The sequence below is a fragment of the Oryctolagus cuniculus genome, chromosome 13, assembly GCF_051225735.1.
Source record: "Oryctolagus cuniculus isolate XC-2025 breed Fujian yellow rabbit chromosome 13, ASM5122573v1, whole genome shotgun sequence".
In the NCBI taxonomy this organism is placed as follows: domain Eukaryota; kingdom Metazoa; phylum Chordata; class Mammalia; order Lagomorpha; family Leporidae; genus Oryctolagus; species Oryctolagus cuniculus.
Window position 1 is genome coordinate 50,247,358 of NC_142879.1, and position 112,115 is coordinate 50,359,472.

At 48.3% G+C, this 112,115-nt stretch overlaps 2 protein-coding genes and 2 long non-coding RNA genes across 13 annotated transcripts; 2 read left to right on the forward strand and 2 right to left on the reverse strand.

Annotated features, from left to right (window-relative positions):
* The first annotated feature begins 548 nt into the window (after positions 1–548).
* Positions 549–54,628, forward strand: COG2 (component of oligomeric golgi complex 2). The gene is made up of 18 exons (XM_002717389.6): positions 549–747; positions 13,144–13,305; positions 14,696–14,761; positions 18,016–18,096; positions 20,067–20,170; positions 27,683–27,791; positions 28,332–28,511; positions 30,534–30,658; positions 34,407–34,533; positions 38,104–38,243; positions 42,265–42,326; positions 43,873–44,024; positions 46,432–46,629; positions 47,502–47,574; positions 47,845–47,987; positions 50,736–50,875; positions 52,023–52,203; positions 54,000–54,628. Exons 1-18 carry the CDS (start codon positions 676–678, stop codon positions 54,099–54,101), a joined length of 2,217 nt encoding a protein of 738 aa, XP_002717435.1. The 5' UTR covers positions 549–675; the 3' UTR covers positions 54,102–54,628.
* Positions 54,006–70,232, reverse strand: LOC149122591 (uncharacterized). Of its 6 annotated transcripts, none has more exons than XR_016218972.1 (5): positions 69,463–70,231; positions 67,505–67,603; positions 62,745–63,060; positions 57,831–57,883; positions 54,006–55,049 (listed from the first exon to the last, which is right to left on the reverse strand). It is a non-coding gene; the product is annotated as an uncharacterized LOC149122591 (long non-coding RNA). The 6 variants fall into 6 exon arrangements; XR_016218971.1 differs by lacking the exon at positions 67,505–67,603 and having other exon boundaries at positions 54,006–54,833; positions 54,923–55,049; positions 69,463–70,222; XR_016218975.1 differs by lacking the exon at positions 67,505–67,603 and having other exon boundaries at positions 62,745–63,051; positions 69,463–70,232.
* Positions 70,233–73,623: 3,391 nt separating this feature from the next.
* AGT (angiotensinogen) lies at positions 73,624–84,190 on the reverse strand. 4 transcript variants are annotated; one of them, XM_070055515.2, is made up of 6 exons: positions 84,150–84,190; positions 82,115–82,259; positions 80,795–81,653; positions 76,642–76,909; positions 75,053–75,197; positions 73,624–74,345 (listed from the first exon to the last, which is right to left on the reverse strand). In XM_070055515.2, the coding sequence occupies exons 3-6, from the start codon at positions 81,621–81,623 to the stop codon at positions 74,154–74,156; spliced, it is 1,434 nt and encodes a 477-aa protein (XP_069911616.2). In that variant the 5' UTR covers positions 81,624–81,653; positions 82,115–82,259; positions 84,150–84,190; the 3' UTR covers positions 73,624–74,153. The 4 variants fall into 4 exon arrangements, with proteins under 4 accessions (XP_069911616.2, XP_089167692.1, XP_008266491.3 ...); XM_089311566.1 differs by having other exon boundaries at positions 83,091–84,190; XM_008268269.5 differs by lacking the exon at positions 82,115–82,259.
* On the forward strand, positions 83,282–101,509 carry LOC138844969 (uncharacterized). Of its 2 annotated transcripts, none has more exons than XR_016218978.1 (3): positions 83,282–83,420; positions 93,137–93,254; positions 101,139–101,509. It is a non-coding gene; the product is annotated as an uncharacterized LOC138844969 (long non-coding RNA). The 2 variants fall into 2 exon arrangements; XR_011381503.2 differs by lacking the exon at positions 101,139–101,509 and adding an exon at positions 98,414–98,714.
* Positions 101,510–112,115: the final 10,606 nt, after the last annotated feature.

Below are 112,115 nucleotides of genomic sequence, written 5' to 3' on the forward strand. Positions count from 1 at the left end.
TCCCCAGCTGACCACCTTCTTCTCAAGGGTTCCCTATAACTGAGCCTACGGGTGCCCAGGCTGGGAGGGCAGCAGGGAACCCCCGCCCCCACCCCGGAGGCCTCAGTGCCCAAACTTCAGCAGTGCCAGCCCACAGGCACCAGGGAGGGATGAGACTCAGGGGATGTGACCCACTGGGCATGAGGGCCAGAGTACCAGGGGGCCGACAGTCGGCCTTGGCTACTGCTCTCTGCATAACCAAGCGGAGCAATCTCAAGGCAGAAGACAATGGCAGAGCGCTACAGGGAGATCTTTCCCAGTGGAAACGATGGGGCAGGAAGGGAGCCCCGCTTGCCCCTCTGCCCCACCCTTCTAGGGCTCAGTTGTCCCTCCCTGGGAACTGGCCTAACGGGAGCCCGCAGGACCCTGCAGTGCCGCTCTCTGACGCACGGGGGCAGCACGTCCAGGACAGCCCAGCGGCGGCGTTCCGCGAACCTCTCTTGGCGGCGGCCAGGCGCAGACCGGCCCGCGGCGCCCTAGCTCATTGGCTGCAGCGCGGGCGCTGCCATGTTGGCGGAAGCGGAGCCTCCTGTGCGGTGGAAACTGTTCGTGGCGGTGGCCTCCGCGTCCGTCTGCGCAGCCTCCTGAGTCTTCGCCTCGCTCGCGTCTCGGTGTTGAGAGGCGGCGGCTTGCGGGATGGAGAAAAGTAGGATGAATTTGCCCAAGGGGCCGGACACGCTCTGCTTCGACAAGGACGAGTTTCTGAAGGTGCGCGCGGTCCCAGCTCCCTGGAGCCGGGCCGTGGGGTGCCTGTCTCCGCTGTGTCCTTCGGGGGCCCTCTCCTTGGGCTGCTCCTGCTGCCCCCGCCCTGGGCCACGCACGCCGCGCCGCGGGCTCTCGGCCAGCACCTCGCTGCACTGGGCAGTCTGTTGCCCGCAGGTTTGGCAGGTGCAGCTTGGAGCACTCAACCTCTGTCTAAAGTCGTGCATGTTCAGTGGAAGGCGTGAAAGTTGCGGGGCGTGTGGTTTTGAGCTGTCTGTAGCAGCCCTTGTTTTTATCCGGCCGTGTTCTCATGCGGTGCAATCGGATTGTCAGGTCCCCCTGGTTGCAAGGAAGCTTGCTGATCAGCGCCTTGGAGCTGCATAAGTGTATAGGGAACAAATCTCTAAAACCCGTGTACAAAACCCTTGTATCTTCCTGGAGGTCGTGTCTGGAACCAAAAGCACCTAAAGTCTTTGCCTAGCGTTCATCTAGAGCGTCCAGAATGCGATATTTGAAAGCTTAGAACTCTCCTGACTCCGTTGCAGCACAGCCAGGCAGCCCATTCATTCTTCTTTTTCCTAAAGTTTGCCCCGTTTCTTTTTATGAGGTGAACTCGAGGTTGACTTGCAGATGAGTGGAGGGCGTGAGCCTACAGAAAGGAGCTGGAGACTGACCATTTCACTGACGAAGTTTTGAAAGGCACAGCTTTGAAAAGGTTCAGGCTGTGAGTCAGAGCTAGGAGGATCTTTGCCCACCGAGGTGTCTCCCTCCGGGTTTGCACTTAAACCCATCTAAAAACACAGTTGTTTTAAGGATTGGGAAAGTTGACATCGCGTTGTGGTTGGTTTTAGTGTTTAAAAAGTTAAGAGCTTTGGCCCACTGGTAGACACCTAAAGTTTTGAACAAGTGAGTTTAGATCTCTGACTGTCCTGCGTTTTTGGATGGCTTTATGAGTTGCAACCTGTCTTTTTCTCTTTTTAGGTTAATTGGCCTCTTTTTGATATTTGCGTTCAGATCCCATCTCCGAATCTGTAGTGTTAAGTATTTGTGGGTCTTCCCCAGCGTGACCCTGTAGTTTCAACGTGTGGCACGTGTCTGGAGCAGGAATGGTGTCTTGTTCTTGTGCTGTGTGGTGAGAGATGTGTCTTGAATGGCGTATCTGAGAGACCTGGAAACGCTTTGTTCCACCCCCTGCCTAGGAACTGCCCTTCAAGGAGGGTGGAAAGAAAGAACACAAGAGACACTGAATGGAGAGGGCACCAGAGGAAAAGGCTCCCAGTGGCGATCCGCGTCCTTGCTCTGACTTCCAGTATCAGAGTCCCGACAAATCTTACCCATCTCTTCGTTCAGGCCCAACCCCAGCACCCTTACTGACCTGCTGGCCCCGCCACCACCGTTCTCCCTCTGCGCTGACAGAATGCCTTTGGTAAATGCAGCTTCAGGAAGTAGAAATCAAAGCAGAAGTTGTGAAGAAGAAATAGGGAGAGAGCAAATGGGGGGGGGGGTGGTTGGAATGCCAGCAGTTCCATATCCTTCATCACACTGAAGCCTCTGAATGTGCCATTGCAGTGTGTAGTGCTGTAAATGGGGCCGCTTCTTATGTAGAAGAACAGGTACAGAGCACCTGTTCCCTGGTGGAATGTTGGTTTTCTAGGTGGAACCAGAAGATAAAGGTCCCTTGTAGTTTGTTTCCTTCTAAGAGACGTTTTCTTTTTATGGCTCTGTGATGGAAAGGATGGGTGGTATGCTTCCTGTCTTGGTTATATTTCTAGAGTTGTGTCTCGTTCAACACATTTTGTAACTGGATAGCTTTTGGGCCCTTGAGAATGCTGGGTTAACGGGTGGATGTTAGGATAGCTGAAATTATTTGAAAGCTAGTCTGTTGATTGGAACCTATGGAATTACTTTGCCAGAGATGGTGATGGCCTACCTCTGTAACAGGAGCAATTGTTCATTCAGTCAGCAGGCACTGGCTGATCATGTACTGTGTGCCAGCCAGCAGTCTAGTCGCGCAGAGGCACAGAGATAAATAAGATGTGGCCTGGGCTGCGGAGCGTAGTGACAGGGAGCACTGGCGTGTTAAGAGATTGCATTTAGCGCCTAGTGGCTGGAGTATGGCAGAAGGGCCAGCAGTGAGACCAGAAAGGTAGAAGGGCTGGGGCTGCAAGTTGTGAAGGGCCTTGGATCCTATACCAAGGGGTTTGAGCTCAGTACAGCATTTGTTGTGGCGCTATAATTAGATTGAAAGCAGGAAATGACAGGGCATAATCTGCTGCATTGAAGCTGACTGGTAGCTGGAGGTGGACTATTTCTCTTAAGGATGGCAGCCAACTAACAAATAAAATAGTGAAAAAGATAATTGGTTGAATGTTGACAGGGATGGATTAGACCTGTTTACCTACATGTACTGTTAAATCACATCCCTTCCCTTCTATGTCAGAATAGGAGTCCGTCACCTGCTTTGCAGAAAAAATGAGGGGCCATCCAGGAGGCACTCCTTTGTCTTGCTTATGGCAGTCTCCTTGCGTTGGTAGCTGTTCTGTCTCTGCCCCTTGCCTGTTGTGTGGGGGGCTCCCCTTCTTCCTAAGGTCTGCCATCCATGCTTAGATCCCATCCTCTGTTGCCTCTCTCAGGACTATTGTCCTCTCCCTCTCCCTCTCCCTTCCCCATTCCCTCTCCCCCCCCCTTTTTTTTTTACCATTGACTTTTTTTTTTTTAAAGATTTATTCATTTATTTTGAAAGTCCAGAGTTACAAAGAGAGAGAAGAAGAGACACAGAGAGATTTTCCATCTACTGGTTTGCTCCCCAGATGCCTGCAATGGCCTGTGCTGGGCCATGCCGAAGCCAGGAGCCAGGAACTTCATCTGGATTTCCCATGTGGGTAGCAGGGACTCAACCACTTGGGCCATCTGCTGCTACTTTTCCTAGGCCATCAGCAAGGAGCTGAATTGGAAGTGGAGCAGTCCGAACATGAAACCAAAGCCTATATAGGATGTTGGTATCTATCTCAGGTAGTGATTTAACCCACTATACCACAACTCCTGCCCTCCTTTAACTTACTTTCTTTCCTTTCCTTTCCTTTCCTTTTTCTTTTTCTTTTTCTTTTTCTTTTTCTTTTTTTTTTTTTTTTTTTTTTGACAGGCAAAGTGGACAGTGAGAGAGATAGACAAGAAGAAAGGCCTTCCTTTACCATTGGTTCACCCCCCAATGACTGCTGTGGCCAGCGCACCGCGCTGATCTGAAGCCGGGAGCCAGGTGCTTCTCCTGGTCCCCCATGAGGGTGCAGGGCCCAAGCACTTGGGCCATCCTCCACTGCACTCCCAGGCCACAGCAGAGAGCTGGCCTGGAAGAGGGGCAACCAGGACAGAATCCGGCGCCCCGACCGGGACTAGAACCCGGGGTGCCAGCGCTGCAGGTGGAGGATTAGCCTAGTGAGCCGCGGCACCGGCTTTCCTTTAACTTTCAAACATACTCCTGTTTTATTCTCCACTCCACCTTCTCACCTCCAGTTATTGCCCTGTTGCTCTCTTCCTATCACAAGCAAATGCTCAGGAGCTGTCATTAGGTTCTCATCTTTCCCTCTTAGACTCACTGCATTCTGGCTCTGGCCCCATCGTCCCACTAAACAGTTCTCACAAAAGTTAAATTGCCATTAGTTATTGCCACAGACATTTTCCTGTCTCCAAGAAAGACCCTCCTTCTTTGCTTTCTGAGACCACCTGCTTCTGTTTTGTGGGTGGGTGTTTGTTTGTTTGTTTGACATCTCAGTGTCCTTGTCTGTTTTGCATAATCATTCTCCTCCTCTCAGCCATTCCCTGGATGGTTCTGGGCTCAGTCACAGGTCCTCTCATTGTCACATGCTGTACGTGTTCCCTGGATGATCTGCGCTGTGCAGCCCCATGGCCACCTGTGGGCAGGGGACACACTTTCATATCGCTGGCCAAAGTTATCTCCTGACCGCCCATCCTCACCTCTCTGACATCTCTTTTTCAAACTCTGCAGGTTCAAACTGAATGAATGAAAAGCAAAAACGAAAAACCCAAACCTCTGACCTTCAAATCTATCTTTCTTCTAGTATTATGTATCTCAGTAAATGCTCTGTTATCCGTCTAGTAGTGAGTCATAAAACCAGAAGTCATCCTTGGTAACATCTCTCCTACACCTTCCCAAAACCCAATCTGTTACCGTTCCCTGTGATTTCACTTCCCGAATACCTCTTGAATCCATCCACTTCGCTCATTCTCCTCTTTCCCATCTTCCTTTTGAGTAACCTTTATCTAATAAACAAACTGTTCTTCCAAGTCTCCTTGCGTCCCTCTTTTCTTTTCCTGGTACATGTTCTGCATTGCAGGCCAGATGCTTTATTCCACAGTGCATTATTTGGTCTTGTGTATTACAGCAGGCGACTAGTCTTGACCTGGTTATGAGAACACATTTCCCAAAGCATTTAGAAGTCTTCCAGAGCAGCTCATTCCATTATAGGCAGTTTTTGTTGGCATGTGTTTTGTTTCTGTGCTGAGTAAAAAATTGTCCTGCATTGACCTTCTGTTCATCAGTTCCTTTTGGCCTTGTTGGCTCTCTGGGCTGCCACGTAATTCCTTTATAGTGAAAAGAGAAATTGGGGTCCTCCTGGCAACTGTCAGCACCTACAGTGTGTTAGTGAACTAGCAGGAGATAAACTAGTTAGTGAGGCTCCTCCCTATTCTAATTGGATGAATTGGGAATATTCAAACAGGAGTGTGTCCAAGAAGAAAATGGTTTGCTGTTCATGTCTCTTTGTGTTGTGGTGTTGATGGAATAGCAGAGACCTTGGGATGTGGGCCCCAGTTTCGGCCTTACTCACTGCTCTTGGGTGACTTTATACAAATTGTGGGCCTCGGTAAGCTTCAGTTTCCTCATTACTGGGGTGACACTATAATTTTTGCTCTCTCTTTTAGCTCTTAACATTTTATATTTCTGTGGAAAAAAGAAACTGGTTGTTTTGGTGAGTTTGCAGATAAGGAAACTTAGGCCCAGGGACTCGTGATTTCCACTAAAGTCAAACCGCTGGGTGGGGCAAGGCAAGCCTTTATGTTCTGCTATGCAGGCTTAGTCCTGGAAAAAGTATTAATGTGCCACTTTCCTCTTCAGATGGTGGGAGCTTTGGGAGGGATGACATTGAGGATACAATCATACAGATGTCACAAGGTCCATATGTTGCGGTTCATACATTTTACCAGCAGGGACAATGTTGAGGACCCTCTCTCATGTTAGAAGAAATTCCAACCCATCCAGTGGTCTGGATCCTTGGGCTATAGATCAGGTACAGTAAATGTGACAGAAGTAGCTGGGCCATTTAGGGTGTACTCGTGACAGAAGAGAGAGATACTGCCCGACAGAAAAGGAGCGGAGAACAGTGATGGAAAGCAGATCCTGGACCAGTTGACAGCAGCCCAGTCCAGTGTTGCTGAGTGCCCTACACAATTCAAAACTTCATCATTTTATGACAACTGTCTAGGTTCATTATTTGACTCCAGTTCTTCATGGAAAACCCGAATTCTGTTCAGCCTCAGTTTGAGACAGAAATAAATATTTTTGATAACTGCCACAAAAATTCTGATTACCTGTAGTTGGAATTCAGACAAATTGATTTTGAACCAAAATTGTCTTAAGTGAAATACTTTTCTTGATGTAACATTAGACATACATAGTTTATTCAGTTGGCAGTTGGTAAAAAATAGTTCTTTTGTTTGCAGAAAAAAAAATTCTGCGATTGTCCTTGCTTTTGACTTTCCACTTAGCTTCTTGCAATATTGTAGAACTCACCCCTTGAATAAAATGTTTAATTCATAGCCTTTTGAGTTATTACTTGTGGTATTTCTTTATTTAATATTAATTAGCAAGAAGTATGATGTAAATAGATTTTTTGTTTTTTTTCTTGCAGCATTTAACATTAAATTTCTCTGCACATTAGACTAATTTAAATTTAACATTTAACATTAAATTTCTCTGCACATTCAACTAATCACAAACTTGTGGCTTGGACTTCTGATTGTAGTAATCAGAATTGAACACTTCTGAACTAGGTCATTCCACTAAATAGCTCAAGAAAAATAAGCTAAAACGCCACAGAGATTATCAGTGGTGTTAAACTTGGACATCCCATATGGGTGCCAGTTCAAGTCCCAGCTGCTTCACTTCCAATCCAACCCTCTGCTATGGCCTGCACCCTTGTGTGGGAGTCCAGAAGAAGCTCCTGGCTCCTGGCTTCGGATCAGCTCAGCTCCGGCCATTGGGGTCATTTGGGGAGTGAAGCAGCAGATGGAAGATCTCTTTCTCTCTCTGGCTGTACCTCTCCCTATAACTCTGTCTTTCAAATAATAATAATAAAGAATGAACTCAAATGTTTGTTAAATGGCTATAACAGAATATAGATTTTCTTTGCCCTTTCATAAATGTGTCAGACATAGCTAATAATACTAAACAAAAAAGACAGACATAAGATTGATTATTCAAGTAAAAGTTCCTTAGAATTTCAGTATTATTATTTTTTGCTACTTCTAAGATTACGTGTCCATAGATCTGTCCATAGATGATGTGGAAAACTCTTTAGTGTCCATTTTGAGTTTCTCAAGCTTGAATAATTTGCTAACTAAATAAAATTTTAGAATGAGTTTTGGGAAACACAAGTGTTTGACCATGTCATGTTCCACTGGGACACCTTGTGTTGGAGCCAGGAATGGATTTGAGAGCAGGGAATTTTACACATTTTACACATGTGCTGTTCTCTGAGCCAGGGTGCTTCCTACAGTGTTGCCCATGGCTAGCTCCTTTGTACCATTCAGCAAGGGTCTTCCCTGGCCACCCAAATGAAAGTGCCTCCTCTTTGTCACTCGCCTTCACTTCATTTTATTTTCTTTGTAGCACTTATTGCTATTGATTAACGTTTATTTGCTTGCATGTTTATTTTTTCCATTAAAAAATACAAGGGCACTTCAAAGGTTATAGAAAAATGGAATTAAAAGGTAAGTTTGGTACAGATTTTGTTTTAATCCATGTGTCATTTTTAAAAAGATTTATTTAAAGATAGAGTTACAGAGAGGGAGAGAGATACCTTCCATCCGCTGGTTTACTCCCCAAGTGGCCACGACGGCTAGAACTGGGCCAGTCGGAAGCCAGGAGCTAGGAGCTGCTTCTGTGTCTCATGTGGGTGCAGGGGCTCAAGCACTTGGACCATCTTCCATTGCTTTCCCAGGCACATTAGCAGGGAGCTGGATAGGAAGAGGAGCAGCCAGGACTCGAACTGGTACCCATATCGGATGCCGACACTGCAGGCACAGCGCCAGCCCCTGTGTAATTTTCCATAAAAGCTAGACAGCAGTTCCATCCCCTCTGGGCGTTACTCCTGAAATCTTCTGCCACCTCCCAACATTACCACCCTGGGGACCAAGCCTCCACCAAATAAACAACCTTGGCAGGTGTGTGGTGGCCCAGAATGTGGTGCTTCTTGCTGTCGCTCAGTGAAGTAGCCAAAAGCTGTTCGTCATGTCCAGTTGATTGATGATGTGGTCAGCTGTACCCTTCCTGGTTTCCTGCCTGTGGCATCTGCCCATTTCCTAGAGGGGTGTTGATACTTCCAGCCATAATGAGGGATTCATTTGTTTCTTGAAGTGCTGTCAGTTTTTGTCTTATTTGACAGTTTGTTGTTAAACACATACACATTTAAGATTGTTATATCTCATTAGAGAATTGTCATTACATTATTATAATGTGATTCCCCTCTTTAATAATCTTTCTTGCTTTGAAATCCCCTTTGATTGAAATTAATATAGCTACTTTAGCTTTCCTATTACTGTTTCCATAAAAATTGTTAATGTATTTGAACATTTTATATGGGAACGTTTAAGTTCTTTCTGTTTAAGAAATGAGATGATTCACATAACCTACAATACAGCATTTGTGAACGAACACATCACTGATTTCTAGGACCTGTGCAGGCCTCCCCACTGAGGGTTCATGCATAGCCTGTGTGCTTTACTCCTGTTTGTGGTTGAGGAATACTCTCTTGCAAGGATACACCACACACCACGGTTTGTTTCCCCATTTATTAGTTGGTGAACGTTTGTTTCCACTTTTTGCTTGTCATGAATTAATGCTGCTGTGAACATTCGTATACATGTTTTTATGAGAATATCAATTTAAATTTTTTTTAAAGATTTACTTGAAAAGCTAACTTAGGGAGGGAAAGACAGAAAGAGAGAGAGAGAGATTCCATCTGCTGGTGTAGTTTCCAGATGACCACACCAACTGGGGCTGAGCCAGTCTGAAACCTGGAACCAGGAGCCAGGAGCCTCCTCTGGGTCTCCCACATGGGTACAAGGGCCCAAGTACTTGGACTGTCTTCCACTGCTTTCCCAGGCGCATTAGCAGAGAGCTGGTGTGGAACTGCAGCAAGTGGGACTCGACCAGCACCCATATGGGATACCAGCATTGCAAATGGCAGCTTAACCTGCAACACTAACCCCACGAGTTACCAATTTTCAACCCAGGTATATACACAGGTGTGGAATTACTGGGTAATTCTATGTTTAGCTTTCTCAGGAACTGCCAGACTGGTTCCCATAGTGGCTGCATGATTTTACACTCGGAGTGTATCAGGGCTCCAGGTTCTCCACCTATTCACTAATACTTTTTCTGCTTCCCTCCCTGCCCCCCACTTTTAAAAATGATAGCCCTCCTGGTGGGTGTGAAATGATATCTCATTGTGATTTTGATTTGCATTTTCCTAATAACAAATTGTGTCAAGCATCTTTTCTTGCGCTTTTTGTCCATTCATATAATCTTTGGAAAAACGTCAATACAAATCCTTTGTCCATTTTAAAATTGGGCTATTGGTCTTTTCATTGCAGAGATATAAGAACTCTTTGTGTATTTGGCATATTAGATCCTTGTCACATACATGATTTTTAGATGTTTTCTCTCATTCTGTGAGTTGTCTCTGTGTGTTCTTACCTTTGATGAATTAAAGTCTTTAAGCACCATTTTTGTCTTTCTTTTTGGTGTCATATCTAAGAAACTATGGCCTAATCCCAAGCCACGCACATTTCTACCTTTCTTTCCTTCTAAGAGTTTTATAGGATTTTTTTTAAAGATTTATTTATTTATTTGAAAGAGTTACACAGAGAGAGGAGAGGCAGAGAGAGAGAGAGAGAGAGAGGGGTCTTCCATCTGATGGTTCACTCCCCAATTGGCCGCAACAAAGCTCCTGGCTCCTCCAGATCTTCCACGTGGGAGTAGGGACCCAAGCACTTGGGCCATCTTCCACTGCTTTCCCAGGCCAAAGCAGAGAGCTGGATCAGAAGTGGAGCAGCCAGGTCTTGAAACAGCACCCGTATGGGATGCTGGCGCTTCAGGCCAGGGTGTTAACCCGCTGCGCCACAGCGCTGGCCTGAATGGTACAGTTTGAGCACTTATATTTACATCTGACCCATTTGTGTTAAATTTTTTGAGGAATGGTATGAGATTGGTGTCTAAATTTATTATCTTGCATGTAGATATCCAATTGTTCCTGCACTGTTATTCTCCCCACTGGCACCCTTGTCAAAAATCATTTGTAATATACAGGTTTAAAGTTCTTTTTCAATGTTTAATAAATCTGTAATGTGAAGTAGAAGTATTTTTGGTGAATGAAATAAGTGTCTATTGTTACCAGCCACTGCACTTTTGTGGTTGGTTATCTTCATCAAAAAATCTACTGGATGCAGAGATGTTCTAAGGCACTTAGTTCTTAGGCTGTGTGACATGGGTTTATCTGAAAACACAAACGGCAAATTGAGTTTATTATTATGTAGTGACTTTTTTTCCATTGGAGCTGGGTTATACATTTTAGGATGATTTCATCAAGTTCAGATCTGGATAGAATCTCAAAGAATATTTATCCGAGGCAGGTAGTGTGATCTTGCCTAAAATCATACAACTGGTTAGTAATAAGGTCAGAATGAGAAAATGAATCCTGTCCCTGTCTTTCCATAACGTGCTACATAATGGTGAATGAAGGGAGTTGTCTCAGGTCACCCCAGCAAGCGAATGTGCAGACCCAGATAAGGAAGCCGACGGGTTTTCTTCTTTTAAAAATTACGAAGGTATTTATTTGAAAGGTAGAGCAACAGAGACAAAGGGAGAGGCAGACAGAGAGAGCAAGAGATCTTCCATCTACTGATTCACTCCCCAAATGGCCACAAGAGCCAGGGCTGCAGCAGGCTGAAGCCAAGATCCAGGAACTCCATCCGGGTCTCCCACACGGGTGGCAGGGTCTCAGGCACTTGGTGCATCTTCTGCTGCCTTCCTAGGTGCAGTGGCAGGGAGCTGGATTGGAAGCAAAGCAGCAGGACTCGAGCTGGCACTCTGATCGAGGATGCCAAGTAGTGGGAAGCAGATGGTTTTACAGTAAGTGGCTGTGAAAGGGTGGCTAAGTCTTCTTAACTGATACTATCAGGGCAGGTACACATCCCTAGTAGTTTATCTTTTTTTAAAGGTTGACTTATTTATTTGAAAGAGTTAGGGAGAGAGACAGAGAGAGGTCTTCCTCTGCTGTTTCACTCCCCAGATGGCTGTAACAGCCAGGGCTGAGCCAAGCTGAAGCCAGAAACTAGGAGTTTCATCTGGATCTTCCACATGGGTGGCTTGTGCTGCTGCTTTTCCCAGGACATCAGCGTGGGGCTGGATTAGAGCTGGTGCCCATCTGGGATGCCAGTGTTGCACGTGGCTGCTTTGTCTGCTATATCACAATGCCGCCCCCTCCCCTTTTTATTTTTTAGAGATTTGTTTATTTGAAAAGAGTTACATAGAAAGAGAGAGAGAGTATATATATTTAGTCTTCATTGATGTGGTACAATGCTCTTGTCTCTGAGAACGGATCTCCTGATTAGATTTCCATATTGTGCTTTTTGAATGCAGTTTCTGTTTCTTGAAGTTGAGTGAGAACCTGAAGGCATAAGAATTTGGATATAGAGTCCCTTCCACGTTTATGGTTATCTTACCCATATCTAATTCAACACAAATATTCTTAGCAGTTTGCCTGTATCAAGTTTTTCCAGAGCACCTGCATTAGTTTTCATAGAATCAACTCTTTTTCCTCATCTTTTGTCAGTTTACACAATGTTTAATACAATTATGAAATTGTGATAATTAGTTCAGGCAGCATTAGCAAGTTTGGGAATCATCACATGTGATTGTTGGTGACTGAGTAGCTCAAAATCACAGGTAAAGTAGAAGGTAACCTGCTAGCTATGGGTGTGTCAGCCTGCAGGGCCATCAGAATGCTGCAGAGGGGAGGCAGAGAGCACAGTTCATCCTGTGAGGCCAATAGGAGTTGGTTCAGCAAGCTTCCGAGAACCTATTCGGTGGAATACTCAAAATCTATGTGAAGTATTAATTCAAATATGTATATATCACAGGGACATCCAGATCGTATTGTTTTATGGGGAAAAGCAGTTTACACAACAGCATGAGTATTAAGATTTTGTGAGAGTATGTGTGCATGTTTGTGAAAAAAAAAAAAAAGATCTGGAGAGTTATGAATCACAGTGTTAAAAATATTAATAGGGCTTATCTCCAGAGCATGAGAGTTTGAGTGCCTTTTTATTCCTTGTGTAAATTCTTTGAAAGTTTTACATTGAATATTTGTTGCTTTTAAAAACCTGTTTCCATTTTGAGAAGAGCCTGACTGAAAGGTGTCATTTAAAAAAATAAACTCCATTATATGGGGCTGGTGCTGTGCCGCAGCAGGTTAAAACCCTAGCCTAAAACACTGGCATCCCATATAGGTGTCAGTTCTAGTCCTGGGTGTTCCTCTTCCAATCCAGCTCTCTGCTGTGGCCTGGGAAAGCAGTAGAACATGGCCCCTTGGGCCCCTGCACCCACATGGGAGACCTGGAAGAAGCTCCTGGCTCCTGGCTTCTGGTCAGTTCAGCTCCGGCCATTGCAGCCATCTTGGGATTGAACCAGCAGATGAAAGACCTCTCTATCTCTACCTCACTCTGTAATTCTGTCTTTCAAATACATAAAATAAATCTTAAAAAAAAAAAAAAACACTCCGTTGTGGAATTTAGACAACAGGAGAGAATGTTATAGTTAGGGGGCTGCCTTCTTGACATGTTTATAAAGTCAGCAAGCAGCTTTATGTCGTCATGCATAGTAACCCAGAGATGTTTTCTTTCTGCTGTAATATAACCTTGCCAATGACAGGAATGGCTTCTCTCTCTTTCTCTCTCTCTCTCCTCTCTCTCTCTCTATATATATAATATATATATAAATATATACTATAAACATATATAAATATATATATTTATATATATAAATAAATATATATATAAATGCGATATGATTGCAGTAATTTTTTTCTCTTTTGGTTTATCTTTCAGGAGGATTTCGATGTTGATCATTTTGTGTCTGACTGTAGGAAGCGGGTTCAATTGGAAGAACTGAGAGATGACCTGGAACTCTACTACAAACTTCTTAAAACAGCCATGGTCGAACTCATCAACAAGGATTACGCAGACTTTGTCAACCTTTCAACAAACTTGGTAACATTTAAATCCACAATCCCTACCAGTCACTGATTACATAACACACACAGTCTGAGCATTTTTAAAAACCTTTTAGTTGATTTTCACCCAGAACTTTGAAGAGCTCACTAATCTTAATAAAGAACCAGACTTTCTTGGTAGAGGTTTTTGTTTTGGGTTTTCACTCATTTCAGACAGTCCTAACTTGATTATTTTCTGAACTAGGTGTTAAGAATTAGTGACAAGCGGAGGATGGTAGTAGCAGAGTGGTTGTTTATTGTTAGCTACTAGCTGATTACCATGAAAGCTCACTGGTCTACAGTACATTTGCAGGAAATACTTAATTTGCTTTCGGAAACATATGCCAGCCAGAGCTAGGTTGAGGGAACATTGGCCAGGATTGATCTTTAGGAGACTTAGTTTTATGAAAAATAAGAATCATTTGTAATGACAATATCAGTTACTTGTAAGTCATTTAGAGATGCTTGAGCCTTTAGCTCCCAATGTTTACCACTTAGCCTTCTTACTCGTGTTTTATTTTGCTTTTAAGTATGTTTGTCCAGGCCGGCGCCGCAGCTCACTAGGCTAATCCTCCGCCTTGCGGCGCCGGCACACCGGGTTCTAGTCCCAGTCGGGGCACCGGATTCTGTCCCGGTTGCACCTCTTCCAGTCCAGCTCTCTACTGTGGCCAGGGAGTGCAGTGGAGGATGGCCCAAGTCCTTGGGCCCTGCACCCCAAGGGAGACCAGGATAAGTACCTGGCTCCTGCCATCGGATCAGCGTGGTGCGCCGGCCACAGTGCGCCGGCCGCGGCGGCCATTGGAGGGTGAACCAACGGCAAAAGAAGACCTTTCTTTCTGTCTCTCTCTCTCACTGTCCACTCTGCCTGTCAAAAAAAAAAAAAAAAAAGTATGTTTGTCCAGAGAAATACAGAGAGCAGCCATTGCCTTGGGAATTCTGAGAAGCATTAAAATTAACAAGCATATTTCTTATGGGGAAATGCACAACTACAGTAAATGTGCTGGTAGGATTAGAAGACCAGAAAATTTTATTTCCGTGCTATTTAATTTGGATTTTTCTCAAGGGTTATAATGTTGGGAAGAAATACAATCTGTTAGACTTTCACATAAGCCAGTTGAAAGTCATCAGTTACAGACAGATAGCTATTCACCGCCTGTTTAAAAGTTTTTAAATCCATTAAAAAATTTCATTCAGGGGCAAATCTTTTTTTGGAAGGGGAATAGTTTAATTTTATGGCAAAATAACACTTCTGTTGTTAGTTACTAGCACACGTCCTTTGTTGTACAGAAAGAGTAATCCAAGTCTAATACTCTTTTGATCATCAAGTAGGTACTCAGCTATTACTCTTGATTTTGATGTGTTTCTACCAACATTATTTTTGCCTTTAGGTTGGCATGGACAAAGCTCTAAACCAGCTTTCTGTGCCTTTGGGGCAGTTACGGGAAGAGGTTCTGGTAAGTTTCCCAAGTAATATTAAGCAGTCTGCCCTGAAGTTTGATATGCTTGTTTCCCTCCCCCAAGAAAAATTCCTGGCCGGTGCCATGGCTCACTTGGCTAATCCTCCGCCTGCAGCGCCAGCACCTCGGGTTCTAGTCCCGGTTGGGGTGCTGGATTCTGTCCCAGTTGCTCCCCTTCCAGTCCAGCTCTCTGCTGTGGCCCGGGAGTGCAGTGGAGGATGGCCCAAGTGCTTGGGCCCTGCACCCACATGGGAGACCAGGAGAAGCACCTGGCTCCTGCCTTCGGATTGGCGCAGCGTAGCAGCCATTTGGGGGGTGAACCAATGGAAAAGGAAGACCTTTCTCTCTGTCTTTCTTGCTCTCTCTAACTCTGTCTGTCAATCAATCAATCAATCAATCAATAAAAGAAAAATTCTTTTGATCTGTTAGGTGGTGGGTTTTTTTTTCTTTTGTTTGTCTTATTTTGTTTTGTTTTTGAATTGTTAGTGATAGCAGTATTCACCCTCAACAAAGTTGTAATGATTCTCCATTTTTTACATGTGGTGCTGCAACCTAGAAAACAATGTTTGATTCGAAGATGACAGATTCTCAGAGTAGACAGGTTTAAAATGTGGAGGAAAGAGAAGAAAGCTGTTTGAAAATTCAACTTGTTACTGCCACTCTGTTGTATGTAGGTAGTTACGAGCTTACAAATGCTTGTATTTTAAATACTTGTAATTTTATTACAAATTCTATTTTATGTGTAGTTAGATTCCTAGGCCAGTCTACAAAAACTTCAAACCTTAATGTAGTTTAAGGATAATAGAAAATTAATGCAGTACCTAGTAAACATTGTATTTTAATGTTTCTCTGATACAATGTGTGCTCTGGCATTGGGGCTCCTTAACCCTAAGCCACGGGGTCAGAGACTCCATCTGGATGAACAATAATTGAGGGAGTAGTTTTGGCATCACTTCCAACAGCAAATGGTATTACCCGCTGCTTTCCTGTTGGTCTACCCCCAGTCTCTATCAGGTACCCTGACTTCAGGGCCCTCAGCATTGATGAGCTATAGAAACTTGGTGCACTGTACCGTACCATCATCACCTGCATGTGTCCCTACACGATCATTTGGAGCTTCAATGGCCTTATGCATCTAGCACCTGAGACAGTGCCTGCCACATAGTTGGCAGTCAGGAGATGACTTAAATAAACATTAATTGCAGGTACAATGCTGAAAAAAATGCAGAATAACAGAAATATTAGTGCTTAGAAGTCCATAGGAGGGCTGGCACCATGGCTCACTTGGCTAATCCTCCGCCTGCAGCACCAGCACCCCGGATTCTAGTCCCAGTTGGGGCGCCAGATTCTGTCCCGGTTGCTCCCCTTCTAGTCCAGCTCTCTGCTGTGGCCCGGGAGTGCAATGGAGGATGGCCCAGGTCCTTGGGCCCTGCACCCACATGGGAGACCAGGAGAAGCACCTGGCTTCTGGCTTCAGATCAGTGCAGTGCGCCAGCCACAATGGTCATTGTGGGGTGAACCAACGGCAAAAGGAAGACCTTTCTCTCTGTCTTTCTCTCTCACTGTTTAACTCTACCTGTCAAAAAAAAAAAAAAAAAAAAAAAGTCCATAGGAGGGGTAGACAAGAAAGAATTTTTAGGAGTTAAGTCTTGAGCTGTATCTTGAACTAGCAGGTATTTTTAAGAAGCTTGTTAAAGTACTTCTCTTAAGAAAATCATTTTTGTGGTTCACTGTTGGATTCCACACTGGCCTCTGCATGGCTCTCTGTGGCTCTCCTGTCTTCTTTTAAGTGTTTTTCCTATCCCCAAGTCTCCAACTTTGCAAATAAGATGTTTCCCAAAAGTCTTAGCCACTCTTCTCTCTCAGACTCTATCATCCCTCTGGCTTTGTGGCTCAGCCTACCTTACTGCTTGCCAGCATCACCACCCCTCCCTTTTCCCACAGCAATCTTGATAGCCACCTTTTCCTAATTGATTTAGCCATAGACCTTTCTTTCCTTTTTGACCCAATTCATAATGCTGCTCTATGAGATTCTGAGACCACTGAGGGATGATATTGTTTCTGTCTTATTCATCATTGTTTCCTTAATAGTTTGCATTTACTAGCCATTTCATGACAGGTGTTCAATGAGTGACCAAATTCACTTTTTTATAGAAGATTTGTGATTTGTCTAGTTTATTTCAGTATCTGTCACTGTCATTTGGCCTCAATTCCTAGTTAGGCTCATGCTTGGCTTAATTCATGAGTCTCTGGACATATTCTCCACCTCTCCCTTCTATTCACCCTGTACTTCTTGAGTCCCAATTTTTTTTTTTTAAGATTTATTTATTTGTTTGAAAGTCAGAGTTCTACAGATAGAGAAGGAGAGGTGCAGAGAGAGAGAGAGAGAGAGAGAGAGAGGTCTTCCATTCTAGTTCACTCCTCAGCTGCCTGCAATGGCCAGAGCTGCACAGATCCAAAACCAGGAGCCAGGATCTTCTTCCGGGTTTCCCATGTGGGTAAAGGGGCCCAAGGACTTGGGCCATCTTCCACTGCTTTCCCAGGCCATAGCAGAGAGCTGGATTGGAAGTGGAGCAGCTGGGCCATAGCTGAGAGCTGGATCAGAAGAGGAGCAGCCGGGACTCGAACCAATGCCCATATGGGATGCTGGCACTGCAGGTGGCAGTTTTCCCTGGTACACCACAGCACCGGCCGCAGATTCCCAATTTTTATAAAACTATTTTTGTCATGATACAACCTCAGTGTTTGAACTGTGTAGAATCTAATCTGAAGACCTTTCCTGGGCAAAGTCCTCTGAAATCAACCCCTCTTTGTTTCTGCTTCTCTGAAATAGACTGCCCTGCACCTGGACGTGTGCTTCACTGACCTTGGACCTGTCTGACTGGTTCAGTCTTCCTACCTTTTATTTTCTAACAGTCTCCTCTTCATACCCGTCAGCAGTGACAGATCTTCAGTCCTCCTCACGTCCTACCCCCTCTGCTAACTAAGCACCCTTTTGGCTGAGGTCATCCTTTCTCTGTCATCTGTGATGTTTATTGTGTATGCATCATTTTTCTTTGGTGGTAAATCCTGCATGACCTTGCTTTATATGTCATTTTGCCCCTAAACTGTGAATTTCCTAGACAGCAGTTGTATCTGATATTTTATGATTTTGTCAATATCTGCATAAAACTGATCTGTAGCTATTAAGTCCTATGAATTGAATTAAATGTGTAAATTTCATAATGTTACATTTCTTTATTTTTTTAAAGAGTCTTAGATCATCTGTCAGTGAAGGAATTCGGGCAGTAGATGAACGAATGTCTAAACAGGAGGACATTAGGAAAAAAAAGGTATACTCAAATATCATAATATTAAAGTGTTGACTCACTCTTGCACCTTGTAGTTATGAGTGCTTTCAGGCCCGTGGTCCCAGTTGCCCTTCCTGGTAGCTCTGCAGAGAAAAGCATGCTGTCTCTTGTATGTAGGGATCGTAGCCTAGCAAGGCTAGTGAAGGGCAGAGCTTGGGTTTTCTCACTCCAGCCTCGGTAAAGTCCTGTAAATAGGAGGGATGGAGTGAAGTAATTTTTTAAGGGATTTTATTTTTATTTATTTGAAAAGCACAGTTACAGGTACAGAGAAAGGGAGAGACAGAGAAAGAGAAAGAGAGAACTCTCCCATTTGCTGGGTCACTCCCCAAATGGCCACAGTGGCTAGGACTGGGCCAGACCAAAGCCAGGAGCTTCTTCCAGGTCTCCCAAATGGGTAAAGGGTTCCAAGGACTTGGGCCATCTTCCACTGTTTTCCCAGACATCTTACCAGGAAGCTGGATCAGAAGTGGAGCAGCTGGGACAGGACCCAGTACCCATTTGGGATGTTGGCATCATAGGCAGTGGCTTTACCTGCTGCACCACAATGCCAGCCTCAAGTAATTAATTTTTTTTAAAGGAACAGAAAATGTCTTACTCTTCTTGTGCTTTGATTTATTCACATTAAGATTTATTCACGGGACTGGCATTGTGGCACAGTGGGTTAAAGCCCTGGCCTGGAGCACCGGCATCACATAAGGGCACCGGTTCTGGTCCCGGCTGCTCCTCTTCCAATCCAGTTCTCTGCTATGGCCTAGGAAAGCAGTAGAAGATGGCCCAAGTCCTTGGGCCCCTGCACCCACATGGAAAACCCGGAAGAAGCTTCTGGCCCCTGGCTTCGTATTGGCACAGCTCTGGCTGTTGTGGCCATCTGGGGAGTGAACCGGCAGATGGAGGACCTCTCTCTCTCTACTTCATCTGTAACCTCTGTGTTTCAAATAAATAAAATAAATCTTTTTTAAAAAAGATTTATTCACATAGATAGCATGAGGAATTTTTAAAGCAAGCTGTAGATGTCTATGTTTCATGTGAACTAAAGGCTCCTCCTCGTGTCTTCTCAACCTTTTTAGTCATGTTTTCTGTTTGAAATAAGAATACAGAATTTTAGTGGTACCTAAGTGGTGACTAAATTTAAATTCCTTGTGATTTTAAAAGAATAAACAGTAGTAACTGACAGTGAAGCACTTTAAAGTTCAGCAAGCATATCGTTTTTCTAGCAGCATTGCCAAGAAGGTGTTCTTAATCATACTTTAAAGATGAGGGGATGAGTGGGCTTTCCAATGCAAGCTCTTTGAATATTCCTCTGCAAGTTTTTGGTTTTGGAAAAAGGAAGGTGTTGCTCTCATTTTGTTATGTTGTTGCTTCTTTCTTTTTCCCTTTTATATATACCTCAGCGTGCAGTGCCTGTACTTTTTAGTAGTCCTATGTTTTAATTGTATTTCTTGTTTTTTTTTTTTATAATCATAATTACATAAGAGCAGACTTAGACTTCAGAACTTCTTTTTTTAAGACTTATTTATTTATTTGAAAGGCAAATATTATTAAAGAGCTTGCCTTCTGTAATAAATGTCTTCAGTGAATTGACAGGTAGCTGCTTAGATGCATCATGCATATACAAATAGGATAAATGTGATCAGAAACTAAAATTACAACGTGAAGAAAGGGTCTTAAGAAAATAAGTGTTGTGCCAAAAGAAAGGTTCATTCAAGATGGGGAAAAGAAAGATGTAATAAGAGTTAAGACTATGAGAAAGCAAGCACATCTTGTTCTTTGTTTTTTAAACTATAAACTTGTGTTGCAATATTGAAATAAGCTTGTTCTAGAAAGCCAAAATTAAGATTTGCACTTTTAGAAATTCATGTTTATGGAATGTTCTAAGTATTCAGCGTTGACTTTTGGATTTAGTATGAGAAAATAACACAAGAGTGAACTTTTTTGGTTTTCATTTTTTGTAGATGTGTGTGTTGAGGCTTATACAAGTTATTCGATCAGTTGAGAAAATTGAAAAAATCTTAAACTCTCAAAATTCTAAAGAAACATCTGCACTAGAAGCAAGCAGGTAAGGATTCTTTACTGAATAAAGCATAAGCTAATACTTTATCTCTGATCTGGAAAAAAAAAAGAAAATTTAAGTCTGTGGCCCTTTGTTTTAAATGCAAGTATAACTTTAGAAAAGTGGGGTGTATGAAATGTTAAAGTTTATGATACATGTTCCTACAAAGCCTTTGTGGTTATAGGCTTCAGTTCCAACACTCACCTTGAGTGAATCAGAGGCAGCGTGCTTTGTGTGGAATATTTTTCTCAATGGACTAGCAAATTCTTATTGATATTCAAGGTTTTAGACAGGCCCAGAGTATTACAGGTGATGTGCCTTGAGGTTCAAAATGAGCTAGCATTTTATCATTAAGAAAAAGGATGGAGCATATTTAGTTAAAATGCATAAACAGCAAAGAAAAAGCTTATGAAATGAAATGATGACCATTTCCTTTGTTTTACTGTAGCTGTCTTATGACCTTCCTATTCTGAATTTAAAAACAGCCAGATGAGTGGCTCAAAATGAGTTGAAAAGCTGGTATCAACACAATCTGGAAGCCACAGGTGTGATGGAAAGAGCATGGTTTATATTGCCTGTGCCAGCTGGGTAGCCTGGGTCAAGTTATTTCCACTCTGTATCTTAGTGTTGTCATCTGTAATATAAGGTTCATTGTAACTCCACTTGGCAGGGTTGTTTGACAGCCTGGTGAGAGACCATCAGCTAGTATAGCCGTAACATTTTTCTGCAATTAATATGTGATAAGCTGCTAGAAAACCAGCTGAGACCAAATTGCATATACTTGTCCATAGTCCCGATCAGACTGTAAAAGCATGTTAGATTTCTTAGTTTTAGGAACCAGAATTTTTAGATTGAGAAGAAACTTAAGAGACAGCATGCTCCATACCTCTCATTTTGTAGATTAAGAAATGAGACATCGGGGCCAGCACTGTGGTGTAGCAGGGAAAGCCGCTGCCTGCAGTACTGGCATCCCATATGGGCGCCGGTTAGAATCCCGGCTGCTCCACTTACGATCTAGCTCTCTGCTATGGCCTGGGAAAGCAGTAGAAGATGACCCAAGTCCTTGGGACCCTGCACCCTCGTGTGAGACCCAGAAGAAGCTCCTGGCTCCTGGCTTCGGATTGGCACAGCTCTGGCCGTTGCAACTAACTGGGAAGTGAACCATTGGATGGAAGACCTCTCTCTTTCTCTCTCTCTCTCTCTCTCTGCGCCTCTCCATCTCTCTCTGTGTAACTCTGACTTTCAAATAAATAAATAAATCTTAAAAAATGAGACATCCAAAAAGGAAGTGATTCTACCATCTTGGGTCTCTACTCCCTTTTTTTTTTTTTTTTTTGACAGAGTGGACAGTGAGAGAGAGAGAAAGGTCTTCCTTTTTGCCGTTGGTTCACCCTCCAATGGCCGCCACGGCCGGTGCGCTGCGGCTGGCCCACCGCGCTGATCCGATGGCAGGAGCCAGGTGCTTCTCCTGGTCTCCCATGCGGGTGCAGGGCCCAAGCACCTGGGCCATCCTCCACTGCCTTCCCGGGCCACAGCTGAGAGCTGGCCTGGAAGAGGGGCAACCGGGATAGAATCCGGCACCCCGACCGGGACTAGAACCCGGGGTGCTGGCGCCGCTAGGTGGAGGATTAGCCTATTGAGCTTCAGCACCGGCTTCTACTCCCTTTCATAATTAAGCTGTATACATGAGTGATCAGTCCCTGCCATTGTTTCTCAGCCTGCTTTACTCATGCCCTGGCCCTTGGATTCCTCTTCATCTGCGTCTGTCAGTCACCACTGATGCCTCTGCGAAGTCCAGTGGCTGGTCTCCCATGCGGGTGCAGGGCCCAAGTACAGTGGAGACCCCTGTTTGCTTTAACTGCTCTGCTTCTTGGTTACACTCAGTGGTGCTCACATCCCCTCCAACTGTGCCCTCACTCAGCATCTGTAATACCAGGCAGTTTTCCTTTCATCGTTTGCCCATTCCGTCTGTTTTCATGGACTTTACCGTCCCCTTTAATGGCAGCTTTGCCAGAGTGCTGTTCTCAGTGCTGCGCTCTTAGCCTCTCTTAAGCAACCTAACTACCCAGCTACCTCTCGGGTGCTGATCTCTATCTCCTGACCCGCTTCCCCAGGACTCAGGCTCATGCCGTTCTGACCAGGGGGAGTCTCTTGGAAGTTCTGCCTGTGCCTCACACCAATCCTGTCGAAAACGGAATTCATTATTTTATTTTCCTGTATGTCTCCACCAGCCAAAAACCTCACTGTTCCCTTTTCCTTGTCTTAATCTGTGGCACCTCCATTTCCCTCAGGACCTGGCTAGGAATCTTGGGCAAGTCACTTTCCTCCTCTTCTCCCCTCATCTCCTTCGTCCATGTACCAGGCAAGTCCAGTAGAGTCTGCTGCCGTATCCTCGCAGTTCTCCTCTCGGGCAGCGGCCTCCTCGCTGACCTTTCGTCTCCTGGACTTACACAAGCTCTGCAGCAGCCAGATGGATCTTCGGATTTGTCTGATCACGTCTCACCCTTGATTAAAGTCTTTTCATGGTGCCCCAGTATTTTCTGGATAAATTTTAACTCCTAAGCCACTCTGTGCCGCCTGTCCTGTGCTCTTCATTGTTTGTTCAGAACTACGTGTGCTTCCCTGACTTCCATAAAGATTGCTGATTGGTGTGCCCATCCTGTGTACAGTCGTCCATCTGTGCTAATGGCCCTTTCTGTCACTTCCGCCTCCTCTTCAGCTGCCTGGTTGCCTTTTACTCCTTGCAGATCTAGCACAGAACATGCTCAAAGTGTAGAAAGGTAGTTAGTTTTCAAGATACTGTCCTAAGTGGGGAGAAAACCATACAAAACAATATTGTGGGGAGCAACTCGGACTAGACTAAGTTACTGGAATTAAGACTTATTTTATGCATCTGCTCTCCCACAATATGGCGCTGAGAAGGGAGTAACAACTTCTACGCAGCTGCCTCTCGCCAATTTGATTGACTGAGCTGCAGGAGCTGATCCTGCTCCTGATTGGAGGAGAGCAGCGTACTCGGCGTATGGGTAGCAGAGTTGGGATTGGTGGAAGAGGACTATAAAGGAGGAGAGAGACAGTATGCACCAGGAACATCTAAGGGGAACACCTGTGCAGCCCCCGAGAGAGCCGGCCGGCGGTGTGCCGCTCCCCTGCGGAAGTGGGGAAAGTGGCCAGAGGGAACCGCCCTTCCACGGAGGTGGAAGGGTCGGTGGCCAACCCGGGAAGAACCAGCAGCAAACCCGGGGAGGGCCGAGCAGACGAAAGAACAGCGCAGGGTCCTGTGTCGTTCCTCCACGAAGAGGGGGAGCGACATAATGGTGCCGTGACTCGGATAGGAAACTTAGGAGGGAAGAAACGGGAAGAAGCAGGAAAATACCGGAGAGAGAGACTAGAAGAGCCTAGGGGAAAGCCGGACGGAAAAGGTGCCGGAAGAAGCTATTGAAAGCCTAGGCATAGACTTGGATACGGACTGTGGGAAAGAAGTTAGGATTTAAAGTGAAAGCAAGAAGAAACTTAGACTTAGATACGGACTGCAGGTTGAAAGTGAAAGTGAAACCTAAAAGAAACTTAGACTTGGATACGGACTGTGGGGAGAGGCCAGGAGAAATGAGGGAGGAATATTGTTGGAAGAAAACTTAGGGAAACATACCGGGTAGAAAAATATGTTAGGGAGGATGAAGCCGCGAGTGCAGGCCGAGGCGGAGACGTAAGCCAGTTTGGAATTCTTCAAGTCACCCCGGGGAGCAAGAGGCAAAGATCTGGAACCAGAGGCAGAGACATGGGCCGCCAGGTTGGAATTCGCCAGGTTAGTCCGGGGAACTTGGATTGAATGCTAGTGGCGGAGACGTAAGCTACGCTGTGTGACTCGCGGAAGCCACCGCGTGCAGAGAGAGCACGGGGCGTGAATAGATAGGGAACGCGGGGCTGGCGCGAGGCCGTGGTGCGGGCGCAAAGGGCGTGGAGACCACGGAGTGTGCGCGCGAAGCCGAGCCGCGCAGAGCCGGGAGCCCGCCGCAGGGCGGGCGCCAGGAAGCCGCGCAGATGAGAGAAGCGTGGGCTGAAGCAGCTCAGAGCTGGGAAGCCGCCGAGAAGCAGCCTCGGGGCGGGCGCCAGGAAGCCGCAGGGATAAGAGAAACAGAAGTTTAGAAGTAAAATGAGAGAAATAGGAATGCTGGTAGATAGAAGTAAAATAGGAGAAATAGGAATGCCCGAAGATAGAGAAATAGAGAAAAATAAGGCCTCCCCTCAACATGGCAATGAGAGAGCTTGGATTCGGTCTGCCTGATTAGGGAGGTGGTGAGCACCTGCAGGCGGCTAGCAGCTTATGCGCCGCAGGTCACCGAAGACAGGCACGAATTAACATCAATAAGTCTCCCCACAATACCGCAATGAGAAGGCCTGGATTCGGTCTGCCTTATTAGTAAGACGATAAGCACCTGTAGGCAGCTGCAGGTCACTGAAGACAGGCATGTTATCAACACCAATAAGTCTCCCCACAAGACGGCAATGAGAGGGCTTGGATTCGGTTTGCCTGATTGCTAGGGCTTGTAAGCACCTGCAGGCAGTTCTAGCAGAGCAGAGCTTGCACTGCAGGGCACCGAACACAGGCACGCATCGGCGCCTAAAAACCTCCTCACAACATGGCGAAGAGAGGACCCGGATTCGGTTTGCCTGACTGATAGGGCTTGTAAGCACCTGTGGGCAACTCTAGCAAGCAGAGCAGAGTGTGTGCCGCGGGGCACCGAAGACAGGCGGGTATCAACGCCAAAAATAAAAAGAAAGGGGGATCTGTGGGGAGCAACTCGGACTAGACTAAGTTACTGGAATTAAGACTTATTTTATGCATCTGCTCTCCCACAATATGGCGCTGAGAAGGGAGTAACAACTTCTACGCAGCTGCCTCTCGCCAATTTGATTGACTGAGCTGCAGGAGCTGATCTTGCTCCTGATTGGAGGAGAGCAGCGTACTCGGCGTGTGGGTAGCAGAGTTGGGATTGGTGGAAGAGGACTATAAAGGAGGAGAGAGACAGTATGCACCAGGAACATCTAAGGGGAACACCTGTGCAGCCCCCGAGAGAGCCGGCCGGCGGTGTGCCGCTCCCCTGCGGAAGTGGGGAAAGTGGCCAGGGGGAACCGCCCTTCCACGGAGGTGGAAGGGTCGGTGGCCAACCCGGGAAGAACCAGCAGCAAACCCGGGGAGGGCCGAGCAGACGAAAGAACAGCGCAGGGTTCTGTGTCGTTCCTCCACGAAGATGGGGAGCGACAAATATGAATTTGTAAAATGTATTCTCTGTATTGGATGCTATTGCTTCTATCTGCTTGCTTTAAACTCTGTTCCAGTCAGTTCTATACAGAATGAATAAATAAGAACTAAAAAAGTTACCTTCTGTACAACTCAATTGCAGGACCACCTTCTCCAGAAAGTCTTCCATCACTTAGATTCTCCTTCTTGCTGCTTCTATCAGGCCTCTGGGCCATCTAGCAGAGAACTGGGATGTGGGACTGCAAGTTGATTGGCTTGTGTCCTTTTCCCATCATCTGTAAGGTCCCTGGCATCAGAGGCCTGGTCTTCCTCACTACAGCCAGTGTCTGGAGCTAATAGGTACCTAAAAAGTAACCAAGTATCATCAACTAGTGAGGAATGGGCTTCTGATACTTCAGCGATTTCTTTACTGTACATGCTATTCCTTTGGAATGTTCCACTTTAAATATAATAGATATTACACTACTCCTTGACCTGAATCCAGTTTGAGCTTTTCTTTTACTCATATCAGCAATATTAAACTATAGAAAAGGTAAAAACCGGAGCTGTATTAGTTACTAGTAAATTTATCATGGTATAGGCCATAAACATTTAGATAATTTTTTAAAGATTTATTTATTTTATTTGAAAGGCAGAGTTAGAGAGAGAGAGAGGGAGAGAGTGATATCTTCCTTTCACTGGGTTCACTCTTCAAATGTGTGCAATGGCTGGGGCTGGTCCAGTCTGAAGCTAGGAGCCAGGAGCTTCCTCTGGGTCTCTCATGTGGGTGTAGGGGCCCAAGCACTTGAGCCATCTCCTGCTGATTTTCCCAGACCATTAGCAGGGAGCTGGATAGAAAGTGGAGCAGCCAGGAATAGAACCAGCACCCATATGGAATGCCACCATTGCAGGTGGCTGCTTAACCCACTATGCCATAGCGCTGGCACCTACATTTAGATAATTTACAAAGAATACATCCATGGGGCCAGCACTGTGGCGCAGCAGGTTAATGCCCTGGCCTGCAGTGCCAGCATCCCATATGGGCACCGGTTGTAGTCCCTGCTGCTCCTCTTCTGATCCAGCTCTCTGCTATGGCCTGGGAAAGCAGTAGAAGATGACCCAAGTCCTTGGGCCCCTGCACCCCATCAGGAGGCTTGGAAGAAGCTCCTGGCTCCTGCCTTTGGATCGTCAGAGCTCTGGCCATTGTGGTCATCAGGGTGTGAACCAGCAGATGGAAGACCTCTCTCTCTGTCTCTACGTCTCTTTGTAACTCTGTCTTTCAAATAAAATAAAATAAAATAAATCTTAAAAAACAAAACAAAACAAAACAAAAAAACAAAGAATACATCCACACTGGGTTATATTCAGGAAGGAGGAGGGATATCCAGAGCTGACTTTTGGGTTGGTCGTGCTGGGCAGTTACTCTCCTCTCCCTCAGTATTGGTTTGGGTGAATACAGAACTGGGTCTACCACTGGTGGCTTCAGTATCACATTGCATATCCCCTTATGGTGTGGACGTTTTCCTCACTAACTGGTTTGTCATCATCAGATTCAGGAAGCCTCAGCAAAGCCCAGTGGGTGCTTCAGTACTTCTCCTTTGCTCTTTTTATGTCCTTTGGCGTGGTAGTGGTCTTTTATACTGAGCTTTAGAAAAACAGTGCATTAATCACACTTTCTGGCAAAATACACAGTGAACAGCTTTTCACTGAGACTGGAGCATATGGCTTGACTGTTCCTTTAGCTATTTGGTAAAGGTAACTTTTAAGTAAACTATTTTGAGATGTTGTATTTATTGCTGCCGGAGAGCCAGGTTTGTTTACTGAGACAGCAGTTAGGATATTTTAGGAAAAGGGAGAATGAAACAGGTAGAGAGATACAAGGTGATTCAGATATAAGTAATAGGATAAGCGGGGGTGGGGGGGGAGGGTCCTGAATGGGAGAGCTGCAAAAAGTATAAACATGTATTTGTTCCTGCACTGGCCTGGTTCAGCCCTACTTCTGTCTGGGCCCTGTGGCTCAAGGTCAAGCAGCATCACTCTCTTGTACTTAACTGATTCCCTACCATACCTGTGCCATGCTATGTATGTGCCTTATAGGGGACTTGGCATAAAGGTTGCTTTAGATTTCACCTTGTAAAAAGGTGACCATATAGGAAGACTCTCTAATGAAAGTTACACAGTGGGTGTTAAAGCATTACATTTGCTAATCATGTGTTAGATTATCTTGGGAATAAAAACTTTAGGAATTAAATTTCTATAATTCTTATCTCTCCTAGCCCACTTTTAACAGGACAGATTTTGGAGAGAATTGCCACAGAATTTAACCAGTTACAGTTCCATGCTGTTCAAAGCAAAGGCATGCCTCTTTTGGACAAAATAAGACCAGTAAGTGGTTTTAGTTTGGTGTTTCAGAATTTGCTAAATAATTTTGGTTTGACCTAGTAATGTACCTGATATTAATCTATAGGATTTTAAAGCCAGACTTGAATTTGTTTTTGGTTTTTAGGCTCCTGCCTCATAGGTGTCACACATTATGTAATTTATGTAAAGATTCAGACACATTCTTTAACCTATAGGAGTAAAATTCTGAATTTCATGTAATTGACAGACAATGTGGACAGATTTAATTTACCCAAAGTCCTTGACTGGGCTTTAAATCCACAATGTCTATCATAAAGATTTACTCTATAACTTTGGAGGAAAATAGCATTTTGTGATTCTATCTAAGTTCTTCTTCAATAAAGCAGAGATTCATTTGCACAAAGATTGTGACGAGAAGGGGGATTCAGTCTTGCTCTCCAGGAAATGTTGATATTTTGATTTTACATATATTCTGTTAGGGTAAGATACTTGTTATGTGTATCTCTGAATGTTCAGAAATTACTCCAACTAGAGCTTTCATTTCTCATCCATATTTTCTCACAGCGTATAGCTGGTATTACAGCCATGTTACAGCAGTCACTGGAAGGTCTGCTGTTAGAAGGCCTTCAGACTTCCAACGTGGACATAGTGCGGCACTGCTTGCGGACTTACGCCACCATCGACAAGACCCGGGATGCGGAGGCCTTAGTTGGCCAAGTACTGGTGAAACCATACATAGATGAGGTCTGTACACCTGTCAACAGGCACTCACGGGGCATCTTTTGTCTTTGACTCTTTTCTGGGTGTGGAGGTTGCAAGAAGATAGAACAGAGATACTCCTATAAACACTCCGGTAGTTACTGCAGTATCAGCCATAAGAAACTGCTGGTCCCTGTTGGTTACAGTCGGCACACCAGGAATTGGTCATGCTGTCTGGTGTGTTCTGGTGATGCTGTGACTCAGGTATTATCCTAAGTCAGTAGGGCTGAATGTTTCATCGAGAAAGAAGGTATGCATTGCAATGGTTTTTAGGTCAGTGTAAATTATGGTATTCAAATTATATTTCAATGAAGTTGTTAAAAAACATTTTGAACCACTGTTCTTGTGGGTGGAATGAAGTAAGTAAGCAAGTAACAACTCTACAGTGTACAGAGCCTGTGCAGAGAGCTCTGTGGACATGGAGAGGTTTGTGGTCAGGGAAAGACAGTGGATCACCAACAGATTTCAGGGGGCACCTGACATTTAGCACAAATCCTGAAATCTGGGTTTGCTGGCCCAGAAAGATGATAGGGGGACTGTGCAAGGATGAAGGAGCGTTACAGCACATGAGCAGAGGAACTCCTTAAGTCCAGAACTTCATTCGCTAGTATCCTTCCCCTCTTAGGATGCAGTTAAAATACAGGAAGGAAGTACATCCTGCCTTTGAGCTGCCAGCTTGGAGGTTGTGCCACATGAAGTTGCTGAAATTCAGCTATTTCTGGCATTAAAAATTGTGACAGCTTCATGTGGCTCAAACCAAGGGAAGTCACAGAGGCCTCCCTCAGAGTTTAGACTGTCTTCACCCCATCAGTGTAAGTGTTCTTTCTGTCCAGTAAGTACAAAAGTATACTCATAGCTCCAGAGTGAAGGTCTTTCATTTTCTAAAGGCAAAAATCAGGCCCCAAAGATAAAAATGAGATGTAGGAATTATTTCCAGAAGTGCTGTTGGTTTTGCTAAGATTGCTAAAAATGAATGATCTATCAATTCTTTCCACTCATCTCTTGTATTCCAGAGATCTATGTGGGGTAAAAAAAAGACCAACTATTCTATATCAATAAGTGAAAATACTTTAGTTATTGCCTTTTTTTACAAAAGTTTTTTGTTTGTTTGTTTGTTTTTACTTAAAAGGTAAAGTAACACACACAGAGAGAGAGAGAATGAGATCTTCCTTCTTCTGGCTTATTCCCCAAATGCCCACAACAGCCAGGGCTGGGTCAGGCTGAAACCAGGAGCCAGGAACGCTATCATTTTGGTCGCCCACGTGGGTGGCAGGGGCCCATGCATTTGAGCCATCAACTGCTGTCTTACCAGGCACATTAACAGGCAGCTGTGTTGGAAACACAGAATAACCAGGAATCAAACCAGCACTTTGAAATTGCATGTATCCCAAGCGGCAGCTTAACCTGCTGCACCACAACACCCATAATTTATGTCTTTTTCATTGAGCTGAGTTTGACGTGCTGAATTAAAGAAATATTTGAAGTTTGTGGCAAATTAAATAAACCATAGCCTTATTTTATTTTATTTAACCTTGTATACTTATCTTTCACATCATCTCTGGGCTCCCAACCTTATCACAAAAAAAAAAAAAACAATAAAATGAAGTGTATTTTCTCTCCTCTTTCTCTATCTCAAACCTCATAATTTAGATGACGATAAGAAAAAAGGCCAGGGTTAAGACAGTAGGGAACTGCAGAGGGGCATATGGTCTGATTTAAATTTTTTAAACGAGTGTTTACTTTCAAGTTGAGAAGAGAAGCAAGAGAATGTGGATGATTTGTCAGCTCCCAGCCAAACTCTGTCACCCATCCTCTATCTCCCCCATGGTTAGCATGGTGCAGCTAAATCCTAGGAACTATTTTGAACATGACCTATAACTTGCATTAATATCAATTGAGAAGCAGGTGGACAGAGAATGTACTTAAGGTTTTCTTTATTTTCTCTGTAGTGTATAGTTTATAGTTCTCATTTAAATACTTTTTAAGAAGATAATACCCTTTCCCTAGGTGATTGTGGAGCACTTTGTTGAGTCTCATCCCAGTGGCCTTCAGATGATGTATGATAAACTCCTGGAGTTCGTTCCTCACCACTGCCGCCTTCTTCGAGAAGTCACGGGAGGAGCCATCTCTAGGTAATTTACACAGCCCTGCGTATTAGACTCCGTCTCGGTGTCAGGGAGCACACCTGTTAACTGCTAATGCAGGGTTGATGACGCTGTCTTGTGAGCTGGAACCATCATGAACCTGCTTATTTCATTGTTCCCTCCTGCAACACTGGGAGGTGGTCCCTAGTAGCCTTCCTCATCCTCACAGAAGAGAAACTTGAGTCTGGGACTGACAGGTGCATCTTTGAATACAGAGCCTGTCCTTTCTTCTTCCCCTGCATGATCTTATTCCTCAAGTTAGTTTGATATAAAAGTGGCTTTCCTTCCATGCTTCTAATGTCATAATCTCTATAAGTATCGAATCAGTGTAATCCAAGTTATAGACTAACTATGAAGTAATATACACTTTTCCATCAATTTATGTCGTTTCCACATCTTTCTAATTCTTTCATAAATATCCTCTTGCTTTTCACCCGTGCTGTTGTCCCAGTCCAGGTCTTGGCATCTGTCATGCAGGATAATAAGATCTCCCCACCTGGTCTTCTTGCTTCCAGTTCACCCTCTGCAGTCAGCACTGGGACTACCACATTTACCTGGATGCCTTCATAGACTGCCCTCCTCATCCATCTCCTGGCTTCTTTGTGTTCATAGTGGAAGGCCAGGCTTTTTGATACGGTGTTTAAAAGCCTGTATGTTCTGGACCTGGCAGCCTTCCTGTGGAGGTATTGCTCCCTTTGAAGCTGCAACTCAGACCCACTTCTTCAAGAGTGTCACTCCCCCTCTTCGTGGAGGAACAACACAGGACCCTGCGCTGTTCTTTTGTCTGCTCGGCCCTCCCCAGGTTTGCTGCTGGTTCTTCCCGGGTTGGCTACTGTCCCTTCCACCTCCGTGGAAGGGCGGTTCCCCCTGGCCACTTTCCCCACTTCCGCGGGGGAGCGGCACACCGCCGGCCGGCTCTCTCGGGGGCTGCACAGGTGTTCCTCTTAGATGTTCCTGGTGCATGTTGTCTCTCTCCTCCTTTATAGTCCTCTTCCACCAATCCCAACTCTGCTACCCACACGCCGAGTACGCTGCTCTCCTCCAATCAGGAGCAGGTCCTACAGTTTATTGGTTGAACTGGAAGCAGCTGTGTAGAAGCTGTTTCTCCCTTCTCAGCGCCATATTGTGGGAGAGCAGATGCATAGAATAAGTCTTAATTCCAGTAACTTAGTCTAGTCCGGGTTGCTCCCCACAAAGAGACCATCCTGTAACCTGTGTTCAACACTGACCATGTCCTCTGGATTCCAGGACACATTGCTTTTGCTCCTGCCTTGCAATGCGATTGCTTCCTGCACTGCCCACATTTTCCCTCACCTCTTGATAGCATCTTAAAGATGGGAGCTTCCTGATCCGTGTTTGCACAATGCAAGAGCTCAGCTGTTTCAGTGATGGGAAGGCAAATAAAGTTCCTGGAGCAAGTAATGCATTTGGTTTTGAAGTTTTGTGCTTTGCAAAAAAAGAAAAAGAAAAAAAGATGAGTCATTAATGTGTGCTTGATCTTTTAGGTACTCTCTATTTTACTGTATTATTTCAAGTAAAGGCTCATTTTACCATTTTTATCTAGTTATGAGGATTTATATTTGGGGATAAGAATATAGAAATCATATAAAATTGAAGAAGCCATAGTTACAAGACAACCTGGCATTAGGTTTGGCAGGACAAGTCTTTGGTCCTGAAATGTCGAGTTTCCAAGCTTTAGAAGTCTTTCCACTGGTTTTCAGTGGAACTGAATTCATGGGGGAGGCTCGAAATTGAGGGATCTAAACCGTACCCTGCTAGGCATCTTTACCTGCCCCAGCTCCGTCTGCTGCATATCCCTCACCTAACCTTGCCCAGCTCCTGGCCTCAGGTTTCCAAAGGTGTGAGGCTTCCCTTGCTCTTTGTTTGCATTTCCCTTCATTAATGTTCTAACTGGCAACACTCCGAAACATATCGTGCATAGAAAAGGGATTCATTTTTAGCTTTTCTAATCAGCCCTATATGTCAGCTATTAACCTTGCAGATTTAAAATGTGCCCTTGTGGCTTTAGGTTAAACATTTGCTTTGGAATGAGGAGATTTTGTCATTTCATGTTGATTATATGTATCTGTAGTTTAAAATCCTCAATATTTGTCCCTTCCTTATTCAGATAACAGATCAACTCTTATTATGATTGAGAGTCTATATTTGGAATCAGAAGAGTTTCAGATTTCACATTATTCTGGATTTTTGGATATACAGTGAGATATCCTGGGTAAAAAGATGCAAATCTAAACACAAAATTTATGTTGTATATATACCGAAAACACATAGCCTGAGGGTGATTTTATACAGTATTGCTAGTGTATGTGTTTTGACTGCAGCCTGTCATATGAAGTCAGGTGTGTGATTTTCCACCTTTGGCATATCTGTGCCCCAAAAGTTGGGGATTTCTGAGCATTTCAGGTTTCAGATTAGGGATGCCCAACCAGCCATGTGGAATTAGATAGGCGGTAGGTGTCTTCTTTCTACTCTTCCTCCATTTTTGCAGTAATTTCTTCTAAGGTAAAACTGTAAAGTTATTTACTAACTGCTTCTGGATGGTGAAGCAAAATCACCTTGATAACCTGTCTTGTGATCATAATTTTTACCAAGCAGAAAAAGTATGAAAACTTTTCTCCCATTTATGTTAATACTTTACCATAATGTCAAGTCTAAATTTGATATGTTATCTGCAAAACTCCAAGCTTTGCTAAAATAAGACCAGTCCATTTTAAAATCCATTAAAGAGTATATTTAGAACATATTATTCAGACACAACAGTCTCATGGTGGGCAGGTCTGTGAGATGGTATTTGCCTAGAAGCTACTTAGAGATCTTTAAGTTCAAGACAAACTTGACTTAAAGAATCTACCTTGTTTATTTACTTATTTATTCATAACTACTGCCGACGTATACTTCCTATAAGCTAGGTACTTTCGAGTGCTTTATGAATATTCATCATTGTAATGACCCTGTGAGATTGATACTGTTTCTGTCCCCATTTTAAAGTTGAAGAAACCAAAGCTCAGAGAAGTTAAATGTTTTGCCTAAGATCCAAGAGCTACACTCAGGTAGTTAGGTTTCATAGCTTGTGTTTAATCTTTACACTGCTTCATTGAAGTTTGTGAATTAGAAATGCAAAGTACAGCACCAACAAAGGCAAAATAAAACATGCCCACAGAGAAAATATTTTCTGTTATCAATTTTTTGTGTCAAGATTTTGCATGAAACACTCAGATTTTTCTAACTGAAGGTAGTCTTAGAGAAAGATAAAGCACAAAGCTGTTAGTAATTGATAAATTAGCATAATATATACATTGTTTGCTTTAGGGTTTAGTATTGTTTAGGCTGAATGCAAAGATTACTCTTCTTATGGTATTAGACTATTTATTTGTTTTGTTTTGTTTTACAAGATAAGAGCACAAAGATGTGGCATCCTATGTTGGAGGGCAAAGCTGTACTAGGTAATTTTATGTAGTGGTTTTATCTTATCCTTGACAGCAGAAATAGGAGTCAGAACCAGGAGATTTGCAGACTTACAGTGAGACTGAGATCAAGGAGTAAAGTAGAAATTTGAGTCTAGAAACAGACTAGCTGACAAATGTAGTTTTTTTGAAAAAGACTGGGAGAAGTTTTAGACTGAGGACCTTTAAGCAGAAGCAGCACTGTGGAAATTTGCTTTGTGGAAGTAGAATATTGTGGCATATTTGACTGAAATTTTACTCTTACTTTGCAGTGAAAAAGGCAATATTGTTCCTGGGTATGACTTTTTGGTGAATTCTCTCTGGCCAGAAATAGTACAAGGATTAGAAGAAAAGTTGCCCTCACTTTTTAATCCTGGGAATCCTGATGCATTTCACGAGGTAACTTTTCCCCTATCATCTTAATTCTTGAAGAGATTAACCTGAGGCTTCAGAAAAATCAGGTTTTAATTTTAAAAACATCCTAAGGACCACTAAAATTTAGAATCTTTACAGTTGTTACCCAAGAAAAATTATTTTTATATCTCTACTGCATAATTTTGAGAAAAAAGATACTGATTGGATTTTAGGATATGCTATGTAAATGTTTTTTGTAATTAAAAAAATTAGGAAGCTCTAATATTTCCTTCTTTCCAACAACAAAAAAAGTATCACTTTAAAGATTCTGTGGTTAAGATTTCAAAGTAACTTCATGTGTTTGTTTTCCATTGTATCATTCGTTTCAAAACAGTACATAGTGTTATGGTTAAGATGGCCAGAGTTCTGACCCCAGCTCTCTAGCCTTCTCTGCTACTCACCTTCTTGGTACCTTTCTACCTTTTCCTGTCCTGGATTTTGGTTTTCTTATCCAATAAGACAATCCTTTTCTTTTAATTAGATAGCCTATTAAATTTACTCTGATTGTAGTTACTGATGTATTTGGGTCTTATTTTGTACTTCCCATTTGTCAGTTTTTCTTCCCTCTTTTCCTTCTCCCTCTTTTTTTGCCTCCCTTTCTTTTCCACCTTCTTTGTATTTTTAGACTTTTGAGGATTTCTTTTCCTCCTGTATTCTGTGCTTTCCTACCTCTTCTAGTTTAGAAGTTATGCCCTTTGTTTCTGTGTATTCAAGGGTACTTCAAAAAGTTTGTGAAAAAAATGGAATCATGAGCTGAATTATTTTGACGCAGAAAGTCTTTGAAATCCATGCGTTGTTTTTCATAGTACACATTTTCCATGAACATTTTGAAGACCTTTCATATTAAGTAACCTTAGTGGTTAGGGTTAATCTAATCGTTACTCTTGTAGTTAATGCCCTTTCTCTCTGGATGTTTTTATGGTCATTGACTTTGGTGTGCTAAGTTCCATTGTGATGCGTCTAGTATGAACTTCTTTTTGTTTATTATACCAGGGCTTTTTTAGGTTCCTGAATCTGAGGATTGATGTCTTTCATCCTTTCTGGAACATTTTTACCAATTCTCTTCATTTGTGCTCTTCTATTCCTTTAGTATCTCCTTCTAGAACTCCTGATTAGACTATCTCACTTTATATTTGCTGCATTCTGGATAATTTCTCAGGATCTATCTTCTAGTTCACTAATTCCTTCTTCACTTGTATCTGAACTCTTTTCATCTGGATGTTGAGTTTCCAATTTTAAGTATAATTTTCATTGCTATAAGTTCTATTTGTTTCCCCTACTGGTAGATTGATTATTTTTTTTCCAAGTATAGAGAGGTATGATATATGTATAAGGAGCCTGGTAGACTTCAAAACAGTGAAGATAACAAATTTAGGGCTTTATTGTCCCAGTAATCCCAAATATCTGCTTTCTTTCCTTTCTCATGTTACAGTATATTGCATATGATTACTTGTATTATTTTTGATTTGCATATCAATAACTTTTGCGATTTAAAAAGTACACCTTTATAAATAACCAGAGTGAATAATGCTTTTAAGCACTAGCAATGTAAAATGTTTTATTGTTTGCTAAAAAGTGCTCTTTTGAGAACATTATTGACCATGTTAAACTTGGGAAATGGGTCAACTCAGAAATTAATCTTTTTTTAATTTTTTTTTAGATTTATTTATTTGAATGGCAGAGATACAGAAAGAGAGATATAGAAACTCCCATCCGTTGATTTACTCCCTAAATGTCCACAACAGCCAGGGTTGGTCCAGGCTGAAGCTAAGCGCCAGAAACTCAATCCATGTGGGTTGACAGGGACCCAACTGCTTGAGCCATCACATGATCTTCCCCAGAGTCTGCTTTAGCAAGAGCTGGAATGAGAGCAGAGCCAGGACTCAAGCCCAGACTTGTCCAACTGGCATCTTAACCACTACACTAATACAACCTTGACTTTATAATTTTAGACCATTGCTTAATATCTGTAGGCACTATTTCCAGTAGTTAGCTGTCAATTTCATTCAAGAAATACAAGCTGTCTTCTAAAAGTTCATGAGAAAAAAAGTATTATGAAAAAACTATGCATGTATTTTTGTAGCAAAATAAGCATCTTTTAATTTCATTTTTCCATGAACTTGCACTTTGCTTTATGTCTTAGTATAACATGTTTCTTGGGAAGAGGGAAACATCCTTGTGTTCTTAGCATCCATTATATGCAGAGCTATAATTTTATCCCAGGAAAGAGGAGTAATACCTCACTTTGTCTCAGCTCTAACACCTAGACCACCCTCAGGGGATACTGACGTGTTGCCCAAAAACACGGACGGAAGAAATTTAGAACCTGTGCTTTATTTTTAAGATTTATTTATTTATTTATTTGAAAGGCAGAGTTAGAGAAGAGAGAGAGAGATAGAGAAAGATATTCCGTCCACTGGTTCATTCCCCCAAGTGGCCGCAAGGGCTGGGGCTGGGCCAGGCCCAAGCCAGGAGCCAAGAGCTTCTTCCAGGTTTCTCAGTGGGTGCAGGGATCCAAGGACTTGGACCATCTTCCACTGCTATCCCAGATGCATTAGCAGTTAGCTGGATCAAAAGTGGAGCAGCTGGGATTCGAACTGGTGTCCATATGATGCTGATGTCCCATGCAGCTTACCCTGCTGCACCACAGCACCAGCCCCACAACCTGCAGTTTTCACTGCACTGAAATTCCTGTCTGAGCACAGACTGCAGCATGTTTAGGTTGATGGCTTGGTGGCTTGGGAGTGTGCCCCTTTTAAGTTAGAGCGGCATTGAAGTCCACGGGCTTTTTAGAGCCTGGGGTTTGGAGAGTAGAGTACCCCAAATGATGATCACATGATAGAATACCCCAAAAAGGAACGTGCAGCTGCAGTTTTGCTCTACTGACAGGTTGGGGCTCTATTTCCTCTGCTTCCTAGGTTTGTCTTTTGGGCAGTTTCTCTCTGAGCCCAAAGAGAAGACTAAAATTGTAGACATGGGGATGACAACAGTAGTTACACTGTAGGATAATTTTGTGGATTAAATACAATACTTCAATTCTAAGCAGCTTGTGCTGATGGTAAATACTGTTAGTTTCTCCTCGCAATGGTATTTGTAGATCCCCCTGTCATTTTTCATGCTATCTCATGTATAAAAGTGAGTGATGACTCACATAGTTTGAGTCTTTCTCTTCCTGTCTTTCCTTTTTAAAGTTTTCTCCTTCTTCCTCTTGTTCTGGAGAGGCTATGTTAAATTCATACCATTTAATCTGGGTCTGTTCCAAATGGATGGGGTTAGTGGTGTCCTGGAAGATAAATACTGCCATTTAAAAAGCGATATACTTGAGATACCTAGGCTTCAGATGGACTTTGCCATGCAAGACTTTGAGCACATCCCAGAACCATTTTGGGCATTACCTTATCCTTAAGTGGACCATGGAAGGAAGGCGAAATAAGTATCAGCTCTAGAAACCATGACTCTGTATGTTGACCTTTTTTTAATCTTGATTATAGGTTTCAGTGTATGTTCCCAATTCTGACTAGTTTGATAATAATGAAACTTCTGTTTTTATTTTAGAAATATACCATAAGTATGGATTTTTTAAGAAGATTTGAAGAACAATGTGGATCACAGGCCAGTGTAAAAAGATTAAGAGCACATCCTGCCTATCACAGCTTTAATAATAAGTGGAACTTGCCTGTTTATTTTCAAATAAGGTCAGTCATTTATTCACCCCTCCTCCACCCTTCTAAAATAGAATTGAGTATCAATTAAGGATGTTGCCTCCTTCTGTGTGATCACCATTTTGTTCTTTGGGAGGTGGGAGTTGAAGTGGAAATGTACAGGGGGTATCATGGTTGCTCTGACTTGCAGGACAGAAAGATGTTTTATTTTTGGAAATTGGAGAGCTCAGACCTAGACTTGGAATGAGTTGGATTCGGCCAGCTTCATTCCCACACAGTGCGTCCTCGTTTGTCGTGAGACGTGGAGAAAGGAGTTGCACAGCCCCTCGCTCTTCCCCTTTGCCATGTTTCGTCCTCTGCCTCTAGTGGTGGAGCCGTCCCACGCATGTGTTTGCTCCTCTGCAAAGGCAGTGGAGAAGCATTCCTGTAAGTGTTCTTTGCAGCTTACTCCCGTCTGTCAGCGCATGAGAATCCCAGTTACTACTCCAGCTCCCCTGTCCTCGGTCACATTTGCCCTATTCTGGAATGCAGTGACAGTTTTCTTCCAGGTTTCATGATGATGCCACGTTTATGTTGATAGTGACTGTGTAAAATGCCTGGGGGCATTTAGGATAAACCCTTAGCACCATATGTTGCTCCACAGAAATAGGTGTTAATGGTCGTTTTTGCAGATCCTCTGGAATGAGGTCAGTGGCATTAATTAGAGCATTTTTGTTGAAGTGATCTTTGAAGAGGCCTAACCTTTTTTGTTTAAATTGCTGGATGCTTTCATTAATTGTGATTCAGTCCTTTCCCCCAGAGTGCTGAGGAAAAATTACAGAGAGAGAAATGCGTCAGGAATTAGGAACCTTGATTATAATTGCTTGACATGATTGAAAATGTGTGGAATCATCTTTTGATAATGGAATCACACTTCTCAGAAAATATAAAACAATACTGTGTTTTATGCGGAATGTTGCAAGGTCACATTATCACATAGTTTGTCTTAAAGTAGGATATTTTTATGTAGGATATTCATGGACTACACAAATTTTTAGGATCATCAAGATCAAGCCCAGGCAAGAAGCCTTTTTGATTCATGAGCAGAATTAAAAATAGTGAAGCAGCTCTTCACAGAGTAAGACTGAGATAGAGAAATAATATTTAGGATCTCCCCATTTCATTTGTGGTCCACATTTGGAATTCAGTTGCTTTAGTGAGGGTGGGAGACACCTGGCCTGCAGGGCACGTGAGGCCCATGAAATCATTTGGTCAGACCTTGCCAAGACAACTGCAGGTGGGACCTGAAATCCAATAAATCTGTAGCAGGATAGTTTTTAAGGTGATAATTTGTATGACTTGTGAATGATGAAATATCCAGGTGGCCTTTGGCAGAAAAAAGGTTCCCATCCTGCTGTCATTAATCCGGTGGCGTCCCATCAAAGACGTATTCCTCCGCCTCTTGCCTCCAAGCTCTTCTTTTCTAGCCCTTTTCCTCGGGCACTGTAACCTGTGCCTGGTAACTCCCCCCCCCCACATGTGCCTCCCCACCATGCTGTGGGCTCTGCCAGGCCCCGCCCCACGCTGACAGCCCAGCCTGGCCTCCATGGCCTCTCTTCTCACCCCCGCGTCCCTCACAGCTGGTTAATTAGGCCTTGAGCTGTGTTGAAACACAATCAGCTGCCTGAAAGACTTTTTACCTCTACCAAATGGTATCTTTCCACATTCAATGGGACTGTTTAACTTTTCTTTTTAACATTTATTTAAAATTTATGAAATTTTAAAACATACATTTGAATTATGAAGGGTGAAACTCTTTTTTCGATACATTTGTTTTTCCATCCAAAAAAATAAATTCAAGTAAGACTGTGTAGTCCTTTCCTATTGATTTTTATCATGTGTTAGATTGTTTACTCTGAGGGGTGACAAAAAGTTCTGCAAACAAGGTTAGGGTCAGTGTTGCATCATCAGATTCACTTCAGGGTCATGTGAAATAAATCTGAAGACAGTGGGGTGGAGATGTTTTGACATTTTTCTAAGAAATAGTAAGGTTGCAGTCTCAGAAGCAGATTAATGCTCTGTTGCACTGTGTGCTTACACGCCAGCCATCTTCACAGCAAAAGATGGCTTCCACCCCCCCCAGCCCCACCATCTTGGGAACACATTTTGTCTTGCTATTCCAGAGACCCCACTGTGTCCACATGCTATTTGGTCTGAAGGATACTTCAGGAAGTTTGTGGGAAAATAGAACCAAGAGATGTTATTTTTGGTGCAAAAAAAATTGAAATCCATACACAGGTTTTTTATTCATGATTCATATTTTCCATCTTTTGTAAAAAAGATGTATTTTATTTATTTGAGAGATTACAGAGGGAGAATTACAGAGAGAGAGAATCTTCCCTCTACTGGTTCACTCCCCAAATGGCCATAATGGCTGGGGCTGGGTCAGGCTGAAACCAGGAACCAGGAGCTTCTGCTGGATCTCCCACATGGGTACAGGGGCCCAACTACTTGCAGAAGCTCACAGATAGGCAGAGCATCCATGTGCAATGCAGAGGTATCAAGGCTCTGCTGCACTTTGATTCTTGTTCTTTGTTTTTTGTGAGATTTTCAGAATTGTCAGGGTATGTATAACTTTGCACCCCATGTCTTTGCTGATACTACATTATACCTGCTTTTCTCTGTCACTTAACCGCTTTGGGCTTTCTGCTTTGATACTGCTGTGTGCTAGTCCACTGAAGGGACCCAGGTTATGTAACTATTCCCTTACTTTTGACCATTAGGTGGCTTCCAGTTTTCTCCTGATACAAACGATGCTGCACTGGCTATCTTTTCTGTATGGGACTGACTTCCGGTACTTTGTGTAGATTTTGAAAAACACGGACTTGAGGGAGCAAGGGTGCCCTCTAGCAGCTGATCTTCTCTCCCAGCTGCAGGGCAGCTCAGGATCACTGCTTCCTTTTGCTGTCATTGCTGAGCCGGTCTCCAGCGCTGACCCTCGACTTTCCCATCACTTCTTCCTTCCGTGCCCCTCGGCTGCAGTTCGGGAAGACCAGCCTGTCCTAAGCTTCGTTAGGCAATTACAGAGGGCCAGACACTGGGAAGAAGCCATCCATCGTGGGCCAGAGGCTTTGGCAGTCTTAAGCTCTCAGCCATGTTGCTTTGGGGCTGCAGTTTTTTGTCCCACATGTTCTTCCTTTTACTTGTTAGGAAATTTCCTTTAGCTCAGTCTCTGAACTGTTTTTTTTTTTTTTTAAGAACACCAAATATACTATAAAAAAGCTAAAAGTATCTGTTTGATAAATTCATCTTAAGGGAGAGTCAGTTTACTGCTAGGAAGGGAGCTAACAGGTGACAAAAAAGTGTCCAGGTACAGAGAGGTTTGGAAACCAAGAGTTACATTTCACAGCCATAAAAAACACATCTGTATACATTATTAAAGGTCATCTGAGATGCCAGGTCGACCAGTTGTCATCAGAGGAGAAGGGGCACTGTGTAGGCAGTCAAGGTGCGGATACTGAGTGGGACATGTGAAAGCATGTGATGTGAGGGGACCTGCCGACGTCAGAGGCCACTGAGCAGTGAGTTGCAGTTGTAACTGGCCACTCGTCCTGATTCATTCTCAAGCTGTAAACACAAGTACAGAATACAGCTTTCCTGTTGGTTAGCTTGGGGACATTGGTGTTTCTGTGGTGGTGCCCAAACAGATGAGTTGGAGACACTCAGGTTTTGTGGCCTTGAAGTGAGTAGCTGACTATAACCAGGGGCAGTTCTCAGGATCTACCTCTTGATGGAGACTTAAATGGCAGTTTGTTTTAGTTTGAGAAACATGGGGTAAGTTATATTTCAGGCCAGGTGCAAATAACAGAGTAGCCCTGCATTATCGTGGCTCGATCAAGATAGTCTATTTCTTGCACAGTTTAAAAAAAAAAGAAGAAGAAGAAGAAGAATAGGCCTTCCGAGGCCATTGGGCATCTCCAAGAACATTGTACTCCTCAGGAAGAGGGGAGAATGGATAGGGAAAGGCACCTACAGAGGCGTAAACACTGACTTGTGTTCTTGTTTTAAATCGCAGATTTAGAGAAATAGCGGGATCCTTAGAAGCAGCACTTACAGATGTTCTGGAAGACGCCCCAGGTAACTTCCTTAAAGTGGTCTATGACAAGGTGTCACTAAGTGAGTTAGTTAAACTCACCAAGTCCTCCAGACCCTGATACCCAGAGGGTACTTTCATCTTTTCCTGTCATTCAGTAAGTTGGACCTTAAAGGGGTGTGTGTGTATATATATACATATATATAGATATATGGCAAAAGGAACCAAATCTTTGGGTTTATAGGTCTTCTTGCTTTGTGGAAGTGATTAAATGAATGCTTTAAGAAATGGGACAGGCCAGCGCCACGGCTCAACAGGCTAATCCTCCGCCTAGCAGCGCCGGCACACTGGGTTCTAGTCCCGGTCGGGGCGCCGGATTCTGTCCCGGTTGCCGTTCTTCCAGGCCAGCTCTCTGCTGTGGCCAGGGAGTGCAGTGGAGGATGGCCCAAGTGCTTGGGCCCTGCACCCCATGGGAGACCAGGATAAGTACCTGGCTCCTGCCATCAGATTGGCGCAGTGCGCTGGCTGCAGCGCGCCAGCCGTGGCGGCCATTGGAGGGTGAACCAACGGCAAAGGAAAACCTTTCTCTCTGTCTCTCTCTCTCACTGTCCACTCTGCCTGTTAAAAATAAAAATAAAAATAAAAAAATAAAAAAAGAAATGGGAAGCAGGCCTGGATATCACCATGTCAAGAGTAGGGATACAGCCCCTGTGGCTGATGCGATCAGTTCTGTGTGTAGCAAACTGGCTGTCATCAGCCTTCCTCCCAGGCTGAGGGCTAGTCTGCACAGTAACAGGTATAGGGTGTCCCTGCCCACCTCCAACAGTGACCCCCCAGCTGGAGTGTGCTCCTTGCTGGCTTCTTCCCCCACGTCTTGGAACTCTGAGCAGCTAATAATTGTGGGTATGCAGACTTCCCAGAGTATGTTTGCATACCCTGATGGCCTCATTAGTTTCTGTATCATGATCTCTTCATTCCCAGTGACCACTGAAATGCTTATTAATCTGTCTTATCTGTAAAGCCACATTGGTACTGGGTCCAAGTTCCTCAAGTTAAATTTCTGCTCTAGTTTACGCATGAGGTCCACTGTCAATCTGAACCGCACTGCTTTCCCTTCAGAGTTAGTTTTCATCTGTCTTTGCCAAATATGGTCATGTACAGTATATGTATATGTGTACTGTATACATAGTATACTGTATACATAGTAGGTATGCTGAGGTAGCAGATGAAGAGAATAGACAAATGAAACAGGACACGGTCAATTCCAAAGTGTAAACCCTTGCAAATGACTGACACTCCAGCTTGTATTTATTAATTTGATTAAAAACCTTACTTCTGAATGCTGTGTATGTATGATAGTTATCCTGGTGCCTGGGAGGTGGAATCATGGAGAGTTACCAAATGCATTGCGTTAAAGCCATTGCAGGAGACATGTATTGTTCATCCATAGCCCTCCACTAGCACCATGTTTGCTGACCATGTCTTTTTTTTTTACTTTTCTTTACTTTTGATTTATACCTTGAAAATGTGAAACTAGATTGTAGCCCATAATTGTCTGAAATTCCTTAAATGTGTTTTTTTTTTTCCTAGCTGGAAGTCCGTATTGCCTTTTGGCTTCTCACAGAACATGGAGCAGTCTTAGGAAGTGTTGGTCAGATGAGCTGTTTTTGCCATTGCTGGTGCATCGTCTATGGAGACTCACTCTGCAGATTTTGGCCCGATACTCTGTGTTTGTTAGTGAGGTAAGGGCTGGCCGTATAGTTCATCAATGTTGATAAGCGTGAAGGAGAATATTAACCTGAACACCCAAATGAAATTTTTAAAAATGCCATGTTGTCGTGAAGGGTTAGTTCAGAGGACAACGATATGCTGACTTCCAGATTGTGTGGACCTCTGTGTTTCATCTTTACTCTTGCAAGTGTTGCCTTTAGTGGTGTCACTGGGTATCTTGTCTTGTTGAAAAACAACACCCTGAGAAGTCCGTTGTCCTTCCTCCAAACCAGAGTCTTTGAGGTGCTTCCAAATTAAAACAAAGATGCTCATTTTAATGAAGAGGATTAGAACCAAAAAATTTGCATTTTAATGACTAATATTTGGAAGGTTTACAAAACCATGTAATTGTTGCAATAAAAAAAAAATCCAAGGGTTGGGTGCTCGGAACAGTGTTTAAGATGCTGTTTATCAGAGTTCCTGGGTTCAAGCCCCGGCTTCATTCTGGATTTTAGCTTCATCCTAATGCATGCCGTAGGAGGCAGCAGGTGATGGGCTAAGTATTCCCTGCCACCTGTAGGAGACACCTGGATTGGATTCCTGGCTCCCAGCTTCAGCCTGGCACAGCCCTAGCTGTTGAGAGCATTTAGGGGAGTGAGCCAGTAGGTGGGAGGTCTCTCTGCTTCTCAAAAAAACCACAATTTTTTAAAGATAGTAAGATTAATTAGCCTTTCCTTTTTAAAATACCCTTCCCCCCATTCAGATCGTTAAAGGTATTAAATACCTATATGACTTTGATGATTTATTGGCATTATACATAAAGCCTCAAATTCTTGATCCACAAGAGCTTGGTGCAGATCAGTGCTCAGCTGAGCACCAGCCTCACCAGGTCTTTGCCGGGATCTTGGTCTGCATAGCCAACCTGCCTCCAGGAACAGTCCCAGTAATGCTCACATAAGCTGGCTGCTGCAGTGTGAGGAGTATGGGAAGAGAAGAATGTTCTGTTAAGCTGATAAGAGCAGGTACTGCACATGATGTTAGCCAAAAGGCCAAGCAATAGAAATGTTCTATTTAAAACAAAAAGACAGCTTGAAGAAGATAGCACACATTGAAAACATGAAATCTTTGTTATCTAGAGTAGATGAGGAACCCAGTCATTGTATTTTAATGGAAAGAGTGTAGATTTTGGCCTAAGACAAAAATCAAACCTTGGCTCTGTCATGTTTTGATTCTGTAGACTTGGAGAAAATAAGTGCTGTGAGTCTCAGATCCTTTATCTGTAAAACAGAAAACAGCCTGCATGCATGGCTATTGTGAGGTTTTATCTGTGGACTGAAGTGCCCGATGGATAGTAGGAGCTCACTGGAAGTTAGCTTCTTTCTCTTTGCTTTCCATTTGCTCAGAAGGGTCTTAAGAGATGGCCCTGACCCATCATCCATTTTTGAAGACCATTGTACAATTCCTGGGGTGATGGAGTTAGAATGATTCTTGGGTAGGGCCTTCTTGTTAACCAGTCATTCTTCTCATTTTGTCTCTGATAAATTACTCTGCCTTTAATGTTCATTATCCTACTCTTTTCTTGATGCTACTGTGCTTCTCTTTGGTTTTTTCCCTTTAAGAACATATTATACAAAGAACACTTCGTGGCTTTTCTTATTTGAAACATAATGAGGTTTGGATTTTGATTCTTTTTTAACCGTTACTAACTTGGTGTTATTTATCTAATGCATTAGCTTTTTGTCACTATAACAAATACCTGAGAGAAGCTTCTTAAAAAGGAAAGAAGCTTATTGGGCTCCTGATTTTGGAGTGTACAGTCTGAGATCAGTCAGGCCCCACTAATCTGGCTGTCTGGTGGGGCCTGAGAGTGGCTGTGGTGGATCATGTGCAGAGAAGCAGTCATCTGGTGAGCCAGGCGGCAGAGAGAGTGGCTGGGCCCTCCTCCAGTTTATGTAACAAGCCTGAGAACTACCTCCTGAGGGCACGCCCCACCCCACCCCCCACAACCGGATCTCCCACCAGACCCGCCTCCCAGACACTGTCATTGGAGTAAGCTTTCACTCTCTTGATACCCCCAACCCCTGACTTTGGAACCCAACCATCGCCATGAATTGGGGCACCAAGTCATGTTCACATTGGAGCAGTCAATGTAGGTAATTATTTTTTTAACCTTGTGGTTTGGGGACTTACTGATTTTTTGCATATTGCTTTTTATCACAAGAAATTAGGCATGTGAACAGGAAAGGTAAGTGTACCTGAGGTTGTAATTTGTTCTTCACACCTGCCTGTGGAAATACAATACAGTGTTCTTCACCAGTTAGTTTTTACTGAGTGCTCTCTAGACAGCTAGCATTTTCTGGTCAGTTGTCCACCCACGTATATACAAACTCATGTATGTTGCTAGCGAAAAAGTATTTAATCACTGAACTCCTTTTTCAGCTTTCACTCAGGCCCATATCTAATGAAACTGCCAAGGAGAGCAAAAAACCTTTGATAACTGGTAGCAGAGACCCTTCCACGTCCCCAGGGAACAGTGAAGACCCAGGAAGCAGTGCGGCAGACACAAAGCCTGTGGTTTCCATTTCCAGCACTCAGCTCATCTACGTGGTCGCAGACCTGCACACGCTGCAGGAGCAGGTGAGCCTGTTCCGGAAGAATCAGAGGTGCTCAGTTCTGTGTTTTCACAGAGTAGAACAAGCAGGAGACGGACACCATTTGTCCTCATGGGCGCACAGGTGCTCCAAGAAAGAACACTTCATTCCTCATCCCGGTGTTTCTCCAACAGACGGTCTCCACCCCAGGTTTCTGAGAACACAGGGAACACTGCTCCTCCAGCTCGCGCCTGCTCTCCAGTGTCCTGTTGACCTGTTGCCCCCAGTCGTGGTGTGACAAGCTCCCCACGAATCCAGGCTCCTCCCGCTTCTGTCAGTAACTCAGCTTTGCTCAGACATGACCTTTGATGGTCTGTATTTTAATTATTTTAATTCCCTTGCTTGAAGATTTTTCTATTAATATTTAGTCTTCAGCCAGACTTTGAAAGTACTGAAAAATTAAAGCTTCTTCCTCTTATTTTCTCTGTATAGGTTACATATATTTTTGCTTTTAACACTGAGAGGACTTTGAGAGATGAATTTTCTGTTTAAGTCCTCTGATACGTAATTTTGCTTTCCTCAAGTTTAAATACTTTGGTGGTGCTTAAACAAATACAGTTGTATGTTTTGACCAAGATAGGGACTTTCTAATGAGCTTTTTGATGTCATGGAGAGCCACAGAATACAAAACTTTTGCTTATTCTCTAAGCCTGTTCATAGCTCTTAAACTGTTGTTCCCATGTTGTTGAGATCTTTTATGGTGAAAGCATTAAGATTGTTGCTTCCTTTGATGAATCACACTAAAAGTCCCGATCTTCATTTCACCATTAACAATATTCAATTAACAGTATTCAATATTGCCTCTTCCCTTGATTTATACAAAAGTAAATAAATATATAAAGTGTATTTTTATTTCAGCTTCCAGAACTCCTGGAAATAATCAAGCCAAAACTTGAAATGATTGGATTTAGCAATTTTTCTTCTATCTCAGGTAAGGTCAACAAATCTTTGAGTAAGAAATAGTTTAAAATCAAATTTCAGAGACTTTAGGGTATATTTAGGTTAACATTTTCTTTCCTAGTTGTAAAGCTTTGATTATTTCTGTATTCTGTTCTGGGGGTTTAACTTTCCCAAATAAGATCTTCTGTCTAATAATTTGACGTATTATAGGACATGCTCTAAATTCTCTGATAATATTTAAAATAGAATACACTGAACCTGAATAAAAAAAAAACTAGACCCGGTTTTCCTATCTCCACAGCGGCCCTTGAGGACTCCCAGAGCTCCTTATCAGCCTGTATACCTCCCCTGAGCAGCAAGATCATCCAGGACCTAAGTGAGTCCTGCTTCAGGTACCTGAAAAGTGCCCTGGAGGTTCCTAGGCTGTACCGAAGAACCAACAAGGTCAGCACCGTTCTCTGAGGGAACGCTGAGGCGGGGAAATGTTTGTTAGAAAAGCTGAAGGTGGGCACTGGGGGGCGTGGTCAAGTGAGTCACAGGAATGGGTTCTCCAGGGTGGCTTGAGGCTGACTTAATCAGGCCCATTCAAAATATTGTGTGTGAGGAGAGGGACATTTCTGCAAGCGAGTGGTCAGGTGCCTCGGGCAGCACAGAGGAGATCACTTGGTCTGTATAGTGTGGACTTTTTCTGGATTCTTTTGAATAGGTTTTTCTTTTTTTTTTTTTAATGAAATCATTTTAATAACATTTATAAGCCCTGTACTTGTTCATCTTCATGTCTTGTATTCCAAAAAAAATTTAATTTAAAATTTTCCCTTCATCTTGTCCTCTTTTTAAATAACATTTGAAGAGCTGTGTTTAATATATATGTGTATATGCAAGGCATTTATAAGAAACATTGGCGGCCGGCCTGCGGCTCAGTAGGCTAATCCTCTACCTAGCGTCGCCGGCACACCGGGTTCTAGTCCCGGTCAGGGCACCGGATTCTGTCCCGGTTGCCCCTCTTCCAGGCCAGCTCTCTGCTGTGGCCTGGGAAGGCAGTGGAGGATGGCTCAAGTGCCTGGGCCCTGCACCCCATGGGAGACCAGGAGAAGCGGCTGGCTCCTGCCTTCAGATCAGCACGGTGGGCCGGCCGCAGCACGCCAGCCATGGCGGCCATTGGAGGGTAAACCAAAGGCAAAAGGAAGACCTTTCTCTCTGTCTCTCTCTCTCACTGTCCATTCTGCCTGTCAAAAAAAAAAAAAAAAGGAAAAAGAAACATTGGCAGGAATGTTCAAAGTGAAGCCTTCTGTTTACTTATTTTATATGACAGTGATTTGGAGAATTTTTACCAGTTTTTCATTTTCCCTATTGAATGCTCATTTTTATACATGTATTCCCATTTCATTTCATTGCTAGATCTCACGTAATTCTCCCTGTAATTTTATTTTTTCTCAAAGTCTTTAAGTAAGTTAACTTCAAGACTTTGGGACCTGTTTACTTTAGACTTAGGACCTGTGAAAATGTTGGAAAACATGGTGCTATTTTGGAGTGTATATGGAGTTCCTGTAAACATACCTGGCTTAAATCCGACCTTTTGCTTACCTGCTGAATGTGGAGTCCTTGTCTGCTATTTGTGTTACTGAGATTAGTGCCAGTTCCCTCTATGGCTGTTTCATCCTTCATTTTAAATTCTGGGGGGGCCGGCGCTGTGGCGCACTAGGTTAATCTTACACTGCCTGCGGCGCCGGCATCCCATATGGGCGCCAGGTTCTAGTCCCAGTTGCTCCTCTTCCAGTCTAGCTCTCTGCTGTGGCCTGGGATAGCAGTGGAGGATGGCCCAAGTGCTTGGGCTCCTGCACCCACATGGGAGACCAGGAAGGGACTCCTGGCTCCTGGCTTTGGATCGGCGCAGCTCCGGCCATGGCAGCCATTTGTAGAGTGAACCAATGGAGGGAAGACCTTCTCTCTGTCTCTCTCTCACTGTCTGTGAACTCTACCTGTCAAATAAATTAAAAAAAAAAAAAAAAAAAAAAAAATTCTGGGACAGGCAAGGCCCAGCATAAGTGTGCAGTAGATTAAGCCACTGCTTGAAACACTGGCATCCTGTGTCTAAGTGCCAGTTCAAGTCCCAGCTGCTCTGCTTCCAATCTAGCTCCCTGCTAATGTTCCTGGGAAAGTAGCAGACGATGGCCCAAGTACGTGGGCCCTGCCATCCATATAGGAGGCCCAGATAGAGTTTCTGGCTCTTAGCTTTCGCCTGGGCTACACTTGGCTCTTGCAGCCATTTGGAGAGTGAGCCAGCAGAGGGAAGTATGCCCACATACGCACACACACATTCACACTCACATACTCACATGCATGCTGTCACTCTGCCTTTCAAATAAATAAATAAATAGATCTTTTTAAAAATATGGAACGTGCAATAGAATTACTACTTGTAACAGAAGCCCCTTGTCATCTAAATTGCTTTTTCTGGTTTGACTTGAAGCTAGAAGGGAGAGACCTGTTTGTTTTATATTGCAAAATACATTATTTTTCTTTCAGTGATCTGTCAACTTTCCCTTCCTGCTAGGTGAGGCTGTTAGAATAGTATAGTTAGTTATTGAGTTTGCATTGTGGATCAGACTCTCTGCTAAACCCTTTACATACACATTACTCTTCCTAGGAAGTGGCTGCTAACATCCTTATTTACGGATGAAGAAAGCAAAGCTAAAAAAGCTGTAATTACTCATCCTAGATCCTTGCTTCTCAAATGATACTTTATTGCCTGGCAACATTAGCATCACCCCAGGGGAGCTTGTTAGAAGTGCACAGTCTCAGAAGTCAGCCACACCCCACTCACATCCCCATGGAATTAGAACTGAATTAACTTAGCAAGATGGCTAGGTCATCAGCAAGGGCATGCAGTTATGGCTGCTTGCCCTGGGGGCTGGCCGCAGGTGACTGCAGCATTGAAGGCGGTCTGGCTCCAGGTGTGCTCTCTTGCTTACCTTTCTTGACCCCCTCCTGTTCTCCGGGCAGCTGTCTATGACATCTGTGTACTTTTGGGGAGGGGTAGAGGTTGAATGCTCTCAAAACTGAAACAGTAGCAGTATCTTTATTTTTTAACATTTTTCTTTTTGTGTCTGTCTCTCTCCCTTCCCCTTCCTCCCCCTCTCTTTCTTCCTCTTTATTTTTGTGCATCTTTCACTCCTACCAAAATTATTCCAGGAGGTCCCAACTGCAGCTTCCTCCTACGTGGACAGTGCCTTGAAGCCATTCCACCAGCTTCAGCGTGGACACAAGGATAAGCTCAAGCATGCAGTAATTCAGCAGTGGCTGGAAGGAGCTCTGTCAGAGAGCACGCATAAGTAAGTAACTTAAAAGTAGACCTCCTGGGACTTGCCGGAAGAGTCCAAGGCAGGCGTTGCATGTAGATAAGGTAGCGGGAACATGAGAGCACTTTGTCACTGAATGAATCTGAACAGTGTCGCGTGACACACACACGCACACACACACCCCCTCTGGGCCGCCTGCCTCCACCTGGTCTGGTTGGTGTTTGCGGGGCCCCGCCTGCCTTTACTGTCCCTGCTGCCATCTCACTGCAGCTGCCATTCTTCCCAGTCAATCACATTCCCCTCCTCTCCTCGGGCTTCAGTCCAGAGCAGCGCGCAGACAACCATCTTCCGCTGGTGAGATGCTTGGAACCAAGGAAGAAAACCATGCATTTTTTTAAATTAATGAATCAGTTTATTTTTTAAGGAATCCAAATTTGAAAACCGTGCATCTTTAAGTGTAATTTCAACTGACAGAGAATTGATTTCTATAATCCTTCAGTGTCTATTCATTTCCAGTTAAATCTACTTTTCCCCAAATGGCAGCATTGAGTTGCATCAAAAAAGTATATTATTTAATTATTGATTGCTTATTAATAGTTAATTTCACAGTATTATTTTATATCATTGCTTTTGGTAAGCAGCCATTTGAACCTTAACAGTCGTGTCTACTGTTGCTCTTTTGGGTAAATGTATTCCAAATGTAATGTCACCAGCTTGTGGACAAAGTTTTGAAACATAGCTCATTTATAATTTGAAAATTATGTCCAGAATATTTTGAAGGCAATGAATTTTATTTAAAATTCTGAAATACTTAGGCTTTAAAAGATGAACTGTTCCTAGAATTGATTGCGAATGAAGTTGTTGCTTGATACAGAGAATGAGTGGCACTTGTCCACCCTCAGGACATGAAAGTCAAATTGGTCTGTGATTTTCTCTTAGCATTCAGGATTAAAATTTCAAACAATCCATGCATATATTTCTTTTAGGTTCTTAGAATACCATCCTGGAGACTTAAGACCCTATTTTTCTTAAAATCTGAAGAAGCGTTAAATATTTCCCATGATTAAATGTTTATTGGGAAGGGGTTTTTAATCTTAAAAACCTTTTTTTTTGGTCTGCACTGCCAGTAACTCTGGTGTTACATAGCCTCCCTTTCACCGGTAACTGTCTTATGCCCAAGGTATTATGAAACTGTGTCTGATGTCCTGAACTCTGTGAGGAAAATGGAAGAGAGCCTGAAAAGGCTGAAACAAGCCAGAAAAACCACTCCCACCACTCCTGTCGGTCCCAGCGGTGGCATGAGCGATGACGACAAGATCAGGCTGCAGCTGGCCTTGGATGTGGAGTACCTGGGAGAGCAGGTAACTCGTCAGCTGCTGGCACTGACAGCGAGTCCAAAACCAAAGTCTGAGGGCCCAGCTGGTGCCTGGTGGCTCGCTGAGCTTAGAGGTGCTGTTGTGGTGTCGAGTGAGAGTCATGCCCCAGATTACCCTGAAAGGTTCGGGGGTTTTACCTAGGAACTGTGAGAAAGCAAAGAGGAATACTGGGAAATCCCTCTGCAGTCTGATTGCCTGAGCTTCGCTGCTGTTGACGTCTGCGGGTCCATGAAGTTCGAGCCCATGACAGACAGTGCCCTTTTTCCCACTGCCTGCCGCGTAATTGGGCTTTTGAAGTACTTAGAATAACTATGAAAGCAAGCATTCCCCTGTGGTACATGAGAGGTGTCTGAGCACAGCTTTGCTTCTCTGCCCGAGTTAATGCCCAAGGTTTAGAATCATTGCCTAGGGCTGGCTGATGCCGAGCGTGCCGTCACTCGGGAGGCAGTGTGGAAGACGCAGTGCCTTTCGCTCCTGCTGAGGTGACGTCCTCATAGGATCCTGCAGCTTTCAGCTGTTGAGAAGCTGGCTTCTCAGCCTCGGCAGACCTTCGCGGGTAGGTGCTGTGGCGCAGCGGGCTCAGGTGTGACCCCGGCATCCCATGCCAGAGTTCTGGTTCAGGTCCAGCTGCGCTGCTTCAATTCAGCTCCCTGCTAATGTGCCTGGGAAGTCAGTGAATGATGGCCCAAGCACTTGAGCCCTTGCAACTCACATGGGAGACCCCGGTGGAGTCCCACTGGGCTCCTGGCTTCGTCCTGCCTCAGCCCTGTTGTTGCAGCCATCTGGAGAGTGAACCAGCAGAATGAAGATCTCTGTCTCACTGTTTCCTTTTCTCTTTCCCTCTGACTTTCAAGTAAGTAAACAAACAACAGAATAAATAAACCTTAAAAAAAAAAAAAAAAAGGAAGACCTTTGCCAGAGAAAAGGGAATGAAACCGTAAACTCTCCATCAGAAGATACTTGGTTTTCAAGCTCACTAAGGAATTTCTTTTATACATGAGTCATCACTGAAAATGTTTTTTCTGCTGTGAGGTGACTTTAGAGATATGTCCTGGCAAAAGGCACTCGCTTTGTTTCTTTGTCACAAAAGAAACTTAAAATCTTTTGACAAGCAGGAAAGCTTGTTGTTTGAAACATGAGGAGTGAAAAAGCTAAAGAGAAATGGAAGAAGGGAGGGATGGAGAGGAGGAGCAAGAGCAGAGACAGTCCCGTGGTCCTGGGGCCCAGAGCTGGTCACTGAGGGTGGACAGATCTCCCCTGGGGTGGGGGGAGGTGCTACTGCTTTCATAATACAAAAGTTAGAACATAGTGTGTCGTGTCTTGGTCACCATAGTACGCCCCAGTTGCTGTGTCAGTCTCCTCAATTTGTCAGACTCTAAGAAAAGATTGCTAGTGGTATGTTAAGAAAGTAAGCTCAGGCTAATACTTTTTTTGAAAATCTTCCACTTAAAAAAAAATCACTTTTATATTTCTTTCAGTGGGAAATTTTCTCCTAGCATTTTTTTTCAAGTCCACAAAAGAGGCTTTTATCCTGATGAAGTCTGATTTCATAGACCGAGATAAATCAGCGAACTAGCTTCTTAAGATGCAGTGTTTGACCCCAGAACAGTAGCATTTTGCAACAGGATAAACGTTCGCTGTAAAGGAGATAGTGTCCTGCCAGTCTTATCCTGGTGTAGTAGAGGGTGGGGTGGATATTGTGGTTCCGTTTTTTATGCGGGTCTGGTTTTCCCCGTTCGGCTTAAATTGCAGTAACAGGATTCATTCTGTGGCCTTTGCAGATACAAAAGATGGGCCTGCAAACAAGCAGCATAAAAAGCTTCCCAGCTCTGTCCGAGCTTGTTGTTGCTGCCAAGGACCAGGCAGCAGCAGAGCAGCCGTAAGCATCTGGGACGGCCCCGGGGGAGAGGAGCGTTGACTCTGAGCCCGAAGGGAAGAAGGCGGCTCTGTTCTCCCAGCAGGCCTGCGCAGCGAGCGGTGCTGCCAGCGTCGCCCCGGCAGCGCCGTGCGTCTTCCCAGCGAATTTGGGACTTCTTTTGCCCAAAAAGAACACTAACGCCTTTTTCCATTGTATGGAAGACAGTTTTTAAGACGTTTGAAACTTTCTACTATAGTTTACAGAACAAATTATTTTATTTTTATTGTAAATCTTAGCGTGGAAGAGCTGATTTCTAAAACATGATTAAAGTAAATATATATGTACGAATGTAGAAGGTCTCCGTGATCCTGCCGTCGGGAGTGACAGCTGCAGTGCTGCACTGCGTGGAAACCGTGCAGATGGAGAGGACGGCCCCTCCTGAGGGCGGTTCCCCGCGCTCCCCAGCTCTGTAAGACGGGGCTGCTGATCAGGCCTGTCAGGAGCTAGGCCCAGCAGGAAGGGTCTGCTTCCTAATAAAAGAGTCTGCCACGAGCGTCTGCACCTGTTATTTGTGAATTCAGACACGTGAAGTATTCCTCATCACTCGAGCCCGGCTGTGCACCTGTTCCCTTAGAGGCAAATGCCTCACTTTTAGAGACACCTGTGGGAATGGTCTGTCCAGCTCAGAGCCTCCCTTTAGACCTGTGGGACTTCTGTTCCATGGAAGAATAGCAGGTGCGTGGTCCACAGAAGGCAGCTAAAGTAGGAGTTGAGAACACTGGTAAGAAGACTAGGAGGCAGTAGGTGGTTCCTTCACTCACCTAATTACACTTGCAGTCAACGCACCGTGTGGACCCCGTCCTTAGCTCTGGCACCTGTGCTTTCAACTTGATGATTACATGACAACAGCAGCTTTGATTCCCATAGCCTTACACTTCTTCACATCTCAGTCTCCTCCTTGTTCAAAGGTTAGCTGCAGAGAGAGAAAGGGAAAGAAGAGATAACGAGAGAATTGAGAAAGCAGATCCTGGAGTTGGAGGGAAGGATGTTTTAGCACAGTGCTGAGCCCTGGCTAGGGAAGTGAGAGGGAGCATGAAGAGGGGACCCCAGTGAAAGCACCGACAGCCATGGCTGTATGGAGCCCAGGAGCTTCCCAGTGCCCCAGCCCCTACCCAGGCAGGGCTTCCACTTCCTGGGAGGCGGGCCTCAGGCAATGGCACCCTGGGCCGTTTCCTGCTCCCTGTGTAGACAGCAGCCAAGGCCCTGCCCCTGGGTGGGGAAGTGTCTGGTTGTGCAGCTCAGTGTTGGGCATGGTCAGCCACAGAACCATAGAAGAGACAAGGCAGAAGGGGGTTATTCTAAGTGCTTGGCCTGAACAATGTAGGAGCTGGCTCACCAGCCTTCGCAAGGCTGCTGTGGGCTGCGGTGCCGGACCTGCAGCCAGCAGGGGCACTGTCAGAAAGGAGAGATGGATGGGAAGTGGGAGAGTTTACCTCGGGTAAGCAGAGCCTGCCTCCCAAGTTCAGTGACGAGGCAAGCTGCAAGGGAAGCTGGCTGCTTCTAGAAACTGTACAAGTATGTGGCCAGGACTTGAGGAAGCTGAAGGAAGAGCTCCAATGGGGCTGGAGGAGCTTCAGGCCTACCAGTGTCCCCCATCAACAGGCGGGCCCACAGCTCTGTTCTGTGTGTTCCCCTGGCCCTGCGGCAGCCTGCCGAGTGCAGATGTGTGGCTGCTTGGGTGCATCTTCCAAATCCTGTACAGATTGCTCTGGGAGCCAACCTGGACCTCAGACCACGTGAGCCAGGGCATTGCAGGGAATGTAGTTCCAGTCTTGCTAAGTGACCCAGTGGAAAGCTACCTGAGCCTGTGTCAAGAAGACACCCTAAGTGTCCCCATCCCCCTGGCTGCTACAACTCCAGCATTGTTCCCATTTACAGAAGGCACTTAGACAAATTAGGTCACAGAGATAACCATTAAGTGGGATTTAAACCCAGGCAAGGTAGTTCCAGAGCTCAAGCTGCCAACTGCTTAGTAATTCTGCCTGCTATCAGCACTGGAGTAGAGAAGCGAATAGTTCAGGATTGGAACCCACGTTGATTCCTTGACCTTTGTGAAGTCCAGGCTCAAATGAGATTCACTAACACTGCCTTTCTGAACTTGTCTCACTTAGCAGCAGCGTTGATGTCATAGTATCTTTCTTGGGCTTGAACAAATATTTCGGTTAAAAGCTAATAGTTTTGGGGCTGGTGCCATGGCGTAACAGGTAAGCCGCCGCCTGCAGTGCCGGCATCCCATATGGGCTCCAGTTCAAGTCCCGACTGCTCCACTTCCAATCCAGCTCTCTGCTATGGCCTGGGAGAGCAGTAAGAGGTGGCCCAAGTCCTTGGGCTCCTGCACCCACGTGGGAGACCCGGAAGAAGCTTCCGGCCCCTGGCTTCGGATCAGCGCAGCTCTAGTCATTGCGGCCAATTGGGGAGTGACCCAGCAGATGCAAAACCTCTCTCTCTCTCTCTCTCTCTCTCTGCCTCTGCCTTTCAAATAAACAAATCCTTAAAAAATAATACGTTAATAGTTTCAGAGCACTGGCCTGTAGCTACCCCCATTACTTCTCTCTATTGAAAAGTGTTTAAGGCCGGCGCCACGGCTCACTAGGCTAATCCTCTGCCTAGCGGCGCTGGCACACCAGGTTCTAGTCCCAGTTGGGGCGCCGGATTCTGTCCTGGTTGCCCCTCTTCCAGGCCAGCTCTCTGCTGTGGCCAGGGAGTGCAGTGGAGGATGGCCCAGGTGCTTGGGCCCTGCACCCCATGGGAGACCAGGAAAAGCACCTGGCTCCTGGGTCCTGCCATCGGATCAGCGCGGTGCGCCGGCCGCAGCGGCCATTGGAGGGTGAACCAACGGCAAAGGAAGACCTTTCTCTCTGTCTCTCTCTCACTGTCCACTCTGCCTGTCAAAAAAAAAAAAAAAAAAAGAAAAAGAAAAGTGTTTAATAGTATTGCTCTGGGGAATCATGATTGAATAAAGTTTGGGAATGATATAATACTCCTTTGCTGCAAAACTAACTGGTTTCAACTTTATAATGCAGAAGCTCAAAAAGGATCTCAGACACAGAGTGGTTTCTTGCTGGTACAATAGAATGCTGCTAGGGAGGTGGTGAATAGGCCGTGCGGGGACCCAGCTGGCTGGAAGGCGGCCATCTCCAGCCTCTGGCTTCCAAGTTCACCCTGGGGCAGCCTCCCGTAGTCACTTCCAGGGCTGCCCTGGGAAGTTACAGTGCGGTGGCTAGAAAACAGAAGGGGGTTCTCTCATGGTCCTGGGAGCAGAAGTTCAGAGGGTGTGGGCAGGGCTGTGCTCCCTCTGCAGGTGCTAGGGGAAGCTCTTTGCCTGCCCCCTCCATTTTCTGTGGCTCGAAGTAGTCCTTGGCTTGGGGCAGCAGACCTCCATCTCGGCCTCATCTTTGCATGGCCTTCTCTCTGGCTTGTCCCCTTCTGATTCTTACATGGACACATGTCCCTCCCTAGATGGGACGTAGTACCTACCCAGTCAAGCCATGATCCCTAGTTGATATCCGCAAAGACCCTTCTCCCCAGTAAAGTTCCAGGTTCCAGGTGTTGGAGCGTGGGCATATCTTTTTGGAGGCCACCATTCAGCCCACTCCTCACTCTGCAGCCAACCAGAAAGAGAGAAGGAGGTGAGAGGAACCCCAAGGCATGGTTGGGGCCCCAGCATGAGTGAGCCTGCAATATGTCCACTCACCCTGGTGCCTGGAGCTCAGTCACAGGCTAGAAACAGCAGTCCAGCTGTGCGACCTGGGAGAAAAGGGACTTGAAGCTTCTTCAGAATGTTGCAACCTGCTCCCTGAGGTCTTTATCAAGGATTATCTGCAGCTCCTTAGAATGATGTGGGCTCAGTGACAGGACAGCGCTGTCCCATGGATCACTAACCCTGGTGATGAACTAGGAGTGGCGAGAACTCAGGAAGTCTGCAAGCAAAGGGTTAAGTGCTGGGTTCCCTTTGTAACAGACCCTGAAACTCTGGTATCGGATTCTGAAGTTACTGAGACTGGAGCATCAGCTCCGGGAATGGGGGCCAGCATGACCGTGCCTTGGGACACATAGACCTTCAAGCTGTGTCCATGTTCAGAGCTCAAGAGCAGTGATACATTTCAGATCTGAGGCAACCGTAGTAGTGTTTAAGCAAGATGCCAGGTGTCAGGGCCGGCACTGCGGCATAGTGGGCTAGGCCTCTGTGGTGCTAGCATCCCAGGGCACCACTGGTTCAAGTCCCGGCTGCTTCTCTTCCTTTTTTTTTTTTTTTTTTTTTTTTTTTTGTGACAGGCAGAGTGAGCAGTGAGAGAGAGACAGAGAAAGGTCTTCCTTTTTTTCTGTTGGTTCACCCCACAATGGCTGCTGCAGCCGGCGTACCGCACCAATCCGGAGCCAGGAGCCAGGTGCTTCTCCTGGTCTCCCATGGGGTGCAGGGCCCAAGGACTTGGGCCATCCTCCACTGCACTCCCGGGCCATAGCAGAGAGCTTGCCTGGAAGAGGGGCAACCGGGACAGAACTGGCGCCCCGATCAGGACTAGAACCCGGTGTGCCAGCGCCACAGATGGAGGATTAGCCTATTGAGCCATGGCGCTGTCCTGCTCCTCTTCCAATCCAGCTCTCTGCTTATGGCCTGGGGTAGCAGTGGAAGATGGCCCAAGTGCTTGGGCCCTTGCACCCACATAGGACCCAGGAGCTTCTTCCTGGTCTCCTACGCGGGTGCAGGAGCCGAAGCATTTGGGCCATCTTCCACTGCTTTCCTAGGCATAGCAGAGAGCTGGATCGGAAGTGGAGCAGCTGGGGCTCAAGCCGGCACCCATATGGGATGCCAGCACCGCAGGCGGTAGCTTTACCTGCTGTGCCACAGTTCCAGCACCTCAAATAGCTTTCATTTGTGGTCAAACTTCAACCATCGGAGTTGTCCTTTTATTCTCAGCTCTCACTAATTGCACTAAGATGTACTATAATCTGTCTTTCAGGGGGTATTTTGATTGTCTAAATTCGATGGAGTGATTGTTACAGGGTGCACGATTAAAACAGTGAGGATTTGAGATCAAACCAGGAGTCTTTATAGCCAGCTGGCGACTGCCTTTCCCACCAAGCAAGTCCGGAGAAGACAGCAGCGAGTTGCAGTCGTGGGGGGGGGGGGGGGTTAAATCAAAGCCACATTCTGTTAGGAGCAGTTAATCATGTGGCATCTGATTCCCTCCGGTACCAGAGGTTTCCTTAATGCTCAGTCAACAACCCACACACCTCTACTTTTACCATCTTGAGGTTTCACGCTTTTAGAACACCCCACCTTGTCACATTCCCTGCTGGTTTCACTTGGGAGTCAAATAGATGACTCTCACAGGAACACATAACTCAGTCTGGTTGGTTCTAGTAAACCCAGCATTTGAGACACATGGGTGTCGCTCCCCGTCTTCGTGGAGGAACGACACTAAACCCTGCCTAGGCTTCATATCCGAGTCACGGCACCATTATGTCGCTCCCCCTCTTCGTGGAGGAACGACACAGGACCCTGCGCTGTTCTTTGTCTGCTTGGCCCTCCCCGGGTTTACTGCTGGTTCTTCCCGGGTTGGCTACCGTCCCTTCCACCTCCGTGGAAGGGCGGTTCCCCCTGCCACTTTCCCCACTTCCGCGGGGGAGCGGCACACCGCCGGCCGGCTCTCTCAGGGGCTGCTCAGATGTTCCTCAGGTGTTCCTGGTGCATGTTGTCTCTCTCCTCCTTTATAGTCCTCTTCCGCCAATCCCAACTCTGCTACCCACACGCTGAGTACGCTGCTCTCCTCCAATCAGGAGCAGGTCCTGCTGTTTATTGGTTGAACTGGAGGCAGCTGTATAGAAGCTGTTTCCTCTTCTCTCAGCGCCATATTGTGGGAGAGCAAATGCATAGAATAAGTCTTAATTCCAGTAACTTAGTCTAGTCCGAGTTGCTCCCCACAGATCCCCCTTTCTTTTTATTTTTGGCGTTGATACGCGCCTGTCTTCGGTGCCCCGCAGTGCAGACTCTGCTCTGCTTGCTAGAGTTGCCCACAGGTGCTTACAAGCCCTACCAATCAGGCAAATTGAATCCGGGTCCTCTCTTCGCCATGTTGTGAGGAGGTTTTTAGGCGCTGATGCGTGCCTGTGTTCGGTGCCCTGCAGCGCATGCTCTGCTCTGCTCGAACTGCCTGCAGGTGCTTACAAGCCCTACCAATCAGGCAAACCGAATCCGAGCCTTCTCATTGCCGTATTGTGGGGAGACTTATTGATGTTGATTCATGCCTGTCTTCGGTGACCTGCAGTCGCCCACAGGTGCTTATCGTCTTACTAATCAGGCAGACCGAATCCAAGCTCTCTCATTGCCGTGTTGTGGGGAGGCCTTATTTTTCTCTATTTCTCTACCTCCGGGCATTCCTATTTCTCCTATTTTACTTCTATCTACCAGCATTCCTATTTCTCTCATTTTACTTCTAAACTTCTGTTTCTCTTATCCCCGCGGCTTCCCGGTGCCCGCCCCGAGGCTGCTTCTCGGCGCCTCCCCCGCGGCGGCTTCCCGGCTCTGCGCGCTCCGCGGTCTCCGCGCCCTTTGCGCCCGCACCACGGCCTTCGCGCTAGCCCCACGTTTCCTACTCACGCCCCGTGCGCTCTCCCCGTTTGTGCCCCGCACGCTCTCTCTGCACGCAGCGGCTTCCGCGAGTCACACAGCCTAGCTCACGTTTCCGCCACCGGTATTCAGTCTAAGTTCCCCGGGCTAACCTGGCAAATTCAACCTAGCTCACGTCTGCGCCTTTCGGTTTGGCTTCCCGTCTTTTGCTCCCCGGGCTAATCTGACGGATTCCAACCTGGCCCACGTCTCCACCTCTGGTTCCAGCTTTTCGCCCCTTATTCCCCGGGCTGACTCGACGAATCCCAAGGTAGCTTACGTCTCCGCCTCAGCCTGCCCCCGCAGCTTCATCCTCCCTAACATATTTTTCTCTACCCGGTATGTTTCCCTAACTTTTCTTCCAACAATATTCCCCTCTCATTTCTCCTGGCTTCTCCCCACAGTCCGTATCCGAGTCTAAGTTTCTTCTAGGTTTCACTTTCACTTTCAACCTGCAGTCCGTATCTGAGTCTAAGTTTCTTCTTGCTTTCACTTTAAATCCTAGCTTTCAATCCTAACTTCTTTCCCACAGTCCGTATCCGAGTCTATGCCTAGGCTTTCGATAGCTTCTTCCGGCACCTTTTCTGTCCGGCTTTTCCCTAGGCTCTTCTAGTCTCTCTCTCCGGTATTTTCCCACTTCTTCCCGTTTCTTCCCTCCTAGGTTTCTTATCCAAGTCACGGCACCATTATGTCGCTCCCCGTCTTCGTGGAGGAACGACACTAAACCCTGCCTAGGCTTCCTATCCGAGTCACGGCACCATTATGTCGCTCCCCGTCTTCGTGGAGGAACGACACTAAACCCTGCCTAGGCTTCATATCCGAGTCACGGCACCATTATGTCGCTCCCCCTCTTCGTGGAGGAACGACACAGGACCCTGCGCTGTTCTTTTGTCTGCTCGGCCCTCCCCGGGTTTACTGCTGGTTCTTCCCGGGTTGGCTACCGTCCCTTCCACCTCCGTGGAAGGGCGGTTCCCCCTGCCACTTTCCCCACTTCCGCGGGGGAGCGGCACACCGCCGGCCGGCTCTCTCGGGGGCTGCTCAGATGTTCCTCAGGTGTTCCTGGTGCATGTTGTCTCTCTCCTCCTTTATAGTCCTCTTCCGCCAATCCCAACTCTGCTACCCACACGCTGAGTACGCTGCTCTCCTCCAATCAGGAGCAGGTCCTGCTGTTTATTGGTTGAACTGGAGGCAGCTGTATAGAAGCTGTTTCCTCTTCTCCCAGCGCCATATTGTGGGAGAGCAGATGCATAGAATAAGTCTTAATTCCAGTAACTTAGTCTAGTCCGAGTTGCTCCCCACACATGGGGTCCAGTAGGGGTCTACAGACCCTCAGAGGCAACAAGGCTGTGGGGTGTTAAGATTTTCCGGGGCGCTTACTTCCAAGGTGTGGTTACTGACGGTGGTCCTGGTTGTGGGGGTCTTACTGAGGCATCACTTCCCTCACTGGACTCCTAGGATTAAGCAGGGGTTTGGGCCGCATCCTCTGTATGGTAAACTCAAACCCGGGGTCGTATAAGGAGACATGGTCTCATAGCCAAGGTGCATCCAGTCTGCCAACCTTCCCCTTGGTTACTGTCACTGCGACAGGGTTACAAGTGGAGACTGCTACAGCTTTTTGCAGCCCCGCTGCAGGTAAGGCTACTGTGGTGGTCCCTTCCCCTGTTTTCCATCCAGTCTACTGTGGTTTCACGACCCCTGGCAGCACAGTAGAGATGGCCATCTCCCTCACAACCAGGGCTTCCCAGAGCTGGACATGTGTATTTCACTGCACCCATAGCCTGCCCTCCATCCAGATCACACTCATTTAACCAATTATCCCCTGCCAGTTTACATAAATCAACATAGAAAGAGGGATTTCCTGCTGAATAGTTAGCTGCGATAAAAATACCATCAGATGTTCTTTTTAATTCCCAAGTGTAACCTACTAACTGGTGTGGGTGAAGAGAGTCCGCACCCTCCCCTGTTGTTAGCATGTTAAGAAGCATGGGGAAGTTTTACCTGTAGCCAGTCTCCGGCAGGGCTGGCGGTCCATCGCTCCGGATGAGGCTTCGGCTGATGAAGCTCTTTTCAACTGGTGTGGTGGATCCAATGGCAATTTCCCACTACTTTGACTGCCGTTGGTGTGGTCAAGATTATAGGCAGAGGTCCGGTCCACTGTGCCACGAGGGTTGAGGGGTTGTGTTTTTTTATCCACACCAGTTCCCCGAGTTGAATGTTGCAGACGTCAGCACCAGAGGTTGATTGGGGAAGATCTGGTCGCATGGCTCTCCAGGTTGTGGGCTTGTTGGAGGACCGTTTGCAGAGCCTGTAAGGACTTAAAGAGGGACTCATTATCCAGTTCTGCCAGCCGTTCCTCCCCTAGTTTGGGGAGTAGGGGTGGCGACCTTCCAAACATTATCTCATAGGGTTTAGACCTTTATTTTTTAAGAGATTCATTTTATTTATTTGAGAGGCAGAGCGAGAGATCAATCCTCCATCCGCTGGTTCACTCTCCAAATGGCCACAACATTCCGAAACCAGGAGCTTCTTCTGGGTTTCCCACATGAGTACAGGTGCCCAAGTACTTGGGCCATCCTCCACTGCCTTCCCGGGCCACAGCAGAGAGCTGGACTGGAAGAGGAGCAACTGGGACTAGAACCTGGGGTACCAGTGCCACAGGCAGAGGATAAGCCAAGTGAGCCGCAGCACTGGCCAAAGGGTTAGACCTTTTACAAAAGGAATATACCATGCTTGTAATAGAGCAAAGGGAAGGAGGCTCAAGTTCTCACCTATTTCTAGCTTTAATTTTGTCAAAGTTTCCTTTATGTTCCTATTCATTCTTTCTAGTTGACCTGAACTCTTTGGTCTGTAAGCTTCCAACTTATCTTTAACACCTTAGCTAGTAATTGAGTCACTTGGTGATGAACGTGGGACCATTGTTGGACCCCATTGTCAGCGGGAGGCCGAATCTGGGGACAATCTCAGAAACTAATTTCTTTACTACTACTTGGGCTATTTCTTTCTTGGTAGGGTAGGCTTCCACCCACCCAGAAAATATGTCAACAAAAACCAGAAGATAATGGTAACCATATTTTCCAGGTAATATTTCAGTAAAGTCTACTTCCCAATGTTCTCCAGGAGCCTTTACCCATAAGCGTATCCCTTGGGCTAACTCACCTGTTCGTCCCAGGTTTACGTGGGTGCAGATATGACATGTCCGCTGATCCAGTCCGGGGATGTCAGAGTGGCTGTATAACTCAGTTAATTTTGTACTTCCTAGATGGTGCTATGATGGACTTGTTCTGTCAGTTTTTTGCCGATTGCTGTTGGTAGGCACAGCATCCCATCACAAAGGCACATCCATCCCTCATGGTCCATCTCTGCCCCTAGTGACAGTCCTTTGACTTCTTCCTCTTCTGTGTAGATGGAAGGCTTTTGCAGTTTGGACGGGTGCAACAGGGAGAATCTGGAGGGCCCCCACTGGTTTTAAGGCAGCTTCCCGAGCTGTTTTATCTGCAAATGCATTTCCTTTGGCCTCTGGGGACTTCTGATGTCCCTTGCAGTGAATGACAGCTGCTTTCCTTGGTAGCTACACTGCTTCTAACAGGGCCAAGATTTCGGGCTTTTTTTTTTTTTTTTTTTTAATCTGTTTTCCTCCAGATGTTAGAAGGCCCCTCTCTTTATACAGAGCCCTGTGAACATGGGCAGTGGCAAAAGCATACCTGCCGTCTGTGTAGATGTTGACAGATTTTTCTCTGCTCCATCTTAAAGCCTGAGTTAGTGCTATTAACCCAGCCCTCTGAGCAGAATTCCATGTCCCAACGCTTGGACCCAAATGACTTCTGAGGAGGTGACTACGGCTGCACCTGCATACCTTACTCCTTTGGAGATGAAGGTGCTCCCACGGTGAACACAATAGCATCTGGGTCTTTCAGCGGGGCATCAGTCAGATCTGCCCCCAGGTTGGTTAAGGACTCCAGCACCTCCTTACAATCGTGGATGGGCTCCGATGGGTCATCATCAGGAAGCAAGGTGGCAGGATTTAAAGCAGTAGTTTAGAGGAATTTGACTCTTGGTGGGTCTAGGAGCAGTACCTGGTACTGGGGGATCCATGCATTGGAGAGCCAGCTCTCTGGGAGGCCCTGCAATAAAGCTTCCACTGAGTAGGCTGCCACTAGTTGCAAGTCCTGACCCAGAGTCAGCTTTGAGGCTTCCTTCACGAGGATAGCCATAGATGCCACAACCCTCAAACATCCTGGCCACCAGGCAGCTACATAGCCCCATCTTTTAGATAGATAGGCCACAGGTCTTTCCCATGGGCTTGGGTTAGGACCCCCTTTGCGATACCCCAAACTTCTGCCACATACAACTGAAAGAAATTTGACAAGTCTGGGAGGGCCAGGGCCGGGGCACTCTTAAAGGCTTTCTTCAGGTGCTGGCATATAGGGGCCAGGCCATTTCTGCAAAGCTCGGAATCCAAAGGCAACAGTAGCCTACGGCCCCTAAGAACTCCCCGACATGCTTTTGGTTGGGGTATCTTAAGGATGGTTTCTTTGCGGCTGGATGACAACGACCTGCTCCCTACTTTAACTCATATCCCAGGGAGGTGGACGTAGGCGTACAGAGCTGGGCCTTCCGAGCAGATATGCGGTACCCCAGATCCGCCCATTCTTGGAGCAGGTCCTCAGTGGCCTGGAGCACTCGGCCTCAGTTGTTGTTGCCACGACCTCTGGGTATTGCTGTCTGAAGCAGGTCAGGTCTTGGCTCAAAGCCTCATCAAATGGTGGGGGGTGGGGGGGTTTAAACCCCTGTGGCAGTCTAGTCCATGTCAGTTGTCCCAAGAAACTCCCTTCAGGGTCTGTCCATTCAAAGGCATAAATAGGCTGGCTTACAGCAGCCAGAGAAGACTGAAGAAGGCTTCCTTTAAATCCAGGACGGAGCACATCTGGTGGCCAGGAGGCAAGAGACTTAAAGCGTATGCGGGTGAGGCACTGTGGGGTGGATGGTCTCGACCCATTCGCTGACCTCCCAGAGATCTTGCACTGGCCTGTCATCGGGGGCCCCAGGCTTTTGGACGGGTAACAGAGGTGTGTTCCATGCTGACTGGCAGGGAAGGAGGGTGCCTGACTTTCAGAGTCTGTCAACGTGAACAGCCATCCCTCTCTTTGTCTTTAGGCCAATTAGTTATTGCTGAACCCTCAGCAGAGCTGGTTAGTTGGACAACGATGGGGTCAGGGAAGCTGGTGGGCAGCCAATCCAGTGGGACTATCCTCTGCCTAGACCTCATGGATTGTATTATTTAATCTCTGGAGGCAATCAGTGTTTGGAGTAGAATCAGCTTCAGTTGTTAGAAGATACTCCTCAGCGGCCGGCGCCGCGGCTCACTAGGCTAATCCTCCGCCTTGCGGCACCGGCACACCGGGTTCTAGTCCCGGTCGGGGCGCCAGATTTTGTCCCAGTTGCCCCTCTTCCAGGCCAGCTCTCTGCTGTGGCCAGGGAGTGCAGTGGAGGATGGCCCAAGTGCTTGGGCCCTGCACCTGCATGGGAGACTAGGATAAGTACCTGGCTCCTGCCATCGGATCAGCGTGGTGCGCCGGCCACGGTGGCCATTGGAGGGTGAACCAACGGCAAAGGAAGACCTTTCTCTCTGTCTCTCTCTCTCACTGTCCACTCTGCCTGTCAAAAATAAATAAATAAATAAATAAAAGAAGATACTCCTCAGACAGGGGCCATGTAAGCAAGATGGAGGGTGGACCCGAGTTAAAAACCAGTTCAACCAAGTCTTGGTGGAAAGATTTGGTGGCCTGTAGTTTTCTGAGCAAGTCCCTTCCCAGTAAGGGAGAGGGACAGTCCGGCATCACCAAGGAGGAATGAGTGATAGTTCCCTTTCTCAAATTGGTGATCTGAGTCCTCGTCTATTGGATATTTTTTGTTTTTCTATAGAATAAGAAACTTTTTCTCTGTGACTTGTCCCTCTGCTTTTTGTAACACTGAATGAGTTGCTCCAGTGTCTACTAAAATCTAATAGGCTTGCCCCTTACTTCTAACGTGACCACAGGCTCCCAGGGGCTTAAAGATACGGATCCCCGGCCCCATCAGTCAGCCTCCTCCACCAAAGTTGGGGCAGGCTTTGATCTGTGCTCCCTTTGGCTCCTTTTGGGGCTCTTGTTTTTCCAATGTCCATCTTCCTTGCAGTAAACACACTGATCTTTTCTTAAGGACGATCTCGCCTTAGGGGGCCCTCGTTTGGCCTAACCGCTGGGGTTTCTTTCCTGTTCTTTAAAGGTTACCACCATAATGCTGGCCATCTTTCTTGTCTGAGTAGTAACAGACAATATTATAGATGTATCATTATAGACCCGTTAAGCCACCTCTACCAATTCAGAAAGAAGCTCTCCCTTGAACCCTTCCAGTCTTTGTAACTTACATCTATTGGGGGCTGACTGGGGCACAAACGCCACATTCGTAGTGCTGCTAGTCTCAGGTGCTCCCGGGTCTACGGGGGTATGCACCCAGTATGCTTCAAAGAGGCACTCAAGAAAAGCCACCAGGGACTCACCTGGCTTTTGGATGGTCTCGCTTACCTCAAATTAGTTGGCTTCTTTGGTGCAGCACATACTCCCCTTATGAGAATCTGGCCATACCGATCGGCAGCCTCCTTACCGCTATCATCATTTGGGGCCCCATCAGGGCGGCTAAGGGGAAATGCTCTCTCCTGTCTGATGGATTGGGAGGAAGGCTGTACATCGGGGCCCAAGACCAATTTTTAGCCCTCTTACCAGAGACGATCTCTCTCCTCCAAGGTGGAAAGGGTCTGAAGAAGCTGCTGGCAGTCATCCCAAGTCAGTCAAGAAGAAAGATTACACCCTGTGGTTTTTCTGAGAAAGAGGGGTTTTGCGGTTTCCAGTCATACAGATCACTAGTGGAAAAGGGATCCTAGACCATGCAGGGAGGTCTGCCTTCCCCTAACGGGGAGGGGGCGTGACGTAGAGGGAGGACTGGAGCAAGGGGTTGGGTGGAATCCGGAGCCTCTGCACCTGTGGGTAAAGTGGATACCTTAACCCACTCCGCATGTGCGGAGGTCTAATGAGGCCGGTCTTTTCCTGACCCTCATTGGTGGACTGGGAATGCTCCGAGGTTCTCGGAGTTACAGGAGTCGACGGGCCTGCAGGGGACGTTGGAGTGGAAGAGTCAGGGGCAGTCAGGGCCATCGCAGGGTCCCATACGGGGAGGGTCCTCTGGCAGACTTGGAATGACTGGAGGAGGTGGCTCATCCTTCCCTCAGGCCGCCAAAACACTCTTTCCTTTTGATAACTTTTCCTCGCTTTTTAGGCTGGCTTTTAGCCATGTTGGGTGATTGAAGAGGAAGCCCATCTGTTAGGTAGCAAGTCAGAAATTCAGCCTAAGTGTGTGTGAGACAGGCCTGAAGACCAGCACCTACTGTGGAAACTCCAGAAGCCCAGCATTTTGCACGGATATGGGTTACTTGATAACATGGGACAATAAAACCTTCAGTGATGCCCTAAGGGAAGCCCCCCTACTCTGTGCTGTGCCAGCAAATCTGGGGAGGAATTTGCTAATTTTCTTCCAACAAACCCTTCTGCTAGGACTCACCATCCTTTGTCCTGGAGGAGTGGGGAGAGTGGGTAAACAGACTCCATTAAAAACCTAGGGAGTCCATGGGGCTGGCACCGTGTTGCAGTAGGTTAATCCTCCGCCTGCGGCACCAGCATCCCGTATGGGCACTGGTTCTAGTCCCAGCTGCTCCTCTTCCAGTCCAGCTCTCTGCTGTGGCCTGGGAGGGCAGTGGAGGATGGCCCAAGTGCTTGGGCCTTGCACCCATGTGGGAGACCGGGAAGAATCACCTGGCTTCTGGCTTTGGATCAGCACAGCTCCAGCCATTGTGGCCATCTGGGGACTAAACCAATGGAAGGAAGACCTTTCTCTCTGTCTCTCCCTCTCACTGTCTATAACTCTACCTCTCAAATAATAAAATCTTAAAAAATAAAATAAAATAAAATAACCTAGGAGTCCAAACAGACTGCACGCTCAGCTCTGCCTCTGCTGAGCTGCCCACCTGGCCTGCCCAGGTGTATTCTCTCCATTCAACCGTGTAACCTCACTCTCCCCCAGTCCAAGTGACTGGGCGCTCACTCCCTATCCCTTCCGTTCTGATGGATGCCCTATCCCCAATAAAGCCTCATCACTCTTCTCTCTGTCTCACGCCCAAATTCTTTCTTGTGTAAAGACAAGAACCCCAGGCTTCCATGGCCTTTCCTCTGGGGACACATGCAGACCTCAGTAAACAGGGCCTCCTCAGGACGACCTGGTTTCCTGAAAATCACCCTTTGAACCTGTAAAGCTGCAGAGAGATTAGTGGTTCCTTCCGGTGGCCACCCAACATTAAAGGTTTCCCACTCCCACCCACAAAAAAGTTGGAAATCAAGAGCATTTATATCCTATCCAAAGGATCCAGTAACGCGCCTTTTGACTTCATCAAAGTTTTGCAGGAAGAAACCCAAAGGGGGGCCAGCTGGAAGAGAAGACCTCTGTCCCTCAACGAGTTAAACGCTGAGCCCCCAAGACACCACAGTGAACAAACACAGGCGACTTTACCAACAGGAAGGCTAACAGATTCCAGAGGTCTGGCCATGGAAGAAATGCTGAGTCCAGCCTTCCACGAGCCCTTGACGGGTCGACCCAGAAACCAGGATAAATCCAAACAATTTCTACTCACCAATGACTCTTCTGCTACAGACGACTCTTTCGAATTATATTTGGAGATTCTGAAAACCGTGTCGAAAAGCCGGAAGTCAGCTCGGGGCTGAGGCACGTCTCTCAGCGGCCGCCCCCTGAGCCATCCTCTCGCATCGGAGTCAATCCACTCGTCCCAAGAGGGACGGGGAACAATCTTGCTGGAGTGTACTGATTAAAACACAGCGAGACTTTGAGATCAAATCAGGAGACTTTGTAGCCAGCAGGCGACTGCCTTTCTCACCGGACAAGTCCGGAGAAGACAGCAGTTGCGGGGGGTTTTTAAAGGCAAAGCCATGTTCTGTTATGAGCAGTTAATCATGTGGGCCTGGTGAGCAAGCCGAGAGTGGGGAGCCAATCAGCAATCAACACCTCTTCCCGCCTTCGTCAGTGGCTGCGCCAGGTGTCTGGCATCTGATGCCCTCTGATACCAGAGGTCTCCTTAATGCTCAATCAACACAACCCACACACCTCTACTTTTACTGTCTTGAGGTTTTAAACTTTTACAACGGCCCACCTTGCCACAGTGACGGCACCTGGTTTCCCCATCCAACTGAAGAAACAAGACCAGTATATGAACCTGCCCTGCCTGGCCACAGGGCATGGCAGTGTAGGGGCCCAAAGAGAAGAGGGCAGCTAGAGTGGCCTGTGGTGGTCCAAGGTCCCGAGTAGAGGGCTCCAGGCCAAAGGCCAGAAGCAGGCAGAGCCCGGCCAACTTCCTCAGTGGACAGGCACTTTGCAACCCCAGGAAGCCTTGGAATTTGGTGAAGAGCTCTTTAAAAAAAAAAAAAAGAAAGAAAATAATTGGGGGCTGGCATTGTGGCAATAGTGGGTAAAGCTGCCTCCTGCAGTGCCAGCATCCCATATGGGCGCCAGTTCAAGTCCCGGCTGCTCCACTTCTGACCCAGCTCTCTGCTATGGCCTGGGAAAGCAGTACAAGATGGCCCAAGTCCTTGGGCCCTTACACCCACGTGGGAGATCTGGAGGAAGCTCCTGGCTCCTGGCTTTGGATCGGCACAGCTCCAGCTGTTGTGGCCATCTGGGGAATGAACCAGCGAACAGAAGACTTTCTCTCTCTCTCTCTCTCTCTCTGCCTCTCTGTAACTGCCTTTCAAATAAAATAAATCTTTTAAAATTATTTTATTTATTTGAAAGAGTTACAGAGAGAGGGAGGGACAGAGAGAAAGATCTTCCATCCACTGGTTCACTCCCAAAATGGCCGCAATGGCTGGAGCTGGGCCGATCTGCAGCAGAGCCAGGAGCTTCCTCCATGTCTCCCACACGGGTGCAGGGGCCCAAGCACTTGGGCCATCTTCTACCGCTTTCCTAGGCCATAAGCAGGGAGCTGGATCGGAAGAGGAGCAGCCGGGACTCAAACTGGCCCATATGGGATGCCGGCACTGCAGGCTGTCACTTTAACCCACTGCACCACAGCACTGTCCCCTAGTGAAGACCTCTTTAGGAGAAGTCCTGAGAACTGGTATTTTTGTGCTAAGTAGTCTGTGAAATGTCAGTGACTGTATGCTTGGAACCTCCCCGGTCCAGCTTCCCATCGGCAGCACTGCATGGAAGACTTGACCCAAGAGCACAGTCAGCTGGCACCGCCGTGGCCCGAGCAGCTTCCAGACGTGGAGGCAGCTAAACAGAAGAAATCGGCTGGTCTACAGCCAGCAGCCTGGATTCTGCTCCTCCTGCTCATGGCAGAACGGTCACAGATCATGGCTGTGGTCTCCATCTCAGGGAGCCGGGAGCCAGGAGGGCAGGGCCCTGACGGTTCTCTGCTGCCCGGATGCAGCGGGCCCTCCCAAACCCTGTGAAATGAGGGAAGGGGTGGGCTGAGGGCTCGGAAAAGCAGCTCTGAATCCAATGGCCAACACACGCCGAGACTGCTTTCCGTTCCCAGGAGATTTAGCCACGGCTGCAGCTCTGAGCTGGACTCACAGGGATGCAGCCTGGCCTGAGCCCCCTCCAGAAGCCCGTGCCCGCAGTGGAGAGTGCGCACCACTTGAAGCAGTGCCTCCCAGATGCTGCTGTGCATCCTCGGGCCTCCTGGAGCAATGACAGGTTCTGGTTCGGCAGGTCTAGGCGGGGCCTGGGAGTCTGCATTTCCCACAAGCTCTACGCATTGCTGCTGCTGCTGTACTTTGAATAGCGAGATTAACTTCCCAAATGCCCACAGCAGCCAGGCCTCGGCCAGGTCAAAATGCTGGGTGCCAGAAACTCCATCTGGGTCCCCCACGTGGGCAGCAGAGGCCCGAGTACTTAGATCATCACCCCCTGCCTCCCAGGTGCGTTAGCAGGAAGCTGGATAGGAAGCAGAGGAGCCAGGATTCAAACGCAGGCACTCCAGGATGGGCTGTGGGCATCCCAAGCGACAGCTTAACCCAATGAGCCACGACACCAGTCCCTAAATCATTTCTGAGGAGCCTGGGACAGTGCTTTCCAAGGTGGTCAGGAGCAGCTTGGCAAGTCTCTAGTGGTCGGCATTGATCAACCACGTCTGAGTGTGTGTGTGTGTGTGTGTGTGTGTGTGTGTGTGTGTGTGTGAGGCTGCTGTGTGAGTTTCCTAGGGCTGCAAACTCAGCAGCCGCACAAATGTTTCCTTTTGCATCCTGTGACCAGCAGTACAAAATAGACTTGGCTGGGTGTGGCAGGGTGGTGGTCCCACCGGAGGAGGATTCCCCCACCTTGTCTTTGCCAGCTTCTGAGGCTATTTGCTTTCCTGAGCCTCTGGCCCACAAATCATTGGCCTCTCTCCCCGTTCCCAAGTTTGTATCGACTTTTCATCTTCTGTCTTCACCATCTGCTCCCTCTTATGGAGAATCCTTGAGATTATATTTGGGGCCTATCCAGATCATCCGAGATCCTTAGCCCCACCTGCCAAGTCCTCTTTGCCCATAAGGTGATGGTCGCAGGTGCCACGGTAGCCTGTACACCCCCAGGGTACTGCACATCCATGGAACAGGACTTCTGGATGGGGCTGGGGTCATGATCCCTTCTAATGGTGGCTCCTGCTAATGTATTCATCTCAGCATCTCTTGTTTCACAAATAGGGACAGTGAGACCCAGAGAGACTGAGTAGCTTGCTCCCAGAGGCAGAGCCGTGAGCAGTGGCACAGGGCTCCTTGTCTGGTCCATCCACCTCTGGAATCCAGGTTCTGATCCCCCCACCACATTGCCTTTCGTGTGCCACACACAGCAGGGTGTAAGCTTGGTCAGACCAGGCTGCGCCCACAGCTGAGGGGCGAGAGGGGAGGGGAGGTCTTGATGTCAAAACCAGGGAGTCATGTGCAAGGTTAGAGACTCTCAGGAATGTAAGCAGCGAAGTTGAGACCTGAAGGCCGTCACTGCTGTCGTCTGTGCTGGCCCAGGCCTCAGTCCCAGGAGCACGCTGTGGTACAGCCTCTGACCCCTGGGAATGTGGCCACCTTGTCTGAGGGATGGACAAGTCCTGGGCACGAGAGGGTGGGGCAGTTCCCATGCAAGCACAGCATGGAGCCCTCAGCATAAGCCCGTGTGGTCTCAGACATCTCCTGAACTTGATACCCTTGTCCCCTTCCCTACCCTGTCCCTCCCAAAGAGTAGCTTTCTCCCCAGCTCTTATCAGGAGCTGACTTCTCTCAAAGTCCATGCCAGGGGAGGAAACAAAGTGCTTTACACACACGAGGCGCCATCATCGTGCCCAACCAACGGCACGGGCCTACTGGCTGCACACCTGCTTGTCTGTGCAGCCTAAATCTCGAAGCGCTGGGTCTGGTCCTCCCCAGGGGGAACCTGCCAGAGACACTCAAACGATGGAAAGGAACTTGAAAATGTGAGCGTTTATTTCTCCGTCTCCCACTCCCCAGTGAAACGACCGTGGGTCCCTGGAAAGGAAGAAGCACCCGTGTGCCCAGCTCCTGTTGCTGGTAGGTGCAGAGCCTCCCCCGGGCAACCCCTGGGCATCGCACATTTGGTCACTAGTGTTTACAGATGGAAGTGTCTGGAGAAACGACATCACCCCAGACATCAGCAGACTGCTGGGTACTGGCCGGGGCACTCCCAGGACGTCTTATCCCAAGTCCTAGGAAGCACTTCGATTTGCACCGCCTGTCAGCTGGACTGCTCAGAGCCAAGTTCTGCTGCTAAGAATTTTCCAGGCCTATCGTCTCAAGTCATTTATTAATAACACAAGACAGAGTCAGCAATTGGTGTTACATGAATCGTAGCACGAATCCAGATGCTTGCATCTCTCCTAATGTTTCTCAAAGCTAAGATAAGTGAAAACTACATGAAAATCATTTGGTCCCATTCAATAAGCTAAATATAAACCAAAGACAATGAAAAATGTATATTTGCATTTTTAAGCCCGATCTCGAGTCTCCATTAAAAAGGGAACGCTTTTGGTTTCACAGGCGACAGGGTCTGATCAGATTGCTTCCAGAACACTGTGGTCCTGGGCTGAACTCTGGTGCATGGCTCCCCTCCCCTACTCTCCCAAATAAGCTCAGCCCCGTGTGTGTGCTGGGTGGGTTTCCGCTGCTCATTACACACAGCACCCTTTCCCGAGGAGAGACGGCTGCTCGCCAGCTCCCAGCGGACTCAGAAGAGTGCTGACAAATCGCTGCTTTTGCCCAGGTTGGCTGCTGGCCTTCTTCTCACAGGTCAAGGGCAGCCGCTGTGCAGGGCCCAGCCTCAGGCCTTGTGCAGAGGGCTGACCACGCGGCCCAGGAAGTGCAGGGTGCTGGCCTCACGCTCGTAAACCGCAAACAGGAATGGGCTGTTCAGGGTCACCTCCAGAACCTCAGGCCCAGCGGGCTGCGGGGCGGACTCCACGGGCTGCTCTCTGTCGTCTGCTTTGAGTTCAAACAGAACACTGTTCAGCACCTGCAAAGCAGCAGACAATGGGATGGCTGGGCCGTGCTGACCCGGAGGACAGCATGCAGCCTGCCAGGAGGATGCCCGCTAGCGTGCCCCGCAGTGTAGACGACCCTTAACACCCACTGTGGTCCGACTCACTTGGTGGCTTCTCTCTAATGTGACCCTGCACCCTCCTGTCTCTACCCTTCACCTTGCTGTCCCAGGCAGAGTCCCTGGCTCCCTCCACTGTGGCAGATCAGAGCCTAGCGAATTTAGTGCAGAGAGTCGGTGCCCCCTGCTGTGTGCCCGTCTTTCCATAGCTACCCTGGCGCCCACAGCATCCGAATGCATCCTTGGAGCTTGTGGACAGTCTGTCTTGGGCTGAAGGAGGCGCTGTAGCACAGGGCACTAGGCTTAGGGACTCTCACTTTCCAGGCCCGGGGCACCTCCTCCCAGTCCTGCACCTGCTGTAGCCTCTGGGGAGCACCCTGAGGCTAGGCCAGGCTGGGCAGGGCCATAGGACACAGCCTCAGCAGGCGGCAGAGTGGGGTGGGAGGATTCTGTAACTCCACTGCCTCTGGAAAACCCAGAAAGCTCCAGCCTTTCTCTCACACTCACCTTGCCATGCACCTGTCCCCCTCCTGCCCTGCGGGTCCCTGACTCACAACTCCCTCTGTGTCCTGTGACGTACGCCTCCTACCCCCTGAACAGTCAGAACCACGGCAGCCACAGACCTGTCCCACCGTGACGCTGGCATCGCTGATTTTGCCCAGGTTTGCCTCAGCACCCAGCAGGGTAGGCAGCTTGGCCTGGGTGAGCAGGTCCTGCAGGTTGTAGGAGCCTCGCAACCTCAGCTGGGGCATGGTCAGGCGGATGGCCCTGGGGAGACGAGGCACAGTTAGGAAGGTTCCAGGGTGGCCGCAAAGGCCAGAGCTCGCCGGGAAGCCAGGCGGGGGTCGGCTCCTTGCACCTGTGCCTGATGAAGGAGATGTTCGACCCTCCCCCTGCTGGGTCATTCTCGCCCTTAGGAAAAACGTCAGCCACACGGAGGATAAGAAACCTTCGTGTCATCTGAAACACTCGAGAAGGGCAGGTGCCGGTGATGATCCCAGGTGCTTGACTGTCACTGGTGCTTCTTGGTTGCGTTCTGGTTTTAGGTTTGGTTGCATTGAAAGAATGGGAGCGTGCTACTTGGATAAGTAAAAATCAAAAATGCCTTTCTCTCCATTAACGCACGGTGTCTCACTAGCTACCCGTCACTGGTGTTCTCGCTAGAGAGAGTCACCCCTGGAAGGGAACATATGTGTCAGCCCCTGGGCTGGGCACATGAACTTCACATGGAACCTCTTCCTTCCTTTGGCCTCCCCAGGAGCCCACGCATGTTTCCAGTGATGTCTCATGCCTACCCAGGGTGACGCTATACCCACATTTCAGCTGCACCGTTCATAGCAGCCAAGGGGTGGAAGTGACTCGAGTGTCCATCTACCGATGCATGAAAAAACACAATGTGGCTGTGCCTAATGCCGAGGGGTACTGCTCAGCCTCCAAAAAGGAAAAAAAAAAAATTTGGAGCCAGGCTGCAGCATGCGTGAACCCTGAGATACTATGCTGACTGTTGAACGGGTACAGAGTTCCAGTGTGGGAACACAGGAAACTTCTAGAGGTGGACAGTGGTGATGGCTGCACGATATGAATGGACATAAAGCCACTGAACTGTACGCTGAAAAGTGGTTAATAGTGCAAATTTTATCTTACGTACATTTTATCTCAACAAAAATACCCACTCTTTAAAAAACCAGAGCCGACATCAGGAGGCTGCCTGTGTTCCTTAGTGCCTGTCTCGCGAGCAGGTTTCCAGGCCCACAGAGCTGGGTCTGCTCTGAAGCTAACTCTAGTGCTCTATGGAAAGAGAGAGGCTTTCTTTTTGTCACAGTGGCAAAGAAGAGCTAGGGACACCTCATCCCAGAGGCTGCCGGCCTCAAACAGGGGAAGGCTCCCCAAGAAAGCCCCACCCGCACCCTCCTGGTGTCAGTCCCAAGAGGCCCTTGGGTGCTATGTGTGTGCATGTATGGGGGACAGGGGTTCAAAGTTCCTCTCTCATTGAAATGTTTTCTCCCCACAGAAATGGGGACAACAGAAGGGCAGGAAAAGCTGCCATCTCTCTTGTGCCTCACTGGTACCTACAGGGACACAGAGGCCACGCCTCCTGGCAGCCCCGCCCCACCAGGCACCCGAGGCTTGTGTCTGTCCTCGCCCTCCCCACCCTGCACAGGAGGGCAGTGCAGCACCCTGACTTTCCTGGGGAGACCCGGGAGGTTCGTACCGGGGAGACAGGTTCTTCATCCGGCTCCGGAAGTCATGCTGGAAGACCAGGGCCTCAACTCGGTCCAGGTCAGAGGCGCAGTGGGGCTGGATCAGCAACAGGCAGGCGCTCCCGCCCAAGGGCACGCGGGTCATGGAGAAGTTGTTCTCGGCGTCGCTCCCGTGCGGGAAGGTGCCCGTGCCCGAGAGCATGGGGACGGACACCGAGGTGCTGTTGTCCACCCGGAACTCCCGGGTCCCGGGCAGCAGCGAGAAGCCCTTCATCTTCCCTGCAATTCAGACAAGGAGGGGAGGAGGGAGGGGTCACTGGGGTTGGCGGAGCGCAGGCCCAAGCAGCCAGCTGCCGTCCTTGTCCCCACTCCCAGGCCCCCAGGCCACTTTGCCTTCCCCTAGCCTCAGGGTCTCGCCAGCCACAGAGCCCCGAGTGCTGCTCAAGTCTTCCTCCTGCACAACCCAGCCATGTGAGATCATGGCAGAGGCACAAGCCGCCAACGTCGAAGGCATGGAACGCACCGGGCTCCGAACTTGAGGTTTCACAGCTGTCACTTTCAGGGACTTCCCTTACTCAGACCCCACCAGGCAAGCTCAGACCCAGCTCTGTTTTGGTCCGAAGCTGGACGTTTACCACACTCACCGTGTTGTGGCTGTGGTTGTGGCTGTTAGATAGGCATTATCTTCTAGAGCTGTTTTAGGTTCACAACAAAATTGAGATTTCCTATTGCTCTATGCACCTGCCGACTCCCTGCAGCCACTCCTGATTGTCAGTGTGATGCTTGACAGTGGACATTTCTTACTGCTTTAAAATTACTTTTTTATCTTTACTTGAAAGGCAGAAACAGACAGACAGATGCATATTCCCTATTCTCTGGTATGTATCCCCCCAAGCCCACAACAGTTGAGGCTGGGCGTGACCCAAGCCAAGAGCTGGGAACTGCATCCAGGACTATCATGTGGGTAGCAGGGACCCAGGCACTTGAGCCATCCCCTGCTGCCTCCCAGGGTTCGCGGCAGCAGGAAGCTGGAAAACTGATGGACCTACACGGCCACGTCTCGGTCACCCTGGTCACCCCGAGTGCACGGTTCACAGCACGGCTCAGTCTTGGTGCTGAGCACTCACTCTCTGGGGTGGGGCGAATGGGAAATGACATGAACCCATCGCTGGAGCGCCACCCAGCGTTGTTTCCACATTCGCTTTCTCATCTGCATTCGGTGTCGGCAGTCCCCACACTCCCTTCTCAGGGGCCCGGGACACAGAGCTGGTGCACAGGCTCGGGGGATGAAGGCTCCACCTTGTCAGCACCCCTTGGCACGAGACACAGACACACAACCTCACTGCGACCCGTGGACTTGAGCACTGGGCCTCGGGGACAGGGGCCAGCTCGCTCTCTCCCCTCCCACTTGCTGGGCTGTGGACAAGACCTTGAGCTCAGGAGGCAGGACAAAGGGCAGCTGGAGTGGAGAGCTAAGCTGCCCCTTGGGACCCCACATGGGCGCGGACACATGGTCATGTCCAAGGCATTGTTACACACTCGCACACCCCCACGCACCCTGCAGTCCTCTCACCCATCTTGAACCATCGTTTCTGTGGACATTTTGGGACAGAAGAGAGTGAAACACTCAATATGAGGCTGCCTAAGAGGAGGCCCCTGGGTCTGGGTCTTGTGAGAACAGAGTGGCTTTGTCCCTCGTCCCGGCAACAAGCCAGCCGGAAACCAGAGCATGTGCAAACCCAGCAACGCGGCCTCACTCCTCAAATATTCCTCATGCTGGCCCACCAGGCTGGCAGGGGGCCTCTGTGTTCCAAGGGACACGAGGACTACATTCTGCCCCCCTCCAACAACCCGAGACAGGAAAGAGACGCCATCTCCAAAGCGACCCTGGGATCTGGTGTGAGAGTGGCCGCCCTCCCACCACCCGTCTGCCTTGCATGGCTCACCACCCTCCACCAGAGGTTAGATAAATCTCTCCAGGTTAAGTCAACTGAGTCACAGAACCTTCCAGGACCAGCGTCACCAGCCCTGGGGGACAGCCAGTGCCGGGCACAGCGCACCCTGGCACTCACTGGCTGCACGCCCCTGGGCCTTTGCTGGTTGGACACAGCCCTCGGTCACTGAGGTCACTTGACTGGAGCACCATTGCACTGTGAGGGGAGCCTGGAGCTCTCGCAACAGCTGCCAATCTCACTGATGAACAGACGATGGTGGGCAGCAGGAAGGAAGGGTCTCCCCTAGAGGGGAGCTGGGGCCAGGGAAGATTGGGAAGCCGGACCAGAGAAGGACAGGGTGTGGAGGACACGGCGAGCATCAGGGCTTCCGGGTCCTTCCGGATCCTTCCGGGTCCTGCTGTGTTTTGCTTTCTTCTTCCTCTTGCCAGCCCTGTCTGCCTCTGTAGTCAGAATTACAGGGCCTGTCTCCAAGGAAGGCCCTATTTCAGATGCCTTTGCTTTGGGGGGGGTGCTCCTTTCTCAATGGGCTCCCCTTAGGGACAGTGGGCTGAGCCTGCCGGTCCCCACTCTGCCTTGCATGGAGTGTGACCACCTCAACTGGAAGACCCGCCCTGGGCTGGCCTCTGCCTCCACGGCTGGCTGCCATCCCCCAGGCTGCCACTTCCCCCTGTACCCAAAAACAAGCCAAGGCCTCTTTCCCTTTGTGATTGAAGTGCAAGAGCGTGCTGAGAAAACCAGCACGCAGGACGGGTCCTCCCGCTGGGTCCAGGGTCCATCTCTCAGCTGCCCGTTTAGCTCTCGTCCCCTACAAGGTGGGCGTCCCTCTGAGGGAGCCTCGTCAACGTCTATGAGACACACCCACCCCAACTCAGAGCCACTGCGTTGGGTGCACGTTCCCTGTAACATGACGCTCAGACGGCCCTCCCAGCCTCTGTCCACACACTGCAGGCCACCATGACACCCTCTCCCTCGTTCCAGCACCCGCCTCCATGGGCCCCCACGTCTCTGCCTTCCCCGGCTTGTTCTCCCCTGCGACCCCCTCTCTCCGAGGGCTCCCGGCTCTCTGCTTCTGCCTGCACCTCGCCCACTGGGTCTCCCTCCCATGCTGGCCTTGACCCAGCGGTATGGAATCACCCTGTACACCCTTCTTCAGGCTCCCTCTGAGACTTCCAGCTCAGGACTTACAAGTGCATAACAAATCCTCAAAGAGTGCTGTTGAATGAATAAATGATCATTGTAACAGGAATTTTTTTGGTAATACCTTTCCTCAACACGAAAGAGATTTCTGCAAACAAATTGGTCATTTCTGCAGGGGCCAGAGACTCTAGTCTCTGTCTCAAGGGACACAAACCTGTCCCTTCTGAGCACAGAGCTGGCCTATGGGGCCAGGAGATGGGAGTTCGCATCCCGGGATCGCCACTGGTGACTGTGCCATCTCCAGCAAGCTGTGCTGCTTCTCTGACCCTCTCCATCACCAGTTGCCTGCAATAAGCAAAGGCACCGATGCCTCTTCAGCCGCCTCAGAAGGGCATTCAATGGCGAGAGGAGAGGTTGTAGCGTGAAGGTTGTCAGGACCAAAATGAAGTCACTTATGTCAACTCTAACACAAAAAAACAGCTGGGAGGTTGTGAAGGAAGGGTTCTCGTGCATGATGGCTTGACGCTGACTATCACAAAAGGCTGGCTGAACCCCAACCTTGCACAGAGGCCACCTCAACCTTATGCAAAAAATACTTCTACAAGGATGCCTGCCCAGCAACTGTGTTCAACGTCTGGCTGGTGGCGCTCTCGGTTTCAGTCCTCATGGCCAGAGATGATTGTTTCAAATTATCTCAGGGAATCCTTCACATTTCTGCCTTTCAAACCTCCCCCAGCCAAAGCTTCTGGGAATACGCCCATAGTTCACCATAGCACGTGTGTTCTCATGGCAGTGGTCCCAAAGACCATTCTTTGGACAGCCTCTCCCTGGTTGTTGGTTAGTAGCTGCACATAGTAGGGCAGCAGGTGAGTGGGAGGCTGCTCATCCAGTCACCCAGTGGAGCAACCACTTCCCCCCTTCAGGGTGGTCTCCCAGTCCTTCCTCACACTGCCCCAGTCCACTTCCAAGGCCTGGTCCACCAAACTCAGCTATGTAATGGACACGCCATGCAGAGAACTGCCACCCCGAGGCACAGGCCCAGGGCCAGAACTGACCAAAGGATTTGCCTTACCTTGGAAGTGGACATAGGCATTGAAGAGCAGGGTGCTGTCTGCACTGACTCCCGTCAGGGGTCTATGCATTTTCCAGCCAGTCACAGCCTGCATGAACCTGTTGATCTTCTCAGCAGCAAGATCCGGGTCCGTGGCCAGGTCCAGAGAGCGCGCGAGGATGATAGGAGTAAAGGGAGCCAGGCTCTGCATGAATGGCTGCCTCAGGCGCAGGCCGGGGGCCGTGAACAGGCCCAGCACCGTGGACAGCAGCAGTGGGGCCTGGCTGCCCGGCCTGCCCTGGGCTACGAGCAGGCTCTGGATGGTCTGCAGGGCCGACAGGACCTTGTGCCCATCCAGCCGGGAGGTGCAGCCCTGGTCCTCCCCAGGGACACCCAGGAATGCCTGCAGCTGGGTGGCCGTGGAGTCTGAGGCTCCCAGGTAGAAAGAGGCCAGAGTGCCGAAGAGAGCCACCGGGGAGAGGACAGCCCCGCTGGGGTCACTCCACGTCTCGCTCAGGGTCCTGTACATGCGCAGGCCCAGGACGTCCACCAGCATCCCGACCTTCGCAGCTCGCAGCCTGTCTTCATCCCCCAGCTTCTCGGCGGCCAGCACCAGCTGGTCGTTCAGGGCTGCCTCATCCACGGGGGACGTCTTGGCCTGAATGGGGACGGGTGTGAAGGTCGGCTCTTTGGGCGTCTCCACGTCGGCTTTCTCCAGCTGCTCACAGCTGGTCTTGCTGTAGAAGAGGAGGTGGAAGGGGTGGATGTACACCCGGTCACCCGCGGCCAGGCCAGCCCAGGCCAAGAGGCAAACGATGGTGGCTCCCAGGCCCATGCCGGCAGGAGTCATCTCCGATCAAGGTGCCCGCTTCTGTGTAGCCTGAAATATCATTTGGTGAAGGGTGAAAGGTGATTATTAAGCCGTCATTAAGTGTCCTCTAGCCAGACTTTGAGTTGTCGCACTGTTTCCTGCAACTATTTAGCCTGGGAGAAACCCACCTGTGTCTGCAATGAAAGGAGAGAAGAAGCAAGAGCAGAGCTCCTTGGAAAACATTCACGTACTCCAAGTGCAGCCCCTCCTCCTCGGCCGCTCCTGCACACAGACCCTGGTGTGGGTCCCCCGGGAACAATGCTATGGGTCTCAAGGCAGAGGTGGTTGTTTGCTGCCTCGTGTGATCTGTGAGCTGGGCGGGGGCAGCAGGGAGCCTGAGTTGTGTCCCCCATAGTCTCTGTTGAAGGCCTAACCACAGCCCTGCAGCCTGGGACTGTATTTGGAGACAGGGTCTAACAGAGGTGATGAAGGGAAAATGAGGCACAGGCTGGGCCCTGACCCGGGCTCACCGGTGATCCTGTGGGAAGAGGTGGCAAACCAGTACAGAGGCACACAGAGGGAAGAATGCGGAGGCAGGGAGAAGACGGCCGTCAGCTAGCCAAGGAGACAGATCTCAGGGCACAGCTGTGCTCTTGAGGCTTCCAGCCTCCGGAACTGTGAACAAAGAACTGTGTCTCTCAAAGCCGCCCAGGCAGCTCAGTTGAAACACACGCTTGCCTGTGGCCAGAAGTCTGCTCTAAAGAATCAAGTGTGTAAAAAAAAAATTTCCGCGCACCTGCCAAGGGTACCCTTTCACGCCCTGTGTCTTCACCCCAATAAAACCATCACAAAATGCTAAAAAAAAAAAAAAAAAGAATCAAGTGTGTGCCAGCCAGGCAGTCTCTATGGAGCCTCCTGGCTCCAAATGGCCTTGTGGTGTGGCCTGGGAAGGAGGGTTTAGTTTCCCTGTGGTCCTAACATGAAAAAGAATTAAGCAGCCCAAGTTCAGCTGAAGCCGGGCATTGCCCACCTTTCTCAGCCCCAAAACAAGCTCTCAGCTGTGCCTGCGTCACGTTACCCCCCACAGCGCTCCAGCCCCATTCACCAGGAGTCTGCCTCGTGGGTCTGAGCTGGGGCTGGGTACAGGATTTTTCCTAACTGCTCATTGACTGATGCGTAGCCAGGGTTTGAACCCCACAGGTGCTCCGTCCCCCTTCTCTCACCAAATGCCCACCAGAGCACAAAGGAGCTAGCCTGAGATCCTGGACAAGGAGGGCTGGGGCTGGCCTGCTAATTTATTTGGCCTGACTGTTCTCTATCAAAGGCAAGCAAGTTCCCACGGTTTCTACTGCATCTCGCCCATTTCTGGCAGTAGGAGTATCCCGTACAGCCATGTCACTGCTTGGGCCTCACTCGCCCCGCCCCCTCGGCGCCTGCAGGGCTGTGGGCAGTCACATCCTGGACAATTTCCCTGCCTCACCTGCGCGTTCTGGGCCGCCGTCTTACCTTGCTCCTCTGCTGGGTTGTGCTGCCCTCAGCACAGCACGTTCAACTAAGGTGTGTGCTGTCTTTGGTTCTGCTCTAGTCATCCGATCACCACGGGAACTTTGACCCCTGACCTCAGCCACCACCTCCCCCTCCTCCTCTGCATTTGACTTTGTTGACAGTTCTCGCAAAAAGCCACACAGCGAGGACAAATGGGACCCAAGACTCTGCCCCCTTCTTGCGGGCCTTCCTGTGAGCCCACATTGCCAGTTCCTTCCCAATCCAGACACGGAACTGAATCCAACGGACAGGAGAACCCCTGGGGACCCACCCTGCCTTGCACTTACAAGGGTAAGCACAGCCCCTCCTCTTCTGCCGCTCCTGAACCCAAGCAGAAACAACAGAAAATTCTACGGCTCTCAAGGCAGAGGTGGTTGTTTGCTGCCTCCTGTGATCTGCGAGCTGGGCTAAGTGAGGACAGAGGGGCGCTCGGGCGTGGCGGGCTGACGCCCCCTCCCTGGGCTCCTTCACCCCCAACCTCACCCCTCCTGGCCCTGCCTCTTCACCAGCCTGGAGACCTCTTCTGCAGCCCGTGGCCAAGTGCTCACAAGGACACCGCTCACCTGCGCTTCTCTGAATTCCTCTCCCTCCTGCACTGCTGTCCCCCAGGCAGCCTCCCCAGCTCCCTTGTGTTTACCCCATTCTGTGCTTTGATCTGTTTTCTTATTTTGATTGTGCTCCTATGTACACCACGTTCTGTTTTGTGCACCTGTGGGTGCACACTCGAGGGCAGCCTTGCTCTTCACCCGCGTTGGGAGAGAACCTGGTAGACTCTTGGCCACAGTGACTCTGGGGCTGTGTCTGTGCCCTCCACCCCCGAGGACCCCAGCAATGCTCAGAGGAAGCAGGAGGACCCGGCCACCCTGCCCTTTCCATCCTCTGGTGACACCCAGCATGGCAGCTGAGGGACAGGTGGCCCATGTCTGGGTGTCTGTCTTATGATGAGGCACCATCACCTGTGTCCCTTCCTGGGTCCCGAAGGCCATTTTAGCTACCCTGGCTGAGAGGGCCCTGGCTTACCTGCTGCGTCCGTCCCCAGAGCCAGCCCAGCCTCTTCTCCCGGCTGGCCTCCCAGGAGGCCCTCTTTATACCAGAGGGGCAGACATGGAGCAGTTCCCAGGCTGCTCCGTGTGCAGGCTGGAGAGGGGATTGCACCACTTGGCCAGCCTGCTGGGGTGGGGGTGGGGGTGGGAGCCACAGGCAGCCAAGCCTGGCCATGACTCTCACACTGGGCGGTTTCCAGGAAGTTCTAGTGATCGATGCTGTTGCCCTGCTGCACAGAATGAGCTGGGACAGCGCTGAGTTACCCATTTACTGGACTTCACAGGAGCTGTCTCTTACCAGGTGCAGGAGCCTCCCCTGGGATGTGCTTCTGTGAGACCACAGGACATGCAGCGGTGGGGGTGGGGACTAGGCAGGGAGAAGAGCTGTACTCAGGGGACCCGACAGCTGCTTCTTTCTGTTAAAAAAAAATCAGTTTACTTTCATCGTATATGAAAGGCAGAGATACAGAGAAAGGGAGACATAGAGAAACAGATGGGGAGATATCTCACATCTGTTGGTATACTCCACAAGTGTGTGTAACAGCCAGGGCTGGTCAGACCAAAGCCAGGAGCTGAGAACTTATTTGTTTTTTTGTTTGTGTATTTGTTTTAACAAGCAGAGTTAGACAGTGAGAGAGAGATACAGAGAGAAAGGTCTTGCTTCCGTTGGTTCACCCCTCAAATGGCCACCACGGCTGGTGCACCGCACCGATCCGAAGCCAGGAGCCAGGTGCTTCTCCTGGTCTCCCATGCAGGTGCAGGGCTCAAGCACGTGGGCCATCCTCTACTGCCTTCCCAGGCCACAGCAGAGAGCTGGACTGGAAGAGGAGCAGCCAGGACAGAATCTGGCGCCCCAACCGGGACTAGAACCCGGGGTACCGGTACCGCAAGCAGAGGATTAGCCTAGTGAACTGCGGTGCCGGCCCGAGGAGCCAAGAACTTAGTGTGTGTTTCCTACATGGGTGGCAGCAACCCAGCCGCTGCCTCCCAGGGTGCACATTAGCAGGAAGCTGGAATGGAGAGCGGAGCCAGGACCTGAACCCAGGCACTCCGCCATGGGATGCGAGTGTTACTAGCGGCAGCTTAACCACTGTGCCAAATGCCTATCCCTGGGGCTGCTCCCGCACCTGCTGCCTGCTCGTGGGCTGTGTGGTCTTAGGCAGCTCCAAAAGGCCACGCAGGCACCTATGCCGTGCAGGGGCCTCTAATAGGCTCTGGGAGATGCACCCAAGTGAGTGAAAAGCACCTTCCGAGAGCTCCTCCCTTAGCCAGGGAAAGTGTAAAATACCAAGAGTGGTGTGAGCAGACTGAAGGGCACAGACAAAATGCCTTTGGCACGTGGCGTAGTGCAGGCTGTTAAAGCTGTGGGAGGTTCCCGGGCATGTGGCGCTGGGGTCAGGCCTGCCACGGTGGGTTGAAGAAGGCTTTCTGAAAGAAGATCTGGCTGTGACATGAACAGAGGTGGAAAAGCGCGCAGATGGTTGGGGGACACAGTCAGGCTCAGGTGCTGGAAGGCAGAACCGTGGTCACCGCAGCCTGGCCAATTGCTGCTGCTGCCCGCACCTGCCAGCCACAGACCATGATAAAGCTTATGTGGTCACCACAGTCTTTCCTGCCCGGGACCCAGAGCTGCAGGCCAGCCTCCAGGGATTTGGAGTGGACACACAAGAGGAAAGCTGCCGACCATCCAGATCCAAGGGGTGAGAAGTGAGCAGGCTAGGAAGGGAGGCCAGCTGGCACTGGGTAACAGAAGCTCTTGGACTTCATGCTCAGGAGGAGGAATCCATGTCACCAGGGAGGGACTGAAAGCGTCTGGGCAGTGGCCTGAGGGAGTGACGTGCTGCTGGATCTCTCCTTTATTTATTTATTATTTATTTGAAAGACAGAGTTGCAGAGAGGCAGAGAGAGAGAGAGAGAGGTCTTCCATCTGCTGGTTCGCTCCCCAGACGGTTGCAACGGCCGGAGCTGCGCAGATCCGAAGCCAGAAGCCAGGAGCTTCTGCCAGGTCTCCCATGCGGGTGCAGGGGCCCAAGCACTTGGGCCATCTTCTACTGCTATCCCAGGCCATAGCAGAGAGCTGGACCAGAAGAGGAACAGCCGGGACTAGAACCAGCGTCCATATGGGATGCCGGCGCTTCAGGCCAGGGCTTTAACCCACTGCACCACAGCGCCGGTCCCTGGATCTCTCCTTTAAAAACTGTTCTCAGAAGGATCCGGTGAGAGGCAGGCTGTGCTGAAGTCATCAAGGCTCCAGCCTCGGGGCACATGGAGAACAGCGAAGTCAATAGCCAAGCAGGCATGGGAAGCATGAGAGCTGTGGGAACAGAGGAGAAGGTTTGATTTTTGGCTGAGTTTCTTCTGAGGAGCTGCTGGAGCCGGTGGTGGCTACCTGGGTACACAGTCCAGAGGCTCAGGAGCCAGGTTTGGGTGGAGACACAGGACTGCGATGTGGCCTGATAAGAAATGAACATTTGGTCTCTATGCCCAGATTCCTGGCACAGAGCTTCCAAAACTCTTGTAACTTTTTGAGCATTAAGGATGAGATAGGAGCTTGCATTCTAACGCGTGGCCTCAGACCCCCGTGCCTGTCACAAGAGCTTTTGTAAGATCCTTGTACTCTCCGGAGTGCCAAGAGTGTCTTGGTCTGCTCATGAGAAGACTGGTGGCTCCAAGTCCCCAGAGAGCTTTAGGATTGAGTCCAGCCGTCAGGGGACCCAACCACATGATTAGAGGGCCGGCTCTTCCGGCCACTCTGCGACCTCCAGGAGGACACAGGTGCTGAGATGGAGTTCAATCACAATGGCCAGTGATTTGCTCAACCGTGCCTATGTAGTGGAGTCTCAATAAAAATCTTGCACAGAGGAGTTCAGAGAGCTTCCACACATGTGAGCAAATGCACGCGGAGGAACTAACTACACGGACGCAGACGTGCCTGGCTCATGATTGGAATCACAATGATGAGAGCATGTGCAAGGGGAGGGGGGAGTTCACGGGTGTGAGACAGGAAGCCAGAGAGAGACCGGGAGGGGCCGGCCTTGCTCTTGTGTGACAACCTACTCTCAGGGAAGCAGCTGGGGTCTCCTGAGAATGACCTCAATTTCCTCCAAGGACTATGCCCTTGACCTCATCATTTTGCACCAGGACCCACCTCGTACAGGGCCCACCACCTCCTCTGTCACCACACTGAGGACCAAGCCTCCAACGCCTGAACATAAACCACAGCCAGACCCTAGCACAGTGTCTCCCAGGTGTCTGTGAGCCACCCACCAGACTGAGGAGGGGGCTGGGAGAACCCCTAATTTATAGCCAAGTTTCTCAGAATGGCCGTTAACCTGAGGACCCACTCCTCACGCTTTGTGTCTGAAGCAGGGGGACAATCCTCTGGGACCAAGTCCTTCCCCTATGGGACCTGCATTCATTCTGGGAAGTTAGTATTGGAAGTGATATGTAGGATACCCCGCGGCTCACTGGGTGTCAGAGTGTTGTGAGTGGAGAGACAGGCTCTTCTACGGGAAGGCAAATGCGTCACTGGGTAAGTCCGTGAGTGGAGACGTTTTACCAGGGAGAGGAGGACGGAGGATGGAAATCCAGGAGCAGCAGAGGGGCCGTGCAGGACCCAGGACCCGTGCAGGACTCCAGAAGCAAGGGGCAGAGTTTTGGGATGTGAGGAGTCTGGAGCTGATTGAGATCGCTGGGGCTAGGTCTGGGGACCGGAAACTCGGGCCCAAAGATGTGCAGCTACTTGCTGAGTGGCACCCAGGAAGAAAACGAAGGCTACAGTTCCACAGGGAGTAGGAATTCATCAATGACTGCCACAGCGACTTCATTACGGTTGGAATAAATATGAGGAAGGGAGGGAGCAGTGAGCACCCTCGGTCTAAGACAGGAAGCTGACCCAGCCTGAGTGGTGGAGAAAGACTGGCCTAGGGAAAGAAGTCAGACCTCAAACATGAGCAGGAGCAGCTCCAGGACACTATTGTTGGGGCCAGGGCGGTCTCCATGGCAGTTCCAAGGCCCAAAGGCCCATGGTTTCCCAAGAAACACACCCAGACACAGGGATGGCTCAGTCTCCCACACTGGTCTTGTCCCTCAACCTGCCCCCATTAGACAAAGCCCCAGTTGCCCTGAGTGACCATGAACATCAGCAAACTTGACCAATCCTTTGAATTGTCCTCTAAGAGTGACAGAAGCCCAGCTCAGGGGAAGGTCAAGCCTGGGGAAGGTGTTCTTCTTCAGGTTGTTTGGGGGATCTGCTTCCCTTCTGGTAGGTAGTTCAGAAGTGAAATCGGGCCGGCGCCTCGGCTCACTAGGCTAATCCTCTGCCTTGCGGCGCCGGCACATCGGGTTCTAGTCCCGGTCGGGGCGCCGGATTCTGTCCCGGTTGCCCCTCTTCCAGGCCAGCTCTCTGCTGTGGCCAGGGAGTGCAGTGGAGGATGGCCCGAGTCCTTGGGCCCTGCATCCCATGGGAGACCAGGAGAAGCACCTGGCTCCTGCCATCGGATCAGCGCGGTGCGCCAACCGCAGCGCGCAGGCCACAGCAGCCATTGGAGGGTGAACCAACGGCAAAGGAAGACCTTTCTCTCTGTCTCTCTCTCTCTCTCTGTCCACTCTGCCTGTCAAAAAATAAAAAAAAAAGAAGTGAAATCTACATTTTACTAAAATCTAAACTTGTTGATGTGGAATTGAAGCTCAATTTCTTCTTCTTCTTCTTCTTTTTTTTTTTTTTTTTTTATTTGACAGGTAGAGTTACAGACAGAGAGAGAGAGAGACAGAGAGAAAGGTATGTTGGTTCACTCTCCAAATGGCCGCCACGGCCGGCACTGCGCTGATCTGAAGGCAGGAGCCAGGAGCCAGGTGCTTTTCCTGGTCTCCCATGGGGTGCAGGGCCCAAGCACTTGGGCCATCCTCCACTGCCTTCCTGGGCCACAGCAGAGAGCTGGACTGGAAGAGGAGCAACCAGGACTAGAACCAGCGCCCATACGGGATGCCGGTGCCACAGGCAGAGGATTAACCTAGTGAGCCATGGCGCCGGCCTTGAAGCTCAATTTCGGATAAGGAGTCTTATCAGACTCTCCAAAAGACCTCAAATTCTTTAAAAAATGACCAATTTGAGGAATGGGAAGACACTCACTCTCTAGACCATGCTGTATACTTTTTAACTGAACTTTTGAAGTTTAGGGAAGGGGCCCTTAATCTGAAGTATATGTATAACCAGATTTCTCTATATCATGTACAAACGGTCCAGCGAAGGGGGTAAGTTAAGGCATGGGACAGACTGTGGAGCTGCCAGAAGCCTTACACCCCCAAACTGTGCCTGAGGGCAGTTTCCTCTACATTTTACAAGTGCCCCTCTGGTGCCTGGGAGCCATGTGGTCCTTGGTTCTTGTTTCTCCCTGTTAGTCCCCCTCCCCTGTCCTCTACGCATCCCTAAGCTTCACCAGGGTTGACCAGATGTGCAATCACTCTGGTACTTTTGCCTATGGGGCATTCCAGTGTTCCAGGAGAGCAGTCTGCTAAACAGATCGTGTTCACTGGCTGGCACAGGGTTTCTCTCACTGGTAGCAAGCAGCAAGAGCACATAAAACTGGCCTTCCAGAACTGTGGTGATGTGTTCCTTCCAGGTGACACTTGCGTTGCAGGCAGGACTTTGGAGCTCTGAGCTGCCAATAGCCCCCTGCCAGCCCTTGTGCTCGTGTATGGGCTCAGGGGTCTGCTCTCATCCACCTGTGTTCCACGGGGTCCCCTCTGCACTGCAGCACCCTAGGATGTGGATGGCAGCCAGCATTCTTCTCCCTGTGTTTCCTCTGCCTTTGACCCTTGGAATGGTCACCGCATGTCCCCAAGGAGATCTGAGTCCCAGTCTCAGGCCACCCTCCAAGGGCAACTGTGGTGGAATGAGAAGGCCATGCCAAGATGGCCGCAGGCAAGCGAGTCTCAGTTACTCAGGAAAGGCTTTGAAACCCACCTGGCAACGGAGCCTGCCTGGCAACAGGCTGTGATTGGTTAGGGCATAAACCACCCCTTGACTGGATTGGCTGCCTTGGCTATTTAAGCTGCTGTACCAACTGAAATAAACGAGTCTGTGGGTTGCTCGCCTCTGGCCCACTTTCACCCGACTCCCGGGGTCTGGATGGTGACTCCGTACCTCTTGCCCCCACGGCACTCCTCTCAGAACGAATCCAGAGCAACAGGCAACTGTTCTATCTCTTCCAAGGAGTTGCAAAAGCATTGCTGTGTGAACTAAGGGGTCCTCATGGCTGATGCCCCTTCTTGCCTCAAGTCAATGCAGCAACGTTCCGTTCTATGGGGTCAAACTTCAACCACGCCAGATAAGCGAGGCGCATTCCTGGGAAATGAGGCCACTCCTTTCCCTCAGCCCATGCCCTTGCTGTCCTCTCCACCAGTGTCCAGGTGTAGAAGGCAGGGATTGGCTGACACTGAAAAAGATAACACACTCAGAGTGTGCCCTGCTGGACAGCCCACAGAGTTTGAGAGAAGACGCAGCTGGGAGGTGTGTGGAGCTAAGCCTATGCTGTAAAAATTCCAAACAGAAAATTTAACATAACCAGGACAGGAATCGTAATGCACATCTTCCCACAGTAAGGGTTGCCCTCATAGTCATCATAAGAGAGCTCCACAATAGCCTTGGGGATGGTCAGCGGGAGCCGTTGGTCACCAGTGACGTGGGGATGGGGGACAGCATCAGGAGTGAGCACTGCAAATCGTACACAAAGGGAGAGGCTTCTGGGCAAGCCGGCCTCCTCCTAATGACAGGTTACTGGAGAAGGTGAAAGTGAGGAAATACACACCATTAGACTGGAGGCAATGCCTGCTTTGCAACACTGGCTGAATCCACTCCCAGGGCCATCAGCGGGGTGGGTCTTCTATGTAAGGCTTTTACGATCATTAAAATAAATCAGAAAATCACTAGAACATTTTCTCAGGAAAGCAAATTATTCCCAGAGGGAACAGCCGTTCAGCAGACCATGGACTTGTAACCCTTGGCAATTGTCTTCCCAACAGGAGTTATTTCTTGTTCCTTCCATCGGGGGAAGTTAGGAGCAGTGTTTATCTGTGGCTAAACAAAGAGGGTTGAATGAAAAGTCAGCGGCAAGTATAGAAACCGACTGAGCTGTGGCTCAGAATGGGATCCATGAAGCCTGCCAGGTATGGCGTTGGCGGAGTTGACCTCTGTGATGCATGGGTCAGGCATTTTTTTAACATGTCCTTTTAAAAAATATTTATTCATTTTTATTTATTTATTTGAGGCAGGCAGACAGAGAAAGAGAAAATTTCATCTACTAGTTAACTCTCCAGATACCCACAACAGGATGAAGCCAGGAGCCTGGAACCTAATACCAGTCTCCCACGTGGCTGGCAGGGACCCAAGTACTTAAGCCATCACCTGCTGTGTCCCATGGTGCCCCTTAGCAGGAAACTGGCCTCGGAAACAGAATGGGGACTCAAACCTAGGCGCTCCAGTATGAGATGTGTGTTCCAGACAGTGTCTGAACTGCTGCACCAGACTTCCACCCCCTCGTCGCTTTTGGATCGGTTCCACTCTGTTTACTGAGAAGAAACTTGGACTAAACTGGAACTCCTACTCTCCAATCACCTGACCGTCCAGCTAGGAACAGGACAAACACACACAAACTCCTACTCTATAGTAAAACCCAACCCAACGGGACAGCAGGAGAGTCTGCATTTCCATATGTGATGCAATCAGACTCATAATCAGTCGTATGAGGCAAAGATCGAAGAAAGCGTGAACTAATTGTGGCACATGGGACTTGTTTTTGCCTGGATCAGAACTGTCCTCCCAGGAGCACACCTAGTGGAAGGCATGTGGCCACTGGACACACCATTTCCTGGAAACCAGGGTCGGGAAGGAGTCCACTGGGACACCATATGGGCACCAGTTCAAGTCCTGGCTGCTCCACTTTTGATCTGGCTCCCTGCTAAAGCACCTGAGAAAGTAATGGAAGATGGCCCAAGTCCTTGGGCCTCTGCACCTATGTGGGAGACCAGAAGAAGCTCCTGGCTCCTGGCTCGGGATCAGCACAGCTCCGGCTGTTGCTCCATCTGGGGAGTGAACCAGAGGATGGAGGACCTCTCTCTCTGTCTCTACCTCTGCCCTCTCTTAACTCTGCCTTCCAAGTAAAATATATCTTTAAAAGAAAAAGAAAGAGAGAGAGAGAAAAGCAGTGCTATCAAAAATCTTTGTACATATTATAAACCTGTATTGTTAAGACCTTTATTCTGTGCTTTGAGATATATTGTATCTCAAAACATTTCTGACTTTATAGGGAGGGTACACAACTTTTCAACTAGGACTCCACAAAGATTTAGCTGAACTTAAGTCTTAACTCCTGAAGGAATTCAGCTGTCAGAACTCTATTGTCTAAGCTCTAGTCCTGGAAAGATCAGCCTGCCCTATCACTACTTTCCTTAATGTGGCATATTATGATTTTTGTACTGGGATTAGGCTTGGTTTTTTGTTCACAACGATGTAAGTCAAATGAAGAATTAAATTTAAAATTTAAGGTAAAATCAATAGGTCACAAAAAGGTGAAGCTGTTACCTATAATGGGGAATTTGATTACCTAGCACGTAAGGAGCTCCAGTGTAAGGCGATTCCAATCGCCCACTTTTCATGAATAGAAGGCAATATATTGCAGTCATTTGTCTCCTCAGCTGCCCAACTCAGTGACTCAGCACCCACAAGTGAACTCACTGCTGCCAAGAGCACGTTATCCTTAATGTAAAAAAAAAAAAAAAAAAAAAAAAAACAGATCTCACTGGTGACTATCAGAATATGTTATTCAAAGACTTTATTGGACAGCAATTGAAAGTATGTATTTTTCTATATAATTTACTATGAAGTTATTAACAAATAAAGCATGAATTTTCATCATTCATTTCTGTTCTTGTTTTCTTGACCAGTTCATTTTTCCTCCCAAACAGTTGCATACCACACTTGAGGCAACGAAGTATTTTTTACCACCACAGCCTAAGGAGCTGAGTGCTCTCCTGCAGCTGCCGACATGCTTGCCATGAACTCCTGGCACTTCAGTACATTCAGGTGGGTCCTACGAGTTAATTCGCAGCCATCTTCTGTGACAGGTGTGCGAAACGCTTGTTACAACCTTCTTATATCCTCAAAACACACCGGCTTTGCAGCACCTCAAACAGATGTGCCACGGGCCCTTAAACTCTGCCGCCCAACACTGCCTGTTTCCCTCAGTGCCAGGGCAGAAAAGCCTGCTGAATTTTTTTTAAAAGATTGTATTTATGTACTTGAGAGGTAGAGTTACAGAGAGAAGAGACAGAGAGCAAGGTCTTCCATCTACAGCTTCACTCCCCAAATGGCCTCATCTGCCAGAGCTGGGTTGATCTGAAGCCAGGAGCCAGGAGTTTTTCTAGGTCTCCCATGTGGGTGCAGGGGCCCAAGAACTTGGGCCATCTTCCTCTGCTTTCACAGGCACATTAGCCAGGAGCCGGATCAGAAGAGGAGCAGCCAGGACATGAACCGGCACCTATATGGGATGCCGACTCCGCAGGTGAAGGCTTAGCCCACTATACCACAATGCTGGCACTTTCCTGCTGAATTTTGGCCTCTTTGTAATGGGCCAAACTTAAATTTGAGTTTTATACTTGTTTTATTAGCTTTGGATTTAGGTAGTATAGAATGTAAAAATTTCCCAGTTAAGTCCAAAATTTGTCAGCCATGCCTGGATGTGGTTAGTGAGTCTAACCATAACTAAATAATAACAAGGTTAGTGCCTTGCTTTGCTTTGGGATTCGTTTTTGCTTTATGTATGACATGGCCCATCGATAGTTATCCCGTCCTGTCTGTCTCTGGGGTCTTTTTGCTTCCATTTCCAGTGATGTGGGAAAACAGTTACCTTCTCATTATCCATTCCCCAAAGTTTCCTGGTTCTAATTTAAGTCTTCAGAGTGTTAAGCTCTTCTAAGAAAACTGTGGATGACCCCAGTGAGCTGTACATTCTTGGTACACAGAGCTGCTTCTGACAGCTGTGATCCTGGAGAACTGGGCAGGAACAGAACATTTCTAGTGCGCATTCCAGAAGCTCTCTCGTTATGGCAGTCCGTGTCCAATCTTGACATATAGAGGGTACTTTGTAAAACAAGTAGTAGCATGAACATTAATCTATTCTCAGAACTGGCAAACTATAGCCCGTGAGCCAAAACGACACCATCTGCTGTGTAAATAAAGTTTTATTGGAACACAGACACGCTCATTAGTTCACCACTGTCTACAGATGTTTTCCTGCTATGACAGCAGAACTGAGAGGTTGTGATAGAGAATGTGTGAACTGCCAAGCCCCACAGGTATACTACCTGTTGCTTTACAGAAAAAAACAGCTGAATCGCAATCTGTTCTATTGGTTCAGACCATCAATGATAGAGGTGCTGAGATCTACATTGGATGTCATCTTCTCACTTAAAAATTAGCTTTGGAACTTGTTAAAAAAAATTAGCTTTGGAAACATATCTGCTGTACTTACAGCACCTGCTTAATTTTTATATTTCTTCCCTATAGGAAGGGGTGACCATCAGGGAATTCTGAACATAATCACAACAAAAAAAACTTAGATGACACATTTTATCCAACTCATAATGTGTATCACAGGCAGAAATGGTCCACAGGACAGTGACTAGAACTGTGTATTAAAAACTGAGTCACTGGGGCCAATGCTGTGGTATAGTGGGTAAAGCTGCTGCCTGCAGTGCCGGCATCCCATACGGGCGCCGGTTCGAGACCCGGCTGCTCTGCTTCCAATCCAACTCTCTGCTATGACCAGGGAAAGCAGTAGAAGATGGCCCAAGTCCTTGGGCCCCTGCACCCATGTGGGAGACCTGGAAGAAGCTCCTGGCTCCTGGCTTCGGATCGGCACAGCTCTGGCCATCCAGCCAATTGGGGAAGTGAACCAGTGGATAGAAGACCTCTCTCTCTCCCTCCCTTCCTCCCTCCCTCTCTCTCTCTGCCTCTCCTTCTCTCTCTGTATAACTCTGACTTTCAAGTAAAATAAATAAATCTTTAAAAAAACTGGGTCACTGATGAAAGCATAATTTAAAATAATATCATTGGCAAAGTTCACATCTGCAAAATCTGAGCCTTGGACTTGGACTGCACCGCAGGAAGTGGAGGGCAGTAAGGGTGGGAGGGGAAAACGGAAAGGAAACTTGGGATCTGCCCATAAAAGCAAACTCTCAGCAGCAGAAGCCATCACCAGGAAAACTTGGGGAGGACAAAAGCTAACTGGTCAATCAGCTCTTCCTGGTAAACTTCACATGGAAAAGAATTTATTCTGATGAGAAAATGCTTCATCAATTAACATTCAGAAATATAAAAATGATTTAACTGGATCATATTTAAAAATTGACTAAGGAATTAAATTGGCTTTTCAATGAAAAGTCATCACTAGTGCCATAAATCTGAATAAAAGAATTCTGATTTGAAACAGCAAATTCTCAGGTACCCTCTGTGTTGTTGCTGGGGATGGTGGCTGCCAGGCCTGGGGTGCTTTTTATGTGTCAGTAGAGTAAGGTCCAAGGAGCACAGAGACAGAAAGTGCTGTTTCCAAATCTATTCTGTCCATGCAGACTTATTTGCACGAATACTACTGCAGCCAACGTGTCACCACTCTGAACTCTGCGTGTTTGCTTTGGTGCCTGCCACTGGGGAAAGTGTACACCAAACAGTTCTGCTCATCATTTAATAAGTTTAGATAAGGAATGGCTGTCCAAATGGAAAATGTTGTCATCCTTTTCCCACCAAAGCTTCACAGCTGTGATGATACAATGCTGTCCTTGTGGGCCTGAGTTGTAAATACTGAGTTCCAGAAGTGATATTTATTTAATGCTCAAGCCTCCTCTATGGAGAGCATTGCCAAGAAATTTGGAAAGAGAGATACTAGGTAATGCCTTCCTACTGTGAGTGAGGAGCGGAGACTTCGGGGTGGAATGGGGAGGCCGCTCGCAGCAGGGTGACAAGGAATGGATGCTAAGCGGAGCCAATGGTACACACGTCACTGGGATTCCCCAATCACCGCCAAGGCTTCCGGCCAGCCACTGCGTAGAGAGCTACGGGACTCATGCTGGCTGCACACTGCCGAGAGGAGGAATAGCCACAACAGCTGCTTTACTCATCTTAATGAAAGACCAACTGCCCTATAGATGGTCCCATGGTGACTCGTTAAGCTAACCGGACACAAAGACTTGGTGTCACTCCTGGCTAAGGTGGGAGAGGGGTCTACTTGGTTTGTGGTTAAAATGCTTAAAATGAAACAAAAACCTAGCTTGATGGACCACTTACATTACTGCACTACATCTTTAATCAACAGTGAGGAGTCTACACGTGAGTGCATCTCTGCTATCATTCTTTGCAAACACCCCCACCCTATACGTGAGCAAAGGGTCTTCTGTGTACATCACTCAAACTTAGCCCACTGGGGTGGTTCTGGCAACCCCCGGCATCAACCATCATGCTTGCCCCCTTCAACAGGGCCTCCCTGAGGGAAGCTGGCCACCATATCTCCCCAACCCTTTCCTTCCCACCCCACACCATTGCGTCCTGTCTCTCAGGGCTTAGCAACACCACGCCAGGGCTGAGTGAGGAATGAGGAATCTGGGTGAGGAAGGAAAGTGCCCCCTTCACCCTCTCCCGTGAAGGGTGGTCTTCTGGAGTCAAGATTGCCATGTCTGTTTTCTACACGGGGTAGCATTTTGGCAAGATGGCGGGAAATGAGCAACCCAGTGAACTGTGGAGGGCCCTCACATCACACTGGTGTTGCTCGGAGGTGACCCCGAGGCCCAGAGAGGACCCTCTCGCCTCCAGAAGATTCTAGGCAAGAGAAAAGCACAACCCCCTTCCCTCCCACTCAGACACTGAAGATCTCTTCCCCAGGAATTTCTGCTCATGCCTTAACTCATTCTGGCAATCCCCCAGGCCAGCTCATGATACCAAGCATCCTAACTGTGAACCCCAGATGTCCTCCCCAGGAGGCAAGTATCCAGTCCCCCCATTTGGTTGATGCGTGGTTGTCACCGGAAGCCATCAATCAGACTGTCAACAAATTATGACTCAGCACATGTAAACACACTGCAGTTACAGAGGAGGTTAGAAAACGGAAAGCATACCATATGCATCTTCATGCCAGCAAGTGGGAAAACCTAAGCAACATGCATAAGTTTCTAACGAAACTGAAGGCCCAAGGAGAGATAGAAACCATAAATAACTAAGGAGACTACATAAAGGTCAATCAGAGTTCTACCCCCAAAGTCACTGTGGCTGGGTGGAAAAATGACAAGTGCTATCCACTGCTAAGGAATCAACAGTTCTCATCTTTCGGGAAATATTGAATGCCCAGAGAGACATGTAGGACGTTTTCTTACCTTCAAGGGTCTGATGTCATGTTGGAGAGATAATATTTATATACACTAAGATGTAAACAGCAGGGCTGGCACAGTGGCATATCAGATAAAGCCGCCACCTGTGGTGCCAGCATCCCATACGGGCAGTGGTTCAATTTCCGGCTGTTCCACTTCTGATCCAGCTCCTGGCTAATGTGCCTGGGAAAGCAGTGGAGGATGGCCCAAGTCCTTGGGCCCCTGCACCTACACGGGAGACCTGGAAGAAACTCCTGGCTCCTGGCTTCAACCTGGCCCAGCTCCGCTCATTGCAACTATTTGGGGAATGAACCAGCAGATGGAAGATTTTTCTGTCTGTTTCTCCCTCTCTCTCTGTAATTCTGCCTTTCAAATAAATAAACAAATCTTTAAAAAAGAAAAAGCACAAAGCAAAACTCAGGGGCTCAATAAAGTACTTAAAAAAGAGAGAGGGAGAGACGTAGCCAGAACGTAATAGCAGCGACAATCAAATGTCACTTGCTAAGACTTTTGCTCTGCAGGTCACCCAAGCATTTCTCACCTATGCCTCACTTTCATTCTTGTAACAGGGAACGTAGCAGAGAAATGGATGCTAGAGCAGTGTATACTATTTGCACGACAGTCCTTCAGCACACACATTAGTTTTGCTCTGGCGTTCTATTCTTTTTCACTGAGGTCAGAGACCATCTCTGACATGTTTACATAGCTTCTACAGGCCCTGGTGGAGAAGTTCCTGCTTTGTGGGTTGTTGTGAATATTTAATTAGTTAACACAGCACAGGATTTGCCATCCCGTGCCTGGCTTTTCACTAAATGTGATGTCCTTCAGGCGTATCCACGTTGCTGCAAATTCTTTTGTATGCAACACCAGCATCCCATTTGGGCACAGGTTGGAGTCGTGGAATCCAGCTCCCTACAAATGGCCTAAGAAAAGCAGCGAAAGATCACCCAAGTACTCGGGCCACTGCTCTCACGAGGGAGACCCAGAAGAAGCTCCTGGCTCCTGGCTTCTGCCTGGCCCAGCCCTGGCCATTGAGGTCACCTGGGGAGTGAACCAGTGGATGGAAGACCTCTCTCTCTCTCTGTCCCTGTAACTCTAACTTTCAAAATAAAGAAATAAATTTTTTAAAGTATAGTACACTATATATTTGTGCAATGGGATAGTATTCAGCCCTTGAAAAAGAAGGATGCTAAAATCATAACATAAACTCTATCATAGATGAGTACATTATATTAAGTTGAATAAGCCAGTCACAAAAGGACAAATATCGTGTGATCCTGCTTATATAAGGTATCCGACCGGTGACATTCGTACGGACAGAAAGGAGGATAGAGGTCAGCAGGAGCTAGCAGGGAGAGGAAAATGGGAGTTACTGTTCAATCGGTACAGAGTTTCTGTTTGGGATGATGAAAAGATTCTGGAAAAAGATAATGGTCATGATTACACAACATCGTGGATGTGCGTAATGCCACTGAACTGTACACTTAACAATGGTTAAAATGGCATTTCTTGTTATGTATATTTTAGAGCAAAAAAAAAAAAAAGAATCCTTAAGAAAGCAAAAAAAAAAAAAAAAAAAAAAAAAAAAAGGAGGGAGGGAGCAGTGAGCCTCTTGTGAACGTTTGCTGCCGTCACCGCTGAGAGTTCTGCCCAGGGTCTACAGACTGGGGAAGCAGTAGACCGGGGAAGCAGACTGCGGAGACTCAAAGCAGAGGCAGCCTGACCCTTGAAGGAGTGAAGGCCTGGCCGCCGCGTGGGGTATTACGCTGTGGCGCTCTGTTGGTTATCTCGAGCCAAACTCCTTGGAGGAGCTGTGCTTTCAGTGTTTGTCCCCGTGCGGCCAGTCCCAACGACTATTACGGAGGAGCTTCCTTCACATCCCGGAGACTCCGAAGGGCGGCTGCAGTGGACCTAAGGACCCTAGTCCTCCCTCCTCCATCTTCTACCCCTGCCCCGAGGAGCTCCTAACGACATCCCCAGAGCTCACTGCCCTGGCCCAGAGACCGTTTGTCCTGTCACTCCTTCACAGAGTCCCTGCTTTGTTTTTTCTGAAAAGAATGTTGGCCGTGTCTTCAGACTTGACTTGCCTGTGAAGATCCTCGTGTGTGTGTCATTGAATAAAACCTGTATGCTTTCTCTTGTGAATCAGCGGTCGTGTTGATGGAGTTCTCAGCTCCAGCCAAGGAGTCCACGTTAGCACGAGGAAGGGTAGAAAGGAGCTCTCTGAGGTCCCCAGGGGCCCAGCTCCTGCCTCTGCAGGTTCTCCGCCACCTGCTGGGCTCCACTTTGCTCTGCCCCGGGGCACCCTCATGCCCTTTGGCCTCCACTTTCCACTTCCTCTTGGACTTTCATCCACAGACCCAGGGAGCCCAATGGCGCCAGACAGCCACTGCCCCCAACTGCCAGGCAGTTTCCAACACCCCGGGAGCGTGAAAGGACAAATACAACTTAAAACCAAGAGGCTTCGCCTCATTGAAAATGGGGGTGCAGATTCCCCTCTGCTCCTTTTCCCCCAGACCCTTAACCCAGGACAACTCGGCATCTCAAGAGCTTTCTCCCGTCTTTGAAATGTAGACACACTAGTTTGGAGGACTGGATAGGATTTCTGTCAGTTTCACAACCCAGGGCTGCATTTGTCAAGGACTTAGGCACTGCCTGCTTGAAACACCAACATCAGGGGTGAGTGTGCCCCGGTTGCTGTGCTTAGTGGAAGCCCGACCTCGGGGGGCACTTGGCTCCAAGTTCCAAACATGCCTCCCATCGTAAAGACGTGGAAAGTTTGGGTTTTCCTCTGGATAAGGCCGGTTAGACGACACAGCTGGTCATCCCAACGCCCAGGTGAAGGTAGCGTGAACGAGGTACAACGAACGGCGCTCGGGTGAGAGTCCTGTCTGCCTTGGCCACCTCTGAGAGGATTGCCTGGGTAACGCCGCATTCTGCTTTTGTGCCCATTCAATAACAAGGGTGCTTTCTTTCTCTCCGATTCTTGAGAGATTTTCTGGGCTGAGATTTTGTTTCTGTTTCTCCAACAGCGCCCCCTACCTGCGGGCCTGATGCATGCCTGGCTCCCTGGTTAGCCTCCTGGCCTCCCCATCAGACTCTATGCTTTCCCTCTGCCCCTTCCACCTGCTGTCCATGTGATCTGCATCTTGCTCCCTCGCAGAGCTCAGTTCCCCAAAGGCTGTCCTTTGCAATCAGAGGGAAGTCCCAGGTCCTTGCTCTGTGCAGCTAACATTCAGGTGACCGGAGCTGCCCTCCTCTCCACAGCCTCAGACCACACCCCTCCGTGACCTCTGGGCTCCAAGCACACCAACCTCGTTCCTGTCCCCTGAACAGGAACCACTTATTGCACATCGGTTCCTCATCAGTCCTGTCTCGGCTCAAACCTGACCGCAAGGGCCCTCCTGTGGATACCCCAAAGAAATGTCTCAGTCTACACTTAGCCCACTACACTACTTCATCTTCTTTACAATTGTGTTTATGCTATGTGTGTCCTGGTTTGTGTACACTGAATTTCTGAGGGTAAGTCTTGCTCATTGCCGCATTTCCACAGCTGGAACTGTGTCTGGCCAGAGGCAGGGCTCTGCAGGAATCCGGCTTGACATAACGCTGCCATCCTGGACATAACCACCATCTTGCCCTCAAACGCTATGGAATGTCTCGTACCTGGAATGCTACTATTTCTGGAGAAAGTCCTGGTGCACTCTGGTTAGCCACGAGTCACCTTTGTCTATACAGCATCCTGTCTTGGGGCCCTTGGATCCACTACTCTTGCAGTTACCCAATTCTATGTTTTTGCCTATAAGTCCCTAATAAATTATATTCCCCATAATCTTGGATTTGTACACCTCTTTCTTTGAAGTAGCACCTTGACAGTAGGGACTCCATTTTGGAGCACTTGAGACTGCATTCTGGGAAAGTAACCCCCCCCCCCCCCGACCGTGAGACTCTGGTCTGAAACTATGATCTCAAATAGTCAGACAATAGCAGTGCACTACATCACCCTTGGCAGAGCACAGAAACCCCCTAGCATGATTGCTCAAGCTTGAAAGTAGAAAGGTTGCACCTGGGTTAATGATAAAGATGTGATTTGTCTATGTCTTACATATAATTCGGATTAATGTCAAGATCATAAATTATAATTGTACGATTGTAACTGGTATTGTCAAGATTATGATGGATATTAGTTTCACCTAGGTCTTAGGTTATGTTGACCCCAGTAACTAGTAACTATGTACTCTCTTTTTGATCTTAGCAACCGTGTATAGCAACCGTGCATTCTCCCCCTCCCGATTTTGCGATTTTTGCCTTTATAAACCCTATGCTGTAGTTCCTCAGGGCTGCTCTGTTCTGATCTGATCAGAGAGCCCCAGCATGCTGGAAAAATTAAAAAAAAAAAACCCTTTGCAATTTGCATGAGAGAGTCTCTTGGAGATGTTCCTCGGGCGGTGGGTGTTTTTGGACTCTAACATCTTCAGTCTTATGACCACTCCCACTTTTGGCAGATAGCTCTTGTATATTGGGTTTCCCCAAGACAGTCTCAAAAACCTGTGTGCCCACCAAGAGCAGAGTGGGGCGAATGTGGTGGAGTGTGCTGGCTCAGCATAGCACAGAGAAGCAGCTCCAACTGCCCTGGGCACAGAGCTTGGGCTCAAGCAATCATCAATCTATTCAAAGTCAGCCTCTGTTGGCAAAAAAAAAAAAAAAAAAAAAAAAATTGCTTTTGATTGAAATGATACATTACTCTCAACTCTAAAATCCAACACTTTACTGTTTCCAAATATACTTTTATATGTTCACCTGACAAGAAAGAAAGAAAGAAAGAGAGAGAGAGAGAGAGAGAGAAAGAGAGAGAGAAAGAGGGAGGGCAGGCGGGCCGCGACTCACTAGGCTAATCCTCCGCCTAGTGGCGCTGGCACACCGGGTTCTAGTCCTGGTCGGGGCGCCGGATTCTGTCCCGGTTGCCCCTCTTCCAGGCCAGCTCTCTGCTGTGGCCCGGGAGTACAGTGGAGGATGGCCCAAGTGCTTGGGCCCTGCACCCCATGGAAGACCAGGAGAAGCACCTGGCTCCTGGCTTCAGATCAGCGTGATGCGCCGGCCGTGGCGGCCACTGGAGCGTGAACCAATGGCAAAAGGAAGACTTTTCTCTCTGTCTCTCCTTCTCTCACTGTCCACTCTGCCTGTCAAAAAATAAAAATAAAAAAAATCTGATCAAAAGTAAGAGACTGTTATGCTAATTTATTATTTCACTGCTATGACAGTCAGTGACTTCATAAATTATCTTTTCCTGGGAACCCAAGCTAATAACTTCCTTTTTGAAAATGGACCATAAATATTCCTATTAGAATTTCACGAAGAAAAAGAATTTCTTCCTGAGCCTTTTCTAGTTTGCTCCCCGGCCTTTCCAAAGCAGGCGGATATATCACAAATAAGGACCTTGGAACGTCACTCCTAGGAGGGGCAGGCCCTTTCATGAGTTAACCCAATTTATGGTTTTCACCAATCCTGGGCGCTGGGAGCTCAGATCATATTTAATCTGATTTAGAAAGTAACATGTAGCAGGGGTTGTTTTTAGACACTAGATCTAAAACCAGTGCATTCTCACACAGGTTGATGCTTAGCTCCTGGCTGGCTCCTGTTGATTCCATGTGGAAATGAATCCAATCCTTTGTTATATAACAAACCACCTTGAACTTTAGGGCTTTACGTGACCATGTGCTGCTTCTCTGTGGTTTCTCTTTGTGGTTGGTTGGGATTTTATGTGAGGCTTGGCTTGGCTATCTTGTTCTGGGCTGTGATCTGTGATTTCCCACAAACTTGTGCAGCTAGCCAGGGCCTGGGCTAGGCTGGCTCAGGATGGCTGAGATGGCCAGAGCCTTTCTCCCTGCGGTCTCCCATCCAGCAGAATCCTAGCCAAGGCTTGTAGCTGCAGTACCAGAAGGACGCTCAGGACAAGAGCGGAAGTTCCAAGACGTGTAGACACCCTTGCTGGAGACTCATTCCCGTCCCTTTGCAGCGTCATTTTGATCCAAGCAAGTCCAGGGAGGGGCAACACACACCCCTGTTATTGAGGGACTGCCGAGAATGTGTGGCCACATCTGCAATCCACTTGAAAAAGGACGGAAGCCAGCAATGGTCCACTATGGGTTTCAGAGAAGTGGATATAAATCCATAGCGAGATAATGAAGTGACACCTTGACAGGAGGGACTCCATTTTGGAGCACCTGAGACTCCATTCTGGGAAGGTACCCTCCCACACAGTGAGACTCTGGTCTGAAACTATGATCTAGAACAGTTGAACAATAACAGTCCACTACATCATACTTGGCAGAGCATAGAAACCCCCTAGCATGATCGCTCAAGCTTAGAGGTGGATAGGCTACACCTGGGTTAATGATAAAAATGTAATTTGTCTATGTCCTACATATGGTTAAAACCAATACCTGGATTAATGTCGAGATTATAATTGGAATTGTTAAGATTGTAGCGGGTATTCATAGAATGGCAGATGTCCTAAACAGCACTCTGGCCTCAGAATCAGCCCTTAAGGCATGCGGATCCGACTGAAAAGCCCATGAGAGTATTTCAGGCACGGAAAGCCAAAACACTCTGGAAAAAAAAAAAAAAAAAAAAAAAAACCTAAATGAAAGATCTCCGTGAGTGAGATCCCAGTGGAAAGAACGGGTCATCAAAGAAGGAGGTACCTTTCTCTGAAGGGAGGAGAGAACTTCCACTTTGACCATGGCTTTGTCTAAATATGATCAGAGTCGGTGAACTCAGGGGGCTTCCATAGCCTTGGCAGCTCATGACAAGAGCCTAGGGAGATTACTGATGCCATAGACAGGAGTGTCAATTGGTAAAGTCAACAACAGGAGTCACTGTGTACTTACCCCTCATGTAGGATCTCTGTCCTTAGTGTGCGGTACATTGAGATTTAATGCTATAACTAGTACTCAAACAGTATTTTTCACTTTATGTTTCTGTGTGGGAGCAAACTGTTGAAGTCTTTACTTAATGTATGCTAAACTGATCTTCTGTATATAAAGAGAATCGAAAATGAATCTTGAAGTGAATAGAAGGGGAGAGGGAGTGGGAAAAGGGAGGGTTGAGAGTGGGAGGGACGTTATGGGGGGGAAGCCATTGTAATCCATAAGCTGTACTTTGGAAATTTATATTCATTAAATAAAAGTTAAAAAAAAAAGATTGTAACAGGTATTGTCAAGATTATAATTGATACTAGTTTCGTATAGGTTTTAGGTCAGCTTGACCCCAGTAACCATGTATTCCCCTCCTGATTTTGTGGTTTTTGCCTTTATAAACCCTGTTTCTTTGGGCTTTGAGGTTGAGAGTTCTTTAGGGCATGAGCCCACTCTCCACCGCCGGCAAATAAGGACATTGAATTTGATCAATGTGTGGTGCTCCTTGGTTTACACTCGCTCAGGTACAACAATAACGCTCTGAAGGTGAGCATGTTTAATTTTTCTCAGGTAGAGACTGAAAGACAAAGAATTTCTCTAAATTCCCATTCACCTAAAGAACACAGAGAGACTCGCCAAAGATAATGGATTTATTTGAGAGTGAGCAGAAGGATTATAACCCGGACTTCGTGTCCCTTGGTGGACCCCGGACATATCCAGGAGAGAGAACCAAGGAGGAACTTTAACAAGCAAAGAGAAAAGTACAGGTTGTCGCTCCCCGTCTTTGTGGAGGAACGACACAGGACCCTGCGCTGTTCTTTCGTCTGCTCGGCCCTCCCCGGGTTTGCTGCTGGTTCTTCTCGGGTTGGCTACTGTCCCTTCCACCTCCGTGGAAGGGCGGTTCCCCCTGGCCACTTTCCCCACTTCCGCAGGGGAGCGGCACACCGCCGGCCGGCTCTCTCGGGGGCTGCACAGGTGTTCCCTCAGATGTTCCCCTTAGGTGTTCCTGGTGCATGCCGTCTCTCTCCTCCTTTATAGTCCTCTTCCGCCAATCCCAACTCGGCTGCCCACACGCCGAGTACGCTGCTCTCCTCCAATCAGGAGCAGGATCAGCTCCTGGAGGTCATCACTCAAGTTGGCAAGAGGCAGCTGCGTAGAAGCTGTTTTCTCCTCTCCCAGCACCATATTGTGGGAGAGCAGATGCATAGAATAAGTCTTAATTCCAGTAACAGTATAGTCCGAGTTGCTCCCCACACAGGTCATTTGTTTGGAAACAAAGAGAACACTGGTTACGGGGCTTTGGCAGGGGTTGAGGGCAGTGCGTTAGTGGAGACAGCATGTCAGGCTGTGCACCAGCTACCTGCCCTGTGACTCACGTAGCAAGCTGCAGTCAGGGAGGTCCTTGGCCAACGCTCTCAGAACAGGTATGTGTGCCTAGGAGCCCCCCCAAGAGAGGGTTTTGTAATAGTTCTGATCATGGGCATACGTGCAGGAAGGCCCTCTTACATAACTTCCAGGCGTCATCATCACCATCATCATCATCATTGACCAGGGTTTCAACATGGTGACTTGACTCTATTCTGACAACTTGCACACTCCCAACTGGAATTTAACATACCTGGAGCCCAACCTGCCCAAAGAAAGTCATGTGGTGCCCTCTGTAAGCCAAATAGTTGACATAGTGTAAGAAGAGTACATGGTCTAAGAAGAGGTCCCACCAGACATGAAGAATAGGAAGTGCTTCTGGTGATGGCAGAAGACTTGGTGCAAGTAGTGATGAGGGTGGGCTCCCATGTCCTAGGTCACCACTCCACTCACTACACACTCACTGCTTTTGGGTAAACCCAAGGAGGGAGAGCAATAGAAGCTCCCACGTGTTTGCAAGGACCACTGGGTTCTTGTGCACCATGTTCTGTCTCCATCTGTGGAAGGAGACAGCCACACACAGCGCCACGTGAGCTCTGTGGTTGATAACACAGACAGAAAGGCAAGGGCCACACGACCTCATTTATAGGTGGACCTGAAAAGTCACATTCACGGCGGCAGAGAGCAGAATGGTGGTGAGAGGTTTTCAGACACAAAACTTCGGTCGGAAAAGAGGACTACATTTTACAGTTCTGTTACACAGTAAGTTCCCCATAATAAACAACAAGGGGGGCTGGTGTTGTGGTGTAGTGGGTGAAGCCGCCGCCACCTGCAGTGCTGGCATCTGATATGGGTGCCGGTTGGAGTCCCGGCTGCTCCACTTCCCATCCAGCTCTCTGCTATGGGCTGGGAAAGCAGTAGAAGATGGCCCAAGTCCTTGGGCTCCTGCACCCACATGAGAAACCCAGATGAAGCTCCTGGGTCAGATTGGCGCAGCTCTGGCTGTTGCAGCCATCTGGGGAGTGAAACCACAGAAGGAAGACCTCTCTCTCTCTCTCTCTCTCTCTCTCTCTCTGCCTCTCTCTGTGTAACTGACTTTCAAATAAATAAATCTTTTTTTTTAAAAATGTACTTCAAATCTCAAAATTATCAAAAGAGTAGCTTTTAAATGTTCTGATTACAAAAACTAATTAGGTACATGAGGTTATGGGTAGGTTTGTTAGCAGGATTTAATCATCCACAAGGCAAACAGGTATTAAAACATTGCATTATTAGACCACTTACCTATGCAACGATTTGTCAATTAACAAATAAAAGTAGAACAAAAAGAAATGGCGCCAGAGCAGTTGTAGTGGTGGAGCCCCAGGCCCGTCCCAGTTTCTCTGTTTGTTAAAGGCTGGTAGGGCGCTGACAGTTTCCAGGGGAGGCTGCAGGGTCGGGATCAGAAGGAGCAAAGGCAAAAATGATGCTCCAGTCCATCGTGAGGCTACTTCAGAGAAACACCAGGGCCGCTGTGACTGGCCTCAGCCCTGTGGCCGCCTTCCTGTACCGCCAATGCTGGGCCGTCACACGGGACGTGGAGGAGTGGACACCTGGAGCACACCTCCTCCCCCACCACCTCTCCACACCCCACACACCTGGTTCCCTCTTTCCTGCTTCTCCAGGCCACGCGTTCTGAATCTGTCTCACAAGGGAGCATCTGACAAGCAGAACCCCAGTCTTGTGCCTGTTCCTGGGCAGCCAGGAAGACCAGAGAGGAAGTTCCACTTCCAGTCCTGGGAGACGAAGAACTGTAGAGTAGAAGGGTGTTGGGGGTCCAGTGTTGTGGCACAGCCGGTTAAGCCGCTGCCTGTGACGCAGGCATCCAATATGAATGCTGGTTCAACACCCAGCTGCTCCACTTCTGATCCAGCTCTCTGCTATTGCGCCTGGGAAGGCAGCGGAAGATGGCCCAATTACTCGGGCCCCTGCCACCCATGAGGGAAACCCAGACGAAGTTTCAGGCTCCTGGCCCAGCCCCGGCTGTTGTGGCCATTTGGGTGGGGAGTGAATCAGCAGAGGGAAGATGTCTCTCTCTAACTCTGCCTTTGAAATAAATAAATCTTTAAAATAAATAAAAAAGGAGGAGGAGGAGAAGGGTGTTCTCATGATGCCTGTTGCCTGGACATGACCGTTCCCACACGGGGTGAGAGGACATAGCAGAGAATGAGGAGGCTACATTGCCTGAGCAGGGCCAGAGACAGCGTGGCCCGGACCAGCTGGGGAAGGTACCTACATTTCCGAGAGACCCTGGTGGAGGGGCTCATCACCGCGGGGAGTACTGGGGCCATGATCAGCCTCCTGGGGGACTTACAGCAGGAGCATTGTCTGTGATGGGAAAGTGGGGCTCAAGTTATACCATCTGGGATCCTCAGTGGCAAGCACGGTGCAGAAAGAGGTAAAGTCCCAGAGGGGCCTCAACCCAGAGACCCCAGAGGCCCCTGTTCCAGGCAGGGTGGTGGAAGGTGGAACTCACTGATAGGGGAGGGGAAGGAGGGTCACGTGCGAGGGGGTGGATTTTACAAGGCAGCCGAACTCTGAAGTCACTGCTAGTCCACAGAGCCAGACAGTCGGACAGACAGAGCCAGGTCCTCCTAAAATGACAGTGCCACAGAACAACATGGATGAAGAATTTTTAAATGCTGGGTAAAAATGGGATCTCCAGAGCAAAAAGAGGCAAAATGCATACATGTTTTGTAAAAATTAAATTCGGATTGTTGTACCCTCCACCACAGAGAATAAATTCCTATTGTGCTGTGCCCAGGGTTCAAATCACCCTACAACCTGTGCCCAGCAGCGACCTCCAGCCCCGAGACGAGAAGGAGGAAGGGCGTCATCTTGGGATGAGGGTAGACACATGGGGAGAAGTTCCCACCAGAACAGGGTGTTTGTCCCTCTTGGCACTGAACAGTTTTTTTTTTTTTTTTTAAGATTTATTTTATTGATTTGAAAGGCAGAGTTACACAGAGAGAGCAATAAACTTCTCCCCATAAAAGGTGACATCCAGCTGCGTTCACCCCTGGCAAGGAGACGGGCACTTGGCTCTCGACAGATCGTCTTAAACTTTGCTTCCAAGCCTACTCCCCTGCCAACCTCGTTGTTCACTTGCCTGAGTCTAGAAAGCTGCCCGGACACCTCTGACGCCCGTAGGATGCCCTCAAAGTTGTCCTCCCCTTGCTGCCGTCTCTCTCGAGACGCCATGCGTGAGCCGAGGCCCCTCTCCCCTGGACTTCTGCTCATACCCTCCACTCTGGTACCTTCCTCCACCTGCCCGCCCCTTCCTCCACACCACAGGCCAGGAGTCACCACAGGATGATGGGAAATAGGAATAGGAATAGGAAACAGGACAAGCCCCATTGCAGGATCGGTCTGCTCTGCTCACCTTTCAGAACCTGGGTGCAAGAGACTCCTGCACTCAAGTGACGCCTCCCAATATTTGTTCTTGAGTTTTCCATGGCGTCCAGGGCCAGGCCAGTGCCCAGCTAGATGACCACAAGGAAGAGAAGCCAAGCACGTTTGCTTCCGCCCTAGGCTGTGGAGCGGAGAGAAGGGAAGGGCAGTGCAGAAACAAGAGACCCAGAAGGCCCCAGAGACCAGGCTAAGGAGCACGAATTTTCGAAGTCACTTAGCAGGTGCTTCTGCTCAGGAGAGGAAGAGGCAGTTGACATGATGAATGACTCTGGGGGAACTGCAGGGCTCAAAGCCACTCACGTCTCTCGGCTGGTGACAAGGGGACAGGGCTTATGATGAGAAGGGCACCCTGTTACCTGACCAAGGCCTGGGCCCTCTTTCTGAGTGAGGGGCTGGATGGTGGTAGTGAGCAGGCCTCAGTGCAGCTAAAGGTTCTGCAACTATTTTTCATGCCAAGAAGAAGCAAGGTTTGGAAATCGGAGCTGAGAGATGACATTTGCTTTCCCTGGGTGTTGGTTCAACCTCCATTCAGCAACTACACAGGACGTGGGGTCAAGTTGGGCGTGGAATTTGATGCTAAGACACAGCTGGCCGTGGAGGAGTCCAGCGCAGCCAGGCCTGCTGGCAAGACGAGCGCAGAGCAGCACCATGGGCACGGTGGGCAACTGACAGTCTGCGGCTGATTGCGGACTTCCCAGAGAACATGATCTTGGGGGTCGAGAGGGATGAACAAGCAGCGAACCCCTGAGAACATACCCCAGCCGCAGCATTCGCAGGGTCCTGCCGAGCCAGCAGCCGGTGAACCCTGGCTATGATGAGAGAGGATTGCTAAGCCTGCTCTCTGTATTCCCACTCCAAGGCATTTTTGCTTGACTCACAAACGACCATGCGGCTCTCCTATTGTCTGATAACCAAAGAAAGGCTTTAAGGAAAAAGGCTGGTTCTTGCAGTGCATAACGAGGCTCTGTGGTGGATGGGACCCCTAAGAACCTAAGTCCCTAGAGCATGAAGTTCTAACATTAAGCAACTCCTTTGCGAACTTGAGAATGCTGAATTTTCTCTCAAGGTCCTTTTCCTGGCTGCTGGGGCATCTGAAGGGGACATTCTCAGAAATCCGGGCTGGTAATGATTTTCCTGCTGAGGTGTCATCAGAAATGGATGGTCCGCTCCACGCTGCACCTGTCTCCCTGGCTGCCCTCCTTAATCACCAGGAAGCAGAGCTGACAGGGCCTGGGGCTTCTCCATCGCAGAGATCGAGAATCATCTGCATGGACCAGAAGTGTGCTCCAGTCGCAGTGGGAGCCCTCCAGGGTCTGTGGTCCACGGACAGAGACACAACAAGGAAGCCTTACAAGGCGGGGGCAAGAGAGGCTTGGAAGGGGGCCGGGAGAGCCCCTATCTGGGGATGGAGAGGGCTGCAATGGGGACAGGAGAAGTAGGGACCCACTGCTCTGACCCCCTGCACCTGCTGGGCTCCGCAAGCTGCTTTGTTTCTCACCTTAGCCCTGGGAGGCAGCACCGATCGTCCTGATGGATGCTGCAGAGACAGGAGCGGACTGCAGGGGTCACTCATCCGAGATCACTCTGGGCCTGTCCAGCTGCTCTAATGAAACACTGGGGACGGGGTGGCCTCTGCACAGCAGGAGTCCTGCTGCTCACAGCTCTGGAGGCTGGGAGCCCAAGGTCGAGCCGCCCACAGATTGAGTGTCTGGTGATGTTCTACTTCTGGTCCACCCACGGTGCCCCGTGGCTGTGTCCTCCAGTGCTGGAAGGGAGGAGGCTGTCTCTGGGGTCTATTTTATGAGGGCACTAATCCCACCCATGAAGGCTCCACCCTCATGACCCCATCACCCCCCAAAGGCCCCACCTCCCAACAACCAGCAGCAAGGGGGGCAGGATGTCAACACGAATTTGGGGGGACAATTGGACCATTCAGATGACAGCAGTGTTCAACCCAAATGTCTCCTGCCTTCACTGTGAGGCAGCATGCAGAGCCACCTTGCACTAAGGGAGCCCTCCTGGGAATTGTGAGCAGCTTTGAAATTTTTTTTAAGATTTATTTATTTATTTGAAAGTTACACACAGAGAGAGAGACTGAGAGAAAAAGAAAGAGAGAGAGGTCTTCCATCCACTGGCTACTCCCCTATTGGCCACAATGGCTGGTATTGCACTGATCTGAAACCAGGTTCCAGGAGCTTCTTCCAGGTCTCCCACGTGGGTGCAGGGGCCCAAGGACTTGGGCCATCTTCCACTGCTTTCCCAGGCCATAGCAGACAGCTGGATCAGAAGTGGAGCAGCCGGGATTCAAACCGGTGCCCATATGGGATGCCGGCACTACGGGCAATGGCATTACCAGCCACGCCACAGTTCCAGCCCCTTGAAAATTCTTGTCACAGGCTTTTAACTGCACCCATTAACTCAGGACCCCTAAGCGCCAAACCCCAACTTCGACTGCTAGGGGATCACACAGAAATCACTGCAAAGTACTCAGAACACCTGCCGTTTCCCGTGGTGGCTAATCACATGTTGAAGTGGCTCTGTCCCTGGCCCTCAGATTTTCTCAGCCGTGAGGCTCTGTTTGCAGGGTTCTATATGGCAAGGAACTTTATTAATACGATGTCTGGAGAAGAGAGGCACGTGTGTCCGTGGGAGTTTTCCTGCATCAGGGAACAGATTGGAGGAAATCTGGCCCCCATCTGCTCCTGAAAGTAAAGTTTTATGGGAACACAGCCGTGGGGACGGCTGCCCCGGCAACAAAGCCAAGGGGTCGCCTGCCCTTTGCAAAAGTGCATTGCTGA

What these genes read in the sequence shown, in the direction of transcription:
- COG2 (XM_002717389.6), top strand. Translation starts at nt 676, where the DNA reads ATGGAGAAAAGTAGGATGAATTTGCCCAAGGGGCCGGACACGCTCTGC. An exon ending in TGTTCTGGAAGACGCCCCAG is followed by an intron (nt 42,327 to 43,872) that starts GTAACTTCCTTA and finishes TTTTTTTCCTAG; the next exon opens with CTGGAAGTCCGTATTGCCTT. An exon ending in TGCACACGCTGCAGGAGCAG is followed by an intron (nt 46,630 to 47,501) that starts GTGAGCCTGTTC and finishes TTTTTATTTCAG; the next exon opens with CTTCCAGAACTCCTGGAAAT.
- AGT (XM_008268269.5), bottom strand. Translation starts at nt 81,623, where the DNA reads ATGACTCCTGCCGGCATGGGCCTGGGAGCCACCATCGTTTGCCTCTTG. An exon ending in TGCCTATGTCCACTTCCAAG is followed by an intron (nt 76,910 to 80,794) that starts GTAAGGCAAATC and finishes TCTGAATTGCAG; the next exon opens with GGAAGATGAAGGGCTTCTCG. An exon ending in ATGAAGAACCTGTCTCCCCG is followed by an intron (nt 75,198 to 76,641) that starts GTACGAACCTCC and finishes TCGTCTCCCCAG; the next exon opens with GGCCATCCGCCTGACCATGC.